Here is a 144,179-nt window from a genome sequence, read left to right on the forward strand (position 1 = left end):
GTACTGCCGCAGTAGTTAATTAACAACAACAAATAATAACAACCCAGAACTGATCTCTAGGTGTCTAGTTTACACAATATTCTAATCACTTCACCGTGACACACACCCACACGTGCTATAATTGAGAAACGCTGCCAGGGGAACTTAATAAAGGAATTACCACTCTATTCCTAACTGGTTAATTTTTAATTAACCCTTACTACTCATTCAGTAACCTTGTAACACAGAATTAATACTGGTACCTATCACAATAAAGACAATAACCTACAGTTTACCTAGGTCCTCTAGGATGACTGGCTAAGCCTTAATAGTTATTTAGAACAGTGAGCCTACAGTTTACTGCGTCAGATGACCGGCAGCACCGTCTAAATAATATTGGTATAATACAGTATTAAAATATTTAAAGTCACATCAATCACATCAAGGTTATACAACAGAGCAGAAATAATATATAATTACCACGTCCGGGCTGAACTTATATATTTCGTTCAGTGGACGACGTCCGTTTCCCCTGCAGCCTTCCTATGTTTCTCCCCGATATCTCTAAAACCCTAGCTATTTATCATAATATCCGAATATCGCCTGGGGGTACATCGCGGCACCGATTACCTACAAGTGATATTTCCACAGAGACCAAGACGGCATCTCTTTCTTAGAAGCCTAGACTGGTCGTCGCCTAGTTCGCCAGCAATACCCCGAACGTACCGAACTAGCGGAGGTATTACGTAACTACTGGCCACATGACCTCCGCACCTGCTCTGGGTGTGTATCAGAACAGCTCGACCACCGTCGCGCAGCGGAGGTATTACGTAACAAAGTGCCCACCTGGGCTTAAGTGCATACTGGGACTGCACACGGCCCTCTAAAACAATTAATATCGCCACAGGCGAAAAGAAATTAAGAGCATGTTCCGTCACAGGACCGAAGAAATTGGCCTCGGTCAATATCAATTTCTTCAGTCCATAAATAGAGGATAATAAACGAGTTACCAGTTATTATCAAATTTATGTCCCGAGTGAACTAATTTTTAGATGTCACGAGCTTTAGCGGGTGACAAATGAAAATTATTTCACGAAGGACATATAAATTTGACCATAACTGGTACCGAGTTTGTTATTCTATTTATTACCTCAGCTATTTTTTCTCTAAAAGCCTTTATGTTCAACGCACATGCATGAAGGCCGACCTGTATGGAAACGATGTAAACCACTTTACTCACTGTTCTAAGAATTGCTATATCTTTGTAATTTAATCACGTTCATAGATAATTTTCAAAAACAAAAGTTCTCTTTATTCTGCTACAAAATCTATAAGGAAATGCATTAAAATGACTCTTTAAACTACATGACGTCATTTTGTGTGTTTGCCAAATCGTGATGACATCATATTTAGTACCGACAAGGTCATTGGTTTGTAAGCGTCAAATTCATTATTGTCCAATAGTATTGTTCGTTAGACCAATGCAGAATATTTCTCACTGAGAAAATATGGAAAATATTTTCCCTGTTATAAGTGACCGCTGGGGTAATAAAGCATGATATTGCCCTCAATGACGGTCAATAATTGATAAATATAAACATTTACTGTATAAAGAAAACCTCCCGAGTTACCTTTTACGTATAAATAGAGTTTGTCCAAATAGTAATCCTGCATTAATCCAATTTTCAGTTACGAACAAAATCTCGATTTTTTTCCGCCGGCCATTATAATCAAATTTAAAATGTGATTGTAAACTGTTGGCGGAATAGGATTATTTTTACAATTATTCGTCTCAGGTTCACGAGTTTCTTCCACAATATACGATATTTAATAGAATATCTCGTTTAATAATAATAATAATAATAATAATAATAATAATAAATAAATAAACTAATTCATTAATTAATAATATTTTTTAAAAATCAATTAATCAATAATTAATAATATAATACAAAATTAATTAATTAATACTTAATAAATAATATAATAATACATTACTGAATAATATTAGTAATTATAATAAATAAATAACATAATAAATACATTACTGATTTTATAATAATAAATCAATAAATTAATTAATGTAATTATTAACTAAATAAAACATGTTTTTTTCATTTATGTTTCCTTCACACACACACACACACACACACACACACACACACACACACACACACACACACACACACACACACACACACACACACACATATACATACACAACGGAGAGGGGTGGGGGAGACGGACATAGAGGGGATGGAACGGGGTAGCAAGAGATCTCGCATTTGTTTGTTTCTTGTTCAATTAATGTGCATTATTCGTAATTTAGTGTGCCTACCGTGTTTAACACCTAGCAGCCAATGTGCACTTTGGTACGAGGCAGTTGTCTCAAGCAGCAGTTGTCACCAAGTCACAGTTATGCATCAATTAAAATAAATGTTTATATCTTTATGAGGCAATCCTCAACAACACAGATGATGTTAAATCGGTTAAGTAGGAATAAATTATCACTAACAGCAGTTGTTATCAAACGTATGGATGGATTTAACATTAACCGTCTTGAGGATTGGTGTGCACTTAACATACAAATAGCGGAATGGATGTGTATCATTCCTTTCTTTTGTTAGTACGAGGGTTACTTTAGATAAGTATACACTTAACATGTTCACACACTTATATATGTTAATTTCTAAATATTATGATTAACATTTAAGAATTAATGCTTGATAATTATGTGCTTGAACATAATTTTTCAGTACATTGCTGTACAGATTTGTAATGTAACTACATATGAATTATAGTACAAATATTGAAAGTAGTTGCATGAATATGTTTCAAGGAATAAATTAGATGGAGCTGACAATCATTATAACATTTTAGATTTACATGTATAAAATATTTTCAACGGCCAGTTTAACTTTCAAATTGTCTATGTTTCCCCATCTATGTGTGTGTCTATTCACCTTTTCCCAGAACTTGCCATAAAAGATTGATAGAAATATTATGAAAGATTAATGAAACTTATAATCAAAGATGTTTAGGTTGTGCAGCTTAATTAAAAACCATTTATAATATAACTAATGACCAGTAATTATAACTAAACAAAATTAAAACAAAAAAGAAGAGTAAACATTAATTTTAAATAAATAAATAAAATCCTTAACATAACTAATGACCTGCAATAATAATTAAACAAAGATTTTTATTTTTTTTTAATTTTAAGAAAAAATAAAAAAAGGAGAAAAACATATGAAATACATGTAACTAAAGGCCTGTAATAATAACATTTAAACAAAATACTAAGGGAAATAATGATTTTATTTAAAAAGTAAATAAATGAAAGCCTTAAAATAAGTAATGACCTGTGCTGACAATTACTATGTTTTTAATAATAATAAAAAATAATAATAACCCCCCAAAACTTTAATGGCATAAATATTACTAATGCATATAATGCAACCCACACAAAACACATATATAGAAACAAAAATAACAAAATAAATAATCAATTCCATTCAGTTCCGATATATTTCTTTTCATTGGATGGACGTAAAATGCTTGATACGAATAATTGTAGTTCCGCCATTTTTTTCATTCCGCATTTTCGATTTTCAGCTGTACCTGACTAAAAATAACTTTTAAATGTGTCATCTTCAAACATCTAATCCTAGAAAGGTTAACAAAGGTATTGTAGTTAATATTTTCGTCTAAAATGTATTAAAATATGTTGTTGTACGTATTGAGGCTCTTAAATAAATCACAAATGACTGATTTTATTAAATCCTAATTGCAAATCATGGAAAATTCGATCCAATGGATAAATGTTACAACACAGCAATAAACATCACAATACTTAATTTCGTGCCGGATACGTTTATCTTGATGAACTACCTATAACCTTGATCAGCTCCATACCCCGACACCCATTCACGTTATATCTGGGACCGTTCCACAATAAGGGCGAACGGAAACAAGAACGAAAGGATGTGGGGGCAGACAGGCACGACCCATGCACCGGAACTACTAGGTTGGAAATGACGCGTCGGTTTCTCATTGGCTGCCAGCTAAGTTGGACATTGAGGAATAGAATTTTGTAAAACAACAAAAGCACAACTAAGACTCATAACATTTTCTCAAAATGACTTGGATCTCAAGATCTCTTTCTTCAGCATGCAGGATGATACTGTTTCTGATGGCGGTTCTGCTGTACAGTGATATGTGTTTAGGTTAGTAGAAGTTTCGAAATTATTTTTATTCGATCTCGTAACTTTGGTATTTTGTTGTTTATGCTATGGTTGTCACTGTCAGATAGTAGCATATAGAGCAAGCCGGGGATCAAGGCAATGGTTTTATTTCACTTGCTGCAGTCTAAAGTCCGAATCAAATTGTTAACAACTACGACAAAGTAGTCGGCTACCTTTATTTTTCGTTAGATTTTACCCACATTTTGTCGAGACAGAAATCTTGGGGAAAAAACAACCAACAAAATCATTACCATCAACGTTGAACGTCCCAAACTGCGCTCACCTAACGACAAAAACACAAATACGATATTTACGGAAATACTATTCTACATTTTTCAGTTACGATACGTGAAACAAAATAAATTGCAATCAGTTAACGTAAAAAAACAACAACAAAAAAAGAAAAAAACAAATCAACAATGTGGACGTAAAACAAATCCATTCTAAGGTCGACAACAGTCACTTTTCGCACCCCTGTTTTGGCTTCGTACACAATAAATATAACATATCTCACCGTAATTTCACTTAAAATCCATATTTCGTAAAAGGTACAATTTTTTAATCACAAGATTTTTCTTCAAACACATTCAGGTGTATTAGTAATGTTCAAACAAAAAAACTAAAATCAACAGCAATTTTGCTTTGGAATGTTCTCAGCATTCTTAAAACGAAAACGTCATGTACCCAGTTTATGGTTATTGTAAGGAGATCAGGCGCGTGCGCAGGGGGGAGGGGGTTTGGGAGTCGAACCCCCCCCCCCCTGCTCAAAGCGAAACAAAATTTCATATCCCGATTTTTTACATTCCTGTGAATGGATATGGAAGTACTGAGATGTTATTGGGCTTCGCCAGACACCTCGACCCCCCCCCTGCAAAATTTGACACCTCGACCCCCCCCCCCTACAAAATTTCATGCGCACGCCCCTGGAGATGCAAAGTAACGTCATTGGAATACTGACGTCATTCAACTTCAAAATTAGCTATATTATTACAATGCTTCGCCACATTAAAATAAAAACTGGTCTATTAACCTTGACCCCTGTCAAATTTCTATAACAAGCAGACAATGCTGTTTACAGTTCGGCCTAAACAAAAAATCATAATTCTGGACAAAATATTAATTTTAAATTTTAAAAGTCGAAAGAAATAAAAAGTACCTTTTGTCAAAATATATCATATCAAAAAATTACCGTTGGATATGTTTTATTTATGGTGTATTCCGTATTAATAGACTACAATACGCGACAAAACACATTTATACTGTTCATGTATATATGAATAAACTGATTTCATTTATTAAAAAATAATAATAATAAAATAAAGATTCGTCTCACCCACAATGCATATGCGAATGCGCCATATTTTTTTCTGGCCAAAATCCTATTTTAAAAATTCAAAGCATTCTCGGTAATGTATCGAACGTATTTTCTAAAAATATATCAACACGATCCCAATCATAAGGTATTTACGAAAGTAAGATTAATTAGCCTTTTTCTGTATTTGTCGCAGATGTGTTTCCCGCGACTAACGCGATTTCACCTCCGTTGCAGAATTTTGACAAATGTTTCCATTACCTACATGTGGGACTCAGTCTGTTTACGTTATTTCACCTTGTCCTAAGCACTCGCTGGCGCTCTCTATTATGTATTTTCGTTGGATAAAATCGTTTTTGTATTTTTGTAAAACTTCACATTAAAAACACACTTGTAATGCTTATGGTACACGAGCGTAGGAAGGTGCCAAAAAGGGGGGGGGGGGAGCACACTTATATGTACACACTTTTACACTATTATAAAGCAAATATAAAGTAAAATATCCGAAAAGTGGGGGGTACCTTTTGTCAAAATATATCATATCAAAAAATTAACGTTGGATATGTTTTATTTATGGTGTATTCCGTATTAATAGACTACAATACGCGACAAAACACATTTATACTGTTCATGTATATATGAATAAAGGATTTCATTCATTAAAAAATAATAATAATAAAATAAAGATTCGTCTCACCCACAATGCATATGCGAATGCGCCATATTTTTTTCTGGCCAAAATCCTATTTTAAAAATTCAATGCATTCTCGGTAATGTATCGAACGTATTTTCTAAAAATATATCAACACGATCCCAATCATAAGGTATTTACGAAAGTAAGATTACGTTTCCTACGCCAGTGTGGTATATGTAGTCTATGTGAAAATCTAGGTAAAAGTTGCCAATACGAATTCGTGCATAATGTCATTGTAAGTAATTAACACGAAAATAGTCTATTCTTGAAATAAAAAATATGTTTACATTCTGCCTGCAAACAATGTTCAGGGCTACATATATAGGCGTACGGGCTGCCATTTTTGTAGGGGTACGGCAGGCAGGTTTTTTGTCCGAATTCAACGAAAATGCCCGAATCTGAATAACATTTATTCATATAGCATTACTACCAAACAGCTATTTAGGGTTGCAAACGAATAGCTGCGCATTTTTATATGGATTAGAGCTAATGTTGACGTAGCCCGAGTACCCTGACTGTAAGAGAGCTAGACGGACACTTCGACGGTTATTAGCCCTCAGAGACCCAGCTTTATTATCTACGAGGTACAGCATAACGAGGGTCATATTTATCGTACGATTTCCCTCGTATGTCATAACTAAATCATTAAAAAAATAAACAATTGCTCCCGCGTCACAAAAGATAAACACGGGGAACTCAGTAACCTCATTTGCAACGAAAATTAAATCGTGTCGGTAATAAACAGAATATTACATTCGTGTCCATGACAGACGACGTTTACGACACTCGTGCCTAAATTATCGCATTTCCCTCGCTCTCGCTCGGGAAATATGATAATTTAGGCACTCGTGTCGTAAACATCGTGTCATGGACACTCATATAATATCCTCTATATATAATTTTTTCGCAATCGCTGCCCACCAAACGGTAGTCAAAGACTGCCACTCTAGTACCACAACAATCCTTTGTTTGACGTCAAATACCTTTACATCGATCATTTTCGAGTTCATTGATTAAAAAAATGGCACATATATAGAGGATAATAAATGAGTTACCAGTTATTATCAAATTTATGTCCCGAGTGAAATAATTTTCACTTGTCACGAGCTTTAGCGCAATTCGTCAAAATATGGTTTTCACACATCACGAGTTGACATAAAAATCGTATTCGGAAAAATACCATGAAATGGTCTATTTATTATATACATATTTCCTAATTTTTGACAATATCTTTCGCTTTTTGGTAACATCTTTCGCTTATCCTATCGAAAACACGTAACGTCATGATATATTTCTTCCTATTCAACTTTGCCAGACAATTTACTTTACCATAGACTTTTAAAAAGAAATTTGATTAAAATTTATCTTTATTAACATTTATTTAACAATACTGCCACAAAAACAAAACGAGTCGAATGCCGTTAAATTCTTACACTTACACTCGATGACACTACATTGATTGTCATCATTATTTAGCTTCGTATTCAATTCGTTTTAGATATTTTATCGTAATTGCACTTAGTATCCCTTTTTTATAGGTACAGTTGTTTAAATTACGTTTTTTATTTTTCAAATACGATCAGATGCATTGGTAATCATCAAATTTAAATACGAAGAACCGAGACGAAGGGAGATAATTTAATCATGCACTTTTACAAAAAAGTAAATACGACTTCTATATTTTCACTGTAGCTAAAATACAGTGAAAATATGACTTTTCACCGGATATGACTTTTATGGTTTCCGTAGCTCTATATATTTCATTGCTATGTATATAATAAAACTGTGTTTGCATTAGAAAATAATTATTTTTATATATATTACTGAAGCCGCTGCTTATGAAAATATACCACTTCATATTTACGAAACAAATGAGTCTTCTTCTTTTTTTCTGTAAATCTTTGTAGATCGTATAACATATGTTTAATCTGACTCAGGAATGGAAACATTATATGAATGAAAGTGAAGTTCCGGCCATGGAAAGCAATCAATCACACGTCGTGATTTATAAGCCAGCCAATCAGTGGCCGTAGAAGCAATCTGCACACTGTATATATCGAAACAATATTACCCCCTATATTTGAGCCCATATTATGGGTAATAATCATCACTACTACACACACACACACTACAGAAAGAAACCCGACAGGACCCACATTCTGCTAAGCTTCGGCCAATTCCGACGCCGGTATTCCAAAGATCGCTGACCTATATCGTAAAGTAGCGTCACTTGGTGATTCCGCCTAGCAGTCTCATACGAGGACGTTTTGGGTACACGACATCGTTGACCAGGCATTGGCTGTAATTTCCATGTCTTTGTAACTAACCGATTGGATGTCGTATATGCATGGGTGTTTCTGCACCTTTCTTCGTTAATATTTTGTTTTGGCATTGTTTTTCAGTAAAATAAATATGTTCGTCAATGGTGTGGGTTTTTTGGTGGAATACCTAAAATACATAGCATTATGACATCATAAACTGGGGGTTTCTGTGCGCGTCAGCAGCAAGCAGCAAAAATCGCTTTTGGAACGATCGAAAAAAAAACGATGTTGACGCGCTGTTGACGCACTGCGCTAGTGGGGGTATGCATATATAGTAATTCATTGGAACGGCCTTTAGACTGTAAGCAATTACTCAATAAACAGGCAATGTCTTGGTTTAAATACACACTTTTCATCCACAATATTTGTTATGTGTTAACATCTTAAACCACCATTTTGATCATCTCTAATTAATGTTTTTCTAGGGTGTGTATACTACCAAATCAAATCACATAGACGACAATAATAACATGTGGCTAAAACTCCTACCTGCAACGTATCGATCGATGTAAACGCCACAGATATAAATAATACCACCCCTCACCCTTAAAGTGAATCAGAAAAACATGGGGATAATTTCTGAGATAACCGGTAGCGTCTATTACTACCCTAGTTCCGCACCAAATTTGAGTACTTTTTTTTACAGGTACTCTATACATACTTCAATCACAATGCTACTTGACTCAGTGGTACTAGATGAAATAAAATTTCATTTCATTGTTTTTTACCCAGATAAAACTTTCTTTCTTGTTTTTTTTTTTTTTTTTTAAAACCAACATACTCACATTTATCAGTCAGGGTACTCGGGCTATGTCAATCACAGGACTTGTGGTGTTCACTTCTCTATCAAAAGTTGGGAGCACCTCAAACTTTGACCCAGCCGGACGTTATTTGGTTTAGTACTGCCTATATCTAGCTATTTTATCAGGCTTTTTATTCCAAATAAACGGAAAGCAATATGTTTCTAAGTTTTTGAAGAAAGCATCTGCTGGGTTCAGAAGTGAAGAAAACCCCCCAACAATAAACAAATTTTGATAAAGCCAGACTTTTAATTACAGCAATTTCCCCTACTGTTGATAAAGAAACGTTTTAACCATTGTTCAAGTAACTTAATGTTATGCTTTAGCTTAACATTATAGTTTATTTCTTGAATTTGATAGAAATTAGTAGATAATCGCACACCAAGGACTGTAAATTCAGTAGTGACTAGTCCATTTTAACTTATGTTTTGGACTGATGATAGCATAAGGGGGGTTCTACATCAGGAGCCGACTCCTTTTTCAGGAGCCGTCTATTTTTAGAAATAGGGTCAAGGCAGTGCAAGTGTGGTGCAATATCCTATTGTTCTACAAATAGTGCGCGCGTCACCCATACTGACTAGGTCAGATCACTCTATAGTAAATACACGATACCCTTTCAAATCGGATGACAGGTGCTTGCACCTGTGTATTGTATTGCTATTGTTTGGCAATGACTTCTTGAATAATTAGAACGAGGGTTATTCCAGTACATGGTGTTGTGCAATGTCCAGTTGTTCTATAAATAAAGTACGCATCACCGCACCTGCATAGCTAGGTCACGCTGTAGTAAACTAACGCTACGGGCCGAACCGAGTCACGAGTGCTCATACCCTGCTTATTGTATTGACATTGACAATGGCTTCACAGATAATAAGGTCACATTCAGACGTGCTGCAACCCGCTTTTCTATACACCAGTTAAACGTGTATAAAAGACGGTAGCGATGCATTGAATTTATTTGAAAGAGAACGTTTAACCTGGACAGACGTCTGTGGGCACTCTCAACCTCAACACTACATCATTATCCTCGATTAACAGATGTAATATCTTTGAAGGTATGGCTGGCAGAAAAATATTTCTGGACACTGTGACATCCATAGAAGAGCTAGATGCATGGGCGAATGCTAACAACTGTTTTCAAGATAATGACGTCAACCTTAAACGTGTTGAATTACTGGCCACACATATGACTTCCGAAAATGACAACATAACATCACAAGTGGGTTATGACTGTAACATTTGTCAGAAATCATTCACTCAAAACAAGAATCTTCTGCGACATATTCGTACAATTCATGGGAACGAACGATTTCAGTGTGAAAACTGTTTACATTAATTTTCGCGCTGGGATAATTATAAGAATCACATATGTCAACCAAGAAGGAAGCAGCTTTCGTCAGATGATCACCCAAAGGCAAAACGGCCGTGCCTACAACCAGTGACCTCAGCTGACAATATACCTGCACGATTTGATACCTGTAATTGGTGCGGTCATGTTAAATGTCTGTTACCTGGCAAACACTTTTGTGAGGGTTGTTCAACAAAAGGTCGGGAATGTAAACAATGTCACAGACCATTACCCGAGTGGTATTATAGTGAACAGGTCAACCAGTGCGACCGCTGTATACACCGGCGACAGAGATATGAGGAGAGAAGAAGCCAGGTCGGTCGAGGACGGGTAAAAGCACTAGAGGGTTCAGTCTCTACTACTACACTGTCTCCCAACCAGGGGAATGATGTAGACATTTTACAGTTTTTAAGTGATGAACAGACCCATATCTTTTCCTTATTACAAGATTTCTTAATGGAGAAAAAAGGTATTAAGTGGTTTCTTACACTGAAAATTAAATTCATTAAGTATGATGAAAATAATGATTTCATTTTAGCCGAACCCGTACTAAGAAGTACTAATTTTATTACAAGTAATGTTTCAGAAATAGATGAACAGATGGTTGAGGCCTTTCAAAAATTGTACTCTGCCTCACAAGAATTTCAGGCCGAAGGTAGTGGGTGGGCTATTGATCACATCATATTTATAGAGGTAAATACCGCCGAGTATACTCCACTGACTGGGAGTAGCTACATTCCTCTCCCAAAAGTCCTTGCAGACAAAAAAGCCATACTCAATATCCAGAACGAGGATCAGAACTGTTTTGTTTGGTCTATCTTAGCAGCTCTTCACCCAGTATCGTATAAGCATAATGCCAACAGGGTAAGCAAATATCAACCTTATGAAACAGAAGTAAATGTACATGGAATTGACATGCCAATTCCCTTATCACAACTATCGAAATTCGAAAAACAAAATGACATGTCTATAAATGTCTTTGGGTATGATGATAAAGATAAAGTTTTTCCCATGTACATCAGCAGTTGTACGTTTTCACAAGAAATAGATTTGCTACTTTTGAGTCAAGGGGAAAAGAGACATTTCTGTCTCATAAAACATTTTAGTAGGCTAATGGGTGACAGAACAAGACATAGATGTGCAAATTACTACTGTAGACGATGTCTTCATGGTTTCAGTAGAAAAGATTTGTTAGAGAATCACACACCTTATTGTACTCCCCATGGACTTCAAAAAATCAAGTTGCCTACAGAGGAACAAAAATGGCTTAAATTTAAAAGTGTTCAGAATCAGCTTAAGGTTCCATTCATAATATTTGCGGACTTTGAGTCACTCACTCAGAAAATTCCTGGGTGTATGAATAATCCCAGTTCCTCTCACACTACACAATATCAAAAACACAAACCATCTGGCTTTTGTTACAAAGTTGTTAGCTGAGACTCTTCGTATTACAAACCTGCTGTTGTGTACAGGGGACCAGATGCTATTAATATTTTCATTGATCATCTGTTAGAGGAAAGTAAAAACATTGGAACAATCTTACAAATAGTGGAGCCAATGACATTGAGAGTAGATGATGAGAGGACATTTAGAATGGCTAGTACCTGTCATATATGTCAAGGCAAGCTAGGGTCAGACAGAGTTCGCGACCACGATCATTTGAGTGGAGTTTATAGGGGTCCTGCCCACAGTAAATGTAATGTACAGTATCAGTTTAGGAGGAACAAGGGGAAACATAGCAATCTTAATGAGTTTTTTATTCCAGTTGTTTTTCACAACCTCAAGGGATATGATAGCCACTTAATCATGAAATATTTTGACAAATCTGTGAAACAAAAACTTAGCTGTCTCGCCAACAACATGGAAAAATACATATCATTCTCTGTCGGTAATTTACGATTCATAGACTCCCTTCAGTTTTTGAATGCATCACTTGAGACATTAGTTACCAACTTGAAAGCAGAGGGTAGTGTTAAATTCACTCAACTCAAAAAAGAATTTTCGGATGAGCAGCAAATCAACTTACTTCTAAGAAAAGGGGTATATCCTTATGACTTTATGGATGATGAGTCTAAGTTTAACATGACCAATCTCCCCTCTCAAACTGAATTTTATAACATTCTCACTGACAGTGATATCTCGGATGATGATTATGAGCATGCTCATCAGGTGTGGACAATGTTTGATTTGAAAACCATGGGAGAGTACCATGATCTGTACATGAAAACAGACGTTCTCCTCTTGGCAGATGTATTTGAACATTTTAGGAATATGTGTTTGGATTATTATCATCTGGATAGTGCTCACTATTACACTTTACCTGGTGTAGGCTGGGACGCCATGCTCAAGATGGGGGGTGTGGAACTTGAGCTTCTTACAGATGTGGACATGCATCTCATGATAGAACATGGTCTAAGAGGGGGGATTTCAATGATATCAAAACAGTTTTCCAAAGCTAACAACCATTATCTGGAAACATTTAATGAAAATGAACCCTCTACCTATCTTATGTATTTGGATGCCAATAACTTGTATGGCCACAGCATGTCTCAATACCTCCCTGAGAGAGATTTCCAGTGGGTTAAAGACTTGGACAGTCTAGACATAATGACTGTGACCGAGAATTCAAACATAGGGTATATTTTGGAAGTGGATCTAGAGTACCCTACGGAGTTACATGACTGTCATAGTGATTATCCTCTAGCTCCTGAGTCCATGCTAGTTACTGATAACATGCTTTCTCCTCACTCACAGCAGCTGAGAGATAAGCTTTGTCTTACAGGTCGGCCTGTGAAAAAATTAGTTCTAAACCTCAATGATAAAGAGAAATATGTACTGCATTACAGAAATTTACAATTCTATCTCCAACAGGGATTAAAGTTGACAAAGATCCATAGAGCTATTCAGTTTAAACAATCTCCATGGTTGAAAGCCTATATTGATTTCAACACCGAGAAAAGAAAGCAGTCTAAAAATGAAACTGATAAAGCTTTCTTTAAGTTGATGAACAACTCATGCTTTGGTCGAAGCATGATGAATGTGAGAAAACATGTGAATGTGGAGCTTGTCAATTCCAAGAAACGTTTAACAAAACTCTGTGCTAAACCTACATTTGAAGGGTTTAAAATCTTCAACCCTGATTTGGCTGCAGTTCATCGTAAGAAAGCCATTATCTTTCTCAATCAGCCTATCTATGCCGGCTTTTCGATTCTAGACATGTCTAAAATCGTTATGTATGATTTTTACTATGATTTTATGAAAACAATGTATGGAAATAAAGTCCAGCTTTTGTTCACAGATACAGATTCACTGTGTTATGAGATTGAAACAGAAGATGTCTATTCTGATTTTCAGAAACATGTTGACTTGTTTGACACAAGCAACTACAAATCCTCTCATCCTCTCTACTATGTTGCTAATGCCAAAGTTTTAGGTAAAATGAAGGATGAGCTTGGGAGATCTGTCATGGAAGAGTTTGTTGGTCTTAGACCCAAAATGTATTCAGTCTTCTATGAGAGGAAAGAGAGAAAAACAGCTAAAGGTGTTACCAAAACTGTGATAAAAAAGGTCCTGAGACATAATATGTATAAGAAATGCCTGTTTGAACATTCCCAAATGAGACATAACATGAACACTATCCAGAGTGTGAATCATCAGCTTTTTAGTGTAGTCACCAACAAGATCAGTGTATCTCCATACGATGACAAGCGCTATGTCCTTGAAGATGGAATCCATACTCTAGCCCATGGACACTACCGTACTCATACTAGAATCATTGATTAAGCTATAGACCACATGTGCATAATATTGTCTATTGTAAATGAGAACCACTTCATACCTTATAATGGTTTTTATGTATGCATATATGTTAACCTTTTTTGTATGTTGCCTTCTTAATAAAATAGATTTTGTTCAAAATGTTTAATCTTGTAATAAACTTAACTTGTTCAATGCCTTTTTGTTTGTTTGTTTTATTTAACTTTAATACAATAAATAAATAACAAGAGAAATGTTTGATTACTACAACGTATTTTATTTCTCTCAACATACATATATTATGATACTTGTCAACGATAAAGAGAAACTCTTGACTGTATTTTACATATAAATATATACAAAACTATTTATTCAGTGTCTGTATCATCGTCATTTTCTTCTTCTTGATCACTGACTAAGTCCTCAGCTTCAGCAAAATCTATCTGGGATAGTATATCTTTGACATTTGGTTTCATCCACAATTCAATCTTGTTAGAGATTATAACTGGGTCCGTCTCGGGGTCCATATTCTTCACTTTAGACAGTATGGTTTTGAACAAGGGTGCTTCACTGAAATAAGTCACAAACTGTAGGGCTCGAACCATTCTGTCAATGAACGTCTTTTTCCAACATTTTTGTAACTTCCTTTCAATCCATCTTTCAGACTTGCCTTGATCTTCATAAGTTTCTTTCTTTGCCTGAATGCTTTCTTTACAACTTTTCAAGGTCAACTTCCACATCTCTGTCAGACCTGCAGCTTCCCATTCTTTGTACACCACTTTGGAATCTTTAACATCGGTATTGATAAGTTCTTCATCCAATCTGGCTCGTTTTCGTAAAGGCTGACCCTGATTTTCAGGGCACCAAGTTCTTACATGACGTTGAAGATCATGGTTGTTCTCAAACAAAATACCGCATTCGTCACAGGAAGGCATGTTGATAACTGTATCAATATCCTCAGTGTCACTATAATTAAATTCTCTACCAAATTCAGAAGTTTCTGTCACGTCGTCTAAAGTGTTGTGTTTGATGTTCACAGGAGGACTGCTACTGTTCAACTGAGGAGATTCCTGAATTGATGGTTCTTTTATAGGTTGTTGAGAAACACTGTTACTAGTACTTAGAACATTGGGTTTAAGTCTTTTATTATCAGAGGTAGAAGGTTGTAAGTCAATAGTCAGATTCCCATAAGGTTGTTGAACAGCGGCTTCATACACAGACATAAAACGATCAGTACTGTTGGGATAAATTCTTCTTGCAAACAAGTTCACTTGTTGCCTATCTACGGGTGAATTAAACAGAGTCACAAAATGTGAATTTAGAGCAATGTCACGTGACTCCTTGCCTCTCGGAAACAAATTTTGAAGTAGTAGAAAATTAACTACATTCTTGTGATGTGAGGTTCTTGTAAACAGTTGAGAAATACGTTTGTCATCCTTGGCTTCGGTCATGTGATCATCCAGAATTAAAACATTGTTGTTGCGTGCATCAAAGAAAGTATCATCATGTAGGTTGTAGGGGATACCTTTCACAAACTGAACTTGGGGCATGGTCTCACGAATAGTATCATACAGGGGCTGCCACTCGGTGTAACACCATACAATGTTGTTAGGTGTTGGTTTGATGAGTCTACTCTTGAGAATATGATACATAAACATAGTCTTGCCACATCCACTTGGACCCACGAAAACAGCATTGGAAGATATGGTAAACTGAAAAGGCACTTCTTTTTCAAGTGGACCCGATATCTCTTGATCTAGCGGTGGTGGTGGCGGTGGTAGTATTGCTGCTGCTGCTGCCGATGGTGGTATTGCTGCTGCTGCCGATGGTGGTATTGCTGCTGCTGCTGCTGATGGTATAGATGCTGCTGCTGATGATGATGGTATAGATGCTGCTGCTGTTGCTGCTGCAGCCACTGGTGAAAAGGATTGTCTTATTTTGTTATGTTTAATCTGTATATGACGAGACAGGTCATGGGGCCAGACATATTTTTTAATGCAAATATGACACTGATACATCTTTTAAATAGGTGTTGACACCACGACATCAGAAATATAATGAATACTAATTGGTTGTTTCTCCCTTTATAGTCACATCTAACTTAGAACATTGGCGATCGATTAAGAAGTGTTGCTATTTATACTTGCTGAAGATCTGTTTCTGGTATCCAACTATTGAACTTTTTAGGGTAGCCCATCCATTTGACAAACACTTCTTTTTGTCCTCTTCTCTTTCTCCTCTTGAGCACCTTCTCCACTTTCCAAATGTTATCATTTGTTTTGATGACTTGTTGTAACTCTTTTTCATAGAAGCTACTTTCAATGGGATCATCCGCATAATCTTTCAGTTGGTAGATGGAAATTCCATCTCTATAGTATCTCCTCTTTATTATAAATATTTCTTCAGTCCATTTTTCTTGATAATCTCTTTGAAAGGTGTATTTCAAATGAGAAATTCTCACTTGATCCCCAACCTTAAATTTAAAAGGTTTCCTTTTAGTTTTAGACTTTGTATTCAAAGGATCGATGTACTGCTCTTTCCACACCATAGCTTCATTTTGCTCGTCGATGTCTGAAGGTGATCGCTGATTTAATGACCTGTGTGGTCTATGATTGTAACCATCCACTAGATCTTGTAGAATATCCAGGTAGTGATAAGTCTGTTTATATGTAAAATATCTGTACATAGCAACCTTCAGAGTTCGGATCACTCTCTCAGCATATGATGCTTTGGTCTCATTCTGAGTGACATAGAATGTTATATCTTTATCTTTCAAATATGATTTCACTTTTTTATTATTGAATTCACGGCCTTTATCCGATCTTATAATCCCTGGTAAAGGTGCAGTGACAAATATTTTCTTCAGTGCTTTAATGACAGATTCTGGTTGTTTGTTTTTCATGGGTTCAACCCATAGATATCTTGTAAAAACATTGATAGATATCAACAGGAATTTCACACCGTCATTATCCAATTCAATATTAGAAACGTCTGCTAAATCAACATCCCATCGTGCATTCAGTCCACTCGCCACGAGCCTGTTTCTTTTGAATTTGTAGCGCAACGATCGCTGAAGCGAGTAGGCGTCTTGCGAAGCAAGCCACCGTTTGATATGGTGTAAGCTAATATCAAATTTCCCTTCCTTTTTTACAATACGATAGTTTATTTACTCCCGAAAAGGAAGCTGGGTGTTTTGGATTAAAATAAATATTCAACAAATATTCTGTCCACCCTTCTCTCGGCATGATTATAGATTAATGAGATAAAAATAAATTGTTGGTAATATTTATATCGAATGTAAACAGTTGCCTACGATACAATGTTTTCATAATATAAAAAATACCTCTCATTCGTGTCATTTTCTATTTGCGACACGCTTAAATGAATGTATAGAAAAGCGGGTTGCAGCATGTCTGAATGTGACCTTATTATCTGTGAAGCCATTGTCAATGTCAATACAATAAGCAGGGTATGAGCACTCGTGACTCGGTTCGGCCCGTAGCGTTAGTTTACTACAGCGTGACCTAGCTATGCAGGTGCAGTGATGCGTACTTTATTTATAGAACAACTGGACATTGCACAACACCATGCACTGGAATAACCCTCGTTCTAATTATTCAAGAAGTCATTGCCAAACAATACACAGGTGCAAGCACCTGTCATCCGATTTGGAAGGGTATCGTGTATTTACTATAGAGTGATCTGACCTAGTCAGTATGGGTGACGCGCGCACTATTTGTAGAACAATAGGATATTGCACCACACTTGCACTGCCTTGACCATATTTCTAAAAATAGACGGCTCCTGAAAAAGGAGTCGGCTCCTGATGTAGAACCTCCCTTATGCTATCATCATTGGACACATTTTTCTATGATCAGTTACATGTATATCCTTGCCTAATCTTATTATATTTGTTTTATCTATATTAACTTTTAGACCTGAGATATTTGTAAAATATTGTAATATGTCCATGGATGTTGTAAGAGATGTTTCACACCAATCTAATAGTAATGTTGTAACATCGGAAAATTGCCATATTTTAAATTCATTTAAGAACTGACCGCAATTATTTTTTGATTCCTGCAAGTATGAACAAAAAAACACACACAAAAACGATGTGCACACTGTGTAACTCCGCGTAGTTGGTCATACAAAAGTGTGCACATCGTTTTTTCGGTTCCTACTTGCATGAAATAATTGCGGTCAAATCTTATAATTAAATTTATATACATACTTTAACAATATATAACCAAATATATTTTGTTTAGCTTTAACCTTTAGACTACTGGATTAATTTTTAACAAAAACCACATTGAGTGGGTACAAGTTTATAATTTTTACTCACATATATTCACTTAAATGTTTCATAAATACATGAAATAAAGTTCATATATGAATCGGTAAGTATTATTTTCGTATCTTTTTTTGTAATTTTTATTATTTTATATCGGCTAATGGTGATTAAAATTAGGCAAAAAATCGAAAAAGTTGCGTTTACTTACGGGCATTTGTGGCCAACTGTCCAGTATTTATGTCCATTATTCCCGATAACAGTGGTTTTCTGATCAGAATTTTTTTTTAAACCCGAACTACGATTCATATTGCAATATTTGGTAATTTTCGTTGTTGGTAAAACGATCAAATTTATTATCAAATTAGCTGTCACAATCAGCTATCGATCCCTGAAAATTACCGCGACGTGCCGCCATTGTTGTCAAGCGAAAATACTTGCCGAAAACCACTTTTTGAACTCAAAATTTCAAGGTATTTTCAATTGAAAAAATCAAAACAAAAACCACCATTTTGAAAAAAAAATCTTTTTTCTTTAATTATATTTCCGTTTCCGGTGAGTGTCGTGTGCAAAACGGCGGGAAATATGAATTGGGGAATGCACTGTATACAGTGTACAGTATCTCGACTGCAGTAGTCAGAAGGTTAAATTCGCCTGTAGTATTGTTTGTGTAAACGTCATTGATACTGATGTCGCGTAAGAATGCAAACGTTCATTTACTATTATTTGAATCAGGTGACTTTGTTTTGACTTTTTTTTTATTTGATTTTTTTGTAAGCGACGCCATTACCTCTAGCTGCTGTGCATTTTTACGGATCAGTTAGTTATATTGGAAGGAATTGTTCTATTCGTGTTTAGTTTATATTTTATGAAGAGAATGTGTCATTTATGCTGTCGGTGGAACTGTTTAATTTTCGCCAACGGCTGTAGAACATCGCTTACAAGTAAGTTACAGGCATGCCGTTTCCTACTTGATTTCTTGGGCCACCGACCGCGTCTCATGTGATGATTAGCGCAGACGTTTTGTTTTGTATTGTTTTGTTTTGAGTTTTGTTTTTTGATTTTTTTTTCTTCTTCAAAATATCTAAATATGGTTGCCTGAATAATCAGGCTTGTTGCACAAAAGTAGTGCGAGTCAGTCGGACGGGAGGGGGCTAGTAGACGTGGCTTAAATTCTTTCGGTTCATCGAGATATGAACGAAACAAAAGTAAGCACATCTGGACCAATGAGCTTGCCGTAACGAGTATAGACGCAAAGAAAATTTAACTATTACCATTTATCTCAATCCTTTTTATATCGTTGTTATTTCTTACTATGATCCTAAGAATTTCCACACACAAAATACAAATATAGGGTGATAAAGGAGCAGCCGGTTGGAGCTCATGTCCAGTTGACCTTTCATTCGACCAATCAAAACCTTACTTGCAAAATCATGCTAGTGATTTGAGTGCGAGTGCGGATAATGTTTACATGATAATATACCACTAGAGTTTCGAGCATGTCCGTCCTGGGGCCTGTCTCTGGATAGTCAGGGGCTTGTCCCGGGACAGAAAAAATTAAGCGGACAATTTTGAAATTTACATCCAAAAATTAAATAGTGGGCCTTTAAAATGTTGATGCACATCTCTAATTAATATAATTAATAAAGAAAATTCTACTCATTAAATGTGGTCGCTAGATTAGATCGGGTGGTCAAAAAGAAATTAGATAAGATCGGTGGCCTGACTCGGGATGGAGGGTGGAGGGGGGGGGGGGGTAGAGTTGAAAATGGGCATTTTAGATGGACAGTCCAAAAATAAAGAAGAGAGGGTCGGACTATTTAATAATATTTAAAAAAAAGAAGGTAATTTCGACATAAACCTTTGAACGAAGGTCTAAAAGTTTAAAGTCCGATCTATATGTCCACGTGAGTGGCCTCGTTAAGGCCGTTAGGGTGCACAAGAAAACACCTAGATTGACAGTCAATAGACGTTGAAGGTGTAGTGCTGTGCTGAAATACACATCTTGAGAAGCCGGATCCGTATGAACGAGAGAGAGAATCAGACTAGGGTATAGTCCAGTCGTCATGGGTTGGTATAGTGGTGCGGACGGGCCCGACTCCGGAGGATACGAGATGGTATCACAATAAAACAAAGTAAAGTCTAGAAAAGAGTAGTAGGGGCCGACCCCGCTTCCTATTTCTTCTTAGAATGGGGCGATCAATATTCCAGTGCTGCTAGTACAGGCTCGGACATGTAGAGACTAAACGCAGAATGGCCGTCATACGAGTCACGAAAAAAACGAAGTCAACATAGTCAGACAGAGAAATGACGTGGAGGCAAGGAATCTCGCTAAAAAAGAATCCAACCTGGTGGTGCAGACTGTCGAAATGAGAAGCGTTCCAGCGTTCAATCAGTTCCAATAGCGGCATACATCCCAGTACAAAACTTCACTTCGCTGACAAAAACAACCAAGTGAAGGATCCCCTAGTCGAGCCGCGAAAGCACGTGCAGTGTGCACAAGCGAAACAAACACGTCTTACCGCGACGAGCTCCAGATTGGGAATCTAGTGATTTGAAAATAATTTGAAAACATTCGGGATTATGCCGAGGGAATATGAAATGATTCGGGTAAATTACGAAGTATGCCGGAAACTAATTTCAATATAAAATTTTATATAAAATTCGTTTCAAGACGGAAAAAAAGACCCATGATGGTATAGCCATAAAATCTGTTTATACTAGTATACAATCCAGAGTTTATTACTGCACTTTTCCCCGTTGTTATTTTTTCAGTGTTAAAATATACCAATAGTTCGCCTATTGCATAAATAGTCTCGCCCGATATTTTTAGAATTTGTATGCTCCCGAATAACGCTATAAAAGGCGAAGTGAAAAGAAGGAAGGAACTCTATTTACGTGCCCATATCCAATAAAGGTTCAGGCACGCCTACCACGGATCCAGCCTCTGACATAGCCAGTGAGTGGTTTCGGGGCAGTAAAAGGCGAAGAGTAAGACCAGTAGAGCTAAATTTAATCAGCACCTTGTTTGTATTCTCTGCCAAGTTTAAAGCGTTCAGTACAATGTTACTGATCAAAATTAGTCTGACAAATTACACGAATTTCCTCATTCATCGCTGATATCAAATCTGAACACTATTTCTTGTCATTGTATATTTCAGTTATTTCTATTGATGGCCAAAATTAATAAATTATATTTATAATCATTTAAATGATTTTGCTTAACGCTTCTTTAACATGTCCTAGTAGTAATAATACCTCATCAAGTATCAAGGAAAATGGTGGTTCTGTCAAAGTAAGAATGAAGTCTAAATGAACGTCGATTCTGCAGAAATATTAAAATACCATGTTCTAGAATACTGGCGAAGTATATCTGTAAGTAAGATTACTAAAACGTCTATCAAAAACATCACTAACAATACAACGAACGATGTTTATAGTCCGTCCGTCCCTTCCTTCTCAGCTCCTACAAAAATGTTATTTTGTTGTAAATAATTTCAGTTTAGTTTCACGTAAAAAGAAAAGTGTTTTGGAAATAACACAAAATAAAAACAAACTATTTGTGTATGTAATTAAAAAATCAATAGGTTCAGAAATAAATAACTTGTAGTAAATAAGTAAATTCCATAGTATGAAAAAAGGCGTTCCGGGCTGTGGGAAGGACTATAGGCCTACATTTTAGCGTTTTGTTATTTTTGTCTGATCTACATTTCAAATTACGTAGCAATTCTAGACTATTTACGTGCGTTTGTGTCTGTGTCTGTGTTTGTACTTAGTTATTTGTAATAATGTCACAAGGTAGTGAAATGATATTTAATAAATTTATAATATAAAGACCCCACATTGTTGTTATGCTTTATTTCTATGGTGTCCAATGTTTTTGCAGAAAGATCAACTTATTATTAGACTATTTATTTATGGTTTCGAATGTTTCTGCAGAAAAATATAATTTTTATGTTTTCCAATGTTTGTGTAGAAAAATCAACTTGACCACGTGTTTTGACTTTAATTGCGATCACTGTGCAGTGACAATGTCGCCGGCTGTTGAAAACACTATTTGAGGGCACCGACGTAGCAGGGACTCAGAGGTACTTCTTTGCAATGATGGATAACGATGAATATCTTTGATTATTTTTACTTCACAAGATCAAAGGATTTCAGCATGCATACTATCCAGATCATCGATAGTGGAGCAAACAATTGCGATAGTTATCGATAGTTGAATTAACTATCGATGCATTGCTATCGAGACACTGACTACTGCAATATATCGATAGTTCGATGTATTGTTACACCACTATTTTTTACTGTCATACACTAGTATACGCCAGTGGCGGATCCAGAAAATCCATTTAGGGTGGCCCCAATGGCATGAGACGGAATGCCAAGGGAAGGTTTGGAGGGGGTGAACATTAATATATAATGAAATTATAACTGTCGCAAAATTTAGAGGGGGGGGGGGGTTGCCCCCACCTAAATCCGCCTCTGTACTCTGTAACACTAATAATGAATTAATCTAATAGTAATCCATCTAGCTGTGGCCATTACAAAATACTACTATGTACCGTACATATATATGCCGTCGTTCAATTACGATAAATTGCTTTCCTAGTTTTTATTACCAATATATTTTCCTCACATTTTGCCAAGAAAGAAATCCATAGGTAAGTAACCAACCATTTTCCATATTTCAATTTTAGGTGAGTCGGAGGCATGGAGAGCTCTGCCTAACGACAGAGAATTTTAAATGCAAACGGCAGTACTGAGTAAAAACATATTTACAAATTTTGTCATCTGCATGTTACTTACTGCTAATATGTTCTTTCCCAAGTTTTTAGCAGCATGCTATACATCATGAGAATGTTTCATATCTGGATAGTTTTCCTCTGTAAAACTGAACATGTTCATAGCTATCACCACAATATTACCGGACAAAGATTTCAAATGAACAGATATCATAAACTGTTTATTCATGTTGTGTCGGTATATATTTATGGAATGACTTCCAATTCATCTTGTTACTGTAAATAATCATACTGTAAAAACATTTCTCTTACATTGTATTCTGACAGCCTGAGACTGTTCAATAAACTACTGAGTGAAAAAAGCAGCACATTTCATAGCTTGTTTTTCACAGTAGTACCAATAATTGTCTTTACCACTGAGTTAACTGCAAACATGTATGCATTAAGTAAGATAACCCAGTCATCAATGCACCAATCTGTGTATAGCATCAGTGACAACCTCCACGACTTTCAGTCCATCATCAGCTAGCTTCTTTAAGGTTCTGTGGAAGCCAACCTTCTCCATGTTCCCACTTTTCCTGTTCTCTTTTGTCCAAAGTAATGACATTTAGTTTTTGTTTTTGTGTCATTCTCCAATGCTGTATATGAACAATATTGGGCACAATAACGAGGACTGTCCATCCTGCCATCACCTTAAAAACCCCAGAATAAATAAATAAATTTTGTATTTGAAAATTCTAGCTTTAACAAATGGGTCTAAAGGCAGAGTTCTTTGAATGGCCAATATTGTTGGCAGCGATTAAATGGTTGCATGTTGTAGTGTAAATATTCAAATGTGTAATATTAATGAATGAATAAGATGTTTTCACATCAGTAAATGTTAATGGTTTTATAGACTGAAAACAATTTTATCCTACAAGATGTTATGGACATACATGCCTAACATCACAATGTCTCTCCCTCTGAATTCCTCCACAACTGCATGCTGATGATCAACCCAGTACTCATCAATGGCCGGGACACGGTAGTGTAACTGTATCCAGTACTCATCAATGGCCGGGACAAGGTAGTGTCACTGTATCCTGTACTCATCAGTGGCCGGGACAAGGTAGTGTGACTGTATCCGGTACTCATCAGTGCCGGGACAAGTTAGTGTCACTGTATCCGGTACTCATCAATCGCCGGGACAAGGTAGTGTGACTGTATCCTGTACTCATCAGTGGCCGGGACACGGTAGTGTGACTGTATCCGGTACTCATCAATGGCCGGGACAAGTTAGTGTCACTGTATCCGGTACTCATCAATGGTCGGGACAAGGTAGTGTGACTATCCGGTACTCATCAATGGCCGGGACAAGGTAGTGTCACTGTATCCGGTACTCGTCAATAGCCGGGACATGGTAGTGTCACTGTATTCGGTACTCGTCAATGGCCGGGACAAGGTAGTGTCACGGTATCCGGTACTCGTCAATGGCCGGGACAAGGTAGTGTCACGGTATCCGGTACTCATCAATGGCCGGGACATCGTAGTGTCACTGTATCCGGTACTCATCAATGGCCGGGACAAGGTAGTGTCACTGTATCCAGTACTCATCAATTGCCGGGACAACGTTGTGTCACTGTATCCAGTACTCATCAATGGCCGGGACAACGTTGTGTCACTGTATCCTGTACTCGTCAATGGCCGGGACAAGGTAGTGTCACTGTATCCGGTACTCATCAATGGCCGGGACAACGTTGTGTCACTGTATCCGGTACTCATCAATGGCCGGGACAACGTTGTGTCACTGTATCCTGTACTCGTCAGTGGCCGGGACAAGGTAGTGTCACTGTATCCGGTACTCGTCAATGGCCGGGACAAGGTAGTGTCACTGTATCCGGTACTCGTCAATGGCCGGGACAAGGTAGTGTCACTGTATCCGGTACTCGTCAATGGCCGGGACAAGGTAGTGTCACTGTATCCGGTACTCGTCAATGGCCGGGACAAGGTAGTGTGACTGTATCCTGTACTCGTCAATGGCCGGGACAAGATAGTGTGACTGTATCCTGTACTCGTCAATGGCCGTGACAAGATAGTGTCACTGTATCCTGTACTCGTCAATGGCCGTGACAAGATAGTGTCACTGTATCCTGTACTCGTCAATGGCCGGGACAAAGTAGTGCCACTGTATCTGGTACTCATCAATTGTACTCACCAATGGCCGGGACAAGGTAGTGTCACTGTATCCTGTACTCATCAATGGCCGGGACAAGGTAGTGTGACTGTATCCTGTACTCGTCAGTGGCCGGGACAAGGTAGTGTGACGGTATCCTGTACTCGTCAGTGGCCGGGACAAGGTAGTGTGACGGTATCCTGTACTCGTCAATGGCCGGGACAAGGTAGTGTGACTGTATCCTGTACTCGTCAGTGGCCGGGACAAGGTAGTGTGACTGTATCCGGTACTCATCAATGGCCGGGACAAGGTAGTGTCACTGTATCCTGTACTCATCAATGGCCGGAACAACGTTGTGTCACTGTATCCAGTACTCATCAATGGCCGGGACAAGGTAGTGTGACGGTATCCTGTACTCGTCAGTGGCCGGGACAAGGTAGTGTCACTGTATTCGTTACTCGTCAATGGCCGGGACAAGGTAGTGTCACTGTATCCGGTACTCGTCAATGGCCGGGACAAGGTAGTGTCACTGTATCCGGTACTCATCAATTGTACTCACCAATGGCCAGGACAAGGTAGTGTGACTGTATCCTGTACTCGTCAGTGGCCGGGACAAGGTAGTGTCACGGTATCCTGTACTCGTCAGTGGCCGGGACAAGGTAGTGTCACGGTATCCTGTACTCGTCAGTGGCCGGGACAAGGTAGTGTCACGGTATCCGGTACTCGTCAATGGCCGGGACAAGGTAGTGTCACTGTATCCGGTACTCGTCAATGGCCGGGACAAGGTAGTGTGACTGTATCCTGTAGTCATCAATGGCCGGGACAAGGTAGTGTCACTGTATCCAGTACTCATCAATGGCCGGGACAAGGTAGTGTCACTGTATCCGGTACTCATCAATGGCCGGGACAAGGTAGTGTCACTGTATCCGGTACTCGTCAATGGCCGGGACAAGGTAGTGTCACTGTATCCGGTACTCGTCAATGGCCGGGACAAGGTAGTGTCACTGTATCCGGTACTCATCAATTGTACTCACCAATGGCCGGGACAAGGTAGTGTGACTGTATCCTGTACTCGTCAGTGGCCGGGACAAGGTAGTGTGACTGTATCCTGTACTCGTCAGTGGCCGGGACAAGGTAGTGTGACGGTATCCTGTACTCGTCAGTGGCCGGGACAAGGTAGTGTGACGGTATCCTGTACTCGTCAGTGGCCGGGACAAGGTAGTGTGACCTGTACTCGTATGGCCAAGGTGTGTGACTCGTCAGTGGCCGGGACAAGTGTAGTGTACTCGTCAGTGGCCGGGACAAGGTAGTGTCACTGTATCCGGTACTCGTCAATGGCCGGGACAAGGTAGTGTCACTGTATCCGGTACTCGTCAGTGGCCGGGACAAGGTAGTGTGACTGTATCCTGTACTCGTCAGTGGCCGGGACAAGGTAGTGTGACTGTATCCTGTACTCGTCAGTGGCCGGGACAAGGTAGTGTCACGGTATCCTGTACTCGTCAGTGGCCGGGACAAGGTAGTGTCACGGTATCCTGTACTCGTCAGTGGCCGGGACAAGGTAGTGTCACGGTATCCGGTACTCGTCAATGGCCGGGACAAGGTAGTGTCACTGTATCCGGTACTCGTCAATGGCCGGGACAAGGTAGTGTGACTGTATCCTGTAGTCATCAATGGCCGGGACAAGGTAGTGTCACTGTATCCAGTACTCGTCAATGGCCGGGACAAGGTAGTGTCACTGTATCCAGTACTCGTCAATGGCCGGGACAAGGTAGTGTCACTGTATCCGGTACTCATCAATTGTACTCACCAATGGCCGGGACAAGGTAGTGTGACTGTATCCTGTACTCGTCAGTGGCCGGGACAAGGTAGTGTGACTGTATCCTGTACTCGTCAGTGGCCGGGACAAGGTAGTGTGACTGTATCCTGTACTCGTCAGTGGCCGGGACAAGGTAGTGTGACGGTATCCTGTACTCGTCAGTGGCCGGGACAAGGTAGTGTGACGGTATCCTGTACTCGTCAGTGGCCGGGACAAGGTAGTGTCACTGTATCCGGTACTCGTCAATGGCCGGGACAAGGTAGTGTCACTGTATCTGGTACTCTTCAATGGCCGGGACAAGGTAGTGTGACTGTATCCGGTACTCGTCAATGGCCGGGACAAGATAGTGTGACTGTATCCTGTACTCGTCAATGACCGGGACAAGATAGTGTGACTGTATCCTGTACTCGTCAATGGCCGAGACAAGATAGTGTGACTGTATCCTGTACTCGTCAATGGCCGGGACAAGGTAGTGTGACTGTATCCTGTACTCGTCAATGACGGGACAAGGTAGTGTGACTGTATCCTGTACTCATCAATGGCTGAAACAAGGTAGTGTCACTGTATCCTGGGACAAGGTAGTGTGACTGTATGCTGTACTCATCAATGGCTGGGACAAGGTAGTGTGACTGTATCCTGTACTCATCAATGGCCTGGACAAGGTAGTGTCACTGTATCCTGTACTCATCAATGGCCGGGACAAGGTAGTGTCACTGTATCCTGTACTCATCAATGGCCGGGACAAGGTAGTGTCACTGTATCCTGTACTCATCAATGGCCGGGACAAGGTAGTGTCACTGTATCCTGTACTCATCAATGGTCGGGACAAGGTAGTGTCACTGTATCCTGTACTCATCAATTGCCGGGACAAAATAGTGTCACTGTATCCTGTACTCATAAATGGCCGTGACAAGGTAGTGTGTCTGTATCCTGTACTGATCAGTGGCCGGGACAAGGTAGTGTGACTGTATCCTGTTGTAGGTAACTGTAGATCGAAACGTTAGCTTCAGGATCTTTGCAAAGAGGGCAATTTTGATAAAGTTGTTCCCAGAGACCAATGTGGCTGCAGATATCAGCAAGTTGCCTACATGCAAACCTCTGAACATGACTGGTTAAGAACACCATCTATAGTGCAGTTGTCTAGATTCACATACCTTTGTAAAAAATAAATTAAAATGACATGTGCATGTAGTTAATCAAAGATGGAAGATGTGATTGTTCAAACATGACTGGAATTCTATGATTATGACGCAAAGTTTGTTACTAGTGTGCAGTGGTATGTGCGCCTTTTAAAAACAAAAGTGTGTACCAGATAAACCACATGTAATGGCACAAAATCCGAAACATTGGTTGAGCAAAGTGCAAAATTTGAAGCTGGAAAAATTCTATTTTATCCAAGTTTAAAAAGACATATGCAGGTAATACAAAATGTTGTGAAATCTATAGAATGCTAATGCAGAGAAGAAAATAATCATTAAATACTGCTCATTAACTGGCTTTGGTTTAAAATAGTGGGTTTCTTTGCCCTTAGTGGCTGAAATGTACTGCAAACTGTCAGTTACCCATTTTTAGGTATACAGCTGATCCAGTAACACTGTGATTCACCGACAGTTGTTGTTGTTGTTAAGGGGTTTAACGTGCATATATGCCACGAAGGCTTCACGCACGCCTGTCATGGGCTTAGTCTCTGGCCTTTGCCAGTGACTGAGTCTAGGACAAGGGTGGGGGGGGGGGGGATGAGTTTGAAGTGGACAGAATTTTGAATAAGTATTTAGTTACGTCCAGCGACTGCGCGGACCGACTAGTAGACACCGAAAATGGGCCGTGTTCTGACTGGCTGAATTTCGATTCCTTCGGGTCTAACTAGGAAAACCTATAACTACAGAGAATACCTGCACCTAACATCATGTCCGGACTAGAAATTTAAACCCAAAAATAAGTTTGACTGCTCGGCCGAAAAGGTTTTAGGGTGATTTGAGCAATTGAACGGGCGCCAAAGTAAATTGCGTTGGACTATTTATAAAAAAATAAACATAAGAATTTTGAAGCTCGATCGAAAACGTTTAAAGTCCAACTAAGCCCAAAAAGGAGGATACCTGTCCTAGGTAAGGTTGGTCTACTTCGGGGAGCTTGGAGTGTCTCGGAGTGACGGCAGCTGTTTCCTAAGTTGTTGGAGCTGTTTGACCACCAGGGAATAGTCGGGGCCGCAGACCGCTTTGAGCATCCTGTGGATCGATCTGTTGTCGAGCTCCCAAAACAGGATGCACTGCCTGTAGGTCTGGTCCCTTCTGTGCGTGACGACTATTCCCTTGGTTCCACCGAAGATCTTGGAGTGGAGCTCAAAACTGCTGCCGTCCTCCATTGGTTTCCAGCTGGTGTTGAGAAATCCTCCCCGAAGTAGGCGTGGTTCGAGCGTGTCCCCCTGCATGTACTGATGGAGGTGACGGCGAAGTCCACTGATGGCAATGGTCCATTCGTCGTCAGCAGGGGGAGCGGATTCCGGCGGCGGCTTTGTCTTGGCTGGCTGGGTGGTCGGTGATGTCGCCTTCCTTTTCGCCGCCGGAACAACAAGTCCATGGGGCGACTCGACGGGAGCGGTCGTTACTGACCGCTGCACCGGAGTCGTCGTCTTTGGGGTGGAGGTCGAAGTCGGTGGTGGCACACTCGTCCTTTGGAACATCTGGATGTCCTGGGTGGTGTACGCCCGTTCCGGGGATGCAGGGGCCACGAGTGGTTGCTTCCTCTCCGGAGGACTCGGTGGGGGCGGTGTCACAGAAGGGAGTGCCACTGGCGGTTGAGCCGCCAGCTTTGTCCCCCCCCCCCCCTGGGCCGTCCCCAACACCGGTTTCTTCCTTCTTCTTCCTCTTCCAGTCCCCCCTTTCCTCTTCTGTGGAGGCGGGTCACCGTACACCAAAGTCACGGTCGCCCGTGACCCGGTATACGTGACCCGAAACTCCAGCATAGGGCCGAAGCTGGGGGGGGGAGCTCGAGAGCGCAAGTAGACACGTCCACCTTCATTGAAAGACAGCCTGTATTCTCTCACCGACAGTGCCTTTCTATAGCCCTTCACTTGACAATGGTCTGCGATTTAAAAAAAAAAAAAAAGTTGCCAGTGTAAGCAATGGAAGGAGATACACCAAGAAACATTCATCATCTGTGATGAGACTGGACTCTCCTGGATAGAGTACCCTTTTTACTCCAGTTCCTTGGTGTTCTCCTTCATCCACGTCACCAACGTCTTCATTATCTGTAGCGCCTTCTCCAAACTCTACATCACCAACAGTTAGCTCTTCTAGATCTTTGTACTGATCTGGACCCATATTCACAAAAAAAGTGTAAATTTACGTCTACGACTAGCACTTACGTGTGCCATAGATTTACGTTTACGTGCAAGAAGCACCTTATTCGGATCCCCACCAGTACCAAAATGCCATGGTTCACTGCTCGCGATGTTATTGTTAGCAGGCGAGAAACAAAATTGCGTTTTGCGCATTTACCCGGTAGCCATCGTTTCTAATGTGTTTTTATTAATTACTCCAGTGAGAGTGTTAAATCGTAGATTTACGTCCAACTAAGTTACGTTCACATTTATGGCTGTCTTTGAGAATAAGGTGCTTCTTGCACGTAAACTTAAATCTACGGCAGACGTAAGTGCTAGTCGTAGACGTAAATTTACAGTTTTTTGTGAATATGGGTCCAGGTCTGTAATAGAAAGTAAAGTTTCTTTTTATTTAACGACGCCACTAGAGCACATTGATTTTTTATCTTATCATCGGCTATTGGACGTCAAACATATGGTCATTCTGACACTGTTTTTTAGAGGAAACCCGCTGTCGCCACATAGGCTACTCTTGTTACGACAGGCAGCAAGGGATCTTTTATTTGCGCTTCCCACAGGCAGGATAGCACAAACCATGGCCTTTGTTGAACCAGTTATGGATCACTGGTCGGTGCAAGTGGTTTACACCTACCCATTGAGCCTTGCGGAGCACTCACTCAGGGTTTGGAGTCGGTAGTCTGTAATAGAAGTAGAGCCGTTTGTGAACATTTTCTTTCTTAACAAACAGTAATTTCTAACATAGTATATAAGACATGATCACTATTCTGATAGTAATAATTTGCGAGATATATATCGTGTCGCAACATTCGCACCTGAAGAATGCCGAGTAACTATGATTCAAATAAATCATCAATTCAATGCATTCCCAGTTTGGAGCTGGAGCTCGCCGCGGTAAGACGTATTTGTTTCGCACGTTAGGCATAGGCACGTTAATATGTTATCCAATTCAATCAATTCAATGAAGTAAATAAAACTGAGGAATTAAATGTCTCACCTACCATAAACTGATTTGGTCTGACGCAAAAGTATTATAAAAAAAAAAATCTTTCTTTTTTTTCACCTGCATTGTGATGAACATATACAGGTGCCTAAATGAATCAAGTTTTTTTTAATCTAGGACTTATAACTTGTGAAAAACGGATCTAAACGCAAACCTTTTAATGTTGCTATTGTTGACGCCGACACTGGAAAAGTACTACCTATATCTGGCATTTGTACTTTGTAAAGGCGAGATCAAAAAAGAAAAAAGAAAAAAAAGGAAGTCAACAAATTATTTATAAATGTCATCTACAGGCATTATTGTTAAAACATGTAGCAGGTTGTTGTTGTTGTTGTTGTTGTGTTTTTTTGTTGTTGTTTTTTTGTTGTTGTTGTTGTTTTTGTGGGGGGGGGGGGGGGTCATTTAAACCACAGACAAGAGATGTTTCTATTGCACGAATGTCATCATATGGATGCATATGAAATCAGACTATTTTTGGTCAATTCAGATACTGTATTAATGTTGCATATTATTCTTAAGTATACCTGAGTGTGATGTGGCATCTGACTTCATAATCTTTATCATCGGAATCTACATCATCGTCATCAGTATTTTCCGTTATGCTGATCCTCAAGCTGAATATAAATAATGATATATGTTCAGAAAAGATCCTTTTAAACATCACAGAAATAGTTTATATATGTAAAGATACAGAATAATAATTTGTCTCTTCTAGATTGATTCTCCCACATTTGAAACTGCACAGTGGCGGTATGTGTAAACATCTTCATTAATATGGAGGAAAAGAAAGACATGTTTTATTTAACACTCAGTACGTATTATTTACGGTTATATGGCATCAGACTTAAGGTTAAGGACCACACAGATAGAGAGAGAGAGAGAGAGAGAGAGAGAGAGAGAGAGAGAGAGAGAGAGAGAGAGAGAGAGAGAAAACCCGCTGTCGCCACTTCATGGGCTACTCTTTTCGAAAAGCTTAATATGGAGGAAAAAAGTAAAGTATAGTTTGTTTTATTTAACGACGCCACTAGAACACATTGATTTTTTATTTCATCATCGGCTATTGGACGTCAAACATATGGTCATTCTGACACTGTTTTTTAGAGGAAAGCCGCTGTCGCCACATAGGTTACTCTTTTACGACAGACAGCAAGGGATCTTTTATTTGCGCTTTCGACAGGCAGGATAGCACCAACCATGGCCTTTGTTGAACCAAGTGGTTTACACCTGCCCATTGAGCCTTGCGGAGCACTCACTCAGGGTTTAGAGTCGGTATCTGGATTAAATATCCCATGCCTCGACTGGGATCCAAACCCAGTACCTACCAGCCTGTATACCGATGGCCTAACCACAACGCCACCGAGGCCGGTAAATAATATGGAGGAAATAAAGAGTATCTATCTATCTATCATTTCTCTTTACAATTTTGATGTTGGTGGGTCAGCAAGTTGAAAACGTCAAGGTCTGTGAATTAAAAAGAAACAAATCTATAATGATGAAAAAACCCAACCCTAAGATTGTTTTGTGTAACGACACCACTAGAGCATATTGATTTATTAATCATCGGCTATTAGATGTCAAACATATGGTAATTTTGACAGTCATAGAAAGGAAACCTGCTACAATTGTTTTTATTAGTAGCACCATCCAACAGAAAGGGCAGCGCATACCACAACCTTTGATATACTTGTCATGGTGCACTGGCTGGAATGAGAAATCGCACAATGGGCCCCATTGACAGGAATCGATCCTAGACCGACTGCACATTAGGTGTGCGCTTTACCACTGAGCTATGTCTGTCCCGCCTCTATAATGATGAATACATTCTTAACTAATATACATGTATTTCAAAGGAACATATAATTTTTACTGTTGTGAGATAATATTGTAGAATAGTTTATAGAAAATTAATGGACTATTTAGGTAATTTGAGATTATTTTAATTCCTTTTTAGCATTATACTCAATTCCACAGTACTGATAAACAAAAGTTTGTGTTGGTAAAACATAATAATGACCTTGTCTGGCAGATAGTAATTAATACATTATTCTTTGCGTAGACGTAGCATCCCAGTTAGCAGAATTGGTCACATGATCAGTTCAGATCTTGTTTGAAAATCGACAGTGTTTCAAACACTGGCATGGAGATGGGTAATTCTTTCTCAATTATTGGGTTCATATCTATAATTAAATTTGAGCATGTGTGTTTCTATGTTGATAAGAAAGTTATCAATGTAGCCTTAGTACATGGATTTCATATATTATGACATGTAAACAATCATTTAAAAAAATTAAGTTATAGTTATGTTGCAAATGTATGAATCATTAATAAAGAAAACATTCCTACTCAAATGGATTGATGAAACTCGATGTTTTGCCTTTGTCCATCTCATCTTTTGTTTTCTGTCTGAGTCTTCCCCTTCAAGATAATACCAAAATGAGATAATTAGAACGCTGATATTTTTAGAATTTAAATAATTAATTTGCATTTAGCAGTGTTGAACACTTGGACAGATGGTTCTAAAAGTAACTAGTTCCATGAAGCTATAATTGGTAACTTATAAAACTAAACATGTTATATTAGCAAAGACCAAAAATTGTCTATGCTGGATAGAGGGCTATTGACAAAGCCTGTACTATATTCATTTACACTTCTGTATTTTATTGCATTTCATAGAAATTAAGCTTGTCATTAATACATGCATATAACTAAATACAATGCATCTAAACTATCAATTTGTGTGTTAGATTGCATGTACTTTTTCCAAAGTAATGAAAATATGTCATAACTGTACATAAGCAGTGGTTGCATGGTTGCATGTATACCTGCATCACCAGTTGCACCATTGTTGCTACCCTGTTCTGTGTATATATTATTAATAAGCCATTGGAATGATAAATAATCCATTACACAATTAACCAACCTCAGTCTTGAGGATGGACCAGCTTCTTCAACACTGGATACCCTAGTCTCTGACTGCATAAAGACACCAGACATTTCAACCGGGCTATACAAAAAAAAAAAAAAAAAGGAAAAAAAGTTTACTTTAACAATTAAATTATACTTTTCATAATTGTAAATAGTAAATATATAAACATGAACTAAAACAAGCTTTAAAATGAAACAAAATAATAATAATAATTCACAAGCATATTATTCATGGACGTGTCCAGAATTGCATGTTTTAATCTAGTTAGGTTCACCTATATTTCTGCGTTATTCGAAATAATTTTTCGTATTATCTTTTAAAAAATCACCAAAATGAAGTAATTTATAATTATTTTATTTATTTTGAGAAAGAAATTATTTACTGACAAATTATTAATGCCCGGTAAAATGTCCAAATTGGTTGAAAGTGCTGGGTGATAATTTGAAGAGGTGGGTAGCTGCACTGCCAGAGGGTAAAATCTGTATGGTGCTATACCATAGCTGAAAAATTAATTTATTTAAAAAAAAAAAAAAATAAAAAAAAAAAAAAAAAAAAAAAAAAAAAACCCACCCCCCACAAAGGATACAAAACAAAACAACATATGCTCCAGACACCATCACATCCTTTCAATATTCAACAATCTTGATAACATGCTTAACGAATACTTTATCGGGACCTCATTCAAAATAGTAAATGGATTTTGATGTTTTGCCGTTATAATGACTACAAATTAGCTGGCAATTGCTGCCTGATAAGCTGGAAAATGCAGTTGTAAAATAGTATGAAATATAATATCAATGTGTAGAGAAAAAACTGTAAATTCTTCCGTATCAGTGGTAACTACTATCAGTAAAGTAAAGTTTGTTTTATTTCACAACGCCACTAGAGCACATTGATTTTTTTATCTTATCATCGGCTATTGGACGTCAAACATATGGTCATTCTGACATTGTTTTTAGAGGAAACCCGCTGTCGCCACATAAGATACTCTTTTACGACAGACAGCAAGGGATCTTTTATTTGCGCTTCCCACAGGCAGGACAGCACAAACCATGGCCTGTGTTGAACCAGTTATGGATCACTGGTCGGTGCAAGTGGTTTACACCTACCCACTGAGCCTTGCGGAGCACTCACTCAGGGTTTGAAGTCATTATCTGGATTAAAAACCCCATGTCACAACTGGGATACGAACCCAGTAACTACCAGCCTGTAGACCGATGGCCTAACCACGACGCCACCGAGGCCGGTCAGTACTATCAGCTTACCTATCAAGTAACATGGTAGCCACTTGTGAATCAGTCTCAAATCTGTTTTAGCCTTCTTGAGGGACCGGCCTCGGTGGCGTCATGGTTAGGTCATCGGTCTACAGGCTGGTAGGTACTGGGTTCGGATCCCAGCTGAGGCATGGGATTTTTAATCCAGATATCGTAATTTGCAGAAAGTCCATGACTTTATATATACTTTCAATAATTATAATCCTTGATTTACTTGATACTTGTTTTAATGCAAGCGTTCGCAAACGGTTTTGTTTTGGGTTGGCTTTTGTTTTTGTTTGTTTTTTTAGGGGTTTTTTTGTGGGGGTTTTTGGTTGTTGTTTCTATTGCTTACGGGTGCGCTCGCGGTCGGTCCGGGATCGATCCCCGTCGGTGGGCCTATTGGGTTATTTCTCGTTCCAGACAGATCACAACTACTAAAATATTAAAGGCCGTGGTATGTGCTATCCTGTCTGGGATAGTGCATATAAAAGATATCTTGCTACTGATGAAAAAATGTAGCGGGTTTCCTCGTTTCCTCTCTATGACTGTGTCAAAATGACTATATGTCTGACATCCAATAGCTGATGATTAATAAATCAATGTGGTCTAGTGGTGCTGTTAAAGGAAACACGAGACCATATTATAGCTCATTTTAAAAGCAAAATGATATAAAAATAATATACAAATAACTTTATAACAATAAAATACGCGTAGTTAACTTAAAATGAAGAAATTACGCCAATCAGTATCAAAGTACGATTTATGCATATTTATTCGTGAGCGTTCGGAAAAAAGGGGAAGACGTCAGAGCCGCTGTACTCTTCCATTATTGTTAACTGTTTATATATGGAGTAAGGGCCTTACGATCTTTTCAGTCCAGCAGTGCCGTACTGCGCGGCCTTTGGGTGTAAAAATAAACAGTTTAAACGATCGGGATTGTCTTTTTACGGTTTTCCAAAGGATTGTATCCGAAGAAAGACGCGTGTATTTTATCGCAAAACAAAAGATTGGACACCAACACCGCATAGTACTTTGGTGTCAGCCTATTTTAGTATTGTGGCATAACCTGACGCGACTATAGTACAATGTTAATGGACATCATCATTCGCCCTGCTTCATTACTGTAAATAATGCTGTAAAACCTTTGATTAAGTACTTTCCCATCTAAAATTACAAAACTGACTAATTACGTAGAAAAGAAAATTATCACATGGGTATCGTGAGTGGTCGTTTTTACTCTAACGCACCCTACCAATAGGCCTAATAATATGCTGCTTTTTTTTTAAAGAGAGAAAAATACTATAACCACATTTCGTTCTATTGATGCAAATTGAAATATATTTAGTTAAAAAGTTGATTATACTCTCAAGTCATTTATGTTGTTTTACAAGTCAGGTTAATGAAAGTGAAGCGCCTTGTAAATTAGAGCGTTTGTTTACACTGTGCATACAGATTTCATTATGTACAGCCCGAACATGAAAAATGCGATATTTTCTAAAAATAAAATAAACATGTTTGTCCTAGATTTATATTTTTTACATATTTAAATACATCATATCGAGGTGTATCTTTATGCTAAATATGAACAGTATACACCTCGGCATTAGCATCCGAGTTTTGGTTTTGTCTCCGGGTTACTTTCGGGCTCCGGGCTGTAAATTGGTCGACCGATCTGGTCTGGCACCATCGGTTTCTCCACCCTCCGACTTGCTATCCGTTTTTTCTTCAGTATTACTGTTGTAAGTAAATGTGTGTCTTTCTTCATTTACTAACAGCTCAAATTGATACGGCAAAACGTTTTGCGAACGAACACTCATTGTTTTGGTAAGCTGTGCAAGTCTTAGATTTCTTTATGAGTGGTCATGTCATGTCATAGGGTTTTATGTGCACATTCAGAACAAGCTGTTGTAGCGCACGCCTGTCGTGGGCCTTGTCCGGCTCCTCCGTCCATGACAGGAAAGGTGGGGGGAGGGGAGAGGAGGAACCGCCTGCACTGGCAGGTGCAAGGGAGCACCAGCAGCCCGATCAAATCGGTAGCAGGCGGGTGGTGGTGGTGCTATGGAATTTGAATGGATCAGTTAAATGCCAAAGAGAAAAGGGTGCGCAATTTTGATTGAGGGAATTTGGCGCAATTTTGAACGGTCGGTCGAAAGGTAAATGGCCGAGCTAATATAGGTTTTGATATTAGTGAATCGAGAGTAGCTCGTTAATTTTAGACCTTTACGATGCTGTGGTGTCTCCCTAGGTTGCCCATAGGGCCCTTATAAGGGCCTGACCGCTTCTGGTCGAGGCATCACCAAGTACCAAGTTATTACCAGCAGCAAGTATTGGGGGTTTGGGTGGGGGAGGCCGATATTCTTTTTGTTCAGCTGCTTCCCCGGGTGCATTGCAATTGTGTACTCGGAATGGTATTCTTTTGTCCGGTTCCTTATTAGAGTACATGCTGGGCCATTAAATGGGGGCGGGTGCATTGTTATCATTAGTCAATGCACCCTGTGTACTGATGCAGTGAGCGTGTAGTCTGTGTGTGAATCCTAGTTTTGTGTTACGGTTGTACCTATTGTCTTAAGTATCTATTCTAGTGAGTTCAACGGTCATTCATGACCACCCATCCCCCTCCGTTCTTGTATAGCATTGAATACAATGACGGAGGGGGGCGGGGGGTAAACTAGCCTAGCTATCTAATTTGAAGGGTTAAACACTTATAGTGTAGGTATTGGTTTAAAAGCCTAGTGCTTGGCATACTTAACTTTATTACCAATGCAATAAAACGAAACTAACGGTGGCAAGTAGCAATTGTATACATATATGCACCGATCTAGGTACATAGTTTGAAGAATTTTGATTCCCGCCCCCTAAATATAGGATTTTAGTAGGCTTTACTTGGTTTGTCTTCAGGCTATCTGGATAGTTGGGTATCGGTTTTCCTGCATGTCTTTGCTTCTGGAACCCTAGTTGACTTACCTTAGTCAGCTAGGATGGAATGCATCAGTAATAAAATAAAAAAAACATGGTGCGGGTGCAAAGACAAATTCGTGCAGTTTATTTACAGTGGGGTGGGGTTCTTGATCCGTGATTGGCTGGATTGGACCAATGAGAGTGCTGCAAAAAATAGGCGATAATTAGTGGTGTCCTATCTTGGTTGATTATCTAACGATGTTGATTTGCTGGTTAATTAGCCAATTGGGTTACTGCGACTTCGATCCTGTCTTAGTGAGAAAGAAAGAAGAAGAAGAAAAAGAAAAAAAAAACCCCGAAAGATATGGAGATATTTTAAGTAATTAATTTTTTTGATTTTTTTTTTTTGTAGGTGATTCAATTTATAATTAATTGTACATGGTTGGTGCCAAATATAGGTTACGTGACATGTTTCCTTTAAACAAAAGAAACTTATGTTGCTTGCCGCGATCGCCCTGAACGTTAAAAAACAATTAAAGGTCACTCGCAGCGAAAACAAATGGCTGCCACAATCCCTGATTTTAGACCACTCAGACCTGTGTGTGTGGCGTAGCGTAACGTAAACTCTATTAACGTGCCTCTATCCAATTAAGGTTCAGGCACGTCTCTCCCACACCCAGTCTCTGGCATGGCCAGTGGTCGAGTGTGGGACAGATACTTTACTTTTTAATGGGGCAATTTTGAATTATTTATAAAAGGCATAGGGGGATTTTGATGCGTCGTTGAAATAACCTATGGTATTTAAATAAAAATTAATTTTAATTACTTTAGTGTGACGCTTGTTTTTGACTGGGCATTTCCAAAGAGGTAAATGAAAAATGAAAAATTACACAATTTATATGCACTTAAAAAGATTAAGATTGAAAAAGATTATATACCCGGGACTGATCCAAAACTATGCCTTCGGGCCAAGTCCAAGGTGAAGAACCCGCCCCAAGAGAAGAACCCGACACCAAACCGACCCCAAAAAGGAGACGAGACGCCCCGGACCTACCCCACCTCAACCACGGGTGGACTGAATAAAAACACCCGAGGACATTTATTTAATTTGTGTGTGTGTGTGTGTGTGTGTGTGTGTTTGTGTGCTGTATATATATATATTTGGACGGGTTTTTCCGATTGTCAGTTTATGACGTTGTCGATAGATGGCGCAACCGTACGGCCGCCATTAAGAGAATGAAATCCACGCAACAATAACATGTGACGGCATTGCAGCTGGGTGCAATTTCAGTCTTTATGATTATTTTGGAATGTTTTGCAAAAGCAAAACCAGTCTCTCGGATAATTCAACCTCATTTAAACATTGTATAGTCATATCAATATCGGTGGAAATCTGTGAATAATTAAAAACATAAATAATAAAGCACCTATACACGCCAATACAAAAGCATAGCGAATAAATTAAACACACACGAGTGTAACTAATTTTTATAGTTATTAAAAAAAAAGAGTAAAGTTTGTTTTATTTAACGACGCCACTAGAGCACATTGATTTTTAATCTTATCATCGGCTATTGGACGTCAAACATATGGTCATTCTGACACTGGTTTTAGAGGAAACCCGCTGTCGCCACATAGGCTACTCTTCTTTACGACAGGCAGCAAGGGATCTTTTATTTGCGCTTCCCACAGGCAGGATAGCACAAACCATGGCCTTTGTTGAACCAGTTATGGATCACTGGTCGGTGCAAGTGGTTTACACCTACCCATTGAGCCTTGCGGAGCACTCACTCAGGGTTTGGAGTCGGTATCTGGATTAAAAATCCCATGCCTTGACTGGGATCCGAACCCAGTACCTACCAGCCTGTAGACCGATGGCCTGCCACGACGCCACCGAGGCCGGTTTTATAGTTATTAAGTGAAACTTTACTGAATGCATCCTAAAATATAGAAAAGTATTTCAATTATTTACGTTTGTAGATCTAGAGTAGATGGCAACGTTTAGCTGTTACTATTATTAGCTCTGGGATATTCCAGATGTGATCACATATTTATCTCATATTTATTTTTATTGTATTTTTTTTTTTTTTTTTTTAAATACATACGAGTTATTATGGTGTTAAATGTGTGTGATAAAATGATAAATAAATAATTTACTGATGTAACACGCATGCATGCCACACCGAAAATCTCACCCCCACCCATTTCGTCGAATTTTTTAAATATTTATTTATTTATTTATTTTATTATAATTATTTACTTTTTATTATTTTATAATTATAATATATATTTTTAAAATTATTATCTTTTGTTTCTTGGAAAAACATTTAATCATCCACAGTATACAACACTAAATTACCCTGAAAACATGCCTCTGATTAGTCATAACATTTTCTCTATGCTAGTTAAATACAAAATGAACCCCTTTGGCACTTACTGGTGATGCCCAAGACAAGTACAAACAGGAGCTGGCGGGGATGGGGGTGGGTGAGGTGATCATCTGATACCCTCATCCGCTGAGGTTAAAATATTGTTTTAAAGTTCAATATATTAGGCTATACAAGTGTCCAGGGAAATTATATTTGCTTGCAAAGTTTAAATTATTCGTTATGTTTTTATATTCGCGTGTATATATAGGCCTATACGTGCTTTATTATTTACGTTTTTAATGATTAATACACTTCCACCAACTTTGATATGAATCTACAGTCTTTAAATGAGGTTGTATTATTCGACATACTGATTTTGCTTTCATAAAATGTATTAAAAATTAAATAAATACTGAAAATGCACCCAGATGCAATGCATGCCATTGACATTATTGTGCGAGTTTCACTCCCTTAATGACGGACCGATCACGTGATTCTAAACATGGCCGCGCACAGTACTTTGACGTCACTAGCCAATAAACCCGTCTATATATATAAATAACCTGAAACAAGTAAACAATGTTTTCTATTTTAAATGTGTGTGGGGGGTGTGTGTGTGTGTGTGTGTGTGTGTGTGTGTGTGTGTGTGTGTGTGTTAAATTTTGATTGTATGAGTGTGCAATTGACCCCTCCGTATGACGAGTTAACCACGTCCCCCGTCAAACGTGATGCAAGGTTAGACAAACGTTCAATAATGGCTGCCGATTCGCATAGGTCGATAGCAAAATCACCCGATCTGCCGATTAAGTTTTCGCTGTATGTAGAAATATCGTCTTTAATTAAAAAGCCGACAAGAGGAGGCATTCAAGTGTTTCATTACAGGGTACATTTACGATGACAACGTGATTTAAATCAGCGAAACCATTTTTACTTAGTATATCGAAGCACAAGAACCCGGAAGTGACGAACGTCGAATGCAAGCAAAAGATGATTTAAAACATCCCACCGTATGCTAACTTTTGTAAGAACTGACAAATTAAAATGTCTGTTTGTTTCATTTTTCTTCTTCTTTTTCATCTTAATTTGTGTTGTTGTTGTTGTTCGACTTTTATATTTATGGAATCCCGATATGCCCAGGAACAAGTGAATAGAAGGCGCGGCGATGACCCGGCCCCGACTTGTTTAAAACCGTGACGTCTTTATTTTCGGTCCGGTTGCGTCAAATGTTTTGTTTGTTTGGGGTTTGTTTAAAAGGGGAGGGGGGCGGGGCAGGATACAGTTGCATGTGCAAAAATTATGCAAGCAGTGATTTAGATTGTGGGATTGCGAAGTTTATGTGGGTGTATTCTTACATAACTGCACTGCTTGAACCAACCGATATACGGCACTTGCGCTATTTATGAAACCAAAGCCATACACGAAAAAAAAAAAAAAATTCACAACTGGCATAGCCAGAGGGTGAGTTGGTGGGGACCACATCTTTGGGCCTCCAGTTATGTATACTAACATATTGGCCCGTCTTCGTTCTGACAAGACATATTAGGGCTGTTTACGTTTGGGTGCCCCAACCCCTCTTTATAAAATCAGGCTGTCCAGCACACCCTTTTGAAAAGGTTGGACACAATTAGGAATGAAAATATAGAAAATGTAGGACAAAAGTAGGAAAACATAAAACAAAAGTTGGACAGAAACAGTACGTAGCGACATTATTCATGCTCATATTGAGAAAACACCTTTTTTTTGTGGTGCTCAATTTGTATATGTATTTTGTGTTCCATCAGAAATAATGTGAATCTTATGTAACGGTCACGTTATACAGTTATTTCAAATTACTGTACACTATATTAATCAATGTACATATTTACATGCATAGGAATGCTGATGCACAGTAAAACAGAGTTAACATGATTAATTTAAGTTTTCTATAATGTATTATAGATTCTGAAGTCATACATACACATTGTACATTATAATCATGTTAATCACTGGAAAATATGTTGGCTTTGAGGGTGTAATTTTAATATGTTAAGATTATATCTTGCTGCCAAGAAAAATTGAAATAATTCCCATAACTGATGACTTTTATAACACAAGGAATATGCACACTTTAACAGCAATTCGTGGCTTATTAAAACAAAAAAGTAAGAAAAACTAAGTATTCTGAAGAAAAAGTAGGAAAGTCTTACAATATCTGGAGAGGGGATACAACCAGGACATGTCCAGGAGAGGTGAAAAGAACCCAAGTCTGTGAAATTTGTCGTGAATAATCATTGTTGTGCTTCGAGCGACATTACCGGTGACATCAGAATACTAACTTTCAAAATTATTTCAAGCAATTGGGACATGGGGATTCCCATGGTATTTATCGATATAAAACCTGCTTTTTCACTCCATTTGATAAAAATGTGATCTAAGTGTGTTACAGGTTTGTAGATTAACCAAATTATAATTTATTTTCGCTGGATGGAACTAGGGTGTGCGGCTTTAAGCCCTAGTTTGTTTTGATGTAAGGACATCCAAAATGACGTCATTCGAGTTTGACGTCATTTCTATTCAAAAATACACCGCGCCACATATTCCTACGTCATTTGAATATCTAGTAATGGCGGACTGGAATTAAAGTTGCGTGTACGGTTTACAAAAACACTTTGTATTAAGCTTGAGATTATATGATAAAGAGATTATTACCCTTGTGTATTTCGGTATCGTCAATATCATATATTAGGAATAAAAATAATGTATTATGCTCGCATTTTTATTCCTAATATATGATATTGACGATACCGAAAAACAATGGTAATAACCTCGCTATATATATATATATATATATAAATTTGTTGTGAAATCTGAAGTCACCTGGGAGCCACTTGTTGAAATAGCATTTAATAGCATGTGAGATAATAACATTGCGATTTTTAATTTTATTTCAAGGTACATCACTGAAGTTGACCGGCTCTTCAGAACATGCTGTTCTTTACAGGCCCTTTACACTAACGTGTACAGTGTCAGAGGCTGCTAATTTAAATACTATAATACAATTTGCAAAGGTAATGGTCTTATCGGGAGCACTTCGGCAAAACAACAGCTTATGTTCTGTGTTTTATGATACAAAAGGTTACACTTTATCCTGTGGAATAGGAACAGACAGCAACTCAGCCACCATTAAGACGTATACACTGAGGATTGACAATGTTACGGAACGTGATGCCACATCTTGGGTATGTTGGTGTCAGACACGCAACAGCAACAGTATTACTCTCAAAAGTAAGTGGTTATATGCGGTTTAAACAATATTTATTCCAAATTATAATGCTGGTTGGGGATTGGCCAGCAGGCAAAATGCCTATATCAAGGCCTCTCCCTACAATTTGAAAATGTAATTCAGGATTCCACAAGAAGACAAACCAATGGTAAATTCACATATTCCCAATGGCAAGTTAACAAATCTGTTCGCAAACCCCAGGTCTACCAAGGATTATAAATAAAATAATATTGATTACTACTGAGATGGAAGAAAACATGGTTATATGCATAGTAATTAGTTTATTTATTTACATTACTATATATTTTTAATACTAATCACTTCATACCTTTGTTACTATAATCCATTTCATATATATTCGTTTGCTCTGAATTTTACTTTACTTTACTTTATTTTAGTTTAGTTCAACAATAGTTAAAACACCAGCAGAAATCCATAAATCCTAAAGAGAACACCCCCCCCCCCCCCCACACACACACACCTGAACGATTCGTTTCATAAGTTGATCCACCTGCTGATTAATACCTCTGTTTAGAGAAAAAACCTAATTCCAGGTACAATGAAGTTACATGCTGTCCAGTCTACAGTATAAGGATATATGGATAGACATATATATACCCGTGAGACATCTTAATACAGTGAAGGATGTCACTACTTGGATGATACATGCAATGGGTGGGTACTGCGCAAACTGTGTTCAGATCTACGACACAATGATGGATAACATAGCAACACTTCAGAATGTGAGGTCGAGTCGGCTGCAGTTGGTCAGTCGGTATTCCAACCAGATTATGAGAATCCAAATGATTTCCACCTTGTGTATAGCATTTGGTGTTTGCCATGGTACATTGGTTGGGTTCTACAGACTGATTTCGGCTAAATGATATGGATACACGCATACCCTTCATGTCGACGTCAGATCATCTTAAAATGGTCATCAATATGGATTGTATTTAAATAGTTAATTATAACAAAAGTAATGTCTCTCTTTAAAACCACAAGTTTAAAATCTTAACGTTTCGTCAACTAAATGTTGACATCGTCAGGAGAAAACTAAACATAAAAACAGGAGTTCAGCATTTAAAACCAATTAGATAAAAAACATTTCAAGTGAAACACCAGAGTTAAAGATTAATCATATCTCAAGATAAGCTGACTGAGAGGACTGACAAAATAAAGATATTAAGAGTTAAAAGAATCATAGCATTATAAGGTAAGGTGCCTGGGAAGACTAACACACAGACCCTGCAGGCCACATTGTTTAAGCGGTGTATCCAGAGTGATTCTACAATGTTCAGTTTGGTTTTATCAAGATTAACAATCTTTTGTAGTACAGTGCATTTGCAACTGTTCTGTTTTGTTGAAATGATACATCGTTTAGTTAATATAATGTTGACAATTGGTTCAATTTTAGTTTTAATACAGATAGCATACGTTACCGTGTGACAGAAGCTATGCAATCAACGACTGTTTGTAACTTGCAGAGAACACGGTAGAGAAGCATAGAAATTAGTTTGAAGTAATGTCATGTATCTATCAAAATAACAATGATCGACATTCTACAAACCTTTTCTCTCTCTATTTTTAAAATGCAAACTTAGTTCAGAATGGGCCTTAAGTCAATTTGAAGATAAAATGGCTGCTAGGCGCTTACCAAGGTATTTTAATGAAAGGAAGCAAGTTTTGAATTTGTGGAGAGGTATAGATTAGATAGAAATGGTATAGAATATTTGGACTCGTGGAGGGTCTATTCTCATGGGTATTAACTTAATTAGACTTATTATTTTCTTCAGTTTTTATGTATTATTGTTATACGAAACATATTTTCAAGAAGAAATCTTTACAACTTACCTGAAAATTATAATGTCGCTAATTTTGTAATTAATTTTAATTTCGAGCCCTGTAAATCGCTCCTTACATTATTTTAAGTGAAATTACAATTCCTACAAATATATATTATATTTTGGTTTTCGACATAAATTTGGTCATTTGGTCTAATTTGAATATTCGCAAAAATAATCTAGTCATCCATTTAGGGCCCCACAGTATCCTTAAATCCCATTCTAAAAAGTGACATCCACGTTAGTTGTGTTTCGCTATGATACTACAACATGTTTAGCATGGATGACATATTGTACTAAAACATGCCATCAAAAGCAGTTTTTAGAGCACTTGGAAATTTCGCCGGCTGACTATAATGTGTTGTTGGGTTTGGTGGGGTTTTGTTTGGTCTTTTTGGGATGGGGGGGGGGGGGGGGGGGGTTAATACAGGTGATGCGCCAGTTCCGGATCACTTCCGGAACACCTGTAGTTCCTTATATCTATGTCGATTATATTCATTTTCAGTCATTATTACCACAAATTTCTTTTTGAAAAAAATGCAGAAAATAAAAAGGAACATTTGTCTCTTAGTTATGAATAAATTTATTTAAAATTTTGCAATCTTTGTTTTATTTTGAACGCGTATAAATAAGGACTGTTTGACGATTGCACGTGCAGACCACTTCGAACAACTAGACGTTCGAAACGATTGAAGTAAGTTTAGGCTTCTTTTCTCAATATTTCATTCACAATTATATACTACGTGTAGGGGAAACATGTACTGAATTTGCATGACTTTGTTTTATAATAACTGATGCTACAAAAGACTTACTTTAACTCCTCAAACAGGGTACGGTTGATGTTCCAGTTGCGGATCACTCGTTTAACGGAAGTGATTTATGACGTTTTCGTTGTAAATGCCGCTAGATGGGGCAAATGAATGCATTTACAGGGAGGGGCCGTGTCAAACACGATAAAAGCATACTTATCTTTTAATTTATTACTTTTACTATTACTAATTGTACTATTATTGTCATTAATATTGTATACAGTTATGTTTGGGTTGTTTGCATTTCCCCTCTATAAAATAATGTATTTCATGCACACTGACGTAATATATCACTCTTAAAGTTACATGTACAGGTCAATATTATGTTACGTTTTATTGAAATTATTGCTTCACTTCAGATAAATCATACATTAAGGAAAAAGAATTAATTTTGTGTGCAATTTACGAATCAACTGGCTAAACAGTAAATAACTAGTAATGAATTCCATAGAATGGGGAAAGAAGCATTCTCTGTGGGACAGACTATAGGTAGGGGTATTTCACCCCCCCCCCCCCCCCCCCCCCCATTTGAAAAAGAAACCAAAAAATAATAATTTGTGCATGTATTTACTTGTGAAGCAATACATTATGAATAATTAAGTTAAGTGATGAAATTTTTAACATATAAGTGATATTGTCAATAAATTTGGGTGCATGCTACTGAAAACGTAACCGAAATGAAACGTACGTTTTGTCAAAATGTACCCACAGCAAAACGTACCAACCAAAACATACCCTAATTTTGGAAGAAATGTATGCATGTTCATATATTTTTAACTAATATTATATTAAGCATAATGTGACAGTTCTGCACTAGTATTATTCATCAGGTCTAAACTTACCTCCGTTTTTATGAAACTGAACCTTGTAATGAATTAAATATCCATTAGTAAATTTCTACTTCAGTCCACATTTTTTTCTAATTTTTTTATTTGCAAGTAAAACATATACTTGTTTACATAAAAAAGAAAAGACCAAATAGACATGTAACAACAATCTTGTAAAACAAATAATATATATATATAGGAATGGTCGTAGGAAGCTGCCAAAATGTCTGTTGGGGAGGGATAGGGGTTTTTGGGTTTTTTTTTTTTTTTTTTGGGGGGGGGGGTGGGGTGTGTGTGCAGAATACACACAAACATATATACATAACATGTACATATTTGTAGCACACGCCCCCCCCCCCCCCACCATGTCATTGTATAGTTTAATGTAAATATACATATAGAATGAAACATTGGAATTAATATTGAATATGAGTAATATCCCCTGTCATCCTGATATAATTCTCTTGAATAACAAGTAATGCCGTCTTGTGTCTTTATTAATATGCCCTTACATCAAATTTAAACAATGAATTTGCCTGCTTTTTTGTCCCCAATACAGTTATGCCCAATGTTAGTTATCCCCATACTAATTTACTTTTAATAGAATCGTCCACTGGCTAGATTATTCTGCTTTTCTTCTTGGGTTAAGTGGGGGTGAATGGTTTGTCTCTTTTCATGTTTGTTTTTGTGTATGTTGTTTTCTTTCGTTGTTTCATTTAAATGTTAACCGTTGGGTCGTCAATAATTAGTTTCGTTTCATTAGTGTGTGGTGGAAGGGTGACAGAACAAAATGTTTAGGGAAATATTTCAACATGTATGTCACATTTCATCCATTTAGGGCCATGCATCGCCTGAATCTGCACATGCTTATTACATTTCCTATCAACATTTGAATGATGTATTCATCCTTTTCAACATTGCAGCCCATCTATGCAAAAATGAAGTGCCCTTTCTAGACGCTTCATCTGGCTATGTTGTTTTTAATTACTTGTATCAATATATGATGTAAGTAAATCATTAATACAAGTTATTTATTGTATGCAAACACTTTCATATGCAATATTTAACTAAAGTAAGTATTTTCAAAATTGAAGAATACTATGAAACCTAAAAATAATGTATTTTTTGTAGAGTTTGTTCAATATTTACACTGAAGTTCTGTAGAGTCATTTGCTGTATTATAGTTTTACTTTTTCAGTTTCGATATTTATCTATAAAGAAACATCTCGTCATAGTACCCAACCAAGATAAATTTATGTTCCTGACTACAGGCCCATGGGTGAAGTTGTTGTTTGGTGGATAACAACTCCCAACTGGTTCTTCTTGTAAGATAATGTCCTTAAAGCCGCACACCCTAGTTCCATCCAGCGAAAATAAATTATAATTTAGTTAATCTACAAACCTGTAACACACTTAGATCACGTTTTTATCAAATGGAGTGAAAAAGCAGGTTTTATATCGATAAATACCATGGGAATTCCCATGACCCAATTGCTTGAAATAATTTTGAAAGTTAGTATTCTGATGTCACCGGTAGAAGCACAACAATGCCTACGTCACGACAAATTTCACAGACTTGGGGTGCGTTCGTTTCACCTCTCCTGGACATGTTCCAACTGTTCTGTCCTGGTTGTATCCCCTCTCCAGATATCGTAAGACTTAGCAAAATTATTGGTTTTAAGGGTTTGTAACGTTTTGTATTGAGACACTTACTTGTCTGAACTTTATTGTTACTGAAAATGTTCACGAACTGTGAAGAAAAATCTCACAAATGAACAACAACAAATCGGATGTTGATTGCGCGAACCGTGCACAAGAAAACAAACCGAACCAAAACGATAACGGTCACGTGATATACAAACGTCTGTGACATTAAAAATAGATTGGACCTCGCTTGCTTAACGTTTTTTTTTCGACAACACGTTTTGTGAAAAAATGCAAAAAATGCATTTCGTGGTTTTACAAACATCAGTATTACCAAAAACCACTTCAGGTGAATGGAAATGTGTATTCTAAATAATAAAATGTAAGTAAAGTGCAATTTTATTTGTGAAAAATGGGGTTTAATAGCGAAAAACAACGCCGTAATGGTTAACAAATAAACGTAACTAGGGTGTGTCCCTTTAAGTGACCAAGGTATCACTGTTTATTCTCAAATCTAATTCATATACCAATTTTGCTGTCTTCTTGCTACATGTTATAACCATATTGTGTGAAAAGTAAGTCATGAAAAAGTTAATAATAACTCTAAAAAAATAAAATACAAATGTAATATTTTCCTTAAGAAGTAAAGATTACAACCAGTAATGTAAATCACAATGGTCATTCTTCACAATTAAGATTAGCTTCAATAAGACCCAAGTGGTCATACTACCGTAGTGTCACTACAATACGACTCTTCAATTAACTAATGATAGATATTTTCATTACTAATAACAATGTCATTGCAGAAGAGCATTACTTTTTCTAACTGTGTATACATGCAGTTGATCATCAACTTTGAAAATGCTGTTCGACATTTGTACTTTTTGCAGTTTCTCCTGTGATGTTTATTGGTAAATACATATTTCCTTGAAGTTCACGAGTCTAGGCTAGTAATGTATTCTCCGATGGTACAGAAAATTAATACCTGGTACTCATACTATGTGACACCAGCAGAATGGTGGATTTGATTGGTGCATAACAACTGCAACTGGTAATGATTACATTCCATTACAATTTACAATTTAAACACTTTTTTTACTGTGTTTCTTAACTGCTCTTACAGCCACATCATCTGAAATGAGAGAAATACACATAAAATACTCATTGAAATGATATCCTCATGAGACATATTCCTTACACATTATTTTGAATTAAGAAACTTTCATGATGAAAACATATATCTGTACATATATACGTTGTAAATTCATTTCGTAAGTAATAATTATTGTGAAATAATGTACAGTGATGTATAAATATCAACAAGATACTCAGTAATGGTCATATGAGTGAATTCTTTAACCCACGTAATACACTCATGGAATACATACAATGCACATTTTTAAGGGAAATTATAATGACATTTTACAATGATTTTCATTTCATTTAGACTATATCACATGCAAAGGAATTGCAATGAAAATGCATTTCGGTACTGAATAGCTATCATGAACATTAATGTTGTTGTATGACATTTGTACTACTTGCAGTTTTCTCTTTGATATTTACCTATAGAGATAAGGAGTGCCACAGTTTGCCACAAGCCACATACAGTATATTTTCAAATTGTACAAGGTATTATGTTTTGTCATAATTTCAACTATTTACTTCTTTATTTTTCTCACATTTTCTGTAAGTCTTTCAGCCTAAGCCATAGTCTATGAAAAGTGACATTGTAATGATTTATTATTATTATTACATTTCCCAACATATTGCATTGGCAGACTATAACATGTGACCTAATTCTACATGCCCTGAAACACATTACCTATTAAACGAAATGTCTTTCATTCAAATAATTTTCAACAATTGAACAATGTATCAACAGAAACAATGTTATTTACACAATATGAATCTTCAAAAGTGTGTTATTGTCTGCATTTTAACATGATTTGAAATTACAACAATTTTACTTATATGTAGGTGGTTATGCGACAGTTTTCTTCATACTTCAATGTAATAATACTGCCAATGAAAATTTTGTAATTATGCAAAACATCAGTACAAATGCAGGCACGACATAGTCATCTGGCAAATTGCACATGTGGGTGTACGAAGAAATCATTCGCCTGAGATACTTGCATCATATGACCGAAACACCTCAATGCATCCATGCATTCTCTGATTGGGTTTTTTCCAGTTCCAACCAGTATATCACGAGCTACTGCTATATCAAAGGCAATTGTATGAGCTTTCTTGTCTGTGGGAAAATGTATATGAAACATCCATTGCTGGTACTAGATAAATTTAGGTAATATCATATATAACTAACACTTTAAAAAATACACCTATTTACAATGCCTCATATTTCTAGTGTTGTTAAAGTGGGTGAAAAAAAGTGTTTTAAAACCAATGTGATGCAGTCTATCTAGGAATGATCCCTATTGCTTATGCACATTCGCCTTTATTTCCGTTCCAGTCGGTGCTCCACAATTGGTGTAAAAATTGCACTGGAATATACTATTATGTCTGAGGGATAGTGCATACAAAACATACTTTGTTGCTGTGTTGAATTGATTAATGTCAGTACTGCATCATTGACAAGACACTAACACATTAAAATCGTAATAATGTGTATTGGTGTTTCACTTGTATTCAATATTTCCTTTTCACTATTTATGTATTTCTTTTCATCATTATAAGTGTCCCTATGTTCAATTACTTTTACACTTTCTAAAGTATATGACTGAATTTGTTGGAATCTATCTATTTTCCCCCACAGGTTAAGATGCCACCCACAAGAAACAACCGTAAATCAACCAGACCTGTTGAGAAGGTAAAAGCAGCTCTACATTTGATTGATTTAAAACATCTATCAATCCGTAAAGCAGCAAAAGAAAGTGGGTTGTCTTATGTTTTTTTACACAGGAGATTGTCTGGCAATACCAGAATTGATAGTAGAAGTGGTCCCGACCCAGTCTTCAACTCTTTTGAAGAGACGGCAATGTCAGAATGGCTTTGTGAAATGGAAAGACGAGGAATGGGTCTAAAGCCGAAGGAGTTTTTGCAGTTTGTGCACAATATTGTAAAAAAGGAAAAAAGGAAAAACCCATTTACGAACGGACATCCAGGCCACAAATGGTATTATTCATTTATGGCACGAAATTGCAATACTGTCAGGATCAGGACAGAAGTACCACTGGAGGCATGTAGATCTAAACTGACTCGAGAGCAAGTTGACAACTGGTACTGTCGTTATAGAGATTTCATAATTGAGAAAGGCTTGCTGGAATCACCATCCAGAATCTGGAATGCAGATGAGACTGGATTTTGCATGGGAAGTACTCCTGGAAAAGTTATTGGACCCATAAAAGAGAAAGGCTCCTATCACATCCCACATGTCACTGGTGGTTCCAGCAAAGAACGGCTAACAGCACTCTTTTGTGCCAGTGCTGATGGAAGAATGATGCCCCCATTCTTAGTGTATCCAGCTCCAAAACCACAAGGATGTAATCCTTTAACTGGTGGTTTAAATGGCAGTGCCATTGAGTACACAAAAAAGGGATGGATGACTGCAGATGCATTTCTCAAATTCATCAATCACTTTGACAAGCATGCAGGTCCAGAAAGACCAGTCCTGCTGTTGATTGACAGCGTCAGCAGTCATGTTGACATGTCCGTTTTTCAGTCTGCAGCTGAAAAGGGTATAGAAATTTATAGACTTCTCCCCAATGCCACACATCTAATGCAGCCATTAGATAGAGGTGTATTCGGCCCTCTGAAATTGAAATGGCATCAGGTAGTAAGGAAACACTACAGAGAGCACCCTGGGGCAAAGATAGGGAAACTGAATTTTTCAGAGAAATTAAAAGAGGTATATTACGAATTTTATAAGCCACTCACTGTTATCAATAGTTTCAAAGTTACAGGGATCTACCCAATCGACAGTACAAAGATTGGTGATGATGAGCTGAAACCAGCTGTAGTCCTAGATCAAAAAGAAATGCAGCCACAATCACCACCAGCCACAGAAGATTATGAGGATACTATGTTGACAGAAGATGAAAATTCTGAATCAGACATTACCATCAAGCCAATAGAGAAAATTATGCATGACTCACCACGGAAATACCCAATAGACGTCAATGTTGTTATCTGCAAGGATGGGGTCAATCGTCAAAAGCTAGTGGACTACGACGACAATGACAGGTCTGATGACGTTATGCTAAGCAGTTATGGTGCCAGTTTTTTCACTGAAAGTACATTAAAATGTTATGACCAAGATAAAAAAAATTCACCAGCAATTACAGATTTCCTCATTTATCCAAAGGCACAGGCAGGAAAACCGAAATTGAAAAGCCTATTGCAGACTTTACCCGACAATTTAACTTCTGACGAATCCATCAGAAAAATGGCTTTGAAAGATTTAGAGAAAACAAGATCTTTCGCTGAGAGAGAGAAAAAAGCTAAGCAAGTTTATGTTAAGAATTGCGAAAAACAACTGAAAAAGCAGCAAGTACAGCAGAAAAGGAAAAAACAGGGGAAGCAGAAGGTGAAAACATTGCAGAAGAAATCAGAAGATGAAGTATTGTGTATTGCTTGTGAAGTATCTTGGGTAGACGATCAAGAAAATTGTCATAAATGGGTTGGATGTCATGTATATGATGGGTGGATCCATGAACATTGCATTCCAATTGATCATGATGTTTCTGGTTTGGCTGATGAAAAATCACAGTTTGTTTGCCATTTATGCTTGTAACGATGTTGACTTGCTACTTGGTTGCTTTCGACGTATATACTTCTGATGCTGGCATTAGTGGTGCTTTTGGTTCTATAGATACTTGAAATTGTTGCTGTTTTCATATTGACTTACATTCATACCTTTACATACATCAGGGTTGAAAATCTTCAGGAAAGTAAAGTTGCCTACATAGGACAATTTGAAAAGGTGCATTTTTTGTCCAGATTCATTGTTACATATCATTGAAAATGTTGGTTCATCAAGACAAACCGGTCACTGGTACGATGTGAAATGATAAAAAGTTATCATAGAAGGTTACTAGTTGCATGGTCCCAATAATACAATTTTGCTGTTTGTAATCATCAATGTACATTTATACTGAGAAATAGGAGACAAACGTCATTAATCCAGATCTGGAACTGCAATCGCATTTCGAACATTATCAAAAAACACTGACAAGACATCAAGCATATACTGCTGATGAAAAAAGTTTAAAATATGTCTGTCATTTGAGTTGTCAATGTGGAGAAATATTGTTTCTTGGACAATAAGAAATGGGATAAAAATTGTTGGTGATGGTTTGAGGTTTTAAAAGTTATCATTGCGGTTTAAATAACATTTCCAATTTGAATGTGTATATGCATGTGTGTTGATTGGTATAACATTATATTACTTGGTTGTTATATGACTGGTGAAGCATGTTGGTGTAATGGAAATGATAATGGTTTATTTTGGTGTGTGTGTATATGTTCGTGTGCATGTATGCATGTGAGGTGTGCATACAGAAATATTTGTGTACATATGTTTGAAGAATTTCTACTTAATGTTTTTATTAAATTTCCAAATACATTATAAGTGAAGGAAACGAACTAATGTAATTGAAATGAGCAGCGTTGCTAACAACATGCAATGTCTTAATTATTGTTGCTGTTATTCAAAAATTATACATTGCATGTACTTATGTGATAGAGATTTATATAGCTGTTAAATTGTTATTTAATATGGCATTCTACTTGTTGGTTGTTAATAATTTATGAGTGACAAGAAATAGCTAAACATAAAACATGAACATAAGTTACTTAGTATGTAATAATTCACTACTTCACATACTTTTGGTAATACCTTTAAGCCTGTAATATATGTCACCTAATTTTGGAATATGAAGAAAATCCTGCCTCTTAAGAGGTTAATTTTAATGATAAAGAAAATGTGATTTCCATGTATAGCATTTCAAAAGGAAAGTTCATGTATTTTCATTGCTATTGTCTTTTTTCAGAAAATAACAACTCTAGGATCACTGGTTGTAGAAAATTGTGTTATCAAGGGTTACCATGTATTCAAAGTCAATCCACCACACACTAACCCTGTCACTGTATTGCCAGTTGATAGAGAATATTGTAACATAAAAGATGTGAATGCTTGTTTAGTGTGGGTTCCTCCACTTGAAGAAATGCCATTTGCTTCACCTGATTTGGTAACAGATGCCAAAAGGCAACTGAAAGTAAAAGATGTGGCTGGTCTACCTGTTGGCCATGTTCCTAGAGGGTTAGCTGGAGCTTTTCGCCATTTAATTGACGATGGTGCATCAATAACAGCTGTGCCCACTAGCCATCCAATGCCGAGCTTTTCCCCATGGCCTGCACCCAATGATACTGGTGGTGGTGTTGTGATCCCTTGCAATTACATTATAAAACATAACAATAAACAACTGGCAATTGCCAAAATAGAAGAGGCTATTGCGCTGATGAAAGAACAAGAAGTTATTACAATTAATTCCTAACTGTACTTCATTTCATTCCTTTACCTTCCGAACCACTAGGTCAGGCATCTGTGTTATGTGAAGTCACATTGAAAATATTGTTCATATTTATATAGTAGATATTTATATATTTATTGCATTTAACAGCATAATGTGCTAATCACACACTGAACAATAGAGGTGTCACATGTTGTACAGTTATATTGTTATGTCTAAAAACAGGGCATACAACTTTGTGTGTGTGTGTGTGTGTGTGTGTGTGTGTGTGTGTGTGTGTGTGTGTGTTATTGGTTATACAGATGTGTGAAATGTCCTTAACAGGTGTATTTGAAATGAGGTTGCTATTCAACTTTTTGGTGCACTGTGTCGCCCATTGCAAAGATTGTGTTATTTTTCTGGAAATAGATGTATGTCTATTGATTATAACAATAGCAATGTGTATTCATTATACACAAAACAAATGGATACAAATAAGGTGTCGAATGCACACACAAAAAGTGTTGAATAACAAGGCAGGTGTGAACCTTTATACGTTTTGATAAACTAATTAGTTATTGATGCATTAATTGCATTTTCATTCAATAATTGGACTGTAATGAAAGAGGATGAATGTAACATTTTACACTAGACATAGTAACCTATTTCACCTGAATGTGTTTCTAAACATGACATGTTGATTTAACTTGCCTTGGACTTCCCACTAGTTGACAGAAATAATTTTGTGTTGAACAATTAACAATTATTTATATACATGTTATATATAATACTCTTAATATAATTGAGAGATTTTCACCTGTTACCTTCATTACGGTTATATGTATACTTGTAAACAGAGGGAACCTGACTCTAATCCAAAAAGGTAACCCTAACCGTAAAAGTAACTGCAATCATACATTGAAATCTAACCCTACCCTTAATAATCGGGGGATAGCAGTCTGATATTTTACCGACATACCCTATAATTTTCAAAATGAATGGAAAAATTTATAAATGACAATAATCATTTTCGTCATGACCACACAAAATTTGTCTTAACTCAAACGGGGCAGGATGCAGCTCACTGGTACAGCGCTCGCCTGATGCGCAATTGATATATACTACTCAAAAGAATTTAAGGGTCAGACGATATTTTCGACATTATTTTCTGAATGTCAATTATATTAGCTAGACCATAATGTCACGCATGGTATTGTTCCATTTTGACGAAAGTGGGTCTAAGCAACATATAAATGAATTAAAATCCACTGTCATTGACACTGTCGACTAGTTCTAATGGCGAAAACATGCTTACATTTGCACGTAAATTAGGGCGAAAGCGAAAGGTCTGCTAAGTGCCCATAACTTGCTTTTTCATTTGCATGCTTTGCACGTGTATTCCGTGTTCCCAATGCTGAATTTCCGTATAATTGGAGCTTGCGTTCGTGTACGGTGCACACTCCAAATTCGATAATGGTACGACTTCAACTGACTATCGAAGATCGAGGAAGGGCTATTGCTTGGCTTCAGGATGGCAATACGCAAAGAAATGTTGCTCTGAGACTTGGTGTCAGTCAGAGTGTCGTTGGCCGACTGTGGCAACGGTACCAAGCAACGAATTCTGTTCGAAATCGTCCACGTTCCGGAAGACCCCGAAGCACTACAAATAGAGAGGACCGCTACATCACCAATACGTCAACGCACAACCACTGCACGCCGATTACGTGACAATCTGCGGACTGCGACTGGAACTCGAGTGTCTGATCAAACCATACGCAATCGTCTGAGAGCCAATAATCAACGCACGTCGCCAGGCAGTTCGACCACCACTCCTACCACGTCACAGAACGGCCAGACGTCACTGGTGCACGCTTCATCTGCGGTGGCAACGTGTTCAGTGGGGTCGAGTGATGTTCACTGATGAGTCCAGGTTTAGTCTCCAGTTCAACGACGGTCGGGTTCGTGTCTACAGACGTCCTGGGGAGCGCTTCGCTGACGTTAACGTTAGACAACGTCACCGGTTCGGTGGTGGCAGCGTCATGGTGTGGGGCGGCATCTCTATCCACCACAGGACCCCCCTCTATGTGGTGGATGGCAATCTGAATGAAATCCGCTATCTGAATGAGATTATCCAGCCGTTGGTTCTTCCAGGCCTTCAGCAGATTGGCGGCGGGGCAGTTCTGCAGGATGACAATGCCAGACCCTACCGCGCCAGGGTGGTAACGGACTTTCTCAGACAACAAGGTATCGCCAGGATGGATTGGCCAGCATATTCGCCTGACTTGGCCCCAATAGAGAACGCCTGGGACGAATTAGGCAGAAGAGTTCGGGATAGCCATGCCCCTCCGGCCAACCTTCATGATCTGGGTCAACTTCTTATGGCAGAGTGGCAGGCCATTCCCCAAGAGTTCTTCAGACGTCTGATCAACAGCATGAGGCAACGATGTGTCGAGTGTATTCGCGCCAGGGGTGGATTCACACACTATTAAACGAATGTTCTAATGTGTAAAATCCATGTTTGACAACCTTCAACTTTGACAGCATGTCGTGTGACTTTCTTGTATACAGTGACGTTTATTTGGTTTTTTTTGTAAATATGGAACAATAAATAAAAATGTTGGTGTAGTTTACATCATCAATCTAATACACTCTGAAACTTATTTGGTTATAAATGTTTGACCCTTAAATTCTTTTGAGTAGTATAGAATCCATTCCCGTAGGTGGGCCCATTGGGCTGTTTCTCTTTCCAGCCAGTGCTCCACAACTGGTTAACAAAAGGTCGTGATATGTACTACCCTGTCTGTGGGATGGTGCATATAAAATATCCCTTGCTGCTAAACGATAACACTAGCTCATGAAGTGGCGACAGTGGATTTCCTCTTTCAATATCTGTGTGGTCATTAACCATATGCCAGACGCCATATAACCATAAGAAAAATGTGTTAAGTGTGTTGTTAAATGAAACGTTTCCTTCCTTCTTAACATCTTTAGTGGCCGTAAACCCTACTGTAATACTGAACTACAGGTTGCAATGTGTGCCCAATTAATTCAATCATATCATATAGCTATTTCCCATAGCTGATATACATTACAATGTTGGAAATTGTAAATTCTTATTAGAATTCCCTACTTTGTTTTAAAAGAGTATATCTATTAATTTTAAAAATATGAATATATATTAATTAATACATCAAGTACTTACATAGCTTGAGTTTGGTGAAGCACTTTTCATCTTTTCAGGACCAACTGCAAAACTTTAAGATCATTGTCAATATTATTATCTTCAATTTCTTCACATACTGTGTTTGAAAATACCGCTTAGTGAAAAATGTTCAAGTCCGAAGCAAGTGTCCGTTTTAAATGTTGGGACAAACGAAATTTGTTTTATGTGTTTGTGCAAGTCTTTGTTGCTGACAGTATAAATCATATCGATCAAGTGGTGTCCATATTGAATTCCAGAACATTTGAACACATGACATGTTGGGTAGATTACTAAGTTAGGTATGACTTTCAGTTGTTCAAGTCAATCAGCATGACAAATGGCTGATAGTACAAACGGTGAATATACAATTTGTGCCACTTTTTAAATTGGACCAATTCGGGCATCGCTATGTGTTACGTGATAAGGAAATTATGTTATCGTGGAATATTTTCTCAATATCAAATTGTTGGTTTCAATACACCAATAATTGAAAAAAAAAGAAAAAAGGAAGAAACATTGAAATTGGTATTTACTTTCCTTTGTTCTTTGTGAAGAGGTATTTAAAAAAATGTCTACACCGGTAATAACATACAGGTCAAATTCAGCCAATCAGCGAGAACGTTGTTAGTTATTTACTCGTCCAAAGAACGTATTAATGAATGATTACTGCTGCACTAATAAGCGTAAGAGAGTTGCCCCCCGCCCATGGATTATGTCAATAACGGGGTACTTTTACAAATAAAATAATACTAAAATAGTCCCATATTTAAAAAGTGGTCTTAATAGTGAGTGTTTTTAATTATAGTGTGGTCGTCAGGTGGGGTTTCACTGTGTAATAATTTATTTCATGCTAATATTGAAATATTGAAAATGACTATTCATTGATTTAATTTTGTATCATTTTCTTTCAGTGAATGTTATTAATGAAATACAGGTTCTTTATCTTAGGTGTTTAAGAAATAAAACAATTATGACATAACTAAAGCTGTGCTTGTTTCATCAATATTGTTATTATCAATATTCATATTGTTATATACACTACATGTAGCCAGTGTTTGAATTGGAATTCTTAGATGGGGTATGGTCAACTTTCGCAGACTCATCAGTCAAGGACAGGAAAAGGTTTCGGTTGGGAGAGGGGTTCGGCCACGCTGGCATGTGTAAGGGAGCACAAGCATAATGTACAGTGGTTCATCGGAATAAAAAATGGAGCTAATCGGTTGATTTGACTAAATTGATCGAAAATAGATTCTTGCTTAAAACTTTTTGGAATTGAATAGAGTGAGCCAGTATTTTATTGTCCAACGCCCTATGGGTGAGAGTGCAAGTGCGTATTAGGGAGCCACTTTTCTTTTGCCTAGCTCCTCGTGGAACGTATAATGCATGGCCAAAAATGGAAGCAATTATAACTGTGGAAGGTAACTTTTTTAATTTTTATTTCTTTTTTATCTTTTTTTTATTATTATTATTTTTTTTTTTTTATTATTTTTTTTTTTTTGAAGGGGGGTGGGTGGGTGGGTGGGTGGGTGCAGCGTAACTTCACAACTGCATAAGCCAACATGTTGCAATATAAAAGTACACACAAACTTTCTTTCCTGTCAAGAAAAATAAAATTGAAATCAATTAAATGATTATCAATGTAATTTTCATCTTCACACAAAAAAAAAGAATAATAAAATAGAGAAATAATCAATACCAAAATTCATATTCATCAAAATGACCAACATTATATTTTAATTTTAATTTATTGTTAGTATTATTGTTATTATTGTCGGTATTATAGTCATTAGGCCCTATGCATTGAAGAGAATGTTAAAGAAAACAAAAGGGCAAAATTTGTCTTTTCGTCAGTTGGTTAATACATTTCTATCAATATTTTACACACAACATAAATAAATGGAAAAAAAAAAAAAATGATGAAATATTTATGTACTAGTATACAAATATATGTATATATTAATATTTATTCAATTGCAAGTAAAAAACATTTAGTGTGTTTAATATATATATATATATATATCTATATATACAAGCACACGTTATGCACAAGTACACGTAGGGACTACAACATGCTGTTCCCAGACAAATACATTTCAGGAGTATTCAGTTATTTCATGTTATTTATTTATTGACATAATTATTTATTTATTTATTTCACTTCATGTTACTTATTTATTCATGCAATATTTATTTATTTCAATTCCTGTCATTTCAGTCATTTAAGTGTCTGTAATTAAAATTCATTATTTATTTAATTAAAATAGTCTTATTTCAGTGCAAATTTAAATTAATAATTTGATTTAATTCAATTTAATGTAAAATTTTCACTTCATTTATGTTAAATAATTAATATTAATATCTGTATCTATGATGAATATGATACAATATTATAAAAGATACTTTATTTACACTTATAGAGAAAAAAAAAGACGAAAGTCAATTCCAACACAGCTGTACGTCGCAAAATTACTTTTGACACAACTCCCAAAACATGACGTCATGGGAATCCATCATTAAATTTCAATCGAGTTCACAAATTGAAAACGTAGGTGCGCTATAGAGGGTGGGGGCATCAGGGAGTTGCGAATGACCGTGAAATACAACTAACAGTATCTACGCTCACATTGAAAGTGAAAATAGGTTATGTTTTGTTGTTCTTCAAGGCGTAAACACCGATTTTCAAAAGTGATCCGGAACTGGACAAAGTGATCCGGAACTGGTGTACGTATGTCACCTCGAACAACACTATTTTTGGTGTAAAATAATTAGCTAAAGATATATATTATGTTATTATTATTTTAAACGATTGATTATCATCATTATGCACCATTTGGTTTAATGCTACACGCACGCATGTTGATATAATTCACATTTCTGTGTGAAGTGATCCGGAACTGGCGCATCACCTGTATATTGCTAACTATATCACCTGGTTCGATTGGCGACATGTATAGTGGAACAGCCTACCGACAGAACTTTCCTAAACAAAATTGTTCAGTAAAATGTTTCAGAGAAAATTTCATGAAAATGATTGTTTTAAATGTTAATATAAACTTTTAAAATACAGAGCTCATCAACCAGTGATGTGCGGGACGTAGCCCAGTGATAAAACGCTCGCTTGGTCGGAGATCAATCCCAGTCGGTCGGCCCATTAGGCTATTTCTTGTTCCAAGCCAGTGCACCACGACTGGTATAACAAAGACCGTGGTATGTGCTATCCTGTACGGAATGGTGCATATAAACTATCCCTTGCTATTAATGGAAAAATCTAGCGGATTTCCTCTCTAAGACCTATGTCTAAATGACCAAATGTTGACATCCGATAACCCATGATTAATAAATCAATCTGCTCTAGTAGTTTCGTTAAACAAAACAAAGTTAAATATTACACAACACGAATATAGCAAGTATGATGTCTTGTTTTATTTAAGTGAAGCAAATAGATGGTTACAATGCTACAAGTGTTTGTTTTTGGTGAAATTTTAAAATGCATTCAGAGTTTAAATAATTACTTAATACAGACTACTAAAAAAAACCCAAAAAACAAAAACCAATCTGTGTTAAAACGTATTAGCCCTAGAGACCATGAACATATACATTGTAATGTGAGCAACATAACAGTCGGTTAACAATTTACCAAAATTTGTGAACTGCTTTGCCCAGGTTCGGAACAGTATCATATGTCATACATTAGGTTTTACATGTTTAATTCCCAGTGTATTATATATGATATGGTGTCGACATGTTTGTGTTAGTTTACTATGGAATCAAAGTTATATCATCACCCACAACTGTCATCATTATTTCCTCTATTCCTCTCATAGCCTGTGTGGTACTTAATATAACCACAAAGAAAAATGTTTTGAGTTCCTTATTAACTAAACCCGTGTTTTCTTTCTTTTAACTAGGGGCACAATCTTCAAAGTTTGGGGGTGGAGGCAAGACTCTTTACTTGAACCCCATTCATGTAGATTATGTGGCACATTTACATGAAATATTTGTTCATATTTCTTTTCAGTTTCTACAGCTCCCAATCCAGAGTCTGCGAATCTGGTTTCGGAATCTACCATTATTATAATAGTAGTGGTTGCTGTTCTAGTGGTCGTTGCAGTACCAGCATCGTGGTTCTGTTACAAGAGGTAATCCAATCTCTTCAATACTGTTGATTATAGCTTCTAAAAATGTGTGATTGCATTTCTTGTTTAATCAGCCGAAAACACCATGGCAGTTTCTACTAGTTTAAAGTGCATCTAAATTGTAGAAATCATTTTGAATAAAAAACGTGCATGCACACATACACACATACACACACACAAAGAGAGAGAGAGAGAGAGAGAGAGAGAGAGAGAGAGAGAGAGAGAGAGAGAGAGAGAGAGAGAGAGAGAGAGATACACTCACACACGCACAGACAGAGACACACTCACAGAGAGAGATGTTCACTCACACACGCACAAACAGACTCACACACACACACAGAGAGATACACACACACACGCACAGACTCAGAGAGAGAGAGAGATACACTCACACGCACATACAGGCTCACACACACACACACACACACACACACAGAGAGAGACATACACTCACACACACAGAGAGAGAGAGAGAGAGAGAGAGACTCACACACGCACATACAGACACACACTCACAGAGAGAGAGGTGCACTCACACACGCACAGACACACACACTCACAGAGAGAGAGAGAGAGATACACTCACACGCACAGACTGAGAGAGAGAGATACACTCACATGCATACACAGGCTCACACACACACACACAGAGAGAGAGAGAGAGAGAGAGAGAGAGAGAAAGAGAGAGAGAGAGAGACGCACAGAGACTCACACACAGACAAATGGAAAACAAATTGTAGCGGGTTTCTTCTGTATGACTGTGTTAAAATGACCATATGTTTGACATCTAATAGCCGATGATTAATAAAAAAATATCAATGTGCTCCAGTGGTGTCGTTAAACAAAAAACAAAAAACAAACATTCATGGTACTATTCTCATTGTACTGATAGTTGAAAATATATTTGACAAAAGTCACAATTGATCAAAATTAATGAATGTTTAACGACACGCCAGAACGAAAAATACATCAGCTATTGGGTGTCAATCTATGATAAATACAAAAATTGATGTACAACATTAATATAAACATTCAACAGGTAAATTAAAACACAGTGTAAAGAATTGTGAAAAAAAATACAAATGACATAGATAGGTAAAATTAAAATTTATAATAAAATTCAGTATCACGAAGACATTGCAACACAAGTTCAGGGTGGAATCGAAATGACTCCATCACATTTCTTCTACCAAATATATCTCTTTAGTTTTCTTTAGATGATTGCACTCCACCAAGATGTGGCGTACCGTCAGAGTACACTGACAGTGCTCACACTGAGGTGGAGGGTCCTTCTTCAGAGTAAATTAATGGCTTGGAAAATGAAGTACCGTTGTCGACTTTCCTTACCTCGACTTATTTCGATGCCTGCTTTATTGAGCTGTAACAACTAAATCATTCTACCATTCTGTAACCGATGTATAATACATTTAATACATTTTTCTTAGCAGAACGAAGCGACAACAGACATCTGAGGAAGATAAAGCTGAAAAGAGAACTCAAGATGGAGGAGATGAGAGAGAACAAGTTGATAATCCAGCGTACGAACCATCGCATTAATTAGCTGTAAACGTCCTTAATAATGAATATTCCGATCAGTCGAGTTCAGCTACCATTGCTCACTCGAAACATTTAACTAATTAAATAAGTGCAGATTTTACAATCGAGTACAATCTCTTATCATTTTGACAAATTGATGAAGCTAAATGTTCACGATAAACTCTACTCTGTCAAAAAAGAAACGCATAGGCGAAATATTCATGGAATTATCTCACCAAACAGCGTCGCACGAGGGCGCTGAAATCAGTACCTAGCGTGGCCACCAGCAGCAGCAATCACTTCGCGACATCTCCTTGGCATAGGCTGAATGAGTCTCTGAATCCGGGCACGTGGAATCCTAGCCCATTCTTCCTGCAGTGCATGTGACAGTTGCGGAAGCGTCTAAAGCCCCGGGTCACGCTGGCGTACACGTCTGTCCAGTTCGTCCCATATATATTAAATGGGGTTGAGATCTGGCGATCTTGATGGCCATGGCAGTACATTAATGTTATTATTCTGTAGGTAATCCATTGTTACACGTGCCGTATGGCTTCCCACATCATAAGACTCCCTCCACCGAATCTGTCAACTTGGGCGACGCAGTTGTTGGAAAAACGTTCATTGCGGCGTCTGTAAACACGTTGTCGTCCATGACGTCGCTGTAGAAGGAAATGTGACTCGTCGCTGAACCATACTCGCCGCCAGTTTCCAAAGTTCCACCCCTGTACATATGTGCACCAGCAAACACGTAAATGTCGATGTTGACGTCACAGGACGAGGCCAACATACGGTCTCTTAGCCCGTAAACCAGCTTCTCGAAGTCGGTTCCGAATGGTTTGTGCAGACACCCTTCTCAAACCAGGTATGCGTCCAGCAGTGTTCGTTGCTGTGGCAGTTCGGTGACGCAAGTGCAGAACCCGAATGCAACGTTATTGTGCTGCAGTTGTTGTGCGAGGTTTTCCACTTCTGGGCTGGTCTTCAGCTGATTGAAACTGCTGGTACCTGTCCCAGAGACGTGAAATGGTGCTCTGATGAACGTCCATGTGGCGTGCGACTGATGACTGCGATTCACCTAACTGGAGGCGGCCTATTGCAATGTTTCGATTCGGCAAACTTATTCTTGGCATCTTGTAACTCGTCTACGTCGAAATGGAAATGAGGCATTATTGCGAGCATTGCAGTTTTAAATACCCATCACTACCCCTATCTTTTCCCCGAGTTTAACGTGCATTCGGCATAATCTGACCATTTCACGCCGATTTCCTGCAATTGTCGCACAACGTGCCACAGCGTGCGTTAAATTTGTTTTAGGATGCATACTGTCCCATTCCAGGAACATTAACAAAATGGTCATTCAGCAACATCGTACAAAAAAATCCCTATACTTTGTAAAATCAAACACTTTTCTTCTTTCCCTATCACCTATGCGTTTTCCTATCACCTATGAGTACAAACCAAAATTATTTCTCTTTGTGTTGTTTGGGTTTTTTATTAACTAATTAAAACTAGTTAAATTATTATTTATTAGAATACCGACAATGAAATATTTATGCAATACATATATGTATACGTTCACGGGTAAATACCTACAGGATGTTTCACGTTTGGGGCCAATTTGGAGCCATTATTTGTAGATGACATGTCAGTAAAGTAAAGTAAAGTATGTTTTATTTAACGACGCCACTAGAGCACACTGATTTTTTTATCTTATCATCGGCTATTGGACGTCAAACATATGGTCATTCTGACACTGTTCTTTTTGGAGAAAACCCGCTGTCGCCACATAGGCTACTCTTGTACGACAGGCAGCAAGGGATCTTTTATTTGCGCTTCCCACAGGCAGGATAGTTTACACCTACCCATTGAGTCTTGCGGAGCACGCACTCGGGGTTTGGAGTCGACATCTGTATTACAAATCCCATGCTTCGACTGGGATCCGAACCCAGTACCTACCACCTGTAGACCGATGGCCTAACCACGACGCCACCGAGGTCGGTCATGATGACATGTCTGTTAAAAAAAGAAGAAGAAAAAAGAAGATTTCCATGCCCATGTATGTTGTCGTGGTCGGAAGAGCAGGCGAGAGCCCACACCTGTAATAATAACAGGCCTGCGCTTCAACTGCTTGTATGAACGTGCACGTTAAACACTAAACAGTTTGTTTTGTTTAACGACACCACTAAAGCACATTGATTTAATAATCATCAGCTGTTGGATGTCAAACATTTAGTAATTTTGACATATTGTTGTAGAGAAGGAACCCGCTACATTTTTTTTTTTCAATAGTTACAAGGGATATTTTATATTCACCATCCCACAGACAGGAAAACACATACCACGGCCTTTTGACCAGTTGTGGTGTATAGTCGTAGAGAGGAAACCCGCTATATTTTTTCAATAGTAGCAAGGGATCTTTTATATGCACCATCCCACAGACAGGATAGCATATACCACAGCCTTTAATATACCAGTCACTGGCTGGAACGAGAAATAGCCCAATGGATCCACGTACGAGAATTGATCCTGAACAAACAGCGCATCAAGCGATTCTTTTACCACTTTTTAATTTTTTTTTAGTAATTTGGTTTTGTCTTCTTACTTAGCGGCGACTACATAAATGTCAAAACTGTCGCAATGTCGGCCAGAATTATTCCATAATGGTCATTTCGTTAGACAGTAATTTGTCTGATAATATTTGTCGGCTACTCAGCGAAGATAATTCCTTTATCAGTCGTCAGTTGATAACATAAGAAAATGAGGTCATCAGTTTACTTTAATTGTGTGAACATTAGTTAATGACGTGTCATCGAAAATTTCGTTTGAATTTTGTTCATTGTCACAAGAAACGGTACTTTTGAAACTGTCATATGCAAAACATGTGACAGTACACGATGAGGTTACGAGGAGACATGCTAATTGCCAACGAGATGGAAATTAGTGATATTCTTTTTTATTACATACCTATTCAATCTTACTTTGTGATAAAGACATTTTGACACCGTGTGACAAATTTATTTTGTATCACACATATGTGCGATCTGGACCGGAACTTTTAAATGGGGACTTCCTTTTTCTTTTTACTACAGTTAACGCATTTTATTTACACACCGTATTTGAAACATTACACAAGGCTGCTGCAGAGTATGATTCTTAACGTTAAGTAAATCCATGAAGTGTTGTTATAACGTTAAATTAAAAACCGTTTCAGTAAAACATAAAAGAAGGTATGTAATAAATAAACAGAACTTCACATACGTTTTTTTCGCTTCCGATTTATTGCACTCGTTTATTTTGCGAAATAAACTCATACAATAAATAGGAAGCGAAAACAACGTATGTGAATTTCTCTATAGTTGTCGTATGCCTTGATGATGTCGCCATGTCATCTCGTCATGTAGTGCTATTTAAATTTGACTGTTATTTCTTTTCTTTATATATATATATATATATATATATATATATATATATATATATATATACTCTTCCAAAAAAAGTAAGGGAACTCTACTAAGAATTTACAATTGCCAAAATTGTACGGTATATTAGCTGCGGGGAATGATTATATGATAATAGGGAATTAATTGAGCAAACATTAATACCGGTAGTTCAGTATTACAGTAGGATTTATGACCACCAAAGATCTTGAAGGACGATTGGGGTCGAAAGTGAAATTTGAAAGTTGACGGGGTTTTTTTTATCAGTAAATCGCAAATTCAAACAATAAAAATGACTAAAAACAAAACAATAACAACTGTATGATCAATAGAATGAAAAAATATTGACAGAAATAATGTTCCACAGTGATTAATGGACCTTCCTGGAAATTGTCAAAATCGAATGACACCCCACGCACGTGCACGTGGCAACTGCGTGATGCACGTGCGAACTATGGAATGTGTTTCGGTGTATTGATAAACAGATCTCAACGTTCTTTACTAGGATGTCTGTGGTCAAAACGTATGTTCGGTCTAATAGTTGATATTAACATTAATATTTCAGGTTCTCCTACTTTATATATATATATATATATTTACCGAAGTCGATTACAAATATTATTGATATATGAACATATGAAAATGCATAGACCTGTATGGTTCTGGTATACTCCTTGTTTGTTCTAATTTTTAACAATGGCGCTTCCTTTTGTTTGTTTGTTTGTTTGTTGTTCGTTGTTTTGTTTTTTTAAATCTGTTTCTGTACCAAACTGTACGTTGCGACTATATAATAGGCTCTTTTTAAATAATAAGTGATGTTGCAATGTTTGCATCTTGAATGCCATTACTGGAGTAATCGCAGTCAATAGCACCCGCACCGCAATCGGACTCACCCGGACCGCAGCCGCATTAATGGAAACATAGCTTGATTCGATCGAAAACAATCACATGCGTTTCCGCGTGGGCGCATGACGGAAATCGCATTAATGGAAACACTTACTATTAAAACAATGTTATGCGATATTTGACGCACCCGTACCCGGACCGCACCCGCACCGCAACCGCATTAATGGAAACATAGCTTAAAATGTGTTATCATCACTGTAGAAAGTGTTATCTTCACTGTAAGAAAGCCGGAACTATTTTGCTGCTAGCATTTTAAAAATAAAGGTAAAGTGCCAAAAGTTATACATATAAAAATTTCGTGCAAACGCGACTCGTGAAATATGAATGCAAACTTCACTCGATGAGATATAAATCATATTTGACAAAAACATGAAATATCCTCTGTTTATTACACCTAATTGATTATTATTATTAATTATGCCACAGCTATGTGTAGCTCTGTAAATTCAGTCAATATGTACATGGTTTTCTTGGATTAATTCCGTTATCAAACCTATGGAGCGGTGTTTAACAATTCTCGACCTTTGACCTTGAAGTTGTCAGAAATAGTAGATATATGTAAATATGTTAGCTTAAACATAAATACATTATGTATTGTTAATTTCATTCAATAAGTACATGTTTTTCCTGGATTGATTCCGTTATCAAACCCCTGAAGCAGTTTTTTCGATACATTGAGTACTTTGAATAAACACTTATTTCAAAATAACTTCGTATGTAGCAGAATTACGGAAGAAAGTTTCGATTTTGGACGGCACCTATGTATTGGCATATACATGTGTATGCTAAAACGTGTTTATTTGTAGACATTAGGGTTTTTGCTTTTATTTCAAAAACAAAAAGGATTATTTTGCAACAAAATTAACTATATGATAATCATGCACTATACTACCAAACGGTAACATAAAAATGGACCTACACTGGCCTAATTTTGTGTTATTCTTCCAAATAAATATATTTGTTTGGTGGCTAATTCGATTAATCCAAGTGTGCCTCCGGTTACAACATGCCAAACATTTCACTGGGTCCAGTGGCTCCGTCGTTCTGTCATTTACTATCAAATTAAAATGTTATTTTAGAAGTGTAATATGATAAACAGATTCACTACTCGTGATTTTTATTAATCTATTCTTTATTTATATTACGAAACCAATCAACTTCAATTTCTCCTCCGTGCAGACGCCCCGTCCGTCCCGCCGCAACATCCCATCGATCTTGCCGCGCGCCGCTTACCGCAGCCGTCCCGCCGCGCCGCCCCCCCCCCCCCCCCCCCCCCCCCCCCCCCCCCCCCCCCCCCCCCCCCCCCCCCCCCCGCCGCAAACTTGCAAACTATGGAGTCCGATTGCATTTGAAATGTTGGTGCCAAAAATTGTACTAAGACGTGATTCATTGACGGAATATATTATAAATTTTCATACTACAAGTAATTCCAACTTGGGGGATCATGGGGGAGGTGTGTGTGTGTGTGTGTGTGTGTGTGTGTGTGTGTGTGTGCGTGTGTGTGAGAGCGTGTGTGTGTGTGTGTGTGTGAACAATATATTACTTCTGGTTTTTATATCGAAATAACCTGTTAAAACCCATACACTTATATTATATCATAACAGAAACATACATGGACGTACAATGTAGCACACAGGGTCTTTGTTTTGTTTCGTTTTCTCCCCTTCAGAATTGCTTCTGGTTTTTATCACGTCTAGAGTTCAAACGTAAGTGTGCGTATCCGGTTTCAGTCGCACTCTGTAAATCAGTTCTCAAATTCTTTAAGTGGTCAGATATTAGGGCCAGAGCATCAAGCAGTAATGACTATCATAAAACACGATCCATTCAGCTTATACAAACGTTGTATATTAGCGCCCCCTCCATTACCTACCCTCTTGGAACGTTATCACCATAATAATATGATCCCATTCAGAATCGGATGTTTCAATTGCTTTTTTCTCTCGGTTAGCATAAGGGTATGACATGCACTGTGATAAGCAGTGTATTAAGGAGTGGATTAAAAATGCATTACACGGATTTACTTAAAGATGTATTGTATCTTCAAAAGTAAGTATATATTATATTAAGAAAAAAAAATCATATTTCAAATAAATAAATATGTACGTCAGGGGCACACCGCTCTCCCATCCTCCCCCTGCCCTATCCGCCCCCTTCCCTACATCCAACACTGTGTATATATTTATATATATATTATCGCCATCGAGATGTGTGTTGGGGGGAGTAAACAAAATTCAAGTGGGCACACACCTAGTTTAGATTACCAGGATGCAGATCACCGGAACGATTCACAGCTGACAGATATCACATTTCAATTTGACTCCCAGACTGTGGGGCCTTACATCGTATAAGATTAGTTGCTAAAATCATTCTCACAAGTAAGCATCTATGTGGAATTATCCTATGGATATTATTCTAATATAGGTGAGTATAACATTAGCAAGACTTCCGAACGTTCCAGCATTCAGTTCATTCAGGATTGCATCATACTGGTCGGTACCACACCTATTAATCATGCTGTTTTTTGGAAATACGAAACAAGACTTCATAGGAATGGTTTTGCTGATAAATGTGTAATACAATTATCAATGTATCATTTATTAACGTTTCACATCCCAACATTACTTTTTCTTCTTCTCTGGGATACCGGTATTCAATGTGGGGTGTGATGTCTTTAATAAGCTGCTATATAATAAAACAAAGGGGTGGGGGGTATTAATTAACTTATGCCTTTTTTAGTAATCATTGTCTTCAAATACGCATTTAGACAGAATACTGTATTGAACATTACATCGTTTCTTAAAATAAAAACTGGAATGTATACAGTAAGAGTGAAAAAAATGGGTGGGGAATATTAATTAACATATGTCTTTTCAGTAATCTTTGTCTTCAAATACACATTTGGACAAAATACTGTATTGAGCATTACATCGGTTCTTAAACAAAAACTGGAATGTACACTGTAAGAGTGACGTCAGTATGGCATCAGTTCTTACAATGAACACATACACACCCTTCTGGGGGGCGGGGCCTAGTGACGTCAGCATTGCGTCATCTTTCGTCATCCCCTACGGCGCAGTTTGGCGGCCATCTTGGATGATGCAATAGTGAAATTGATATACCCTATAGACAGGGTATTACTACTAATAGAATGGAATAGAATAGATGTTAACGACACCCCAGCATGAACAATACATCGGCTATTGGGTGTCAAACTATGGTAAATGCAAAGAAAAACTCCATACCATTAAAAAAAAAAACCTAATATAAAATGTGCCATTACAAACCAGATGGGTAAAAATGCAATCACTGTGATGTTAATATGTAGTCTTTGTATCTCCAGACGGCGACAGTGACACTGCCAGACAAAGACTGGTAATCTAATGAACCAAATACCCACCTGCAAACAGAAATCACGTGTTTCTAAAAATATATCGCTTGTTCAAGGACTAACTATGATAATCCTTATTTCATTGTTTATTGATTTATTTATTTTGTAAATTTATTTGAGCCAGTTTGACATTAGTGGTTTGTTTTCATAGAAAAACATAATGTACACGCATTTCTTACTTATTGGGATGGATATTATTACAGAACATTGCGACACATTTTCTGTTCATTATTCCCCGAAAATCAACATACTGGTACGCTAGTTTCTTCACTTCTACACCTGGTGTGGATTGCTCGTTATATGTCAATGATTTTCAGATTTACTATAGATCGTCCAATATGAGTATCATTGAACGTACGTTGCAGCTTTGTTTGAATAAACTTCATCAATGGGCAACTGATAATGGATTTAAGTTCTTGAAGGCAAAAACGGTTTGTATCCATATCTGCCAGAAAAGAGGTCTCCACTTAGACCCACAATTGTCTCTGGACAAAAATCCAATTCCAGTTGTGGAGGAGACCAAATTTCTGGTGGTTATATTTGACAGGAAGCTATATTTTGTGTCCCATCTTAACATTTTAAAAAATTGGGCTTAAAAGCGCTCAATATTTTAAAAGTTATTGGTAATACGGAATGGGGAACAGACCGCAAGGTTATGCTCCGTCTGTATAGATCTCTTGTGATGTCAAAACATGATTACGGATGCATTGTGTATGGGTCGGCACACGAGTCTTACTTGCAGATGTTAGATCCTATGCACAACCAGGGACTTAGGCTTTGTCCTGATGCATTTAGAACATCTCCTGTAAAGAGCTTTTATGTTGATGCACACGAACCTTGTTTGGGTGCTAGGCGTGCAAAGCTTTCTCTGCAGTATGGTACCAAGATTAAATCATTACCGAAACATCCTACTCATAATGCAGTGTTTGATAACAACTATATGAAGTTGTTTGATGCAAGGCCGAATGCCATTCGTACATTTGGTCTTCGCATTAAGCGGTTGTTGTTTTTTTGGTCGATTTCCAACATTGATTTAGCAGACACTTTGGAAACTCCTTCATATTTTGTTTTACCACCTTGGTGTATTATAGCACCTAAAATTGTGTTTGATCTTGCGCGTCTGTTGAAAGATCGTACAGATGCTGATGTGTATAAACAGTTTTTCACGGAACTTCAAGACAGGTACCGTGATTACATTCCTGTTTATACCGACGGATCACGGGATGGGACTTATGTGGCTTGTGCCACAGTTTATCCATCAGGCACTACCATTTGCATGAGATTGCCCGACTCAGCATCAATCTTTAGTGCTGAAGTTTGGGCAGTCATTAAAGGCTTAGAAGAAATCAAGGATTCGATTGTATCCAAATTTATTATTTTTACCGACTCACTTTCGTGTCTCCAAGCTTTACAAAACATGAAGCTGGACCATCCCTTAATTGGGATGGTGATACGAAAGTGTGTCTTTTTTATCCATTGCCAATAAAGATATTGTATTTTGTTGGGTGCCCAGCCTTGTTAGCATCAGGGGTAATGAAAAGGCAGATTCAGCTGCCAAGTCTGCTTTACATTTCCCTCATGCCAGGGTTGGTGTGCCTTATACTGATTTTAAACATAGTATCAACCAATTTATCTTTTCGATTGGCAACATGATTGGGACGGTGCGATTGCGAACAAGCTTCATGCCATCAAGCCAGTTTTGGGAGAGTGGCAGTCACCCTATAGGCAGTGCAGGAAGGATGAAATACACTTGTGTCGTGCTCGCATCGGTCATACCTACTTGACCCATTCATTTATCTTGAAGAAAGATCCTCCACCTTAGTGTATGCATTGTCAGAGTACCCTGACGATGTGCCACATTTTGGTGGAGTGTAAGCATCTGACAGAAACTAAAAAAGATATATTTGGCCAACATAATGTGATGGAATCTCTTCGATCATTTCGATTCCATTCAGAACTTTTATTACAATTTTTACGTGATACTGAAAATATATATTTGTCCAACATAATATGATGGAATCATTTCGATTCCATCCAGAACTTTTATTACAATTTTTTACGTGATACTGACTTTTATTCTAAATTTTAATATTATCTATCTGTGATATTTGCATTTTGCACAGTTCTTTACACTGTGTTTTTATTTGACTCTTGATTTTTTATATTGCTGTTTATCATCAATTCATGTTTTGAATTAACCATAGTTTGACACCGAATAGCCGATGTATTGTTCATGCTGGGGTGCCGCTAACCATTCATTCATTCATTCATTCATTTCTAATATACAATGGGGAGAAGCAAAATTGCTGAACCCGTAATGTCACATTTTTACCGTTTTATTAAACGGACACGACCTAGTTGTTAACCATTACGCCGTTGTTTTTCGCTATTAAACCCATTTTTTCACAAATAAAATTGCACTTTTGTTTTTGTTTTTTTTGTTTGTTTTTTAAATCATTTATTATCCCCAGCCAAGTTTGACCATGTCAAGGTTGGGGAGCCTTGATTTCATGGCCTTACAATAGAGTTGCTATATAAGTGAAAATGCATAATATTATAGTAATTTAACATATAAATATATTTCTAGTGTTCCCATATGGTTGGGGATTGGCAAAGAAAGCCAAGATGCTACGATTCATATCTTGGAAAGAGTTGAAAAAAGTAGAAGGAAAGAAAGAAAATACAATAGAATAGAAAGAAATTAATGAATGAATAGATAGATAAATAAATAAATAAATAAATAAATAATGGGGGGGGGGGGGGGGGGGGGGGACTTAAAATCTATGCTACGAAAAGAGACTTATATTTCGAAACGAAAAAACCTGCAATTACAAACGAAAAGACCTGTAATTCGAAACAAGCTATTTATAAGAAGTTTCAGTTAAAAAGATTAAGCCATTGATTATTGAAAATTTCATGTTTACAATTTTTGTATGAAATAAACCTTTCGATTTCAAATTTGTTTCGCAATACATTTTTAACTCCATTTATATTTAATACTTTTTTCTGTACTTTCATACTATAAATATAATATTTAATATTGATAATTAACCAATTTACAGTTGCTGTGTTCATTATTAACCATACCAAACATAACAATATCTTGGTTAAAACAAATATCAATTCCAGTTTCAGTCTGTATCCAATGTTTTGTAGCTCCCCAAATGTGGTTAACCTTATTGCAGTCAAAAAATAGATGTGGTATCGTTTCTGGAGAAGTCACAAGCATTTGAATCAACCTAATGTATCATGTTTAAAAAAGTATGTGTAGTTAAGATTCTATGCAGTATTCTGTATTGAAACCATGATACGGTTGAATCTTTTACACATCGAAAAGGAATAACATAATACTTTTCCCATTGCCTGGTATCGTACATAAATCCTTCGTTCGCATATTTTAATTGTGCTTTGGGGGTTATAGTTTGTGAAGTTATCATATCATAAATATCTTTACAACCTTTTTTGTCTTTTAATAAACATTTTAGTTTAAACGAAAAAACCGGATTTTTTAGAATTGTGAACGTGTCATCCCTTATTGTTCCAAGCTTGTTTATAAATGATTTAATAGCATTTGTAAGTGAAGCATATTCTAAGAAGTTTGTATTTATATGATATTTTGTTGCAAACTGTTCGTATGTATAAAAATCACCTTGTTCATTTAATAAATCATTTATAAATATAATACCGTTATCTATATAAATTTTGTATATAAATGGTTTGTTACCTATACATTTTTTGCTATTATACCAAATATTAATGCTTAAAATATCCTCAACATTTTGTGGTTTTTGATATTTTTGTATCTCTAACCAGCTGAACAAGGTGTCTCTCCAAAACGTATTTCGGACATGTTCAATATTTCGCATTAGGAAATAATCGCCTTGTATAATCAAGTCTTTTAAAGATATGTTTGTAACCGATTTAAACAAAGTTATCCACTTTGAGTTATTTAAAAACATTCTTCGAATCCACGTGCATTTTAAGGCTGTTATAAAATTTGATATGTTTATCATTTTAATACCACATGTTTTGTAATTTTGTATTATTAGATTCAGTTTCAGTTTTTCAGTATTGCTCTGCCAGATAAATTTAAAAAATAATGTATTTACATTTTTTTTATCAATTTGTCATTTGGATTTGGTAGCGCTATTAACAGATGGGTCAGCTTTGGCATTATTAAAGTTTTCAGTACTGTTATTCTTCCTAAAACTGTTAATCTTCTAACAGGCCATAACCTCATTAATTTATGCATTTCTATTATTTTAGAATCATAGTTCAGTGCAATTATTTGTTCCATGTTAACTGCGAAGTTGATACTGAGCAAATTAAATTGTGTTGCGCCCCATTCTAACTTCCACCGCGTACGATGGAACACATCCTTAGAAAACTTTTTCTTTCCGATCCATATAGCTTTTGATTTAGAAAAAATAATTTTTAGGCCTGATATATATGCATAATAATCTAAAACCTTCAGTGTATTGTACAGAGACTCGGGAGAACCATCAAGAATGAAACTTGTGTCATCTGCATATTGCGAAATTAAATATTCTTCGCCATCAATACTGATTCCCTTAATATTGCTAGAATTTCTTATTATAATTGCAAGTACTTCAGCACACAGAATAAATATATAAGGAGACAGAGGATCTCCTTGTCTACAACCCCTTTCTAATTTGAAAGCTTCAGATAAAAATCCATTCTGTATTACACTAGATAAAGAATTATTGTAAAACGTTTTATCCAGTTTTTAATGGATGTTTTAAAGTTAAATATATCTAACACTTTATATATAAACGACCAAGATAAAGAATTGAATGCTTTTTCAAAATCAATTAGTAGCAGTAATCCAGGAATATCATGTTCTTCTGTGTATAACATAATGTCATAGATTAATCTAATATTTTCCCCAATGTATCTTCCTTTAACGAAACCAGTTTGGTCTTTGTCTATTAATTTATCCAAAACGGTTTTAATTCTATTCACGATACATCCTGACGCCATTTTATAAGTACAGTTTAAAAGGGTTAAAGGTCGCCAATTTTTTAAGAACTCTTTTGATTTATTATGTTTTGGGATACATGTTATAATACCTAGCTTTTGTACATGAGACATTTCTTTAATAGTGTAACTATAGTTGATAGATCTAATTATATAGTGTCCTAAATCCATCCAAAACATTTTAAAGAATTCAGCCGTAAATCCATCAGACCCCGGGCTCTTGTCATTTTTTATAGCTTTAAGAAATGTTAATACCTCCGTATATTTTATTTCACCCTCTAATTCTTCAGCTTCTTTATCAGTTAATTTATTAAAACTAATTTTTTAATAAAATCATCATCATTTTGCCACGATGGTGCGGAATAAAGATTTTGGTAAAATTTCTTTGTTTCTTTTAAAATTTGCTTCTGATCCTTAATTTCTGTTCCATTATCTAACTGAATTTTTGATATTAATTTACTGAAATAATTACGAGATTCTAAATTGCAAAAATACTTAGTTGGTTTTTCGCCTTCTTCTATCAATTGTAATTCTAATAATTCAGACTTTTTGCTTTCGATTCTTTTCCAGTCAACTACATGTTCGTTTTCCTCTAAAGCTTTTATTTCATCACATATAGTTTGTTCTAATTCGGTGTTTAATTTTTTCTTATACACGGAAACATATATACTTTTCCCTCTTATTTCCATGAGTAATGTTTCTAGAAAGAGTTGACTATTTATTGAAAAATGTATTTCATCTTTCGGTATTGCATCGATATTATCTAAATCATAAACTGGTAAAGCATATTGCCGTGTTATTTTAGTAATAGTTTCCTTGACTAAGTTAACATATTCTTTATCACGTAGCAAAGAGTTATTGAATTTCCACAAGCCTTTGCCTTTTTCTATATGACTCATTTTTATATTTAAAACTACTCCTGAATGGTCTGAACGATAGCTATTTTCGATTATAACCTTTTCCACCATAGACATCAGGTTATTAGATATTAAGAAAAAATCTAATCTAGCTTGTTTTAATGGAGTTTTTTTCTTCCATGTGTATTTTCGGAGATAGGGTATAATTCTCTGAAAGGATCTATTAAATCAAATGTTTCCATGTTTTCGTTAAAAAAAATTCGACATTTTGGATGGTTTATGTGTTTATAGTTTTTGGTATCGAGATCCTGATTTAACACTAAATTGAAATCTCCACAAAGTATATATTTTTCATTTTGGAATTCTTCAATACAGTCTAAAATATATTGATAGAAAATATCGTTATCTGCATTCGGTCCATATATGTTCACCAAAGTAATTCTCTCTCCCTCTATTGTTATATCGATTACAATATAGTTTCCTAAGTTATCTTTTTTTATATTATGTATTTTATATTCAAAGTTGTTATTGAACATTATAGTTACTCTTCGTGCGTTTCCAGTATAAGAACTAAATATGCATTTATACCCCCACTGTGCCTCTATGTATGGTTCTAATTCTAATGTCAAGTGTGTGTCTTGTAAACAGTAAATGCTAAATGCTTTGCCTTTTAGGTAATGTAATATATCTCTTCTCTTTTCCTTGTCTCCGAGCCCCTGACAGTTAAGGGTTATTATTTTTAGACAAGCCATGATTTGTTCTTTTCAAGAATATGTTTGAAATATGTACACACATGTATAGACCTAATACTGTTATAGTGGTTATTAGTCTTTTTATTATGGAGATGTATTTTTAACTTGTTAGGAAAATTGCACTTTACTTACCGTTTATTATTTAGAATATACATTTCCATTCACCTGAAGTGTTTTTTGGTAATCCTGGTAATCCTGGTGTTTGTAATACCACAAAATGCATTTTTCGTATTTCATAAAATGCCACGGGTCTCTGAGAAAAAAACGTTGAGCAGACAAGGTCTAATCTATTTTTAGAGGGGATATTCCCATTTCAATGTCACAGACGTTGGTATACCACGTGACCGTTATCATTTTGGTTCGGTTTGTTTTCTCGTGCACGGTTCGCGCAATCAACATCCGATTTGTTGTCGTTTGCTTGTTGTTCATTTGTGAGATTTTTCTTCACAGTTCGTGAATATTTTCAGTAACAATAAAGTTCAGACAAGTAAGTGTCTCAATACAAAACGTTACAAACCATTAAAACCAATAATTTTGCTAAGTCTTACGATATCTGGAGAGGGGATACAACCAGGACAGAACAGTTGGAACATGTCCAGGAGAGGTGAAAAGAACGCACCCCAAGTCTGTGCGCACTCTGTGAAATTTGTCGTGACGTAGGCATTGTTGTGCTTCGAGCGACATCTACCGGTGACATCAGAATACTAACTTTCAAAATTATTTCAAGCAATTGGGACATGGGGATTCCCATGGTATTTATCGATATAAAACCTGCATTTTCACTCCATTTGATAAAAACGTGATCTAAGTGTGTTACAGGTTTGTAGATTAACCAAATTATAATTTATTTTCGCTGGATGGAACTAGGGCGTGCGGCTTTAAATGAATATAGCAATATACTTTTGGATAAAAAAGCAAAAATGTATATTAAATATCGTGGACTATACATACCAGTCCAAAAGCCTTGCCTCATAATCCCATTAAGGTTGCATTGTACTAAATGACGTAAATTGCAGGTCAGAGTTCAAGGAGTAGATGTGACTACAGCTTGATCGGTGGGTGTGCTATGACATATACCGTGTCAAACCTGTAGCTTTAATTACCTGAACAGTTATTACATTGATACCGTCTGGTACTTGGTTTTATCTGAGGTGGCAATAATAATAATAATAATAATAATAATAATAATAAAAACATTCGGCGGATCCGAAGATTGCCACTGTAAATAACCGGTTAATTGTTAACATTATATGTGACAGTAGAATCTCTTCGATGAATAATGAGCAGGAGACTAGGTACCACTCTGTATGAAATTCGATACCAGGCGTAATATTTGGGGAAAGATGTTTCATTTGATATGTATGTCACGAAATTTGTATCCTAAAGAAACAAAACACGAACTCAAAAACCATTTACTTCACGTCAACACCGTCAGCACTCTTCACCATGTGCGTTCATCATCGTTCTTATCAACCGCTACTTCAACCAACCACTGAAATACAACATACTATATTATGCTCGTTTTCCTTAATTGCCATAACTACAATTAATTTAACACATTCGTTTTACAATAACATTACACACAACTATTAAAAGGACAGTCCTGAGTTGCCATTGAAAGATGTATTCCGACTAATATAAAATAGTTTAACGTTTAAAATTACATATTAAATATTGTTTCTTCTTTAGAATATAGGTGTCTGTATATTCAGTGTTTCTTGTCCTATTATTTGTATGTAGCCCAAACTGGATTTGGTCTTCCAACAAATTCATACGTACGAAACAAATATATATATTGGGAAACGAAATGAAGTTTCAGCTAGTACAATACTGGGACGATCAGAAACATATTTAAATATACAGACACTGATATTTTATGCAGGAAAATGTATTTAATTCACATTTGTTGTCCTTGAAACGTGTGGTAGTCCGTAACATCTTAACAATGGCAGCAAACTCAGGATTGTCCCTTTGGCTGCAATTATACAACACTGTACAAAACTACAACACTAATCCAATATAATGAAACAGTCTTGCCACGCTTGTCTCGAACCCAGAGTAAATAGGGAGAAATACATTACAATATTTCTATACACACATTGTACTCTGTTACACTAAAACACTTTACAACTCTCTCCGCCAAATAAATCTTAGAAGAGACTAAAGTAGTGTCAGAAATAGAATAAAAATGGTCGATTATGTCTTTCATATTAAACTGACAAGTAAATACTGACACCTTACCTAATTTAACATTTACTTGTTTGGGCTCTCATTGATGTACAAGGAGGTGTTTACTCTTGAAATTAAAAGAAAGATGTCGGTTAACAGTTGATTTGTGCACTTTATTGGAACAGACTATAATCAATTTTGATCGACGTATCAATTTCATTGTTGTTACAATATGCGAGGGACCGTCTCTTATGACGGTTTACCCCTATTCCTCTCCAAAACAAAATATTTGTAGACATTTCTAAGTAACTTTTGAGCAAAACTGTCAAGAACCATTCTGAGTGTGTGCTCTATTTTACCAATATTAGATGTGCTATGCATTAAAGGTGCGATCTCCAAGTTGCATAATGACAGCTATTGCAAATATGTTATGTTTGTTTTTTAAATTAAATTTTGCTTTAAAATTTAAAGACTACACCTTCAACTACATGCCCATAAATGATTCTAACAAAATAATTTTTACTAGTAGAAAATATATTTTTATTAGAGAATCTTTATCACAAACAGATGCTCACATTTAACTATGATATAGCACCTTTAAGTGGTTGCAAGACTGTGTAAATTTCTAATGTACTTATATTGAATTTATATTCACTAAATATGTTGGTCATAATTAATAATTTATGCTGCAATTCAAACTACTCAGTTAACCTGCAGTTTTAACTTAACAGTTTGTTTAAGGAAAAATGAAACTGACACATGTCGATCAAAATTTGTTATAGTCCATTGCAATAAAGTGCACATTTCACCTGTTTACTGATATCTTTCTTTTAATTTTAATAGTAAACACCACCTTGTACATCAATGAGAGCTCAAACAAGTAAATTCTAAATTAGGTAGGTCAGTTTAATATGAAAGAAATAATCGACGAAAATCAGTTTTATTCTATTTCCGAGACTACTTTAGTAGCCTACATCGGGTTTCTGGTACTCGTTTAACATGACTATTCCCTCAAGAAGTGAAGTGAATTTGACGTGGACAAAATAAACATTTAGTGGAAAACCCACAAATAGAACCTGCGATGTCTGGATCGAAAACTAGGAGCCAAAAATAAAATTGTCAAATTGACTGCTCATCGGAAAATAAAGAAGTCACTTCTAAAAACTTAGACGGGCTGCCAAAAAAATAAACAAAAAATAACTTTGAATAGAGGCCAAAAGTTTTAAAGTCCAACATAGTCCTAATCGGGAGAAAATTGTTGACGGAAGTTTCTGTAACTCTAGCCGGTACATTTTCAATCCAGTTCACTTCAATTTATTTATTTGCCAAGGCTATTGCCTATAGGCATAAAAATAATTTGACATAATAAATTTCCATAATTACGAAAAAACAGCAACATTAGACAAACGGGTACATATGCATGTAACGTGGCATTGCGTCTATACTAATTAGTAAAATATGTAGTAATAGGTTAGGAACAACTGGAAAAGTGAAATAACCATTTGAGAATGGACACAGTTTAGAATTAATAAGTTAACTACGTTTGGTACATCAAAACGATTCACTTTCAAACTCTCCGGGGCGGGACGCAGCCCAGTGGTGAACGCGTTCGTTTGATGCGCGGTCGGTCTAGGATCGATCCCCGTCGGTGGACCAGTTGGGCTATTTCTCGTTCCTGCCAGTGCTCCACAACTGGTGTAACAAAGTCCGTGGTATGTACTCTCCTGTCTGTGGGATGGTGAATATAAAAGATCCCTTGTTGCTAATCGAAAAGAGTAGCCCATGAAGTGGCGACAGCATGTTTCGTCTTAATATCTGTGTGTTCCTTAACGACATGTCTGACGTCATATATCTGTAAATAAAATGTGTTGAGTGTGTCGTTAACTAAAATATTTCCTTCCTTCCTTCCTTGCTTTCAACCTCACAACGCATGCACAACACACTATTTCATGTCCATTCTTTGTACACGTCTGTCAATGATTATAAGCTGAGCTACTTCTAGCTTGTTATACTACACTGCTTTAACTACATACACTATACCAATACAGTACACAGCTCGATACATATACAATACTCCTAACATAATGACTATTTACACAATACTATAGTTGACTTGTGACAATCTGTTTTAAAACAACCTAACTCCTAATTTGTAATAGATAATTTGGTCTTTTAGTTATTGTTTTGTTTGAATTAAAATTTGTTATTTTTGCTGACTAAATGTGTTAATTTCATCTTTTGCACTAGACAAAGGATAACATATCATTTCTGCAAATATCTACTTGATCTGCCCACGTTCAGCCATCTATATTTCGCTAACGTTTGCAAACTATTTGGATCACTGTCTAACACAAAGACCTGTCCAGCGAACGTTTGGGACAAGCGATTGACAGAATTTAACTCGTACAAAACACCAATCTTAAAAAAAAGGGAAAAAAAAGAAAACAAACAAAAACAAAACAACAACGACAAAAGAAAAAAAACCAACCCGAAAAGAACAAATAAATCAAAAGATGAACAAACATGCACACATCGGGTTTAAGACGTTTATATTGTGGGTTCGTATATCAGCGCCAGTTCACTCTCTGGATGAAATAAAAGGTACGGAATGTACACGTACCTAACAACCCCCTCTCCAACAAGCGAGTTTCATATGGTAGAAAGTACATACTATGTGGCGACATTGAGTTCCTTATGATAGTAAGTGCCGAGGTATTTTTATAATAGCGAGTTGTTTGTGTGGTAAGAATGGGTTTCTTATATTAATAACTGCAGCTTTATTGGTGAAAATGCGTTCTTATGATAGGAAGTGCAGCTGTGTGGTGACAATGGATTTGTTATGATAGTAACTACAGGTAGTGTGTAAAACGCTTTTTTTTTTTGTTAAAATAGTAAGTCCAGGTTATGTAGTGACTGTGAGTCTCTTATGGTAGGAAGTCCAGATTATTATCCATATAGTTTAAGATATTCAGGGAAATATAACCAGTATGACCCACCTGTGTCATAATGATTTCAAGTGCATAACGCATGACGCCATTTTGTGAAGCGACGTCATAACTTAATGTGGGGAAAAAGGGGTTTTATGTAGTAGTAATGCAGCTATGTGGTGACAGTGGGTTATTTATGGTAGTAAGTGCAGTGTATATGGTGATAGTGGGTTTCCTATGGTACTAAGTTCAGTTTGTGAGTTGAGTTGCTTATAACAATAAGTACAGCTTATGTGATGACAGTGGGCTACTTGTGATAATAAGAGCAGTGTATGTGATGACAGTGGGATTCCTGTATCAAAATAATCCTTTACTTCAACCATGGTCAGGAAACGTACTGGAAAGTTGGCTGGAATGGTGGAAGAAAGATTTGATGGATGACAGACATATATATGACTTTTAATAATCCTTAACAGACCTAACGTGAAAAAACTAATTTGGACTATTGGGTGTTATGCAAATATGATTCAGAGAGTCGCGAATCAGAGATGCTCTGGGAAGCAGTTCCCTCCAGGCATCACTAACTGAGATGCCTCACACCTATTTTCACATTCCCCCGTTAATGAGCTCCCCTCACACGTTAAGAGTTTTGTTAGTAAAATGACCGCAGTGTAAATCATATCACTCTTCTTCTGTACAACGCAACCACTGAGACAGATGTGTTATGGGTCACCATAACTGTTTTATTATTATTATTATTATTATTATTATTATTATTATATTATGTTGGACAAGATGACTTGATGCTATTGGTAGTCTTGTCTGGTTAACGACGTTAGTTTTATTCAGAGATATCCGTTCAGAATGAGTAGCTGCATGGCCGACTTAATAAGGGAGACAACTATGTCTGAACCAAACCTGAGAGTAACTCTAGCAAAGTAGGATCCACTGATAAATCCATGGAAGATGGTACACTCATTTGGACTTGAAACATATTTGGACCGTATACACCAAACACTGGCATCAGTGGTTGTGATGTTTCGATGTTTGGTATCGAGTGAACCAGTGAGTTGGTGGTAACGTTGATAACATGGAGAGTTGAGTTGTCGGTATCAAGTAACAGCCCCAATGTGATGTTTAGCTTTGTGTTTGGTTTAAACACCGTCAAAGGATGGTCACACACGCGCCTTTTACTTGAGTACACCTTTAAACACAAACTGTGGTGGGTTTTACAGCTGTCCACACTAACACACCACGAGTGTTTGTTGCGTGCAATCTGGATCTCGTCATCACAATGCTCCTGTAGACAGAGACCAACTTGAGCTGCCACCTTATTTAATTCTGCTGAGGGCAGCGCCTTACAATCCAGTCTCGTCACCCAGAAGGAACACCCGAGTCCAGATAGAGGAGATCTGGCTGTAATACCTTTGAAACATTTCAGACTGTCTGGAGGAAGTTCTCCAGAATTGGGTGAATATTTGTTGGTCAGTAAACCACTTTCCGATATTTTGCAATATTTTCTGTTTCTCCTATTTTCTTCAAACTCTACTGTCGACACTGCAAGAAAACACAAGAATACACAGACAAGGAACACTAAGCATGAAACCCTACATTCTACTGTCGACACTGCAAGAAAAAGAAGAATACACACATTTGGAACACTAAGTATGATACTGTAAAATATATTGTCAGTTCTGCAAGGAAACAAGAATACACAGACTAAAAACACTAATCATGAAATGTATACGCTCTAGCTGCCAGTATTAATTAGTTTAAAATAAAACAAAAAACAAAAAACAAACAAACAAACAAACCAATAAGCCTAATTCAGCAGTATCCTTTATATAGTTAAAAACGAGTCATACTAAACAAAGGAAGTTAAGAGTTTATTTTGTTGAACAACACCACTAGATTACATTAATTTTTTAATTATCATCTATTGGATGTCAAACATTTGGTAATGTTTTTACATATAGCCTTAGAGAGGAAACGTGCTACATTTGTTCATTAGTAGGAAGAGATCTTGTATATGCACCATCCCACATATATAATAGTACATACCACGACCTTTGGTATACCAGTCGTGGTGCACTAGCTGGAATGAGAACCTAAACAGAAGTGTTACAGTAACAGGAACCACATTATTGTCAAGGAAACCATAGTTAATTGAGTGCTTACCATCTCCCGACCGCCGCAAGGAAGGACGGAAAAAAACGGTTTATTTAAAGACGCACTCAACACATTTTTATTGACGGTTATATGGCGTCGGACATATGGTTAAGGACCACACAGATATTGAGGGAGGAAACCCGCTGGCGCCACTTCATGGGCTACTCTTTTTGATTAGCATCAGATATTTATATGCACCATCCCATAGACAGAATAGCACATACCACGGCCTTTGATGTACCAGTCGTGGTGCACTGGCTGGAGCATAAAATAGGCCAATGGGCCCATATACGGGGATCGATCTGAAACCGACTGGGCTACGTACACCCCCCCCCCCCCCCCCCACACACACACACACACAGACACACAGACCGCCGGAACATACGTTACTCGTTACTGGCAAGAACACCGACAACAGAAATACAGATATAAAATGGTTTTCATTCAAACATTCAAACTATTCACCCCTTTACAACATTGAAACATTCGGTTTAATTTCACTAGTTTTACAGGGGACATACTTCATCCTACAATCTTAATATCTGTGTGGTCCTTAACCATAAGACTGACGTCATATAAAACGTAAATAAAACGTGGTGCGTGCGTCGTTTAAAACATTTCCTTCCTTCTTCATCCTGCAATCATATTATATTCGCAAACGTTTAAAACGGTGCGTATCATAAAAATATTTAAATGATATACATGTATACGTTACTAGAGTTACCCTTCTAAACAATCACTCTGAAACGTTACTAACATAAGATATAACTGCAAATACCATACTTCAACATAATAAAACTAAATGTCCTCCACACACAAGCTTAAAATAATTGTTTCTGTAGTTTGTTAATGCATCTCATTTCAAATCAACACCTGATGAAAAACATATTTGGTTGTCAATTCATTTTTTAAAATTATTATTATTATCAATTTTTTAATTTTTTTTACTATTCTTCCATAAGGTGGTCCGCGTTGCATGTAGAAGAATTCAGGACGTAAATTATCACTTAGTTTTGAACTACGCAGTCAACGGTAACGTAACTATGGATAACTTTTGCATCAAACTGAAAATATGTATTGCAGTTCGGCACTTAACTAAAAAACAACACTTTACAAAGCTCTGATATCTAACTTCACTGTGCGCGTATCCACCTATGTGCCAGTTTATTTAGAACACCAGTTTTCTTGTATGTTGCATTTAATATGGCCTTAAGGTTCGTATCGAATTAAATTAACATTGTGTTGGCAATGGCGTAGCCAGCATGAGGTAGACGTGGTGCTCACACACACACGCACACATACAGAGAGAGAGAGAGAGAGAGAGAGAGAGAGAGAGAGAGAGAGAGAGAGAGAGAGAGAGAGAGAGAGAGAGAGAGAGAGAGAGAGAGAGATACAGATATCTAAAGTAAAAAAGTAAAGTTGGTTTTATTTAACGTCGCCGCTAGTGCACATTGATTTTTTTATCTTATCATCGGCTATTGGACGTTAAACATATGGTCATTCTGACACTGTTTTATAGAGGAAACCCGCTGTCGCCACATAGGCTACTCTTTTACGACAGGCAGCAAGGGATCTTTTATTTGCGCTTCCCACAGGCAGGATAGCACAAACCATGGCCTTTGTTGAACCAGTTATGGATCACTGGTCGGTGTAAGTGGTTTACACCTACCCATTAAGCCTTGCGGAGCACTCATTCAGGGTTTGGAGTCGGTATCTGGATTAAAAATCCCATGCCTCGACTGGGATCCGAACCTAATACCTACCAGCCTGTAGACCGATGGCCTGCCACGACGCCACCGAGGCCGGTAGATATCTAAAGAGGAAAACATGATAGCACAAAAGACAGAAAAGTTACATTAATATTTTGCAAAATATAATTTGTAACTCGATTTTCGTCTTATCCATTATGGACAATAATACGATTAAAACTTAATATAAACTATGCATTAAAGTTTACATACACAATACATCTCTGTATTCTCCAGGTTTACCATCAATTCCTACAAGAATTTTTCTCATTAGTTCTTCATCTAAAACAAAATTTAAAAAAGGTGTTATTGAACAGCTTTTATCAAGTGCAAAACAACAAAAAACCCACAAATACAACATATAACTAGTGCTGAGATGTATACATAAATCGTTATCTATTAAGTTACACTCAGTTATACTCAAGGCAAATGCCATTGGGGAAAAAAACATCCCAAATCATGCATTCACAATGCTATAGGTATTATAATTTTTTCATATAAAATAATGTTTTCATAGATAATAAGCTTCTTATGAAAGGTACTCTGGAGGTGTTGCTGTGTTTATTAAACATGAATTAGCCAAATATTTTGTTAGGATATACGAAGAATGGGATAATTGTGTGTGTGTGTTTTTTGTTTTGGTTTTTGTTTTTGTTTCTGTCCCCCATCTGTAAACAATATATCTTTTATTTTAGGATGTGTATATATTTCGCTAAAAAAATGTATCCAATGTGTGAGAGTCAAGATAGTAATGGGATGGATGACCTTGAAGCACAACTATCTTGTATTAGAACAGAAAATGACTTTCACATTGGCATAACCTTAACAGGGGACTTTAATGCTTGTATTTGTTTAAATGAAGATTATATCGTGAAACATGAAGATGAGATAGACCTGTTAAATCTTGGAAACATGTATACAATAGACACATTTTGTGAACCTAGATTCTCACAAGTTTTAACTGTTAATAAGTTTAGTTTAACTCTACTAGAAATGTGCAAGGCGTATGGGATGTGTTGTAAATGGCAGGAAACCTGGAGATACACATGGTTCATTTACATGTATTAGCAATAACGGAACAGGTCTGGTTGATTATTTTATTGTGTCTTCTCTATACTGAATTTAGTAAATGATATGTAGTTCATTCTAGAACGGAGTCTGATCATCTCCCAGGTTCCCGTGTTTTAACATTTACAGAAACTGGTCATAGTAAGTGTATTGTTCCAGAAGTGGTAGTTACAGAACCAGTAGTTAAGATATAAGTGGTCTGATGATAGTTTTTAAAACATTCAATTAGAGCTTCACTTGGATAGGGCACCGGTTGTCTTTGATTCATGTGATCACTTAGTACAAATAGATGTCAATGTTGCCACTGATTCATTAACTGATTTAGTGTGTGTTGCTGGAGATCATATGAAACATAGATTTTTCCATTATTATAAAGGAACATAATTTAGGACAGCCTGTTTGGTATGATAGAGATTGTTGTGAAACTAAACAAAATAAATATTGCTTATTAAATATGCTTAGGAAGTGCCTAATTAATACAAATGTGACAGCTTATAATAATTCTAAGAGATGTTTTCGTAAATCATGTAACGATAATAAAATATTGTATAACCACAGTATTATAAGTACTGCTTATTCTGCTGTTAAAGAAAAGGATGGTCAAACATTCTGGGAAAAGGAAAAGTCGCTATTATTTTGCAAAATCTAGAGTAGTATGATTCAATTTCAAAACCTTGCTTAATCCTAGTGTTTTTCATGGTTTAACTTTTGATTATGAGGTAAATGATTTACATTTAATTCTACTTTGATGCTATTATTGATGAAGAAGTAAGAAGTGCTATAAAATCACTAAAGATAGGTAAAAGCGCAGTTTTATATGTTGTGCCATCCGAGAATTTTAAGAATGCATTATTTATTATTTCATATATAAAGATGTTATTTAATATTGTTTTAAATAGTGATACGTTCCCAGATTCTTGGAATGTGGGATTAATTATTCTATTGTTTAAGATCGAAGATATTACAGATCCAAATAATTGTAGAAGTATGCCACTATTAAATATTATTGGAAATATATTTACTTCTAATTTGCAAACTAGGGTTAGGACTTGGCTTGAATTTAATCATAGTATCCATGAAGCACCGGCAGGTTTCTACAACAGATCACTTCAGGTGGTGTGCCAAAAATACGTTAGAAAACGTGGACATCGATTTCATGTTGCTTTTATTGATCTTCGCAAAGCCATTGACTGATAGATAGGAAATAAGTTGCTGTATATGTTGTATTGAGGGGTATTCGAGGTAAACCATTTAACATTTTAAAAGATGTATGAAAAGGTAAAAGCTTGTGTTAGAGTAAAGAATGTTAGGATATATCCCTTTACAACATCTAGTGGTGTCCGTCAAGGGTTTATGTTATGTCTAGTTTTGTTTATAATTTTTATTAATGAATTTATAAATGAGATGAATAATAATAATTTTAGAGGAATTTGGTGTATGAAAATATTAAAGATATACCAATGCTTCTTTTTGTTGATGATGGTGTACTTATTGATGACACAGTAATAGGTTTGAAAAAAAAAAAGTTTGATGTGCTAAGGTCTCACTACACAGATCACTTCCGGGTGAGAGTTCATCATTCATCCACTATAGATCCTAATTGTGACACACGTTATGGTTCACATATTCACTTCTAGGAAATGGTGAAGAATGAAAACAATATGTATTTTAATGGTAAGCCTTCTGGCTGTATTTTGTCCATGTTGTTATGTAATATTGTGCACTGGCCTTTGGGATATGGCTATATAGCGCAGGAGACAGATGGAGTGAATCGTTTAATGAATCACCCTGTTCGGACCGGTACTTCAGCCAGATGAGGTCATATAGCAAAAAACTGAGACGGAAATGTTCTCAATTTTGGAGTGAAAATAAATGCTTATACAATGTATATTTGCAATGGTGTATGTTGTTAGTGCCAATGAGAACCCGTTCTATTGGCAATCCTCATTTGAAGTTGGTCAATTTAACATGCGTTTCAATGGCAGATGACATCTGTGTAGTGAGACCTAAATAAGTTTTGTGTAAAATGTGGATAAGAAGTTAATGTTGATAAATCTAATATAATTGTATTTACAAATCGTGGGTACTTAAGACGAAATGAGAAGTGGTTTTATAAGGGCATTCAGTTAACAACTGTGTCATATTGTAAGTATTATGGTATAACATTCTCTTCTCGTTTGAAATAGTCTAAGGCTTGCGAGACTATCTATTCAAGAGAATATTTTTACTTGCGAGACTATCTATTCAGGAGACTATTTTTACTTTATTTAAAAGATACCCTACATTATCATATAGTATTGTCCAGAATACATTTGATACTAAATTATTTTACTGTATGGTTCTGAAATATGGGGATTTGTTGAGAATCGATCAAATAAGAACAAAGTAATTTTTAAAAAGGTATTTAGGAGTTTCAACGAGAGTATCATCAAATGTTGTACTTGGGGAAATAGGTAGAGATCATTTGTGTGTGAAATTGTATACTTTAGTCGTTGTATAAAATATTGGTGTAAATAGTTACATGTGGATTCATCCAGATATCCCAAAGCTTGTTATGATATGTTGAAATGTCATGATGAAACTGGCAAAATTAATTGGGTATCACATATAAAAACACTGTTGTTTCAAACAGAATGTTGCTGTGTTTGGATTGCTTAAGAATATGGCAGTATCAAGTTATGTATGTCCAGCTTTGTACAGAGATGTAAAGACATTCATTTTCAACACTGGCATGCTAAAATTAATTCTTCTCATTTTTAAAGGCATATTCTTCTTGTAAATCTATTTTAAAAACAGAAAAGCATATATTATATTTGTCACAATATAAGGATCTCTTGAGAATGTTTTCTAAATTTAGGTGTTTGCCACATAACTTATGAGTACAGAAAAGCAGATATAATCCTGTAATAGAAAGAAATGAAACTATCTGTATGAAGTGTAATCTCAGTCAAGTGGAAGATGAACATAATTTTCTTTTAGTATGTCCATATTATGGTTTAAGCAGGAAATATTTCATGTCAGAATAGTTCATAGTAAATCCTGCAAGAGAAATTTTTTTTTATTGATTTCCACCAAAAATATAACGTGTGTTAAACTAATAGCCTTGTTTTCAAAGACATCTGCCCATTTAAATAGAATTGTATGGAATTTTAGATGTGAACTCTACTAGAAGATTGAGTACAGAAACCACGAAAGATTCAATACTTTTTACATATATGGACAGTATATCTCTTTTAACAAATAATATTCAGTGCATCGGTTGATAAGCACTTTTGATAATGAAATCAATAATATTTACCCTGTTTTCTGCTGTGAAAGACAAATCTGTCATCATACAGTTGACGGCCATCGATACTGATAGACGTTTTGTGAATACCCACAGTGTTTGGCGTGTACTGGAGTCTTCCATTAATAGATGCAACACTCTTCAATTTATGTTCATGTTGTTGTTTTTCCTCAAGAGGTTGGATGGCTGCCTGTATCACAGTTGGGTTGTTTTGTTTTTTATCTTCTGTTGAAAGCAAAGTGACTTTTAAGACGGTTGAGTTTTCCCCTGTGGTTGCGTCCATCAACTCAATGCATGGCCTTAGTTCTAACTTGTCATCCAGGATTGCTGTTTGTAAGAGTTTATCAGTCTGTTCAAATATTGTTAGATCAGTGTTGATTTTCCTCCATCTTCAGTTCAGGTAGTTTTGGTGTTTTTATCAGAGTCTTCATTTCGTTTTCAAGAACCTGAGACAGTTCAATGAATTCCACCTGTCGTAAAAACTGCAAAGCCTGTTGACAATGTAGAATACGCTCTGCCGTGACGCCTTGCGACTGTGCAATTGATTCCATTAGCTCGCTCATCTGGGCTTTTTGTTGGGAAACCTTTGATGTAACATCTTCTTTTAAGTGTGTTGCGATTTCCTTAACTTTGGCAATGATTCTGTTACTCTTTTCATCGATGTCGCTCAAAATATTTTGTTCTGTGACATTTATGTTTGGTTATTTACTGCTAAGCTTTCCAAATGTGTCTTGCATTTCTCACCTGATATCTGTAAATCTTTCAAACCTAATCTTGATTAATTCTTTTTTCTCATTATAAACATCTTTCAGATTACAAATCTCGTGGTCTCTATGGGAGACAAGAACACAGGTGGGACACACGGCTGTTGAGCAAGCCTTGCAAAAAATCTCCAACTTAGAATTCTCGTGATTTGTACACATCTCTTTCTGCAGGAAGTACTCATCTTGAGCCATGTTCACCAGTTCTTTTATGAGAACCGTCTTGTGGTGTTTTGAAATTGTGAATTTGTTGTGGCAGGATGCACATACGTTACACATGTACTCCTGGCAGTCAATACAGCGAGACGTTGCTGTGGATTCATTGGGGCAGTCGTGACATTTTATCTCGCCTCTTTTGTTTTTCAATGCAATGTATTCAACTAAATTGCTCAGTACCTTGTTTTGTTGAAATGTCGCCTCGATGGAATTGCGTACAGGCCACACATGTCGACAGTTCGGACACGTCACTCCTTGTGGTTTCTTCCAGAGTGACACTAAACACTGACAACAAAACGAGTGGTGACACGGGAGAATGCGCGGACATTTCTCTCCATCGTTGAAATAATCCAGGCAAATCTCGCATGTTACGAATTCATCCTTTATTTCCAGAATAGGGACATGTGAGCTTTCAGCCATTGTGCAATGAATATATCAACACCTTGCTTCAACTACAGCATGAAACAATGAGAAGTGAACCTTGCTTGGTTGCTTGGATGTGTAACATTCCCAGCTCCTCCGTCATAATCTAAAAGTTCGAGAAGACATTCAGTAATTAATGACTATTTTCATAGATTTAAATAAGAACAATATTAATGAGAATACACACGCGCGCGAGCATACACACAATATACAGTATACAGTGAGGGGATTCCGGTTTAGAGGGGGTCCGGTGTTGAGGGCACCGGACCCCCTCTAAACCGGAATCCCCTCAAAACAGGACGTTTTCCACGGTCCCGTGATTTACGCCACTTTTAGCACTAAATTGTATCCCTCTAAACCGGAAACCCCTCTAAACTGAACACCGGACAAACAATTCGGTCCCAATGTGTCAATTTAGTGTAAATCGTCCACATGAAAACCGAATGACCAAACCGCTGCCAGTCAATGTGGCGCCATTAATTGCTCTTAATGTTACTCCAGCCGGATTACCTGTCTGCGAACACATAATGTGCACATGCTCGGGTTCGCTATTAGGTTGGCAAAATGTCAATAAACATTAACAAAAAACCCATCGCCAGCGTAGATATTTAATTTACACAAGCACTGGGTTGTTTACGATAAGCCGAGTTCGGGTTTGGGTTACATGTTTCAAGTCATGATGGTGATTTACGGTCTATCTATTCCTTCACAAACGTGTAACATGATTTGCTTCAAAGATCGACAAAAATAACAATGAATTTAATTCACGGTCTTCCTATCGTGTTTTGTTGCTCTTTTAAAAACATTTATTTAGCCAAATAAAGAGTAAACAAAAGTAACGTTGGCTTTACATGGTCGAACAGATGTTAGTAACATTTTATTTTCATATCGATTTTCAACATGACAAAAAGACCAGCTAAACGTCGCCGTGTTGAACTATCACACGATTATAAGCTTTAAATAATTAAAAGTTTCGAAATTAAACGTAAACCAACGTTACGATTTCTGGGTGAAAACTTTAGTATTGGAAATTCAGCAGTTGCAGACATTATCAAGAAGCGAGAGGTTTATAAAGCAGAATTTGCAAAGATCATTAGCAAAAATAAACGATAAGCGGAACTATTTAATGGGAAGGTAGTTACGTAAATGCAGACCCCTGAAAACTGTGCACCTCTAAAAACCGGACATTTTATTTGGTCCCATGGATGTCCGGTTTAGAGGGTTTCACTGTATATCTATAGATAAATAGATAGATAGATAGATAAATAGTCCAACCTGTCCTAGCGGTCACCTGTAATCATCGGTCACTTGCCCTAAGCGGCCAGCGGCCACCTAAATCGGATCCCAAATCGCTAAAATACCTGTATTAAGCGGCCATACTAAATGTTTACTGTTATACAAAAGGGGTATTTTAAAAACAGAGATAAGATGCAGCAAATAACCGATGTTCACACCTTCAGAAATACTAGTACCCATTCAGTCCCGACATCTCTACTGTGTATCAGTTAAGAAAGTATGGCTGCAATGCATCTAATTGTCCTCCACATATATAATGGGTTTAAGGAGTGAAGAGCTGGTAGTCTTAGAGCTGTTAATATAGCGAGTATGATCATCGTCCCCAACTTGACATATAGAAAGGGTTTACTGAAGGAGAGAAGAGCCGGTAGTCTTAGAGCTGTTAATATAGCGAGTGTGATCCTCGTTCCCCACTTGACATATAGAAAGGGTTTAAGGAGTGAAGAGCCGGTAGTCTTAGAGCTGTTAATATAGCGAGTGTGATCCTCGTCCCAACTTGACATATAGAAAGGGTTTAAGGAGTGAAGAGCCGGTAGTCTTAGAGCTGTTAATATAGCGAGTGTGATCCTCGTCCCAACTTGACATATAGAAAGGGTTTACTGAAGGAGAGAAGAGCCGGTAGTCTTAGAGCTGTTAATATAGCGAGTGTGATCCTCGTCCCAACTTGACATATAGAAAGGGTTTAAGGAGTGAAGAGCCGGTAGTCTTAGAGCTGTTAATATAGCGAGTGCGACCATCGTCCCCCACTTGACATATAGAAAGGGAAGAAAAAAAAAGAAAAAAATGTTTTATTTAACGACGCACTCAACTCATTTTATTTACGGTTATATGGCGTCAGACATATGGTTAAGGACCACACAGATTTTGAGGGGAAACCCGCTGTCGCCACTACATGGGCTACTCTTTCCAATTAGCAGCAAGGGATCTTTTATTTGCGCTTCCCACAGGCAGGATAGCACAAACCATGGCCTTTGTTGAACCAGTTATGGATCACTGTTCGGTGCAAGTGGTTTACACCTACCCATTGAGCCTTGCGGAGCACTCACTCGGGTTTTGGAGTCGGTATCTGGATTTAAAAATCCCATGCCTCGACTGGGATCCGAACCCAGTACCTACCAGCCTGTAGACCGATGGCCTGCCACGACGCCACCGAGGCCGGTAGAAAGGGAAGAGCAGGTATGTGTATCGATTAACAGTATTAAATAGCTTGAGCGGGGATGGGGGGTCGATCCCGGAACCTTAAATGCAATGACTAACCAGGATTTTCTGTTTCTTGGGGCTGTTAATATAGCGAGTGTGATCTCGTCCCACACATGACATGTCGTTGCTATTCGATTGACGCAAACCAAATATACAAATAAACAAATAACTAAAATTAAAATAAAATAAAATAAACAACCTAGAGCTTTAAAAATAAGTTACCTTATTTCCAGTAGTCCGTCCATGGTGAGTGGAGTTTATCCTCTACTAAAGTAGTAGTAGCGCTTTCCGTTTCTCTCTAAGACATGGTTTATTCTGATTACAGCTTAGCCAATATTCCGTACATGGCCAGTCATTCTCGTTGTGTGCATGTAAACTACTTTGTTAATATTACTCCGCCAAAGCTAGTAAGTTCCAATTCCACATCTAATTTAGGTCACAACATAATATATTTCAGTATTTTGTTTTATATAAATCGCTGCATTAAATTCTATAATCTTCGCAGATTGCATCGTGGGCGATTAACAGACCTCGAATACTTTTGAAAATCACTAAAGTTTATTTAATGTAGTGTCTTTCTAACTTGTATTGTGGTGCGAGTGTTACAATAAACATGGGCACCAACGTGTGCTACCTAGCGCTATTCATTACATTACCCCACAAACGCAACCTTCCCTGACGATAAACGTGACAAGAATCAAGTGAAGTATGTTTTTTAAGAAACTAAATCTTTACGCTATTAATTTGTTTCCTGCCCGTAGATGTGCTGAAGCGCGTGTGCAGGAATGTATGCATGGGCGGGGCTCTATCCTGCGGCGAGCCACGTTTATACGTATATGGGTGTCATGCTTCACAGGAAAATTTATTGAATAAAAGATAACATTTGCTTAAGCGAGGGAGGGGGATCGATCCCGGAACCACAAATGCAATGAATAACCAGTATTTTTTTTTTGGGGGGGGGGGGGGGGGGGGGGGGGGGGGGGGGGGGGGAGAGGGGTTCCCACATTGTCTACACATTGTATTGTGGGGCGATAGACCAATAAAAAAGGTTGTGGGGACTGGAGCGGGGCCAAAAACCCTATAACCTCCCGGGTCATGCTAATGCTCAAGCGCTGGGTAATTGTGTAGGGTCAGACGTAGCCCAGTGGTACAGTGCTCGCTAGAAGCCCGGTCGGTCTGGGATCACATTATATGTGCGAGTTTGCTTACATTGATGCAACAATCTGAATTGAATTAACCTAGCGAACATTCCTTGGTTTCTTTATTACTATATATTGGCGAAGGCGGGGGTGGGGATGGGTCAATTCCCGCCAATCCAACATTTTTTATATGTACCGGTCGCCCTATAACACGGCACAGTGACTCATGTGGGTTCCTCATCCCAATGTGGGTGTCCCACTCCCCTCCCCCACCAACCCAAACAATATAAAATACTGGCTACGCCAATGCCGACGCCCCCTTTTTATTTTTGGCGGACCGTTAAAAAATGCGCCCAATTTCCTTCATTCAAACTGCGCACCCTGTCCCTTTGGCATTAATCCTACAGGACATTCTAAATTCCACAGCACCAAAACCAACTCCCCTCCTCCGGTCGGGCTGCTGTTGCTCTCCGACCCACCCAAAACCTTTCCTGTCCTGGACGGAGGAGCTGGCCGAGGCCGACACCTGCGCCCATAAGAGGCGTGCGCTACAACAGCTTGTTCCGAATGTGCACGTTGAACCCTAATGCTGACGCATCCCACCTCCTACTTAGTCGGTCCCGACAAAGAGCCTATTAAAAAACAAAAACAATCAATCACTTACCTCTAATGATATATTCTCTCAACATTTGCAGGAACTACTGCAACAGAACAGCACAGTAGTTAGATGTCATCAGTAGGTAGTAGTCGATCCATGCATATATTTTATATTTATACACATTTAAAATAAATATGATTATAAATGCCAAACAGCGATTAAACTACATTCAGACGAATGTGCGTTTTATCGCTTTGACATCAATAAGCATATTTAAAACGCAAAAGCATTGTCGACGTTTTTATGGCAACGCCTTCGGCAATTTTCGTAACAAAAACAACCCAAACAAACCCGATTTGACAGTAAACTAGAAAAGAAAGAAATGTTTTATTTAACGACGCACTCGACACATTTTTATTTACGGTTATATGGCGTCAAACATATGGTGAAGGACCATACAGATAATGAGAGAGGAAACCCGCTGTCGCCACTTCATGGGCTACTCTTTCCGATTAACAGCAAGGGATCTTTTATATGCATCATCCCACAGACAGGGTAGTACATACCACTGCCTTTTGATATACCAGTCGTGGTGCACTGGCTGGAACGTGAAATAGCCCAATGGGCCCACCGACGGGGATAGATCCCAGACCGACTGCGCATCGAGCGAGCGCTGTACCACTGGGCTACGTCCCGCCCCCGACAGTAAACTGTCCCGACAAATCAACACAACACACCTAATATGAAAGCTTCGAAACGACCATGAAAACATTGCAAGGATGTGTGGTACACGAACCAGTATTACACCGAATAATATAATGAATTAAATCAACAAAAAACATTTGAAAACATTATCACAGATGCTTATATAACGGTTTTAAAATATCCAAGATACTGAACATGTGCTGAATTCGCCACTCGAAAGGAAACCCATGAGAATGTTTCCACCCCTGCAATGATCTACCGTATAACCGGAAATTTTCGTGGTCTTAATTTTTTGTGGTTTGGGGTTGATTTTTTCAAATATTTTCAAGGATTTATATTTTCGATGCGGACTACTTACCCTCGAAACCCACGAAAATAAAAATCCTCGAAAATTTCCGGTTATACGGTATATCATCATAATATCGGCTACTTAATAAATATTGCTGATCGGGACCGAACGTTGTTCGATCTTTTTCCGTCGGATCTGAAAGTACTTCTGTATTGTCGATGTCATTGCCCGCCTTAAGACAAGACTAGTGCTCCACCTATTTGGGGACTTTTTGAAATCCAACACCGATGCCTGTGGCATTTTAGCAGTAGTTTGCTTTTGCAACTGATCTACCGCTTTTGTTTTCGAGCTGCCGTCCTCCCCACACCCACCCATATCAGACAGGTTTTTATATTTTGGTTTAAGTGGCCAAGTAATATGGGTGTTGGGTGTGCTGCTGCAGCATGTGGTGTTGACCTTTCCACAATCTTCCTGGCTTCCTGAAACGACAAACGCTTTTCAACAGTTATCTGTTGGACCTCAATTGCTTGCTTGCTTCCATCTTGGACATTCACGTGAATACGGAACACGTTTCCCTTTACAGTCAGAGCCGGTTTATCCTAGTAACACATCTAGCACGTTCTACGGGCCCAGCGGTGATGTGCACATTTAATAGAATACGTGTTACGGTAAGCAAAGCACAACCTGCAAATGAGCACTGAAGTCCTACTTCCTTAGACACCATGCACCAGTATATCAGAGGTAACCCTAACAGCTTCAGCCCGACTTCGTACAATTTAGACGTGATGAGAAATGTGGAAAAATGTAAGATATTTGCACAAACACCCACCCACCCAATTTAGCAGTTGTTTTGACTGTTCCACGATCATTTTTCTATATTTTATATAATATAGGAACCAATATACAATGAGCAGATAACTGAAATGATAACCAATTGTTTTTCATTTTATTTAACCTTGTTTAAAGGAGACCGTAACCTATCACAGCCATCCTCTCCAATGGTTTTATACATTTTAAAACAGTTTGGGACAGATGGTTCAACTGGCATACCGAGATACCCAGCCTTGAAGGTATCTCAAGTAAGTGCTCTACCGACAAACGTCTAGTATATCCACCCCACAACACATTGTTAAAGATAGATTTCCTGTACAACACAACATTAAACTTTCATATTATCAACACGAGTAGTCACAACCTCCTCTGTTTAAGCTAAAATGCGTCAGACTGGTGCATGTGCAGTAATTTATGTGGTCGAAGGTTGAGATAGGAGGGTACGTCATACTACCCCGTAAAATATATTGTTTCGGGGTTGGGGGGGGGGAAAAGGGGTTCGACCCCTGAAATCTCCCAGACCATTATTACGCACAGGTCGTTACAAAACGGAATACACAGCATATGTTAACAGTTCACTTCAGACAAAACAAAAGGAACACAATTGTAGAACTTTACTTTATTGAATTTAATAAAAAAAAAAAAAAAAAAGGGGGAGGAAAAAAAAAAGAAAAATAAAAGAAATAAGAACAAGACTGATCAGATTACTAACAAAGTCCACTTCTTTGTCTCCCTCTTCTCAATGACTGCTTTTGTTTGACTTCTTAAACCTAACAGGTTGACCCCTTCAATGTCATCAACACTTAACATTCTGTCACAAACTGAACCACAAGTGTACGGACGAGTGGCTCCTATACCAACATTTTCTTTTTCAAATTTTATCCACCAGATAGAGAAGTTTGTTTTGTTTAACGACATCATTAGAGCAGATTGATTTACAGAGTAAACCCGAGATAAAAATAGAGGAAACCTGATATAAATATAGTGTTTCTAGGAATGTGCCTAATAAAAATCAGGCAAGTTAATTTTTTTTTTTTAAATAACTTTTCTTTTATTACATTCACCTGGGAAAAAATGACACTGCAACTCTCTGCAGTCTTTGCCATCAGCCAAATGAAGGCGAGCCGAATCTCTCCTAAAATGGTACTAGGCGAGCAAAATTGCCGAAAAGAATAGTTAACTCTTCTAAACCGGACACTCTGGGGACGAAGTAAAAAGTCTGGTAATAAGAGGTATCCGGTTTAGAGAGGTTCTCTTATGTACAGATATTTAAAAAGGGGCCATGAAAAATGTCTGGTTTTGATGGGATTCCGGTTCATAGAGAATCCGGTTTCGAGGCGTTTCACCATACGAATACATTTAATGTACCGGAACAATTGCATACGAAGGTAGAAATCTAAGTGAACAGACTTAGTTAACTATGAGATATATAATATATATATATATATATATTGTCCCCTGTGATAGCAGCCTACTATAACTATTACCACTCTCAAAGTAGGTAGTTACTGTTGTATTGACCAAAGGTCGGATTAATTTCTACTGGCCCCAAAACAACCAATGCTTAAAACAATATCTTTGTGACATTAAAAGGGTCAAGTACATTAGCATACAAGTATGCTGAAAATTATTTGTTAATTAGTGACAAAAAAATAATAATAATAAAATAAAAAATAATAAAATCCTAGTTACAAACTATGTACAAACTATCAACCATTCTTCATAACAATATATTTTCGATTTTTTTTAAACTCTTGCAGTTTCCTTTTTCCTTTTTTTTGTAAACTTTTTTTTTTTTTCAATTTCTTAAAACATGGACAATGTTAATAATCCGTTCTAGATCTGTTCTTGATTTACATTTTTTAAAAAAAGAAAAGAAAAGATAATAAAAAAAAAATCTCTAAGAGATAAAACCACAACATGTCATTGCTGATTTTCAGAGATGAGTTTTTCATTTTTTTTTCTTTCTTCAAATTTTGAACAAATTTTCAACTGTATTATGACTATTGGTGCAATAGAAATGACCTGACGTTAAAACTTATATTTCAACATATGATATTAAAAACAAGTCCCTGATCACACAATGGGTATGAATCGGTCAACTCTGTAGCGGACAGTCAGTGATAAGAAGGTACTCCCAGCGAGAATATGGTAGCTCTTCGTTACTCTCGCTTTTCGTTCAGAACTTGGGGGGGGGGGGGCGATGTTTCAGCTGACCGCTCAAGCGGATTGTGAGATGAGGGAGCGTCGACGCAAGGTGAAGTCTAATCTTTCTTTGGTGGTCCGACGGTTTCCTTTGCCTGGTGGGCCTGCAACACAGCCACTGCCTCCTCCACCTAATTCAAGAAAAAAAAATTAATGTTAGGCCAAAAAAAGAAGAAATAAAAAAGAGAGAAAAAAGTCTGGGTTCAGATCAGACCTAAGTTCCAGAATTGATGCAGCTTTTTTTCTTCTTTTTTAAAAGCATGGATTGCACAGAAAAGGTGGGATTATTTGATACCGAAATAAGGGGCATATTTAAATTGAAATCAGAATGCACCTCCTAGTTAATGCGCGATGGCATTTTGGCTCCAAATGCAATTTATGCCAAAGCAAGAAAATCCTGGCAAAAATCAGTCATACAGAGGGAAATATATATATTTTTTTTTAAAGTTGACGAGCAAGGTTCAAAACTGACACACGCGCTGACCAGAGACCAGAAATTTATTTTGTTTAGCCGTAAAGCAGTATTCTCATAATACCATACGTCGCAGCAACTTGTCACCAACTTGTCGCATGCGATTTGTCCTGAAACACAGGATGTTCTAACTAACTTGTCATATAAGACTAATGTCATTTCAATTTAGGTGTTCTCACAGTACGATTCGATCAGAGCTGATCACATAATGAGAACGCCCATTAAAGTTTGTAAAGTTTAATGACACAATTAGAGCACATTCATTTATTAACCATCATTTATTACAAAATAACCGGGTGTTTGTCATTTTTTAAAGTATAAATAAATGATTTGGAGAAATTGCCAGCTCACCCAGAGCTAGACCTGACTAAGACCCTGAAGTAGACGAATTTAATTTAACAGCTCACCTTTAGGAATTTGATACACACACCTAGACATTTGATGCCTCAAGTACTGTATTCAATTTAACATATTTAATTAAAAAGGGCTACCAATTAACACATATTCTAGGCTGCCGGACCGATATAACATTTTCCAATGGTGATTTTAATGTTATATTTCAGCGACAACCAAACCCAAAAACCCAAGTCTTAACAAGATGAGGTACATGATATGCCCATCAAAAGTAGGTCATGGTGACCTAGTTATGGTACACATCAACCATGATCCTATATGAATTGATAATGAAATTATGGCTCGACAAAGATTTCCTTTTATGTGCAGTAAAAAGTTAAAAGTGGGCCTAGGTGACCTAGTTATGGTACATGATACACCACCATCCCAAGTTATACGTGCATGCAATGTTTGATGAATTCGTAAGGAAGATGTGCTTTGGAAACAAAACTGATAGACTGATAACCCGTCAAAGACGCGGATGTATTAAAACATTATTTTTAATGACAACGTAACTTCTTTTTATCCTACTAGTCCTCCATGGCAGGGCTAGCTCTGGCACTCACCAAATTCGCCAATAGTGAATTTTGAAAGCAATTGGCAAATTTTATTTTAATTTGGCGAATAATTTTATGTAATAACTGACATTTTTTAGAAAATAAAATGTTGTTTTCTGCAATTTTTGAAATTAAATAAACAATTTGGCAAATTTTTTTGCTCACCCAGAGCTACCCTGCATAGAAACACTGAAAATATTTCTAAATGTCTACCAATATAATTGGACTGTGCAACATGTTTTTTTGTTTTTTTTTACCTTTGCTTTCAGCGACTCGCTTGATTCCAGCATGTGCAGCAGTTCGGAATTGTCTATCTCCAACAACATTCCTGTGATTTTGCCGGCTAGATCGGGGTGCATTCTCTGGATGAGGGGGAACAAGCGTTCTCCCAACATCTGTTTCTGCTCCTGTGGGGGAGCGGCAGCCAGCATGGAGGCGGTCAGCGGCTCCTGACCTGGAATCAGCACAGACTGCTGTGGAGGCTGGAATAGAAACAAAACGGAATCTTTACTGATGTTCTGACGATATGTTATCATAGAAAATTCATCGATCAAGGCTTGGAATTTATGACGACCAATATACTATTATAATAAATTTCACAAGGAAGCTCCCATCTTAAAAGTTAAAACTTTAAGCTTGTTTTGTTTCAATTATAATCAATTGCCAGCTTTCTGCCATAAAGACATTTTTGGATATGTTGCTATGGAATTGAATGCAATCACAGTCAACAGTCCCGCGGAAAGAATATGGGTTAAGTTTAGAGTTAGGGTTAAGAAAATCATACAGAAATGATAAGAGTAATTAATTTTATAAAAAAGTTACTGTTAAAAAAATTAAATCTGCCAAAAAAATTGGGTATGGCACCATACCTGTTTTACCCTCTAGCAGAAACCCTGATTACACAAGAAGGCTCAGATCTTAAAGTTAAAAAGTTTAAGCTTGTTTTCTTTAACGGCACCTGGTGTAGAAAAAGGTGTGATTGGGGAGGGTCATAATGACTAACAAAAAAAAAAACGAAAGAAAAAGAAAGAAAAAAACAGAAAAGAAAAAAGAAGGTCACGTTACCATTGGCAGATTTTCACACCTGTGACCAAACAATATATTGTCAAATGGTTCTTAGTTGGGAATTCAGACCCAGGACAACACCGTACAATATATTGTCAAATGGTTCTTAGTTGGGAATTCAGACCCACGACAACACCGTACAATATATTGTCAAATGGTTCTTAGTTGGGAATTCAGACCCACGACAACACCGTACAATATATTGTCAAATGGTTCTTAGTTGGGAATTCAGACCCACGACAACACCGTACAACATATTGTCAAATGGTTCTTAGTTGGGAATTCAGACCCACGACAACACCGTACAACATATTGTCAAATGGTTCTTAGTTGGGAATTCCGACCCATGACAACTGTACAATATATTGTCAAATGGTTCTTAGTTGGGAATTCAGACCCACGACAACACCGTACAATATATTGTCAAATGGTTCTTAGTTGGGAATTCAGACCCACGACAACACCGTACAATATATTGTCAAATGGTTCTTAGTTGGGAATTCAGACCCACGACAACACCAAACAATATATTGTCAAATGGTTCTTAGTTGGGAATTCAGACCCATGACAACACTGTACAATATATTGTCAAATGGTTCTTAGTTGGGAATTCAGACCCATGACAACACTGTACATGCTTTGAGTGGACATTACATTTTTTATTTTACTATTTTTCTATGGCAATGAATTGGGAAGCACTTTTCAATACAATTTTCCCAAATTCAGTTATTTTGACAAATTCTAGGATATTACGACCACTCAAATTCAAGCATTTTTGAAATCTCTATGCACTTTTCCAGACAAGACAGCGCATACCAGTTGTAAGTCACTTGATTTTTTTCAATGTGATGGTTTCTTCTAGGTTGAGTTGTTTTGGGGGTGGGGGGTTGGTCAAGAAAGGTGGAAGGAACATACATGTAATAGAAGTGGTAAAAAAAACCTAACATTTGAAAAAAAAAAAATAGCATCAATTTCTTTACAACTTAAAGTTTTTTTTTAATAAACATTAAAATTTGATTTCTGGACACATCCATGAGTCCTATCTATCTATATCTATAGCTATATCTATATATATATATTAAAACATAATAAAAATTATTATCATAAAATATTTTTATATAAAAATATATATTAAAAAAACAACAACCAGAAGACAAAACAACTTTAAAGATTGAGCCGTGAGATATCTGCACCAACTCACCTGCTGCACCTGGGATTGGGGCCCGGGGCCGCCCTGTGGATTTCTCATCTGGCCTGGGAACTTCATGGAAGGTCTTCCGGGCCCACCCTGCATCGCGGCCCCGAGGGGTCGGTTTTGCATCCCTGCAGGCATGCCCATTCGCTGGGCGGGGCCGCCCCCGGCAGCACCGGACTGGCCAGTGATTGGACGAGCCGACATCGGGGTCCGCATCTGGGTCTGACCGGCAGCGCCCGGCCTCTGGTTTCTCATCTGAGAGTTGGGCATCGCCTGGAAACCTAGCAACACAACATACACCATTACGAGAGGATCAAGTTAAAAAGTTCTTTGTTTTGTTTAACAATGTCAATAGAGCCAATGATTTATTAATCATCGACCATTGGATGTCAAACATTTGAAAATTTTCGCCATGTCAATTAAATATTGTCTGTTTCTTTTATGTTCATAGCAGGGAACATTTTGTTCAATATCACATCCCGACAGACTACACAAGTTTCAGAGCTCAAAACACCATTTTAAAACAGCCCTCTACACTGGGACCAAATAATATGTGACAATTTTTTTCATTTGGCAACTATAACTTTTTATACTATCAACATATAAAAATACAAGGTGAAAAGGTTAACAGAGAGATGTAAAACATTAAACAGTTGTGGCTATTTAATTTTCAACCGACTAGAAATATCACTCATGATTTTGAAAACAAAATCTTCCCTGCATCGGGGCATGAACAACAAAGACAATCATCTGCAAACTGATCGGAGAAACCATTCAGTTTGCAGGTGGGGGTTTTTCCATACCCAGATGAATGTAAAAGAAACAACGGACAATCCTTAGAATTAAATTTGAAACATAATTGCGAATAACAACATTAATAGTATTGAAGCCCTTAAAAATATACTAAATGACAAATTGCATATTGAAAAATACATTTTCTATAAAAACTGTCTTTTTAAAGAATTTGATGAAACCTGGGGACCGTGGCTAGCCTTTATTAAAAAAATATAAAAATAATGGATGGTTCTAGTGTGGAACGTTTTTCTGTTATTCTTTTTTCTTCCTCTTGTCTTTCTAGTTCCTACCATTTTCCCGCTCACTTTTCACCAACTAGTTTTACTTGATTTATTTCCCCACTAAAAGTACCTCTGTGTGTGTGTGTGTGTGTGTGTGTGTTTTTAAAAATCAATTTATTTTTATTTTCTATTGATTGTGTGTGCACCACTATGTTTCTGTACGTAATGAATTCGGGGCCCAAGCCCTGACATTACAGATGTGATCTGGGACAATTAAAAAAACCAAACATTGGGGGGGGGGGGTTCTAAACAGTAATGCTCAATACAAATGTAAACTGACATCAGATATGATGTTTCTCAATGTTTTTTTTATCTTCAAGAAATGAACTGACATTGCTACGGCTTGACCAATGGGATGATGTTAAATCAACCCCTGCAGTTAAGAAAATGTCACCGGCAAAAAACATGCCATTGGAAAAAAAAAAACCAATGAATAGTCCAAGGCAAAAAGTGCTGTTGAGAACTAAAACCGCAACGCATTGCTGATTGCCATGAGCAATTACAGGGGATGTACATTGCAATGAATGCGATGGAAATTTAATTACGACTGTTTAAGAGAAAGAACAATTCTATGACCAGCATGAACACACGTACCTGCGGCTGTCTGGTTCGGTCGGACCTGTGTCTGCCATCTTGGACTTGGGCGCACCTGTGGCATCTGAGTTGGAGCAAAGAATCCACGCTGAGCCTGAGGCATTGTGGGTACAAAGTAGCCTGCCCCACTTGGTTGGAACATCTGGTTGAACTGGGCCGTCTAAAAAACACGATGGAAGCAAAATTACTTCACAGGATTTTATTTATATTCATTGGTTAAATTTAAAATTATGTTTAAGATTTTGTTATCAGTACTGGGTGGGATGCAACTGTTTTGGAATGAAGTGAATGCTGCAAAACTTATACCTCAAAGTCACAAATCAATCCCTCAAACATCCTTTTACACAGCTTAGGCATGTTAAAAACTAGCCAAGGGAGACAACTTGAGCATTTTTTATTTTTTTTTAGATGAAATATATGAAGAGTTCAGGCGCAAAACGCGATATATCCATTTTCAGTAAAAAAAAAATTTTAAATTGGCATATATTGCGTTTTGATAAAAAAAACCCAAGGATTTACCCAATACAATTTCATAAGGATCAATCACATTTTGCAGCAAATCAGCAGGCCTACGATTAGCCCTTACTGACATACAATATTGGCTTTAACTAAAAACTAGAAAGAAAATGGTTTATATCGCGTTTTGCGCCTGAACTCTTCATATATTCTTTTATTAATTATTTTATGCACTAAAACCTTGAAGCTGAGATATAGTCAGGGTTTCTGCCAGAGGGTAAAACGGTATGGTGCCATACACAAATGTTTTTTCTTTTAAGTTAACCTTTTGACAAAATTAATTACTCTTTATCATTACTGTACGAGTTTCTTAACCCTAAAACATTTTCTCTCTGGAGGATGCCCCCCCCCCTTCCCCATATGCCGTTGACTGTGGTTGCATTCAATTCCATAGCGCCATACCCAAAAATATCTATCTGGTAGAACACCGATAGTGTGTGATATTTACCTGTTGCCTCATGGTTGTCATGCGTTGCATGTACTGAGAAGCCAGGTGGGCTCGTCGGTCCTCCTTCCTCTGGGCCAGGGCTACGTACAAGGGTTTTGATACAATGATTCGGCCATTCATCTCTGTCACGGCCTTCGTCGCCTCCTCCGGAGAACTGAAGCAAACGAAGCCGAAGCCCTTCGATCTACCTCCTTCGCACATGACCTGAAAAAAAAACCCCATCTCAATAGTTAGTGGTCCTCCTTCACCACCTCCCTTGCAAGTGACCGAAAATTAAAAAAATAATAATTTAAAAGCAGATATATTAATGGTGTCATTATTTGATGTACAAAGATGAAAATGACAATGGATAACCTCCAAAAAAAAATCCAAGAAACTCTAAAGCACACAGAAACCAATGACATCACATTTATCTACAAATGAATAAATAACACTTTCTGGTCTGTTAACAGGACTGTCCAAAATTAGTAACATTTCAATAAGTAATTAAATCATTTCTTTTTCTCCAGCACCAAATGAAAAGGCTCCATCGATGGTAATTACAGAACATCTAACGAGCACAGAATGCGGGACTATTATAGTATTAGTTATGTTGTACATAGTACTCCCATATTAAATAGGATATATTTTAATATTTGCCTTGGCAGTAGATATTAATAACAAATAGTGTGCTATATATAGCACCGGACCAACGTGTCAAGTAAATAACTTTTTTTTTTGGTTACATGTTATTATTATTTCACTGTTTATCCTTACGTATGCTACTACTGATTACTGTAAAAGTACTGAGCTGAACACCAAAGAAATATTTTATTTAATGACACTAAAAGCATGTTTATTATGGTTATATGACATCATTTATGCAGATGTATCTTGTTGCATTACATCATCGGGGCTGCGGAATTGCACTTGCCAGCTCGCCCAAAACCTTTAAAAAAAATACTTGCCAAATCAATATCAAAACCCACTAACCCGTTCTGTGATGTCGACTTCCAAATTCATAAAACGTTTATTACACTGCACAGTATCATCTGTAATGCAAAGTCTTGTCATTTTAACTTTGCTAACATTGCGAACACGTGGCCAAGTTCGAAAATTCCCCGACTGTCTATGACTTGGCTTAATGTCTGGAACATTTTATTTCTAATTACAGTTACTGTCCTTCTTTTGGTTTCAGTTGCAAACTAAAACTGCTGACGAATGGTTTGTTTTATTTATATGGAAAATGAAAATGGTCGTAAGAATTGAGAAAAAATCTTGTGCTAGTGATAATATCTGTGGGCTGGCTATTAAAAAAACAATGCTAATTCCACAGTCCTGGTTATTAACTTACTTGTATTACCATCACAATTTAGGATTACGGCTATAAGAACTAATATAACAAAATAAGTACTGTAATGTCATCACTGTGGACCAAGTTATCTACACCTTGCTTCACACTGCCAGAATGACAACAAGTTTAATATGTCCAGGTTTGGGGAGGTACAGAGCTATGGGTAAAGCTCCTAACCAGGGTGCCTGGATATGAATTGTAAAAATGAAGTAAACTAGATACTTTGGGAAATTGTAAAAATTAAGTAATCTAGATACTCTGGGAAATTGTAAAAATTAAGTAGATACTCTGGGAAATTGTAAAAATTAAGTAATCTAGATATTCTGGGAAATTGTAAAAATTAGGTAATCTAGATACTCTGGAAAATTGTAAAAATTAAGTAATCTACATATTCTGGGAAATTGTAAAAATTAGGTAATCTAGATACTTTGGGAAATTGTAAAAATTAAGTACTTAATCTAGATACTTTGGGATTCCATCTCAGCATCTTACTTTTCTGACCCTAAATCTTGGATTTACGAAAGCAAAGAATCATGCACAATTGTATGGTCTGGTATGTGCATGTGTATAAACGCTCACAAACTGGATGCGGTGCGGGTGCGTGTGTGTGTGTGTGTGTGTGTGTGTGTGTGATCAGACTGTCTGCAGCTTGCGTTTTGGGCATATAAACTATATACAATTATTTCATAGTAGTTTGCAACATACAAATGCAGGCATCCAGTCTAGACAATCACTGAAACTAACGTTTTCCTCTCTTTTTTTTGGTTAAAAATAACAATTCAGAAACAAAAATTACTAAAAAATAATTAAAATAATGTCTGGCTAAAGTTGACGAACATCTGCAATTTTGAAACCATCCGGAAAACTGTGTGCGCGACAGATGGACAGACTGACCGACATAAAACCTAGTCCCCTCTAGCTGGACTAAAAATAAAATATGTTTAAACGGCCTCGTACCTGTGCGCTGGTGATGGTTCCGCACTGCCCCCACCCACTCCCCTCCAATCCATCACCCCAATAATCCAGTAAACTCTTTAAACAGGCCCCGTACCTGTGCACTGGTGATTGTTCCGAACTGCTACTTGAGTGGCACAGTACTGCAGATGCAGATGCATATATGTTCATTGCCATGCATGGCTAAAATGCCTACATGGATTTTTTTCTCGGGTAGATTGTGCACACATGTGGATGTTATTTCACTTTTATAAAAAAAAAAATATTTTTTTTTTTTTTTTTTTTTGCAATGTGACAATAGTGAACTGGAATGACCGTCAATTAAGGTGTAAAACTTTTGTTTTGTTTGCATTTGTCTGTGTTTATCTTTTCAGTTTAAAGAAACATAATAATTTAAAAAAATTTAAAATAACTAATTTAAAAAATGCAGGAAAGGTGTTTTTCATTCTTAATATCAATAAGGCTGACCTACTTCGCATTTATATACACGAAAGCAGGTGAATGATTTATTTTGAAATTATATATAATTATTGATAATTCTAAAAAAAAAAAAATAATTGTACCCATAACAATAAATATGTTGATACTTCATTAAACATTGAATAATTCATTAAAAACACCGACAACATAACTTCCTAGCATACTTGAGCAAAATACCAAGTGCGCCGAATCACCGGACACTGTTGTAATCAATGAAACTCTTTAAACGGGCTTTGTACCTGTGCGCTGGTTCCGTACTGCACCCTCCCACCCCACCAATAATCAATGACTCTCTTTAAACAAGCCCCGTACCCGTGCACTGGTGATGGTTCCAAACTGCGCGAACTCCTTCCGGAGCCGTTCGTCGTCGATGACGTCGTCAAGGTTCTTCACGTACAGGTTGACGCCCTGGTAACGGTTGATGCGCTCCATCTTGATCTTCTCAAACTTGTCCTTCAGCTCCGACTGGCGCTCTGCCCGCTTCTGGGCACGGCCCGCGTACATCAGCTTGCCGCCCATGTCAAGGCCATTCACACTCTCAACAGCCTACGAATTAAAAAAATATATATTAAAAATCTTTTTAATTAGTTTTAGTTTTGTTTAACACCACCACTAAAGTGCCACCCATGTCAAGGCCATTCACTCTCTCAACAGCCTACAAATTAAAACAAATATATATTTAAATTGTTTTTAATTCAATGAAGTTTTATTTTGTTTAACGACACCACTAAAGTGCCACCCATGTCAAGGCCATTCACACTCAACAGACTACAAATTAAAATATATATATATATATGTTGTTATTCAATAGTTTGTTTTGTTTAATGACACAAGAGCACATTGAATTATTAATCATTGGCTATTGGAGTCAAACATTTGCTCATTTTGAGTCTTAGAGAGGAAACATTTTCCCATTAGTATCAAGTAATTTGTTACAAGCAGTCCCAAAGACTCCATCGTATGCATTCCCAAAGACAATATAGTACATACCACGGCCTTTGATATACCAGTCGTGGTTCACTGGCTGGAACGAGAACTATCCCATTGGGCCCACAGATGGAGATCGATCCTAGACCAACCTGGCAACAAGTGAGCGTTTTACCACTGGGCTACTTCTCGGTCCCTTTATTCAATATTCAATATTTATGAAAAAACACACAGTCACTCCTCAAAATATTCAGTGTTGGGGTGTGTGTCCAGTTTAATCAAAGGAGAGTTGCAATATCTGACACCTGCCTAACTGAATTTAGGGATGCACTCAAGAGACATGCTCGCACCCTTTAAAAACAAATCTATGGTAAAGTTACCATGGACCTCATCTCAGACTTAACATTTTTCTCATTCAATGTGCCAGATGGCACATTATCAGAAACTCTAGCCTAAGAAATTGTCATCATTAATGAGGTTAGGTTTCTAATAGGTTTACTTTAGGCAACAACACCACTAGAGCACAACGATTTATTAATCACCTATTGCATGTCAAACATTTGGTAATTACAAAATATATACAGGAAACCCACAACATTTTTTTTATTAGTAGCAAAGGATCTTCTACATCACAGAAAGGATAGCACATACCACATACTTCAGATATACCAGCTGTAGTGCACTGACTGGAATGAGAAAAAGCCCAATGAGCCCACCGACAGGGAACAATCCTACACTGACTGTGCACCTGTCAAATGCTTTATCACTGGGATACTTGCCTCCCAACTCGCTTGAAATGTTTTCGGAGAGCAGCAGATGTATTAATTTATTACACGAATTTGCATGTGATTGCTAATGTTATCACAATTAAAGAGAGTGGTCTTAAGTACAACTATTTTTGTCGTGTCATTTTTATTATTATTTTTTTAATGACGCACTCAACACATTTTATTTATGGTTATATGGGCAAGGCCCACACAGATAGTGAGAGGAAACTCGCTGTGGCCACTTCATGGGCTACTTTTTTCGATTAGCAGTAAGGGTTCTTTTATATGTATCATCTCATAGACAGGATAGCACATACCACGGCCTTTGATATACCAGTCATGGTGCACTGGCTGGAGCAAGAAATAGCCTAATGGGCCCACTGACGGGGATCGATCGCAAACCGACCGTGCATCAAACAAGCACTTTACCACTGGTGCTACATCTCGACTCCTTGTCATGTCAAATGTGCCAACAGAAGAAGTCTTATGGAGGAAATTATTTTCAAGTTGAACTTAAAAACTCTACTATACTGAAATTATGCCAACTTCACCCCCGATGAAGCAACTGGAAACTTATCCAGACGATTCAGACAATCAGACAAAGTATCGTGAAGCACCAGTAAATGTTATTCATCATCCCGAAAACATATAATATCAGCCAGGGAGATTTTCAACGATACAAACTTCACTGTATAACAAAAATACCATTTATGGGCCTCATTTCAGACTTAACATTTTTCTCATTCAATGTGCCAGAAGGCACATTATCAGAAACTCTAGCCTAAGAAATGGTCATCATTAATGAGGTTAGGTTTTTTAAAGTTCATCCACACCAAAGAGTTCTGCAATTGTGTTGGGTTTCAATACTAATTGACGTAAATTGTAAAACGGCCAATGTGTCGGTTATTGTTGGAAAATCGGTTGGAATTTTATCCTCAATTATTATTTTTTTGTACCAACGTTTGTTTAATTTAAAACCACCACTAGAGCACATTGATTAATTAATCGGCTACTGGATGTCAAACATTGTTAATTCTGAATTGTAGTCGGAGGAAACCCGCTATGTATTTCCTAATGCAGCATGGGATCTTTTATATGCACTTTCCCACAGACGGCCTTTGATATACCAGTCGTGGTGCACTGTCTAGAATGAGAAATAGCCCAATGGGCCCACCAACAGGGATCGATCCCACACCGATGGCGCATCAAGCGAGTGCTGTACCACTGGGTTATGTCCCGCCCCTGGTTTGCACCAATTGATGACAACTACTATTATTTAAGCTTCACAGAATAATTTGAGAAAACGTTTTGCTCACTCAAGAGTTATATGTAACCATGCACGTAAAATATGTAAACTAAAAATCATCATAGAAGTTTCAACAGCAATGTGAAACGACTTGAGACAAACAAATACAACGTATGATCTATACTACTGCTCCTGAAAATTAGTTTTCTGGATGTATCTCAAATCAGGGCTTCTAGAATTTTTACAAAATCTACTAGCCATGGGATCAGTGATTTTAAGAATTCACTAGCCACAATTAAAAATTCACTAGCCCTACTTTAATTTTAAGTTAATACAATTTTACTAAAAGTAACACATATCATTATGTCACCTAAAGATGGAGATAGACCTTAAAAACACTAACATTGGGGTTTGGGTTGGGGGGGGCAAGATATTCAAATGTTCAAAATAAGACTTAAATGCAATATTTGACAACTTTTTCCCACTAGACATCGGGCATGGCGATAGTAGTTATTTACTAGCCCAACATTGAATATCAATGGCCATGGGAGTGGGGCTACCATAATCTAGAAGCCCTGCACATACTATGAAAAATAAGATGGAAAGAAAAAGTTGGTATTAATACTGATACTCAAAGCCAATGTGACTTTCTTTCAACATTGCATTACAATCAGTACACAATGATGAAACTGGCTATGGAAGGAAATGTTTTATTTAACGACACACTCAACACATTTTATTTACGGTTATATGGCGTCGGACATATGGCTAAGGACCACACAGATTTTGAGAGGAAACCCGCTGTCACCACTACATGGGCTACTCTTTCTGATTAGCAGCAAGGGGTCTTTTATTTGCGCTTCCCACAGGCAGGACAGCACAAACCATGGCCTTTGTTGAACCAGTTATGGATCACTGATCGGTGCAAGTGGTTTACACCTAACCATTGAGCCTTGCAGAGCACTCACATTCAGGGATGTGAGAGGGGCTGGAACAAAAAAGCTTACTGTGGCCGGGGTCCAGGGGCCACTCAGGGGCCCCATAAGGAAAATTGCCGTTTCAACCCCTGGAACTACCAAAAATTTATAATATATAAGGCATACATCACAAACTTGAAACTGTGAAAATATGCAAATGAACTTTGTGTGGTCAACAGTTATTGAACATCATGTTTATGGGGGTGTTTTTTTAAATACAAAATGGAAAAGTGCATTTACGCGTTTCCGCGTAGCTCTCACATCCCTGTATATTAATGAGACATCCGTTTTGAGCAATAAATACTTTGAACAGATCGTTACCTCGAAATTACTAAAAATAGAGCTGAAAACCTAAAAATCAAATACTTAATACAACTGCTTAAAAGACAACACAAGTTAACATGCTAAATAAGCCCTTTATTTTATACACCAAAGAAAATATTAATTAGTAAAATAATCCTTCCATGGCCATCTATCATGCTGCTTGATAAAACCTTGTTTCAGACAAGAAAAAGACTTCTCATACCATGTCCCCGAAGGTAAATGATCAGAAACTCTAGCCTAATAGAGATCATCACGAACAAGGCTCTTGAAAATCAAGCAGAATAACATAGAAATGTTTTATTTAACAACGCACTCAACACATTTTATTTACAGTTATATGGCATCGGGAATATGGTTAAGGACCACACAGATATTGAGAGAGGAAACCTGCTGTCGCCACTTCATGGGCTACTCTTTTATATGCAACATCCCACACAGGATAGTACATACCACAGCCTTTGTTACACCAGTTGTGGAGCATTAGCAGGAACGAGAAATAGCCCAATGGGTCCACAAGACGGGGATCGATCCTAGACTGACCGCACATCAAGCGAACGCTTTACCACTGGGCTAAGTCCCACCCCCAGAATAACAAAAGCATAAAGTTCTCAAATCGATTATGATAGTTTGATCTGTCTTACTACGTCCAAAGGGTTTTATTTTATCATCCAGGCTTCTCAATTTGAATGACTTACTACGTCCAAAGGGTTTCATTTTATCATCCAGGCTTCTCAATTTGAATGACTTACTACGTGCAAAGGGTTTCATTTTATCATCCAGGCTTCTCAATTTGAATGTCTTACTACGTCCAAAGGGTTTTATTTTATCATCCAGGCTTCTAGACCGATACCTAGTTAGCATCATTCCCCACCATTCTCAAAGGCTATGTCATTTTCATTGCCAATTTTAGACTATAAAAATTCTCAATTTGAATGTTAATTCCATTTTTTTTTTATTATTATACGTAAGATTTTTTTTTTAAACACTTGACCCCTTCCCTCATACAATACAATTCATAACACAAAATAGATATATTATATTTATTTGAATAAATACAAGTATAATAGGTATAGAATTACTTTTAAATTCTAGTGTAGCTTATTAAATTGCTTTTGAAATGAAAATTGAAAATTCCCAATTTTTTGTAAGATGACTAACAAAGTTAAAACCATAGGAGTAAAGATATATTTTAGAAAAAAATGTTGGAAAGAATTTCTTTACAAAGTTGCCCTGATCTTGCCATCATCTATGTTAACAAAAACTATCTTCAAAATGCAGATTCAAATTCAATGTTTGTAATGGCCATAGAATATTAAAATTAACTAAGGACATTTTTGTTCACTGATTGGGAAGGAATGAAATGTTTTATTTAACGACACACTCAACACATTTTATTTACACTTATAAATATTGTGTCAGAATATATGGGATAATGACCACACAGATATAGAGGAAACCCACTGTCGCCACTTCATGGGCTATTCTTTTCGATCAGCAGCAAGGGATCTTTTATATGCACCATCCCACAGACAGGGTGGTACATAGCACAGCCTTTGATATATCAGTCGTGGTGCACTGGCTGGAACAAGAAATAGGCCAATGGGCCCACCGACAGGGATTGATCCCAGACCAACCGCACATCAAGCGAGTGCTGTACCACTGGGCTACGTCCCACCCCTGGTTGGGAAGGAAAAAACACCCAATCAGAGAATGGGATCACCAAGGCGTTTCGATGCAAGCACCTAAATGAGTCCTCTACTGACAGAGCTAAATCTGATCCAACAAATATCACACAAATGCTAAATGTTAGAATTCATGTTATACCTCACCCACCTACCACAAAAATTTCTCATCAAATCGACCCTGAGGGATAAAAAAATCTGCATATAACAAAAAGGAATGAATGTTTAATGACACCAAGTAACATTTTGTTTCCAAAATCATGATTAGCAATATTTCTAGTCAATTGAAAATTGATTAGCAACTACTGTTTAATGTTTTAAAATTGTGTAGCGAGACGCGTTGCAATGCGATTCTGAAAAAAATTTTCCCTGTGACACCCCAGCACAAAAATACATTGGCTATTGGACGTCAAATATTCAGTGGCAATAATGAAACCATAAGGTATTTATAAATTGGCCCACCACAAGGCAGTTTGCACCACTAATATAATACTGACCCTCTCGGCTGCTTCCGTGTCATCAAAACTGACAAAACCAAATCCTTTTGACTTTCCAACATCATCAAACATGACCTGAAAAATAAACATGGGTCATGAAACAATCACATATGACAAGCATGTTATTCCGTTATTATATGTTATTACGTTTAAGACCGAGAATTGGCACACAATCAAATGCTGCACTAACCATTAAAGGTGTAAAGGTCCACTTTATAGTGCGGTCAAGTTAAATCCAGAAAAAAAAAACGTTTTGCCAAGTTGTAGTCAGACATTGGCAGATGACACTTAACTACGCATTCATTCCCAATACAGGCAAGGGGGTATGAAGGGTAAAATCATACCCTATAATTTTGGAAATTCCTGAGTTTGCTGCATTGTAAGATGTTTCTGACTAATAAAATATTTCTACGATTAAACTTACATATTAAATATATTTTCTTGTTTAGAATATCAGTGCCTGTATATTCAATGTGTTTCTGGTTGTCTTAATATTTGTAAGAAGCCCAAACTGGATTTTGTCTTCAAATAACTTTGTACGTACGAAGAAATATTTTTTAGGAAACAAAATGAAAATTATCCTAGTACAAATATTAGAACGATCTGAAACCCGTTTAATATACAGCCACTAATATTCTAAACAAGAAAATATATTTAATATGCAAGTTTAATCGTAGAAATATTTTATTACTCGATAACATCTTAAAACATTGCAGCAAACTCACGAATGTCCCTTTAATTCAGATTTTATAAATAAAGAGTATAGTAAAAGAATTGCTGTTTAAAATTTGTCACAGTACATGAATTGCAGTGAATATATCAAAAAGATTTCAAACCCATAACCACCTAATAGAAGCACTTATGATCTGTATTGGGCTTATTACCGTACCCTGAAAGCTGTATCCTAACCGGACGTGTGCGACATGACAATATTGCTATCCAAACTAACGTGACCATAACGACAGTCTTCTTTTTAAAATTGTTATCAACAGTTGAAACCACTAAGTAAAAGTTATTCGATTAGTTCATATGTTTGTCTCTCGCGTCGCGCGACATAAAATAGAAACAATTCCTATCAGTATTGTGTCTTACGCTCAACTACATGAATCTGTCGTGCCATATGCATGTGGTTAGGATGCAATAATTGAAATCAATGGTTTCTAAAAAAAAATCACTCGCGTCCGGTTAGGACACAGCTTTAGGCTTCTTTTTCCTTTTATTATTAAAAATCATGTGTTAAAATTGCTTTTTTTTGCTTTTAGAAATATCAACCCTAGAATAGAGAAGCAGCCCAATTCAGGAAGCTTCTCTTTTGCAATGGTGAAGAGAGATGCAATATAAATTAGTTACGTCGAGTGCGAGTGCCAGCCCTGTCATTTGAGCACATTGATTTATTATCATCAGCTATAGGATGTCAAATATTTCGTAATTTTGACATATAGTCTTAAAGAGGAAACCCGCTACATTTTCCCATTAGTATCAAGGATCTTTTTTATACACCACACCAGACAGGACAGCGCATAACAGTCTTTGATATACCAATCACGGCACACTGGCTGGAACAAGAAATATCCCAATGGGTGCACCAACGCTTTACCACTGGGCTACATCCCACACAATTTTCAAAGGTTTGTCGACCAAAAAAAAAAACAATGTACAATTCCACAATTTGCAATTTCTGAGGTCTATAGAAAGAAGAATGGTGTACAAGAGACAAACCTCTGGATCGTTCAGAGGCCTACAGACAGAAGAACGGTGTACAAAAGACAAACCTTTGCGCTTATGATCTTTCCATACGGCTCAAAGATTTCCCTCAACCTCTCGTCTGACAAGTCATCACCAAAGTTCTTGATGTAGACGTTGTTGAAACGTTTCATCTTGTCGCCCATCAGTGCAATACGCTCCTTCCTCGGGATGAACTTGCCCACATACCTGTATATATACATATATATTTTTAAAATAGCCAAAAAGAAAGGATAATTGGTTTAACATCACCTCTGCAACCTTTTAAACTGATCAATTGGTCTAATACTGTCTGGACTAGCAACACTATTTGGGAGGGGGGAGGGAGGAAGGGAGGTCACCATACTTAGCCAGAGATTTATTATACAGGATTTTTTGCCAGGGTCCCACAACTATGGGATTGGGAAAATTAAGGTGCGCAGGTGTGATCACGCTCGTACAGCGCACTTAATTACAAGCCAGAGGCGCATTTATTATTTACCAGGATTTTTCATAGCCAGGGGAAGGTCCCACAAGTAGCTTCTATGCTCGTTAAACTGGGATTCGGGAAATACTTGTTGAATAGACAATTTTGTGCGCAGGCCTGGCGAGTGATTCTTCACTCGCCTTAGTACAGCGCACTTAATTTCAATCTGACAAGTGAATTATGTCCTTGATCTGTAAAGATCAACATTGTTAACGTTTAAGTTTACATCTGTAACAAACGGTTTATAACGCACAGTGAATTAATCCTTGATGGTATTAGTAGATTTTATTTCCCCACAGTTTATGACAAAAATCAACATGTTAACCTGGTTTATAGCTCACTGAATTATGCTGACAGGAAGGTCCTTTTAATTATGATCCTTGAAATTAGATAAAAACATTGTTAACCTGGTTTAAACAAAAACTTCTGCACAGTAGATCTTGATCTGTATGCAGTTAACCTGTTATAACTTCTGTCCTTGATCTGTAGTATTAGTTTGACCTAAACAAAAAACTTCGGTGAAATGATCCTTGATCTGTAGTATTAGATAAACAACATAGACAATTTTGTAGACGTACCAGTTAACCTGGTTTATAACAAAAACTTCTCCACAGTGAATTATGATCGGAGCCAGATAAACAACATGCCTAACCTTTTATTTATTTATGGCGAGTGATTCTGGTTTAACACTCTGCCCACAGTGAATTATGATCCTTGATCTGTATTGTTAACCTGGTGTGAATTATGATCGATTGTTAACCTGGTTTATAACAAAAAACATTGGTTTGACAACTCGCCTATAGTGAATTTTAATCCTTGACTGGTATTAGATAAACAACATTGTTAACATAACAAAAAACATTCTGCCCACAGTGAATTATGATCCTTGATCTGTAGTATTAGATAACACAACATTGTGCCTAACCTGGTTTTAGATAAACAACATTGTTAACCTGGTTTATAACAAAAAACATTGGTTTGACAAGCATTGACTGCCTGACGGTAGTGAATTATGATCCTTGATCTGTAGTATTAGATAAACAACATTGTTAACCTGGTTTATAACAAAAAACATTGGTTTGACAAGCATTGACTGCCTGACGGTAGTGAATTATGATCCTTGATCTGTAGTATTAGATAAACAACATTGTTAACCTGGTTTATAACAAAAAACATTGGTTTGACAAGCATTGACTGCCTGACGGTAGTGAATTATGATCCTTGATCTGTAGTATTAGATAAACAACATTGTTAACCTGGTTTATAACAAAAAACATTGGTTTGACAAGCATTGACTGCCTGACGGTAGTGAATTATGATCCTTGATCTGTAGTATTAGATAAACAACATTGTTAACCTGGTTTATAACAAAAAACATTGGTTTTAAATTGTCTGTGTTCAGCAGCATTGACTGCCTGACGGTAGTGAATTATGAGCAGTGTTCTGTAGCATTAGATAAACAATGTTGTTAACCTACCTAAACAACATTGTTAATCTGGTTTATAACAAAAAACATTTGTTTTGAATTCTGTTCAGCAGCATTGACTGCCTGACGGTAGTGAATTATGATCCTTGGTCTGTAGTATTAGATAAACAATGTTGTTAACCTACCTAAACAACGTTGTTAATCTGGTTTATATAGAAAAACCTTTGTTTTAAATTTGTTGTGTTCAGCAGCATTGACTGCCTGCCAGTAGTGAATCATGAGCCGTGCAGGCCTTTCCCCAGGATTTTTTTAAGGCGCTTACATATTTAGCATCATTATAACACAAAAATCAAGCCAAAAGAAGTGGGATAGTAGGTTGAAAACAGTTACGTGTTTGCCTTCAATCCATCAAATCATGTTGGGGTTGTTTTTGTGTGTGTGTGTGTGTGTGTGTGTGGGGGGGGGGGGGGTTGTGGGGTTGTGGGGGGAAACTTTTTTCTAAAAACCCCATCAATTCCCCACCCCCAACAACTTCATAATTTGCGTCATGTTGTTGTTGTTGATTTCAGCGTCGTGTTAAATGCTTGTTGTGATTTCTGCTTGTAAAATACCTAAGCTAAGAATGCTGACTTCACAGTATATTCCATTTATAAAAAAAAATCCAAAAAAACCCCCAAAACTTTAATAAAATAAAATTTTACTTTTTAAAAAAAATCCAGCTAACTTATTAAACGTCATCTCACAGTTTAACAAATATATATCTAGCATTATCTAACAAATATGATTATTGTAAACTAATTCAGTGTAGGGGCCTACGTTTAACTGCAATTTGTATAAATACTGCATGTACATTTCCCGCGATCGCGATCTCAGTGCGTGCTGTCGACCATAGGTACAAAATTAACAAAGACAAAGGAAATAACGAAACTGCAGTTAGGTATTCATTGATGCAAACAACTATTGTTTTTCTACACATTTACATCAAGATTTACTCCTGTGTAATCATATTGTTCATGTCCGCAACGATATCTCTTGACACGTGGGTGTCAGCTGACTCTGAAGAGCGTGACGTATATTACGCCGAGAGCTTTCCTCAGTTCAGCCAACGAACGTTCTTCCTAACGTTCGCGAACTACTTTATTGGTGTCCGTCGTGTCCATTTGGTTTAACGTGAAGCGCACAAAACAGTGTAGCGAACGTTTTGTTTCCGCTCGGTCTGGCTGAATTCAGCCCTTGGGATAGCCGACATGTCGTTCGGCCCTGAACTGGCATGTGTATTCAAATTGACATGCATTGTCGGTTTGTTTTTATTACTTTGGTTCAAAGACTTTACAAAATTAAAATAGCAAGTTACATATCTTCCAGACATTGAATCGCCGTCACATTGCTGTCATACATGTCGAATGCATGCCGTTAAAATTAATAACCTTGATTATTAAAATTAGCAAACATCATAAGGCATACGCTGTATTCTGGATAACACTGTTTCTCGTTACCGGTCGCGAGATCGCTATTATGCTAATTGAATATTTGGTATTATTATGTTTGAGGTGTCGAATAGATTATGTAACCGTTTGTTCACATCAGAAGATAGAAAATGGCCATTTTTTTGATCGATCCGTGACCGTTCATTTTAGCAAATAACAACGTAGTTACGGTTTCGATATGGTAAATATATACCAGGATTAATGGTGACATGTTTTACTCAAGAATTTCACCTTCAAAGATGTTCATTCAATTAATAGGTTACTACGGTATTTTCTTTGATTTGTCTTGATGCGTAATTCCCAAGCATACAGACATTATTACAACAAGCAGTTATCTGGCGGATTAGTAGTAGCCGATCACCTGTACCACGTGGCCAGCACAAGCCCGCCGACAATTAAAACGGTGTGTACATGTTACAAATTAAGCCGACACGGTCCTGCAGTTAAGGCGCTTACCAGACATGAAGGCGCTTACTTGGCTGGCTAAGGGAGCACGGGCCGTGTCGGCTTATCGCTCTAGGGAAACCCCTGCCGTGTTCTGTAGTATTCTACCACAAGAATTACGTACACTTTTTTGCCGTTGAGCAACATGCCGTTGACTTTCTCTATAGCCTGCTTGGCAGCCTCTTCCGTTTCAAAATGGACAAAACCGTAGCCTTTAGATCCATTCTCATCAGATGCAATCTGAAATAAAAGAATTATACATCAGGGTTTCTGCCAGAGGGAAAAATGGGAATGGCACCATATCCAAATATTTTTGCAGGGATTTTTTTAAGTTAACCTTTTGACAAAATTGATTATTCTTATCATTACTGTTTGATTTTCTTAACCCTGACCCTAAACTTAATCAATTTTCTTTTTGGGGGAGGCCCCAATACCCCCCTGTCGACTGTGGTTGCATTCAATACCATAGCATCATACCCCCAAAAAAAATTCTGCAACCACTGTTTCTACCGACAGATAAAGCAAAGTCAAACATATAGTAGCATAATATGACTTTCGATGTCACTCGGGTGACATCATAGGCATAGCTACATTTCAAAATAGTTTTCTAGGTCATTGTATAAACTGGCTGTAAAAACAAAAATAATAGCTTTCCCCACAATATGTTTATGGTCTGCAGGACTAGTTAATGATAATACCGGCTTTATCTTGTTCAGTGCAAATGAGAAATTCTCATTCTTACCATCAAGATAAAGGTGATATCTGATGTCATTAACTAGTTATTCTCTATACATCAGGCATTGTTGCTATTTGGCATCCAACCAACGTATTGTTTTCACCACGACATGACATGTTTGCACCATATAGGCTACTTCAGGCATGGAAATAGGCAAAAATGGCCATGGAGGCAACTATTACAAGACTCAAAATAACAGCCTGCAAATAAAAAAAACCTAAAAAAAAAAACCCAGAAAAGCAGTCCATTTTCTAGCCTAGCAGGTGAAATAAAAATTCACTTGTGAAAATTACGAAAAAATTGCAGGTCATTTTTCAAGTGGCAGATGTATACATGCACAATCATCTATGTATCAAAATCAGTTGTAAATATAAAGCACTTGGGGCATGGTGTTTGAATGACATGTGCTGTTTGCAGCAAAAGTCACAGTACATTTTCCCGTCCTCGGTAACGCAGCCAAGGTTGGCCAATACACAATTAGTATAAAAACTTTCAGACCCTCTTTTCTTCCTATCTCGCACTTTTCTCTCGTTATTTTGATGGTTCTGTCACTGCGGGAATAAAACGCCAAATGTTTTTCCAATGTTTTTGTACAGGTATCTGGCCAGCTGGCCAGTATTTATGTTCATTATTCCCAATAACAGTGGCTTTTGGACCAGAAAAAATGAACTACAATTCATATCCCAATATTTGGTGATTTTCGAAGAAAGAACATTCTAGTTTTGACTTTGACCGTGCAATTAAATTAAAGGGCTATTTGAAATTGAGAAGGGCCAGTAAGCTGAATAAGCATAACGTCTGGAACATTTTCTAAAATCAATTAAAAAAAACAACAATAAGAGTAGAGTGTGGAATTAGCATAGGGTCTGGAAATTTAGCTAAATTGTAAAAATTTACTAGTAATGAAAACAATTTGGTTTGACGTAAAAATAAAAATAAGTGTTTTGGAAATAACAAAAATATACTATTGTTGTGTGTACATGTAATTTAGAAAACAAGCGGCTCAGAAATAAATAACTTGTAGTAAATTCCATATAGTATGAAAAAATGTATTCACTATAAACATATGTTTCTATTACCTTACAACTGTGTTACTGTCACACACAATTAAAACTGTAAGTGTTTGTACGTTTAAATGAAATTATGATAATTAATGTGAGGCGAGATTGCAGCTTTGAAAAAAAAATCCAAAAGTTCCATGCAAGAAAATCAAAACAATCAGCGTGGATGACAGCTCGCTAGATTCATCTTCTATATTTAATACATGGTCAATTATAACAAAACGTAATTTCATCAACGTAAAAGTTAATTTTTACCTGTATCATTCTTTATTTTTAAAGCATAGGTGGGGACACTTATGATGCCAGGGGATTCACAAACAACTGTGGTCATCGGCCATGCCAGCTGTTAGCGGAACGCGGTTACGGGGATGTAACTCTGCCTAATTTTTCACGCTAATTTGTAATAAACTCTATTTGCAAGTGAAAATAAAAAGGTTGAGTGGAATTTGTAATTAAAATGAGTGGAATTTGTAATGTAAAAAAATATATATAAAGAGAGGAAAAAATGTAGATAAGTTTGGGCCAGTTCCCCTTATCCTAAAGGAACTGTACTTTATCTACTCTAGTATACATAGCTTAAAAACGGTCATATTTACCCTTAAGAATTCGGTAACCCCGTCTTCAATGTTTGGTGAAAAGATGAAGTGTTGAAGTGTAATTGATTAATTTATATAAAGTGATTGCATGAACTGTTGCATCGATTTACAGGCGAGCACTCAATCGAACGCATCCTAGGAATTTACCCAACCGAATAAAACCGAACGATAAAAACAAAATGGCGGCAACAATGTTCGGAAACGTGTTTACATTTTGTCGTAGAGTAACATACTTTGTTGTGCCTTAATGGTTGAAATGATCAATTAAGCAGAAAAACAAAAAGTAAAGTTTGTTTTATTTTACCTACCAGCCTGCAGACCGATGGCTTGCCACGACGCCACCGAGGTGCCGGTCCAGAAAAACAATGTATGTATAGTAATAAATAAACCAATGTATTATTTGACCACAAAAGTTGGCATTTTATTTGACAACTCGTGGAAAATTGTAAATTCCGTTTAAGATTTGCAATTCCGCAATTCCATCCTGATTCCATGATCGCGGAAAATCGGTACCCCTAATAGTAAATTAAGAGTTGTAAGGCCAAAAAAAAAAATAGGTGTGTTTCCGATTGCATCCCCCCAAAAATTAGGGTGGGTAGGTAGGTAGGTTTTTTTTTTTTTTTAAATTGAATACTATCATAATAATAATAATTATTATTATTATTATTATTTATCATCATTATCATTATTGTTGTTGTCGTTGTTGAAGTAGTAGTATTGGTATGCACTGTTTGTGTATTTCCTTAAATTAATGGGACATTTGTATTAATTTCGTTGTTCTTAATTTAAATACTTTATGCAAACATTTGAGATGCATTAATAATAAGACCTGTTGATTTAAGTGAAGACGAGAATTAAGCTGAATTGATACGATTATATTTAATCGAAATAACCTGTACCAAGGCTATGTTCGTACATTCGGTTACTTCCGTGACCGACCAAGCTGTTCGATGGTAGCTAATCAGGGGAAGGAACTCTATTACAAAAGCTTTTCCATAATTTCTCGATGTTTTTTGGAAGGGAATTACATGTGCAAAATGTATCGTATAATAGTACGTAAACAATGTGCAAGGAAGGAAATACTCTTGTTTGGTAATGTTGTCCTCTTTTATTTTCACTTGTTTTTTTTTAATTTTCATTTTTTTTCATTTTTTGAGAAAAAAAATTAGGGTGGGGGGGGGGGGTAAAAACTAGGTACGGTCGGTCGACTGGAAACACCTATTTTTTTGTTTGGCCTAATTAGCGTAAGGGGTTACATTTGTTTTAGATGTAATTAAACGTAGGGTGCGAAATAAGCGTAGACACTAACATTTTTTCACAAATTTAATAAACGTAGGTGTACGTTTATTTGGCACTCGAGAGTACCTGTTGCCAGTTTATTTTGAAATCTGGTCACTGGCATTAATCGTTGTGCAAACAAATTTTTTTTGATGATCTGCTTCATGAATATTACTGAGCTTTCCCTTAAAATAGCTTAGACTGGTCTCTGCAGTTCACATGAGTAGCAGGGACATGTCATTTGGTACAAAAACCAGTGTACTTTCCAGTTATCCTCCTTAAATATATTAATATGGCAGCAAAACGTGATTAACTGATGATACTTTCAGTTTTATCGTAGTGATCTGTTGTCAATGTTTATAAATAAAGTTGTTGTCAGTGCACAAAACCATGCTGCACAGTGCCATATGGTAACAGTCAAACAGCTTTCACTACCTACTGAGGGAATATTTCGTACAAAATGGGAAATCCAGTTTGTAAAATAATTTTCTTTTGTTCAAATATCGTACATTATTGTTCTCATGTGCTGAAAATAAGAAATACTTCAATATTTATAAGTTCTTTTTCATGGGTCGACTTATAAACGGGTCAATTAAAAAATAATAATTCAGGGCTTGAAATTAGGGACTCGACTTACAGCCGAGATTGACTTACAGGCGAAGATATATGGTAGCCCTGCTGACGACCAGTTTTCATAAAAATGTTCAACCCTATTAGACTTCTTTTTCTTGTCGCCAGGCAGGCAACCTGGGACAGGGGTTTAACTTGTCTGTCGGTATTTTTAGTTACCAGGGGCAATCATTAAGATGGAACCCTGCAACTCTACCAGCTATTATCATTAAGTATTGCACTTCACTGTAAACCAAATGGCCATGTCAAGAACCAATGAAATGGTACGTGAACGTTAAGCTGGCTGAACTTGGGGCTGATCTCATTAAACTGAAGTGATTGCAATCATACTTAACATTTGTGAAAAATAAATAAATAATCACATTTGTGTAAGTGCCCCAAACAATTGATCAAATTTACCTGAGAAATGTTTCATACCACCCGACCTTGCTTGAGGAATAAAATACTGAACTGAACTAATATGATCTTCCAGAACTTGGAAACGAATTCAAGTCTCCACTGTGCCCAAATAAGTGAGATCTAAAGCAGGCTTCTGAGAATTGAGAATCTGTGCAACCAACTAATCGATTACGCAGAAATAAAGAAAGAAAGAAAGGTTTTATTTAACGACGCACTCAACACATTTTATTTACGGTTATATGGCGTCAGACATATGGTTACGGACCACACAGATTTTGAGAGGAAACCCGCTGTCGCCCCTTCATGGGCTACTCTTTCCGATTAGCAGCAAGGGATCTTTTATTTGTGCTTCCCACAGGCAGGATAGCACAAACCATGGCCTTTGTTGAACCAGTTATGGATCACTGGTCGGTGTAAGTGGTTTACACCTACCCATTGAGCCTTGTGGAGCACTCACTCAGGGTTTGGAGTCGGTATCTGGATTAAAAATCTCATGCCTCGACTGGGATCCGAACCCAGTACCTACCAGCCTGTAGACCGATGGCCTAACCATGACGCCACCAAGGCCGGTCTACGCAGAAATAAATGCAGGTAACCCATTTCCTTTTTGCATAACCCTATATATCCAAGTAAATGGCGTGAACAAAAAATAGCTCACACAAAATTAAATGTGTGCAACCACTGCATGAAAGGAACAATTGTTCTCGCAAATTTCAGAGGCCTGCGATGCCCTGATAGTGACTTCGATGCCTTCGGTGAGAAGACAAGAAAATAAATACCTTGCAAGACAAGATGTTTCCGAAGGCAGAAAAAGTGTCATACAGAGCCTTGTTGTCGATGCTTTTATCCAAGTTCTTGATGAAGACATTTCCCACGCCAGACTTTCTGAGAGACGGGTCACGCTGGGACCACATAATTCTGATTGGTCGACCTTTGATGGTGTCAAAGTTCATTGTATCCAAAGCTCGCTCAGCTGAAAAAGAAAAGAACCAAGGATGTCAATATATAGTGCTACCTGTTCATATAGTGTTTACTTGTAAGCTTGATTTACTTGAGCACAAATTTGTATTTAAAGTTTGTTTTGCTTAACGATGTCCACCAAAATAATTACACGTGACATATCTATCAACAATACACACATTGCAGGAAGAAACTTGACAGCACCTACTTTCAACAATGTTCCGGTTAAATACATATTTGCGAATAGGTTTCTTCCTGTAGTGTGTGTATCAAGTTAGTGATTAATATGCGAAAAAAACCTTAATCAAGGAACTAAAAAATTATCATTAATGTAAACGGGTGCAGATATGGAAAATATTTTAATTTGCCCGCCAGACCAGAACCAACTAAACTTTCTTAACCCGCCAGAATTTCTACTAGTCCGCCAGTCTATAGAACAATATATTATTAACAATATTATAATATATTTTCACTTCAAACTATATACTGAGAGATATATTTATAAAACATGATTAAGAACATTTGGTAAGTCACAGTGATCATCACGTGGCAAACCAAATCAAAACGACAGGTAGACCGCCGGGCTAGTAGTTTCATTGTTTAACTCGTCAGTCAGAATTTTTACTTGCATTTGGAGAGCGGGCGAGTACTGTCTGCAGCCCTGGTAAAGGTATTTGATATCAAACGTAGAATATTACACAATTTGTTTTTGCCTAATTAAAATAAAATTAGCAACAGGCAAATTTGGCGAATGGCAGACCTAGCCCTGTCAGTGATTACGCAGAATTTATATAGACTGGTTTCCAATCGTTATAGTGTGTTGATAACTGTCCAAATGTCCGTCACGCTCTTACCGTCAAGGGTACTCGGGCTCATGGCTTAAATGTATATATGAAACCAGTGTTGGACCTCATTTCAAACAAATTAACTTTTTCCTCATTTAATGTTCCTAACTGGAACATTATCAGAAACAAACCTAAAAAGCCCTCATCATTAATGAGGGCGACACTGTTACACTAAGTTCCACAAAGGACTATACAGTGAATATTTCCACAAAACCGTTAAAGCAGTTTTAACCACACCACTAGAGCACATTTATAGACCCAGTGATTTTCCGCGATTGCGATTGTGAAACGGAATTACAATTTTCCGCGAAGTTAAAAAAATTAATACCATTTTACTAAATTGCCACACTAAAATTGACGATTGCCCCATGTGCAGTACTATTGGGAAACGCGTAGTGTCGTATCGACCAGGGCTACATTCTGCCAGACCGAGCGGAAAAACATCTGCTAGACTGGATTATACGCTTCATGGTAAACCAAATGGCCACGTTGTGAACCAAATACTTCGGAAACGTTTTCTGGCTGAACTTAGGACTGGTTTACTGCTTAGTCTGTTGCGCCTGCGCAGACAGGTTTTTTTTTTTCTCTCAGGAATAAGTTCAGCCAACGGTTTGTCGCCTTTTTACGCTACACATTAAACTGAATTACCACTTCGGGAACCAGTCAAAATATGTTTGCAAACGTTTATAGCAAAAAATGTCTGGCTGAACGTTGCAATATTTACTTATTTCTGGCGTGTCATGCACATACTTCACACTGCAGACGTTAGATTGTCAAAGCGGTGAGAACAATAAATGTTTACATTTTGTTAACATTAAGCCACTTTGAATAAAACAGTGCACTCAATTGTTGGTCAATTATGCTTTATGTAGTTGTTATAACTAACCGTTGCTCTGATATTTCGCAACTAATATGAAGGCCTACTTTGATTTAAACAACAAATTTTCAGACCCTTGTTTTAGTTTCGTACAAATTAAATAAAACAGACCCAACGGTATTTTTTTTGACATGATATATTTGACAAAAGGTATATTATTTTTTTCATCTTTTAAAACTTATAAAATTAATATTTTGTCAAGAATTATGAAAAATTAAAAAGTAAACTGTTGTTTGCCTGTTATATTAATTTGTCACAACTTGTGTTATTTAAATTGTTAATTAGGCCTACATATTGTATTCTGAAACTGAAATGAAACGGAATTTACAAAAACATGAAACGGAAAATAGCTTTTTGAAATGGAAAATCACTGGGTCTACATTCATGATGCCAGGGACTGGCATGCATAAATCTCAGCTGAAGATTCACAAACTACTGTCGCTATCGGCCATCTCTGAAGAAACCACCTACGTTTATTAAATTTGTGGAAAATGTTTTTATCTCTCGGCTCGGTTCGGTTTTATTCGGTTGGGTAAATTCCTAGGATGCGTTCGATCGAGTGCTCACCTGTAAATCGATGCAACAGTTCATGCAAGCACTTTATATAAATAAATCAATTACACTTCAACACTTCATCTTTTCACCAAACATTGAAGACGGGGGTACCGAATTCTTAAAGGTAAATATGACTTTTTGTTAAGCTATGTATACTAGAGTAGATAAAGTACACTGGCCCAAACTTTATCTAAATTCTTTCCTCTTTTTATATATATTTTTTTACATTACAAATTCCACTGATTTTAATTCCAAATTCCACTCAACCTTTTTATTTTCACTTTCAGAGTTTATTAGAAATTAGCGAGAAAAATTAGGCAGTTACATCCCCTAACCGCGTTCTAGTTCCGGCACGTTTCACTAACAGCTGGCATGGCCGATGACCACAGTTGTTTGTGAATCTTCAGCTGAGATTTATGCATGCCAGCCCCTGGCATCATAAGTGTCCCCACCTATGCTTTAAAAATAAAGAATGATACAGGTAAAAATTAAGTTGATGAAATTACGTTTTGTTATAATTGACCATGTGTTAAATATAGGAGATGAATCTAGCGAGCTGTCATCCACGCTGATTGTTTTGGTTTTCTTGCATGGAACTTTTGGATTTTTTTTCAAAGCTGCAATCTCGCCTCACATTAATTATCATAATTCCATTTAAATGTACAAACACACTTACAGTTTTAATTAATTGTGTGTGACAGTGACACAGTTGTAACAGTTAGATAATAGAAACATATGTTTATAGTGAACACATTTTTTCATACTATGGAATTTACTACTTATTTATTTCTGAGCCTCTTGTTTTCTAAATTACATGTACACACAACAATAGTATATTTTTGTTATTCCTAAAACACTTAGATTTATTTTTACGTCAAACCAAATTGTTTTCATTACTAGTAATTTTTTACAGTTTAGCTAAATTTCAAGACCCTATGCTAATTCCGCACTCTACTCTTATTGTTTTGGGTTTTTCATTTCCACACCCTATGCTAATTCCGCACCCTACTTTTAATTGATTTTAGAAAATGTTCCAGCCCCTATGCTTATTCAGCCCCATATGTTCAAACCTTGAAATAAAACATTTTAGTGTACCTGACACAATGTCCTGCACCAATCAATTTGTGCCCGACATGAAAGAAATTGTACCTGTCACAAAACATTGTAAATAAAAATGAAATAAATTATGTTTTGTGTTGTTTAATAATTGATATATTTAATTACTAAATAACCAATGCAGCAATTACGGCAATAGTCACCAAATGATGACATTTATTATTGTTACATACTTACTAGTCTATGATGCATTAATATGTGTCCTCTGGTAAAGCTGTATCTTAACCAGCCGCGAGCTACATGAGCTATTGTTTTAGAAATCATGGATTTCCATTGCCGTATCCTAACCGCATGCGTGCGACATAACATATAAATCTGTCGCGTCGCACGCGTAGTTAGGATGCGGCAATGGAAGTCAATGATTTCTAAAATAATCGCTCGCGGCCGGTTTAGGGCTTAAGAAACCCATGAAACTGTTGTCTCTATCACTAACACAGATTCATGATGATATGACTCAGACTCATCCATTTTTTTCAATGTCATCAGTGTCTTGTTTGTGGTAATATTCTATATTTTTGGTTGCCGAGTGATCTTTAGCATTTGACACACGCAGATTTGTGGACTCTCTGATCCATGCGTCCGAAAAATCGTGATTATACTGCATTTCTTTTTTAAATGTTTTGCAGAGCGAGCACGTGATAAGTGTAACCTCGCCTTTGGTGTTTTCTTCAAACTGTAGCCACAAAGAGGCATTTGTTTTAACTAAATACTCCTTTTACCATTTTAGTTCAGTGCTAGATTTTAAGATACTACTCTACAGGATATTCGTTTGGGATTTTTTGGGGGACGATTTAATCGGCGGCTGCCCGCCGCGGATACTGGGAACAGGGACAGTTGATTTGTCATTATCGGTGCCTGTCTGTTCTTTTACAGCAAAGACTGAAGTTATTTTGTTCAACATCCTTTAATTGTTAACCACGAGGCAATTTGAATTGCAAACTTTAAACGAAAACGCCACAGGAAGTATACGCTAAGTATGAAAGGTCAATTACTAATATGCGTGACATCACTTTTCACAATGTAAGTTCCCGCAAAATCAAGACTATAAAAAATCCTACTAAACAGGTACGCGGACTGTAGATGAACTTCGTGTTGGACTGTCAAGTGCCCCGCGAACCAGTTTGAATTCCACTGGTACACATTTGTATTTTTTCATTCGTAATCGTAAAAAAAAACAAAAAACTGTGCATTAAGTGTATTCGACTCCAAAACAGCCGCTTTTACTACAATGCGAGCTTCGGACATGGTGACCGGCACAATCAACATTGTTATTGACAAGTTACAGATTTGTACCGGACAATGACCGTGACCAGCCGCTTATTTCAAGGCTTGTATGTTTATTAGGCACTCAAGAGTACCGGTACAAAATAAATGTCTCTTTGTTCGAGACTAATTTTTGGAGCGAGTTCGTTTGTAATTCCAGCTAGTACGCAGTAATGCAGACTGGTATATAAACAATTGTTTGTTACGCAATATTGTACAGGGCGACGTAGCAGTCAGGAATCTAGTGGTACATTAATAATTGAAGGGATAGTACATTTTTGGACGGAATAGTGTTATTTTAAATTCACTATTCCTTTGGGATAATGGTTAAAAAAAAAAAATTCAACCTGTAGTTCATTATATAAACCTCCATACATAGAGGTTTATTCTGTAATGGCCATGTTCATTCCGCAAAGTAATCGCTATTTGGCATACAAATTTTCAGGAATGAAATTGCGGTACAAATAACAACTACCAACACATTTTCCCAACCTATTGTGTACAATAATCCTTTTGAGTATATGTTGACCCAACATTAGCCTACTTCCCTATGAATCGCATGAAAGAAATCTGACAAATGAGCATCAAAAGTATCGCCAATTGTCGAAAACCGTACAAAATTGAAAACCGTATTATTTTACTTCTGGGTAATTTGTAATGTCTGCACATGTTCGATCGTTGATACAACAAGAACTTCTTGTTAAGGAAGTACATTTAAAACAAATTTCCTTAAAAATGCGGGGGAAAAAGTAAGAATAAGTTTTATGCATAGTGAAATGTATTATTACTTTACAGTTAATTTGCACCCTGGAATCTTAATGAATGCAATGCAAATGCATCCCTAAACAGCAACAGGTACACGACGGAATCCACACAACCAAACATGTCTGCTTACACTGCCAAATGAGTAATGATGGATCATTTCCGGATAGCCGCTTTTAGGTCACGTGACTGTCATGTTACTGTTTTCGCGGGAAAAGCCGATTTTATGTTGTTGCCATTACGTTGATAACGTCATAGTACGGTTTTCGATAATGCTTTTAAAATGACGTTTTCTTATCACCTGGTGTAATTTTTGATGAAACAGGGATAACATGCGAGTATGTACTTACCTTTTTATTTCTAAATTGAACAAGGTAAACATTAATGTCGTTAAATTGATAGCCTGACATGATTGAGCATGCGCACCAGCCATTTCCTCTTAGTCGTACTGTTTTAGATTAAACGAGGATACTACCTATTTAAAAATATTTTTATTTTTTATTTCTGGGAGGGAAATAAAGTCTGTAGGAATGGATCAGTGAACTAACTACTCAAATAGTGCAGGGCATTTCTATGTATGCTCGGACTACTCCAAATGCCCGACATACTACAATATGGGGAAAATAAAATGAAATTATAATTTGATCGCCAATTTAATTCTCCGTAAAAAATTCCTCAATGTATTGGTTTATTTTAATTAACTAGGTTTTAAAATCCAAGTTCTCATCTATCACTTTAATTTTTAATGTCACTATGTGTTCAGTTCATTAAGTGAATTATAAAATGTCATCATACAAACCATCAGCAGGCTGCTGAAAGTTGACATAGGCGTAGCCAAGCGATCTCCTGGTGATCATGTCTCGACACACGCGGATCGACAGAACAGGACCTGCTGTTGAAAACTTTTCAAACAACATGGCTTCTGTGACATCTGGATGAAGATCACCAACGTACAGAGACGCCATCGGGTAACTTGGGCCAGCTGGATTCATGGTAATGATGGTTGTTTAACTTATTCACTTGTTTTGATGATCCAACAAATATGGCGCAATAGATGGATTTTTTTCCCCTCTTGTCGACTTCACCGTTGTTCCACACTTTTTTTGTTATTTTCTTTTTAAAGTTTTTCAGATTTTTTTGGGTTTTTTATATTTTTATATTTTTTATGTTCTTTTTTATGTTAATGGTTAACTCTTAACGCGTGACAATGGAATTATACCACCACGTGTCTAATTCCGTTACCACTTTTGCTGTCCTGAGAAGAGGGACGAACAGAAAGGATATTTTCTTATTTATATAAAAGTTGACGGATGTATATGCGCCGACAACAAATAGTTCCATATTATTTTATAGCTGTACGTTTTTAATAAAAACGCATTGCAATATAACAGTAAGAAAGTTAATTATTAAATAACTAAAACGTATTGTGTTGGCTAACTAGATAAATAATCCATTTTTCTGTTAAAAATACTCCTTAACTTGTAAATATTAATACGCATGCTACAAATCGTGTTCAGCCAGACCGAGTAAGCAAACGTTCGTCTGACCGGTTTATGCGCTTCGTGTTAAACCAAATGACCACATCGGGGACCAGTCAAGATCGATGGCGAACATTAGCATCGGTCGCCGTCACTGAACAAGGATCATGACGTAGGGTTTATGAATATAATTAACTGCCACCTACCAAGAACGTTCAACTCTCGCGTGCGCTACGAAAAAGTTATGGAATTTTAGGCAGTCTATATATTGGCGCTTAATGTAAAATTAAAATGAAATGACGAGAACCAGTCGAGTGGTTAGCGCGTGCTCGCGACAGAACTTATATGCTGAACGTAGTTAGTAAATTGTTTTCAAGAAGGCGTAGGCTAAATGTTACGAGTGAAAGTACAATCGACTCCCCAAACTGCGTTCGGCTAATGACACAAAAAAAAAAAGAAAAAAAAAAAAAAAGAAAGAAAGAAAGAAAGAAAGAAAAAAGAACAACAAGAAAACAACCAAACAACCACGAATACAATAATTATGAAAATACTATTCTACATTTTTTAGTTCCGATACATGAAGTTACACGCGCGAATTCAGGCGGGGATCCAATGGCCCGAATGGGGCCCGCCCCCTATTTTTGGTCAAACAATATAGGCCTAATAATATATTACAAAATACACAAAAAATTTAAACTTATCTAGTCCATCTGCCACAACTGTTACGATTCCACAACGGACATATTTAAATGTTTAGCCACACTTCCGATCATTCTTCGCTAGACGCCGATATGACGAATGTTGGTTATAGAGAGCTGAAACTATTCGGATTTTAGCTAATTGTTCGTATTTCACATGTCAGGATGTTAGGCATTATGCTCCATACGATTTACAGTAGGCCTACATAATTAGGGCAAAGTGACCATATCTCGACCACATCTTTTTTCAAAGCAGTCTGTGAAGTATGCAAACGTTATTTATAAACGTAATGAAGTCTCTATTGCTATCCACAACTTGCCTCCCCCATTTTCTGGAGCAAATGTTCGCTTTCGGGCAAAAACATTGGAGAAGTTCAGGCAAAATTATCTGACCTGAAAACGTGTCACCATGTATTTCCATTATTCATATAAAAATGCCAACAGTGATTCGTTTGGAACACTATATAGTTATAGAATGTAATTTATACATAAACGTTGTTATTCAGATAAGATAATTTTCAGATAAGATCATTTTCGTTTAATTCGGGATCCCCCACCACTTTCCTCTCTCTCTCTCTCTCTCTCTCTCTCTCTCTCTCTCTCTCTCTCTCTCTCTCTCTCTCTCTCTCTCTCTCTCTCTCTCTCTCTCTCTCTCTCTCTCTCTGTCTGTGTCTGCGTGTGTGCCTGTGTGTCTGTGTATGTGTGTGTGTGTGTGTCTATGTCTGTGTGTGTGTGTGTGTCTGTGTCTGTGTCTGTGTGTCTCTCTCTCTCTCTCTCTCTCTCTCTCTCTCTCTCTCTCTCTCTCTCTCTCTCTGTTCTCTGTGTGTGTGTGTGTTTGTGTGTATAGAGAGAGAGATGTAGAGAGCGAAAGAGTAAACACATGTATAATGGAAATATATCAGATATACCAACATATACAAAATGTACCTATATATAATACCAATATGTGTTAAATGTCTACGCTAGAGATACGGAATGGTACCTTGATTTGCGAAGATGGTGCTACCAATCTAGTCAATGCTATCTTGACACAATAACATTGTGTATTTAATTCAGACAAAAGTCATAGATATGAGTATCAGCAGCTTGGCTATCACTACACTGTTCATGGCACCACTTGTGACATTTTCAGTCCTCATTAGGTGGATCCTCATACTTTTCATAATACTCTCACAATTCCAATGTTTGGGGACAATTCAGCATTTAAAAAACCCCACCAACAACATTTTTGACAGATACACGTTATACAACACTTTGCATGTCGGTTTCTTCAATGTTAATACTTTCATGGAATGGGCTAATCTACAAACAGGTAGTACATACCACGGCCTTTGTTACACCAGTTGTGGAGCACTGTCTGGAAAGGGAAATAGTCCAATGGGCTCAACGATGGGAATCGTTTCTAGATCGATCACATCCATCATGTGGGCGCTCCACATACATGAATACATACAAATGGACATGAAAATTTCTGTGTGTAATAATATTTAGGCCTAGGATTGCCTATATATATTTAAACTTAGGACAATGAGTACATTTGATTTGATCTCAACCACCCGATTTGATCTCGATCATTGTCGTCAATATGACTTTTACGTGGTCGAGATTAGGTAAATGTATACTTGCTATATAAAGAAATGTTATAAAATTACAAATAAATATTCATTTATTTTTTATCGTTTTATGACTGAAAGTTAATTGAATATCTGTTCTAAGATTAAAACCTACAACCATGGGTGATGGCATACCACAGTAAAGTAAATATGAAACAGTTTTTGTAAGAAAATTTACCACATTATTCGGCTGCACATATGGCTAAAAAGGTGGGCGTCTCTATTAGTCTTAGACTTCGGTTTTTCAGTTGAATGAGCATGTCTGAACAAACTACCAATCATATTGTTATTGGGGTGGGGGTGGGGGGTCGAATATGAACCAAGCGGGGGGGGGGGGGGGGGGGGGGGGGTCGTCCGAACCCCCCGAACCCCCCTAGCCTACGCCCCTGATTCTCCACAATATATTTTTGTATACTTATGTATACGCTGAAAATATATACATATATATAAACACCAGTCATTATGATTACCAAATTGTTGGATCAAATGAAATATTTACTTACGATGCAATTAATAATTTGTTACAATTACAATCGCAAATAATAGCAAACAATGAATATTAATAAAACAAAATGTTTCATTTTGCAATGTACTATTTTCAGTTTACTATAAAGAACTTTGTACGCCTATTTAAGAAAAGAAGCTGAAATAGTTTAATAACTCTTTTGGTAGACTTTACGTCAGCTCTAGAACAATTAGGTCTAGGTGAATCCTTTCCCAGAAAATTTTGAAAACTAGAAATGCAATTTCTTGCATTCTGCAAATAAAATTCGCCACGACATAATGATGGAAATACTTTGTGATAAGTGTTCAGGTCAGCTCATGTTGCCGAATGTCGCCAATGTTTTTGCCCGAATGAGTATATTTGCTCCAGCACTTGGGGGGGGGGGGGGGGGGGGGGGGGGGGGGGGGGGCGCATTTGCCTCATCTGCCCTGCCTGTGTGAATGTACGCATAAAATATCGTTTACTCAGGCCCGTAGGAATGATATCTGGAGTGGGGGACAAAAAAAACCCCAGCAACAACAAAACAAAACATAACAACAACAACAAAAAACCCAACACATTTTGGTAGGGGGACGGGACGGACTATATGTAATATTCCGATCAGAACAGTCCCCTTCCCCACGTGCTATATTATGTTGGGGGGGGGGGGGGGGGGGGGTTTCAATGTTTTTTTCGGGGACGCATGACCCGAACCCTCTCATAAAAAGACCAGACTTCTAGACTTCCTCTACACAACTTCTTACACACGCGCCTGTTTGACCAAATATTTCGTTTGCTGCAAATTAATTAGGCGTATGTATATATATTGTATTATAAAATGTAAATTTTTCTGTAATAACAGCTAAATATACTCTTCAAAAAAATAATAAAGTAGAGGAACTCTTACAAGAATTTACAATTGCCAAAATTGTAAAGTATATTAGTTGTGGGGAATGGTTATATGATAATAGTGAATTAATTGGGCAAACATTACAACCGGTAGTTCAGTATTACAGTAGGTTTTATGACCACCAAAGATCTTGAAGGACGATTGGGGTCAGAAGTGAAATTTGAAAGTTGACATTTTTTTTTAAATCAGTAAATCGCAAATTCAAACAATAAAAATTACTAAAAACAAAACAATAACAACTGTATGATCAACAGAATGAAAAAGATTGACAGGAATAATGTTACACAGTGATTAATGGACCTTCAGCATCAGCAAATCGGCATGTTGACCTACTAACAGAATGAATGGAATCTGCCGCATGCTACGCGACATGATGTCTGATGCGAGTCAAATCGATTGAGCAGTGGGGATTTCCCCCCAAGCATTTTACAAAAAGTCACTTTATTAATAATTGGGATGGTATTTTTGTTTTTTTATTTTTAGTATTGTAATGTTTATGTATTTTTTTTATATACTGTGTATTAATAATGTACCATACGGCTGGACCTTTAAACCTTATGAAGATAACACATTAATATTAATATTGTCTTAAAACTAAAGTTCGAAAAAAAACATGCAAACTTCGCTTGCCGTTAACTGCAGTTTTGGTACATCCATATACTGAACCATGTTTCACATTTGAGAACTATATCCAAAAGAATATTCCATCCATACAATTCAATTCACTGGAATAACATTTTCGCGTTTTAAAAAACCCCCGAACCCCCCCCCCCCCCCCCCACCCCGAAAAAAAAAAAAAACCCAGGCGTTCCAAATCAAATATGTGAAAAGGTCAGATCAGGCCAGGTGTGAAAGGCTGTGCACAATCACGCTTTCAGAGTACGCTGCATTCCACGACACGGGGTCACGTGACTTAGCTCTTGGAGTCGGGAGCATTTTGACAAGCGATGGACAAAGCGCGACTTGTTATTGCGAATATATTAAAAACGGTTACATTTTTTTTGAATTTGTTTTATTGATACTTCATATGTATTGTAAAAGGTATACGTAGATACCAAAGAATAGTGAATTACGTATTGATAAGTCTGGACCTTTAAGTCCAACTTTCACGGAATAATCCCTTTGCTTTAGAAAAATGTAAATGTACTAGAAAGACTGAGTCCCTCAAACTAATCCTGTAAGTGTTCTTTCCTTTTGTTGTGCTTTTCTTGCATGGCTTTTCTGTACATACATTTCTTTCACTTATGTCTAATTAGGGGCGGGATTTAGCTCAGTCGGTTAAGCGCTCGCCTTAGGTGCTTGCGCCACAGGATCGAACCACCTGTTTTTCTCTCGTTCCAACCAGTCAACTGGTCAAAGGCCATGGTATGTGCTTTCTTGTCTGTGGTAAAGAAAATGTTTTATTTAACGACGCACTTAACACATTTTATTTACGGTTATATGGCGTTGTCTGTGGTAAAGTGCACATAAAAGATCCCCAGCTACATTAGAAAAATGTTGCGGGTTTGTGGACTACGTGTCAGAATGACCAAATGTTTGACATCTAATAGCGAGTATTAATTAATCAATGTGCTCTAGTGGTGTTGTTAAACAAAACAAACTTTATTTTATGTCCAATTACTACATCCTTTTATCCATAATATTCTCTTGAATTCCAATAACACTGTGTACACTTACCATCATTAGTAACAAACACAAATATAAGTCAGTACAAACCCTTTGTACCACAACCATAACTCTACCGTTTCAGCCTTGGGTACCGTTCATAATATTGTCTTGAATTCCAATAACACTGTGTACACTTACCATCATTAGTAACAAACACAAATATAAGTCAGTACAAACCCTTTGTACCACAACCATAACTCTACCGTTTCAGCCTTGGGTACAGTTCATAATATTGTCTTGAATTCCAATAACACTGTGTACACTTACCATCATTAGTAACAAACACAAATATAAGTCAGTGCAAACCCTTTGTAGCACAACCATAACTCTACCGTTTCAGCCTTGGGTACAGTTCATAATTTGGCGAGACGTAGCCCAGTGGTAAAGCGCTCGCTTGATGCGCGGTCGGTTTAGGATTGATCCCCGTCGGTGGACCCATCGGGTTATTTCTCGTTATAGCCAGTGCACCACGACTGGTATATCAAAGGCCGTGGTATGTGTTATCCTGTCTGTTGGATGGTGCATATAAAAGATTCCTGGCTACCAATGGAAAAATGTAGCGGGTTTCCTCTCTAAGACTTTATATCAATATTACCAAATGTTTGACATCCAATGGCCGATTATTAATACATCAATGTGTTCTAGTGGTGTCGTTAAACAAAACAAACACACTTTCATTGGATGAACATTTGATTCTTAACTAATTAAAGACTAAACTACTGTAAAATAAAATTCAGTTATTACTTGAATGTCTCATGAAGCGTAATTGATCAACATTAGGATTTGGGCATTTCCTAAATAAAATAAAATAAAGAATGTCATGGATGAGATTAATTTTAATCTGTACTCGACAACACTGCGTTAGACAAGCTGGACGTAAACGCACACGTCATCTTCAACCATTGGCGGGACGATTTTCCTAAAAAGTTATCTCCCTTTTAAGAATCTCAAAATCCTGATCGTGTTCGAGCGAACAAACATATTCTGGGATCAAGTTCCAGCGGACGTCATTTATATTTTTAGGAGTGCCTGTTTTTCACGTGTTCGAGCGAACAAACATATTCTGGGATCGAGTTCGAACGAACGTCGTTAATAATATTTTTCTAGGAGTGCCTGTTTTTCACAACAACAACGTAACCAGATTACACTTGGGTGTTATAACCCTGATCAAATAACGTCTTTACCAGGACGATATGTCGGTCTTTAAAATCGGCATATATGGTGAGCATGCCCTAACGTATTTTAGAAGTTGCGAAATGTAGACACCAAACGCTTGAACAGAAGGAATATTGTTCGACATGAAAGGAAAATTGACAATTGGAAAGCTCTGTGAGCAGTTGGGTACGTCATAGATAAGTCACGAATGGACGATATTTTAAACGTTCCCTTAATACCTTTCTGTCAGCCAAACACTATAAGGAGACAATCGTTATGCATGTACTCCTGTCGTCTGCTAAATATGTCGAGCATATGGAACTGCAGCTCCTGCCACCGAAAGAGACAAATCTACAATAGGGGTGTCACGATACATCGATGCATCACGATGCTATACTGCAGACGATACGATACACGATACCCTTGCTTGTGTATCGATACACCGACACATCACGACACTGCTGCAGACGATACGATACACGATACCCTTGCATGTGTTTCGATACGTCGACGCATCACGACACTGCTGCAGACGATACGATACACGATACCCTTGCTTGTGTATCAATACGTCGACGCATCACGACACTGCTGCAGACGATACGATACACGATACCCTTGCTTGTGTATCGATACGTCGATGCATCACGACACTGCTGCAGACGATACGATACACGATACCCTTGCTTGTGTATCGATACGTCGATGCATCACGATACTGCTGCAGACGAGACGATACACGATACCTTTGCTTGTGTATCGATACATCGATGCATCACTATACTGCTGCAGACGAGACGATACACGATACCTTTGCTTGTGTATCGATACATCGACACATCACGATACTGCTGCAAACGAAACGATACACGATACCTTTGCTTGTGTATCGATACATCGACACATCACGATACTGCTGCAGAAGATACGATACACGATACCCTTGCTTGTGTATCGATACATCGACACATCACGATACTGCTGCAGACGATACGATACACGATACCCTTGCTTGTGTATCGATACATCGACACATCACGATACTGCTGCAGACGATACGATACACGATACCCTTGCTTGTGTATCGATACATCGATGCATCACTATACTGCTGCAGACGATACGATACACGATACCTTTGCTTGTGTATCGATACATCGATGCATCACGATACTCCTGCAGAAGTTACGATACACGATACCTTTGCTTGTGTATTGATACATCGACGCATCACGATGCTCCTACAGAAGATACGATACACGATACCTTTGCTTGTGTATCGATACATCGACGCATCACGATATTGCTGTAGACGATACGATACACGATACCTTTGCTTGTGTATCGATTCCTAATTTTCATCATGCATCGTTTCCTATATTAGTTCCATATTCATTTGCAAATGCCCATATGTACAGACATGTACGTATTGACACGTTATTTACCCATATGTACTGGTATGTACTTATTGACACGTTATTTACCCATATGTACTGGCATGTACTTATTGACACGTTATTTACCCATGTGTACTGGCATGAACTTATTGACACGTTATTTACCAATGTGTACTGGCATGTACTTATTGACACATTATTTACCCATGTGTACTGGTATGTACCTATTGACAAGTTATTTACCCATATGTATGCACTGGCATGTACCTATTGACACGTTATTTACC

The 144,179-nt window shown here is 37.2% G+C and overlaps 6 protein-coding genes across 6 annotated transcripts; 2 read left to right on the forward strand and 4 right to left on the reverse strand.

Moving 5' to 3' along the window:
• Positions 1 to 12,504: 12,504 nt before the first annotated feature.
• LOC121377861 lies at positions 12,505 to 14,481 on the forward strand. Its single transcript, XM_041505960.1, has one exon. The coding sequence runs from the start codon at positions 12,505 to 12,507 to the stop codon at positions 14,479 to 14,481; it is 1,977 nt and encodes a 658-aa protein (XP_041361894.1).
• A 12,181-nt stretch (positions 14,482 to 26,662) lies between these two features.
• Positions 26,663 to 27,310, reverse strand: LOC121377862 (DNA-directed RNA polymerase II subunit RPB1-like). Its single transcript, XM_041505961.1, has one exon. It carries the CDS (start codon positions 27,308 to 27,310, stop codon positions 26,663 to 26,665), a length of 648 nt encoding a protein of 215 aa, XP_041361895.1.
• A 25,105-nt stretch (positions 27,311 to 52,415) lies between these two features.
• On the forward strand, positions 52,416 to 54,386 carry LOC121377863. Its single transcript, XM_041505962.1, has one exon. It carries the CDS (start codon positions 52,416 to 52,418, stop codon positions 54,384 to 54,386), a length of 1,971 nt encoding a protein of 656 aa, XP_041361896.1.
• Positions 54,387 to 84,128: 29,742 nt separating this feature from the next.
• LOC121377240 lies at positions 84,129 to 93,036 on the reverse strand. Its single transcript, XM_041505151.1, has 3 exons — positions 92,692 to 93,036; positions 88,539 to 88,607; positions 84,129 to 85,965 (listed from the first exon to the last, which is right to left on the reverse strand). The coding sequence occupies exons 1-3, from the start codon at positions 92,960 to 92,962 to the stop codon at positions 85,310 to 85,312; spliced, it is 996 nt and encodes a 331-aa protein (XP_041361085.1). The 5' UTR covers positions 92,963 to 93,036; the 3' UTR covers positions 84,129 to 85,309.
• A 212-nt stretch (positions 93,037 to 93,248) lies between these two features.
• Positions 93,249 to 96,910, reverse strand: LOC121377241 (E3 ubiquitin-protein ligase TRIM56-like). Its single transcript, XM_041505152.1, has 2 exons — positions 96,798 to 96,910; positions 93,249 to 94,185 (listed from the first exon to the last, which is right to left on the reverse strand). The coding sequence occupies exon 2, from the start codon at positions 94,074 to 94,076 to the stop codon at positions 93,420 to 93,422; it is 657 nt and encodes a 218-aa protein (XP_041361086.1). The 5' UTR covers positions 94,077 to 94,185; positions 96,798 to 96,910; the 3' UTR covers positions 93,249 to 93,419.
• A 3,831-nt stretch (positions 96,911 to 100,741) lies between these two features.
• On the reverse strand, positions 100,742 to 135,763 carry LOC121377238 (polyadenylate-binding protein 4-like). Its single transcript, XM_041505149.1, has 11 exons — positions 135,289 to 135,763; positions 128,891 to 129,084; positions 123,536 to 123,651; positions 119,618 to 119,777; positions 117,846 to 117,920; positions 111,738 to 111,971; positions 108,659 to 108,862; positions 107,695 to 107,854; positions 106,031 to 106,305; positions 104,022 to 104,246; positions 100,742 to 102,473 (listed from the first exon to the last, which is right to left on the reverse strand). Exons 1-11 carry the CDS (start codon positions 135,479 to 135,481, stop codon positions 102,402 to 102,404), a joined length of 1,908 nt encoding a protein of 635 aa, XP_041361083.1. The 5' UTR covers positions 135,482 to 135,763; the 3' UTR covers positions 100,742 to 102,401.
• Between the last annotated feature and the right edge of the window lie 8,416 nt (positions 135,764 to 144,179).

The sequence above is a fragment of the Gigantopelta aegis genome, chromosome 7 (assembly GCF_016097555.1).
Source record: "Gigantopelta aegis isolate Gae_Host chromosome 7, Gae_host_genome, whole genome shotgun sequence".
Taxonomy (NCBI): Eukaryota; Metazoa; Mollusca; class Gastropoda; order Neomphalida; family Peltospiridae; genus Gigantopelta; species Gigantopelta aegis.

Excerpts from the sequence above, each read along its gene's own strand:
- LOC121377863 (XM_041505962.1), top strand. The coding sequence starts at position 52,416 with ATGCCACCCACAAGAAACAACCGTAAATCAACCAGACCTGTTGAGAAG.
- LOC121377238 (XM_041505149.1), bottom strand. The coding sequence starts at position 135,481 with ATGAATCCAGCTGGCCCAAGTTACCCGATGGCGTCTCTGTACGTTGGT. Across the intron at positions 129,085-135,288 it reads CTTTCAGCAGCCTGCTGATG|CTGAGCGAGCTTTGGATACA; the intron begins GTTTGTATGATG and ends TTTCTTTTTCAG. Across the intron at positions 106,306-107,694 it reads ACCGAACCAGACAGCCGCAG|GTTTCCAGGCGATGCCCAAC; the intron begins GTACGTGTGTTC and ends TTGTGTTGCTAG.
- LOC121377861 (XM_041505960.1), top strand. The coding sequence starts at position 12,505 with ATGAAATATTTTGACAAATCTGTGAAACAAAAACTTAGCTGTCTCGCC.
- LOC121377862 (XM_041505961.1), bottom strand. The coding sequence starts at position 27,310 with ATGACTACAGGATACAGTCACACTACCTTGTCCCGGCCATTGACGAGT.
- LOC121377240 (XM_041505151.1), bottom strand. The coding sequence starts at position 92,962 with ATGGACGCAACCACAGGGGAAAACTCAACCGTCTTAAAAGTCACTTTG. Across the intron at positions 88,608-92,691 it reads CTTTCACAGCAGAAAACAGG|ATGAAGAACTAATGAGAAAA; the intron begins GTAAATATTATT and ends ATTTTGTTTTAG. Across the intron at positions 85,966-88,538 it reads AGAATACAGAGATGTATTGT|TGTCGACAGTAGAGTTTGAA; the intron begins GTATGTAAACTT and ends GTTTTCTTGCAG.
- LOC121377241 (XM_041505152.1), bottom strand. The coding sequence starts at position 94,076 with ATGGCTGAAAGCTCACATGTCCCTATTCTGGAAATAAAGGATGAATTC.